General features: G+C 37.6%; 5 protein-coding genes across 6 annotated transcripts; 3 read left to right on the top strand and 2 right to left on the bottom strand.

The window, feature by feature from the left end:
* Window positions 1-86,981: 86,981 nt before the first annotated feature.
* On the top strand, window positions 86,982-95,125 carry steap3 (STEAP family member 3, metalloreductase). The gene is made up of 5 exons (XM_067409699.1): window positions 86,982-87,117; window positions 88,556-89,045; window positions 89,135-89,662; window positions 89,780-89,944; window positions 93,518-95,125. The coding sequence occupies exons 2-5, from the start codon at window positions 88,563-88,565 to the stop codon at window positions 93,788-93,790; spliced, it is 1,449 nt and encodes a 482-aa protein (XP_067265800.1). The 5' UTR covers window positions 86,982-87,117; window positions 88,556-88,562; the 3' UTR covers window positions 93,791-95,125.
* Window positions 95,126-95,310: 185 nt separating this feature from the next.
* c14h2orf76 (chromosome 14 C2orf76 homolog) lies at window positions 95,311-97,923 on the bottom strand. The gene is made up of 5 exons (XM_067409700.1): window positions 97,585-97,923; window positions 97,421-97,471; window positions 97,304-97,341; window positions 95,950-96,031; window positions 95,311-95,718 (listed from the first exon to the last, which is right to left on the bottom strand). The coding sequence occupies exons 1-5, from the start codon at window positions 97,712-97,714 to the stop codon at window positions 95,642-95,644; spliced, it is 378 nt and encodes a 125-aa protein (XP_067265801.1). The 5' UTR covers window positions 97,715-97,923; the 3' UTR covers window positions 95,311-95,641.
* A 1,897-nt stretch (window positions 97,924-99,820) lies between these two features.
* On the top strand, window positions 99,821-106,005 carry dbi (diazepam binding inhibitor (GABA receptor modulator, acyl-CoA binding protein)). 2 transcript variants are annotated; one of them, XM_067409994.1, is made up of 4 exons: window positions 99,821-99,941; window positions 105,191-105,308; window positions 105,400-105,462; window positions 105,594-106,005. In XM_067409994.1, exons 1-4 carry the CDS (start codon window positions 99,933-99,935, stop codon window positions 105,665-105,667), a joined length of 264 nt encoding a protein of 87 aa, XP_067266095.1. In that variant the 5' UTR covers window positions 99,821-99,932; the 3' UTR covers window positions 105,668-106,005. The 2 variants fall into 2 exon arrangements, with proteins under 2 accessions (XP_067266095.1, XP_067266096.1); XM_067409995.1 differs by lacking the exon at window positions 99,821-99,941 and adding an exon at window positions 103,166-103,311.
* A 1,127-nt stretch (window positions 106,006-107,132) lies between these two features.
* On the top strand, window positions 107,133-113,390 carry tmem37 (transmembrane protein 37). The gene is made up of 2 exons (XM_067409428.1): window positions 107,133-107,215; window positions 110,867-113,390. Exons 1-2 carry the CDS (start codon window positions 107,195-107,197, stop codon window positions 111,476-111,478), a joined length of 633 nt encoding a protein of 210 aa, XP_067265529.1. The 5' UTR covers window positions 107,133-107,194; the 3' UTR covers window positions 111,479-113,390.
* Window positions 111,759-143,022, bottom strand: sctr (secretin receptor). The gene is made up of 13 exons (XM_067410602.1): window positions 142,837-143,022; window positions 141,774-141,888; window positions 131,178-131,273; window positions 130,178-130,287; window positions 129,869-129,978; window positions 126,498-126,630; window positions 126,211-126,364; window positions 123,323-123,383; window positions 122,725-122,794; window positions 122,423-122,514; window positions 122,049-122,187; window positions 115,779-115,820; window positions 111,759-115,579 (listed from the first exon to the last, which is right to left on the bottom strand). Exons 1-13 carry the CDS (start codon window positions 142,897-142,899, stop codon window positions 115,427-115,429), a joined length of 1,338 nt encoding a protein of 445 aa, XP_067266703.1. The 5' UTR covers window positions 142,900-143,022; the 3' UTR covers window positions 111,759-115,426.
* Window positions 143,023-144,179: the final 1,157 nt, after the last annotated feature.

Genomic DNA, 144,179 nt, shown 5'->3' with positions numbered 1-144,179 from the left:
AGTCATTTCCAGCAAAGACAATTCATTGAAAAGGACTCTGATTCGGTGTCATTTGACATTTTCTTCATTGACATTGTCCCATTACTGTAATTTTGTTTTTTTATTTTTGTATTATTGATATTGTTCTGAAAAGAAACCACAAAGGTTGAGTTGGTTGCCATTTTATATGGGAAAAAAGAAAAGGTTGTTTAAAGATACATAGCTATAAACCAGATTTAGAAATTAGACTGAGTAAATTAAGAATACTAAAACTAATTAAAGAATAACATACTAATTAAATAACTGAACTACTATAATATTATAAAGTATAAGATAAACTAATATAATACAACAATAATAATAATATTATATATATAAATATTATACAATCAACTACAGAAATAAATTAATACACAAAGAGTCACAGGGGTATAAAAAGCTTTATTTCAAGAAGTTCAACAAAAAGGGTTCTTTTGTGAATTGTATTATTGTTGTTGTTTTTTTTTCCTGTTTTATTTTGCTGTCATTTTGGGGTTTTTCCAGTTGTTGGTTTTTTCCCCTTAACGAAACTATATGATAAAAGAAATACTAAAGAAAAATACTTACCTCTTCAATTATAATACTGTCCCCTGTCGTCATTTCCCTTGTCTTGCTGCAACGCTGGCTCAAGAGCGAACGTAGACTTCTGATCTGGTCCAAGGTATTAGAAAGTGGTTTATACATATTGTGGTCACGTGTGCTACACACAGCCCTACAGGGTTAGTCCATATGTACTTCTCCACATAACTCCTTCGGGGAAGGATGTGGCTTCCGCAGCGTTCCTTTCCCAGCAAAAGGGTACGCTTTCCCAGCGTTATCCAATAGTCTCACTGAGTGGGTTTTGGGGAACAGCAGTGATCGACTCTCTCTGTGTTAGCCCTGTCCCACCATCCTCAGGCAAAGGGGTTCAGGTGGCTTACAACAGAGCGCTGGAAGGGGGCAGCTCCTGTGGCGCTTTGGTAGGGATTCCTATTCGTCGGTCTGTCCGACGTACGTCGAACGTGACCGACTGAATGGGAACATCTCGGTTACAAAGGTAACCCTCGTTCCCTGAAGGAGGGAACGGAGACGTACGTCCCGTCGCCACAGTAGCTGTACCCCGCTGATGCTGCCGCCTATCCGGTTCGGCTCCTCAGCGAAAACCTGAAGATGCAACGCACCTGTTGCTCATTATATACCCGCGCTGCGAGGCGAGCAGCTGATGCATATGATTGCGTGCCAATGTGTTTGGCTCGTTTTAGGGTGCTTTCACATTAGCACTTTTGGTGCGCACCCGGGTTCGATTGACGTCAGAGTTCGGTACGTTTGGATGATGTGAACATGGTCTTCTGAACTCGGGTGCGCACCCGCAAACCGTACCCGAGTCCGCTTAAAAAGGGTGGTCTGGGGTGCGGTTCATGTGAACTCCGGTACGGTTCGCTTCTGATATGAATGCAAACGTACCAAATTGCGGAAGTGAACCGCTATTAATGCCTTATTATTTGATAAAAATGTGTGTTTGTGTGTGTGTTTCACTCACTTTCCCAACGAGCGTGACTGACGTGCTGCAAGCAGAGAGCTGTAGTGTAGCCCTTATTTCTGCTCACCTTCCGTACTACAGTCGCGGCAGATAGAGGCAAGTGTCGTTATGAACAAAACCAACGGTTCGAAAACAAAAATATGAAAGTGAGGAGAGCAACGTTATGCATTTTGCCGCCTTCTCCTGCGCCGTCGTTACTAAGCAACGGAGTAAACAGCTGCTGGTTTGATGACGCAAACGAACCGCGGGTCGGACCCAAATAATATAATGTGAACACAGTCCAGTGGGGGCAGGGGGAGGGGGGAGCAATCGAACTCGGGTTCGGTCCAGGCAATCGAACCAAGTGTGAAAGCACCCTTAGTTACACTCGAAGTAGATTGGCCTCTCTAGCGAGATTCCTATTCGTCGGTCTGTCCGACATACGTCTCCGTTCCCTCCTTCAGGGAACGAGGGTTACCTTTGTAACCGAGACGTTTTTCCATCACAATTAAATATTTATGAAATAAATAAAATGGAAGAAACGACCAAAGTTTTCCTTTTGTTAAATTAAAATGTTTTCATTTCATATTATGTAGTGTCTTTTAAGAGGCTTTGCAGAATTTCTCTTTGTCCATCTCTTTCTGTTCAACACTGTTATGCTGCGATTTACAAGTGTCATCTTAATAGTCTTTGACCACATGATTTAAAGTTTCAGTCTTTCATTATCAGTAATTCTTTATGTATACACTTATCAAGCTCAAGACTTCTTCGATAGTTCTAGAATTCCAGTGCTGTAAAAACTGAGTGTTACGGCCCATGTCCGAGTTAATAGCTCGGTAAATAAAATAACGAGCTCCAATAAGGGCATGGACTGCACACATGCAAGAGTCACAGACACCGGTAGTGAATTTTCAGGACAATAAATCGCCCTTGTTTATAATACAACAAGAAATAAACAATAATTCGTAAATAATGTTACAAACAAAATTAGACAAAATATTAACATAGGAATTAACAGCAAACAGGTAGGGCAAAATAGACAAAGAAATGCCTGTCTGCCTATTCTAACCAATAGTTTTTACCTAGCTTCCGATAAAGCAAAAGGAGTGAGTCTTCTGGGCCTCTGCTTCCTTGACTATACTTACTACATTAGTAAACAGTGACCTGTTTAAATAACTCCACTACCTGTTACTATTAAAATTAAACATTAACCATATAAAGGAAACATATCCAACAAAACAATGAAAGATTGAGAATGCAAACTAAACTATAACAATCCAGAACCTCAACACCACCTATGGGTCTTTAAAATTAAAACTACACAACCACGTAACACTGAGATACAGGTGCAACATTTAATGAATCAACCATTTAAAAATAAATAAATAAATTGTTGACCACTATTCAGAATATTGTACCCCCATATATGCAGTTACCATCCTCTGGGTCTAAGAAGTGAAAGTTCTTGAAATTTCACAAGATTGTTACATTACATACAACAGGCAAATATACTCATCTGTAAATATTTCCCAGGCAAACATATTCATTCATTCCTCATGTTGTTTTAAAGGAGAAGGTCTGGATTTGTTTTTGAAGTGAACTTTGAGTGAATGTAAATGTTGTTTATTTGGAGCAGTGGAACACTTTCATATATGCAGCACACCTGACATAAAAGCAAACAAGTTATCAACTCCATTTCATATACAGTACTGTGCAAAAGACTTTAGGCTACCATTGTCGTAGTAAAATACAAGAAGACTTATTTTTTTATAGGCTTTATAGACAGACAGATTGAGAGTGACTCTTGAAGGACCAGCACCATACACTCTTGTACCACTGTTTGAAGAATTCATCTTCCAGAATCTGGCAGTAAGGTGTGGGAGTTCATTTTTAGTCGATCTCTTATCCTGAAAAGTCTGTCTTGCAGACATAACAATATTTCAAAACCTACTGCCAAAAATTAGATGTTTGCATTAAGTGTAAATGTAGACTAATAGACCTGCCACATATTTTATTACATATTATGGATTTCTTTGTTGTTCATTGACTTTGTCTTTGACTAATATTTTTATTTTCAAATAGTAAAACAAAACATTAAAATGGTTCCAATGATCGACTCTGGCAACGAGAACAGTTTGTCATTATGCATGATTAATACGTTTTAAAAAATGTATCACGCAATTCTGACCTTTTTTAAAGTAAAGATTACGGCGACTTTTACCTTCTGTAAAAAGGTCAGGAAAAATGACCTCAGGTAATACTAATCCCGTTCGAATAGACCTGCTGTAAATATGTACGGTAAAATTCTGTCATTTCCTGTTTTAAAATAGTTTTCTGCACATTTTTAAAGCATGGAAGCACTTGAAGAAATATTCATTTGTGTTGTAGGTGGTGGGACAAGTCTGTGGCAAACGTAAAGTATTTCCCATTCAGAGCAAAAAGATTGAAGCAATTGTCAGAGGCACAAAACTAATGTGCATATTACATCATAATACAATCAGAATTTAATAAATCGTTTGACCGGACCAAACTGTTATATATAGTTTATATATTTAGATGTGTTTGCACATATGGTATCAGGAAGTAACGTATACCCTCATAACGACAGGTGACAGCAGCGCGTAAATCGAGTTACCCCTCCCACTTATGCTAGTTTTACTGAGATGTCTTGTCCCGTGCGAATTGGCCAATTAAAGGGTTAGTTCACCCAAAAATTAAAACATAATGTCATTTATTACTCACCCTCATGCCGTTCCACACCCATAAGACCTTTGTTAATCTTCGGAACACAAATTAAGATATTTTTGATGAAATCCGATGGCTCCATGAGGCCTCCATAGGGAGCAATGATATTTCCTCTCTCAAGATCCATTAATGTACTAAAACCATATTTAAATCGGTTCATCGAATCTGCTGTTCGGAGCGCCAAAGTCACGTGATTTCAGCCGTTGGCAGTTTGACACACGATCTGAATCATGATTCGATACACTGATTCATTTTTGCTCCGAATCTTCCTGAAGCAGTGTTTTGAAATCGGTCATCACTAAATAAGTCGTTATTTTGTTTTTTTGGCGCACCAAAAATATTCAAAATATTTATACTATTAATATTGAACCACTGTACTCACATGAACTGATTTAAATATGTTTTTAGTACATTAATGGATCTTGAGAGAGGAAATGTCATTGCTGTGAATGCAGGCCTTACGGAGCCATCGGATTTCAACTAAAATATCTTAATTTGTGTTCTGAGGAATCTTACGGGTGTGGAACGACATGAGGGTAAGTAATAAATGACAATTTTCATTTTTGGGTGAACTAACCCTTTAATATTACAGACGTTCTGAGGTAAATGTACTTTACTCCACATCCCCATGTAAAACTAATCCCGTCCGAATAGGGCTATAGAAAGCAAGGTAATTACTGTCATTCAAGTTCCAGAAAAGTAGTAAAAAGCATTGTTAAAATAGTCAACGTGACTACAGTGGTTCAACCTTAATGTTATGAAGCAACAAGAATACTTTTTGCGCTCAAAAACAAAACAAAAATTACTACTTTATTCAACAATACCCCTGCCTTACTGCTACGCTGTTTACGTCCAGTGTAAACAGGTTCTATGTCAGAACGCCGGCTCATTATGGAATGTACAAAACCTCTTTGTGATCCAGACAGCCCATTTCATGGACAATATAAGGGTTACGCTTTAATTGAATGCAAAATAAATAGGACCTATTCAATATAATTCCAACATAACATGAAGTAAAACACTTAAAGGGATACAGTAGTTTACTCAAATCAAAATACTTTAATCATCCTCATGTTAGCACATCTATCAGTATACATTAAGTGAATATTATTAACTTAAGATAACTTGCTTCTTCAGTACTTGATTCTGATTGGTTATGGCATTTAGCATCAGATATTTCCTAATATATTTTCACAAGAGACACTACTCAAAAATGACTCTATGGCCATTGACTTACATAATATTGCATTGCATTACTGAAATGTAGTGTACAGTGAATAGATATGCCTTAAAAAAAAAAAAAAAAAAAAAGACTACAATGCATAATTACATATGATTCAAAATTAATAATTATAATGAAAATAAACAACATTATTATTAAAAATAAACACTAAGATATTTCCTTTGTGATTTAATAGTTCATGCGTCAGGAAGCTACAGTTTACTGAATGGAAATTAAAATGATCAATTTAACAATTTCACATAACTATAAAAAGTAAAATCTGTCACACCCTATACAGCTCCTCTAAACAAAACAACTACTGATAAGTTTATTTGATATGATTTTTTTTTTCTAAAATGTGAATATATTGTAAAATTATAAATCAATAGAACATGAACAATTAAACAAAATTAAACAAAAACTAGTAAGAAGAAGAAGAAGAAATTTTATTTATATAGCACCTTTCCATAGCTCAAGGTCACTTCACATAGTGCTATACAATACATTTGCACATCCACATACAGAATACAAACATATAAGGCCACATATAGCCACATCATCCAAAATACATATTGAAAATATACGTTTTTAGCTGAGTCCTGAAGGTAGGCAAAGATGATATATTACGAAGTGTAAGGGGTAGCGAATTCCATAATTTAGTAGCATTAACACTAAATGACCTACCACCTACAGTGGACAGCCGAAAACGAAGAATGGACAAAAGACCAAGCTCAGATGATCTGTGGGACCGGGCAGGAGAGTAGGAGTAGAGTAGGTCAGACAGATATGGAGGCACAAGACCATTTAATGCCTTAAATGTTAGAAGTAATATCTTAAAGTGAATACGTGATGCCACAGGTAGCCAGTGAAGCCATCTGTGCTCATAAAATATCTGATTAAGTGACGTACCATCTACTGGCAAAAGAAGTTCAGCTTCTCCTCACAGTCTCTGGGTGTCCAGACCTCTGTTAACTTGCCCAGGGCTCCACAAAGAAGGTTTCTGGCAGGACACTGGGGCTGTCACGTCTCAGGCCAGGCTGTGAAGTCAAAATCATCTCCATTGACCCATCTCCACTCTCCTGCTAGAAAACGCAGACCAGTCCATACAAATTCAGTTTGAGCCTGTGTGATTCTCTGTAAAGCAGAATTCATCCTGTTCTCTGAGCTCAGACTCGCCAGATCATTATAATGTGTTCTGCAGTATTCCAGAGCTCCTTTCCAGCTCTCTACCTGCAGCATCGGAGCAAGTTCTTTGTTCATACAGATGAAGGCATGTCTTTTATAGCAGTTTTCATCATGCAGTTTCTTAGTATCTTTGTGTAGAAAAACACAGTATTCATTATAACTTAGCTGATTCGAACTATCCCAGCTAATATTTGTTGCGTAATCACCTCCGGTCCACTTCCAGAATCCTGATAGTTTGGACAAACCAATCCAGGCATCAGAAGTTTGATTATATGCATCCACTAAAAATTGCTGTTTCTCACTCTCATTGGTGAAGGTGGACAGATCATGAAAGTGAGTTCTGCAGTACCTAAGCGCAGAAAACAATGTCTTACCCTCATTCACAAAGAAATGTTGTTTAAAGAGACCGGAGGAGAGTCCGAAGAGCTCCAGGATTAGGAGCACAATGAGGGTCGTCTTCATCTTCATCCAGTGAAGAGATTTTTTGTTTTTTCAATGATCAGTTGAAGGAGAAGACAGAACTGTGCATGATGACACTGATTTTCTCTTACTTAAACTGACATACAGCCAATGACAAAAGAGTGTGATGGTGTGACCAATCACAGCACACCTTTACAGACAGAACAAACAAACCAGCTGCATTTGACTTAATCAAATAAACCTCATAATAGTAAGAAACTGTGGGCAGGTAAAACTGGCATGAAACTTTTCTTTAAATTAGTGGTCCCAGATTAGGTTCTCATATAAACAACATACAAACACAAATAGTTTTAGTTAGTTCTACTATAACCTTTTAAAAATAACTAAATATTTTCAAGGCAGGGCATCCTTGGGATAGTTCAACCAGTGTGACCCAGTGCTTGAAGGGGCCCCATAGCAAACGGATTGCCCCCGCTTCTGGTACCTTGAACTGGGCCCTGCTGCCCCATGCAAGCTTGGGAAGGCCCTGTTTCAAGGCATTCTTATATACCTTTAAAACCTGTCATCATCTGACTTTCTCTCATGTTCTCTGTTTTAGAGAGCCGGTGGATTGTTTTTCCAAATACAAAAATGCAAAACAAATTCAGTAAAGCAAATCTTGAATGCCATTCAAATAAGCTGTCAAATATTTGCCTTTAGGTGCAGAAAGAAAACTCTTACTGTGCATTCTCCAGGGTAAGAATATCTGCAGGCACTGAACTAAGGCATCATCAGCCTCATTATAGAAATATAATATGTACAGATATATATATATAATGTACAGAATTTTCTGTATTGTAGCTGCTAGTTTTATAGGTAACAGATCTGGCCAAGTCTAGGATCTCTAAATCTGTTGCTTATACCTACAGCTAGGAAAGTGAACAAAAAATGTTTTGTCTTGTTGATGATAAAACTACTTCTCCTATTACTAATAATAATAATAAAAGAAATCACACTGGCTTACAATGAAAGAGGGTCTCAAACAAAAATGTAAACATTAGAATATGGAGGCTTACAACACAAAAATATTGGGTTTTTGATACGAGTCAGCATAAATAATACAAATATTCTGTTTCAAATGGGAACTCGCACTGGATCCTAGGAATCCAGTGTGACCGGTGTCTGAAGCATGTGTCTAAATGCAACAATAACACTGGCCAGTTAAAGTCTTTGATGTCACTACCAGTGTGACTTGAGTATAAGGGTGTACTCCCACTAGACGCTCTGAACCGTGTCCAAGTGCGTTTGATCCCCAAAGCCCGGTTCATTTGACAAGTGTGATAATACATAATGCGCTCTGTTCCGTGCCTGGTTCATTTAGCTGTCCCTGGCCTGCTTGGAAGAGGACGGAACAGCTACTACTTTATGTGCGCTGCTTTCATCATTACACAATCACGCTGGGGCTCGATTCAAGTCAACCGTGCCTAATGTGAGTACACCCTAAAAGGGCAACTTTTGTCTTCAGGATCCGTTTGTTTATGTATGTGAAGATCACTCAGCCAAACATTTCAGGAAGAATGTGCCTCTGTATCAGAGACAACACACGACTTGAGGACACACGACTTGTGTGTTTTTTTTGTAAGGAGCACATGCATTCAGTTCTCCGGAACAGAATGCACTCATTATGAGGCGCACTTTGTGATGTATTCGCAAAGAGAATGAAAGAGACAAGCAAGAGGATTTCACATGTTGTCACCTGAGGGATAGTCGTTAGTGTTTGCATGGCTCTCGAGGGAGTTGAAGGCACTCACAGGGATGTGTTTGTGACTGTTTTATGGATAATTCTTGATGAACTCCCTGAGGTCCGAAAACGCGCCGGCGCATTTTGCAGGATTTTTTTTACATTGCAGCAAAACAGACTTAAAATACTCTCAATTGAAACTATAGAATGTCTTCTTTTATTTGTATACACTCAGAGTAAAAACACAATGTTGTGCTTTTTGTAAAATAAAGAAAACTAACATGATGCGTGATCTCTCCTCTCCCTCTGAACGAAGTCCAATCTGATAGTTCTCAGAAAATGAACTGTAACTTAGGAATACTAATGACAAAAAAAATAGTATTTATGTCTAAAGAAACGTTGAAATGTCAGGTTTTAAATCGTGCAAGTCAAATCGAAAACAAACATTATGTGTTTATGTAATCTGTATGAAAAGAGAGCCATGTCAGAAGTCCGAGATTCAGCTCATTACACGCTAATGCGGCCACGCCCACGGAGCTAGCGCTATTCAGATGCAAATTCAGAGGTAATGGTAAAGTCACCTTTATTTATATAGCGCTTTTTACAATGCAGATTGTGTCAAAGCAGCTTTACATTGATAATTGGTATATAATTTTTCCTTTTAAAGAATAGTGTCAATGCAGGCAGATCAAAAGCACTGTTGAATAAATGTCAAGGATACTGTTGAATATCAAATGTCAAGTCAAATTAAATTAAATTAGGGCTGTATGATTAATCGTATTTTATCACGATAACGATATCTGCTTCTCTCGATTGATTTTAAATAATCGTCACGATATTGGCCCGCTCTATGAAAATGAACATAATTTGGAAATATTGGAAGTAATATTAGGAATTTAGCTGTTTTATCTTTTGAAGTTCCTAAAGGTTTTACCAGTTTTCATAATGTTGATCAGCTAGAAATGATTTTTCTTTGCTTTACGAATTTGCCGGGCAATTTGAATCTGGTTTGTCTTATTGCAAACGAATTGTGTTGCTTTAAAATCTAATGTGAATACATATTACAAAGCGCTCACCAAAACCATGTTTTGTATTGATTTACCATCTAACGAAGTTATCATAGTTGGTTAAATTTAAGTCTTTGCGCCACCTACAGGCCTTTTGGGTGAAGTGTAGGTTGGTAAAGAACTTACAAAATAGCCATAGTTACATTACTCTTTTGATAGAATAAACATGATTAATAATCGTGATTATAATTTTGAGGAAACTGTGGCACTGGCTGTCGTGTTGATGATGTCTTCACAATGGATGATCTAGTCGACTCGATCTCTGCTGATACAGGGCTGCGTTGTGGTCGTGTCAAGGCACCGGTCCTCGGTCTCATCTGGAAACGGCCCCGAATCCGGTTGACTACGGTAAACCTCGGGATAAACAGAAAGACTAATATTAGCGTAGATGCCATTCTTTTTCTGATGTAACAAGTACATCTGGTGTTATAGGAAGTGTTCCCGGTTCCGGCTGAACTAATTTATGCAGCCTAATAATCCTTTAACGGATTTGAAAATATAAATATATAATGTGTTATGTGTATGCCAGGTTAAAGAGATGTGTTTTTAGTCTAGATTTAAACTGACAGAGTGTGTCTGCATCCCGAACAATGCTAGGAAGGTTGTTCCACAGTTTAGGTGCCAAATAGGAGACGGATCTACCACCTGCAGTTGATTTTGATATTCTAGGTATTATCAGCTGGCCTGAATTCTGAGATCGCAATAAACGTGAAGGACTATAATGCATTAAGAGCTTGCTTAGGTACTGGGGGGCTAAACCATTTAGTGCTTTGTAAGTAATTAACAAGATTTTAAAATCTATACGATGTTTAACAGGAAGCCAATGCAGTGATGACAGAACTGGGCTAATATGGTCATATTTCCTAGTTCTAGTAAGGACTCTAGCTGCTGCATTTTGTACTGTAGTTTATCAAGTGGGAGGAACAACCACCCAGTAGAGTGTTACAGTAATCTAACCTTGAGGTCATGAACGCATTAACTAACTGTTCTGCATTCTTCATTGAGAGCATATGTAGTAGTTTAGATATATTTTTAAGATGGAAAAAAGCGGTTTTACAGATGCTAGTAACATGGCCTTCAAATGAAAGATTGGTGTGCAATACTTGTATGCATTGTCTCAATCGTGTATTTATTGTCTTGAAAAGTGTTTATTTGGATGTTAAAGCCATGGTTAGCGATCTCTAGAAGACATGCCGTTAGTTCCTTGTTCCTTTTCTTCTTTATATGAATTTGTGGCCTAAAGGTGTACAGAGCGCCCTCCGGCTGCAAGTATGAATTGAAAACACAGTATCCAGCACTCATAGTGATGACAATAAATATTACTTCTCAGTATAGAAAATTGACATAAATATATAAGAATCCATCAATATTTCTCCAAATGTGCATGATTTTAAGCTAAAAGCCTATATGAAATGCCATAGAGGTAACATAATTGTTCAGACACTTTGCATCACAGAAATACATTATATTTTAAAGAATATAATAGAATACCATTATTTTAAATTGTAATAATATTTCACAGTATTGCTGTTTATGATGAGCTGAGACATTATTACAGAGGGTTTTTTTCACAGCCTACCTGACTGAAAGGCCTCATTAATATGCAAGTCATTTCAGGTCATTATTATGTGATTCTTTTGTCTTCTCAGGTGTAAATGGCCCATTATTCATGATGATTCACACCTACACGCATACTTTACTGCAAAAAGTGTCTTACAAAAACTAAATCAATATATTGTTTTATATGAAGGAGTAGGCAGCATATTTTTTGCATAATTCTGAAGCAAAAACTCTAGTCTACAACCTCCAATATCCAGAAGTCTTGTGAACACAGATTTAATATACTTTTTTTGGCCTTATTTCAGTGACTTCAGTTTTTTGTTTTTTCAATAACCACGCATAAACATTATTCCTTCAAAAATACAAACATGTACATATTTCTCACATATTATTGTAGCCTAGTTTGTGCTGAATACAGTGTAATGACACTTTTGTCATTTATATGTTTATGAACAACTGAAAAAAGCACAAATCAGCCTCAGACTCCAGAGGGTTAATTATAGAGTCAGGCATTTGAGCGGAGCACGTTTAGCTATCGAGGGAGTTGAACACACTCTTTATGATGTGGGTGCTGTGTATATATATATATATATAATATATTGTAAAGTTTATTGATCCAAAATGTTTTTATTCATTTTCTTCTATATCTTTGAGAGTGTTCTGTACATCGTGGCTGTGAATGTTTATCCACATTGCCTTTAATTTGTTTAAAAAAGATAAAATCATTGTTCAGTTTCGTCTATCACTTGACAGGCAGTTTGGTTGGTTTATTACAAAAGATGTTTCTCTGTGCTGTGTGCGAACGAAAATAAAAGTTGTCTTAAGCCGCGCGTAGACTATAGCCAGGCCTTTCTTCATTTTCCGTGTCCCGCTCCATCTCGTTCATAGTTCAGCGCGCGAACCTTTCAAAGTCCGTGCACACTCTCTAGTGGACTGCTGTTTTTCTAGTGGACCCCCCCCTCTTTTATGATTAGACTTTCAGTCGAATATAGGCAATCTGATTCGAATCGGATTTGACTATGTAAATCCGTAGTCGAGGACACCCCTAGACTCCACAGAGCTAGGTCCGGAGTCACCATTCACCATCCTAGATGGCTGAAGTCAGAATAAGCTCATTACAGGGAGTGAAGGACCTTGCCCAAAACGGGAAGGGTCTACCCCATGCTTATCCTAAATGACCAATGGGAGCTTACAGCTAAGGCTAGCTACAACCATTGTAAAACCTGTAATATGATCTGAGACTCCAGCAACAAATTGAGCTCTCTCATAGTTAAATTAGATAACCCAGAGTGATCAATAAATAAATTAAAATTAAAGAAATTATTAAAATAATGAAAATATAGCTAGAATTGTCAACGTGTCTTTTTAACTGCAGAGACAATAAATACTAAACTGGAGTGGCAGTCTTTTTCGCTAAACATTCGCAGCATCAAAAAATCAAATTACATCCGGCTGAAATAGTTTGAAATCACTTGTAGCTACCCTACCTGATTGACAGACAAAAATCCAGTCTTTCACGCGATCTGCCTGTGTCCGTTTGAGTCTTTTCAAATAGCGCACTAGTCAGCTAACATTAGTCAGCTCGTTGGCCAGCAGAAGCGCGCCGTAGTGTTTGTCGTTGTTGAGTTGTATAGGACATGAGCTGTTGGCACAACTTGCATCATATGTTTTTCTGATCATCTTTTACCATTTCAAAGTGCATCTAATTGTACACTTCATCCAATTGTTGTTTATCCAATTATTGTTGAAGATTTAATCCCTGCCGTAAAGATGCTCATCTGCCGGTCACGGATCATGGAAGTGAAACTTAAATCTGTTACTGGGGTGTTTGGATTTATTCACGCATATTAAAAATATTTATTAAAAGCTTCTTTCTTTTCACATTTTTATTTATAGTATTAACATAATAGGCTGTATATTAACCTATTGGGAAAGAACCGGTATGTCTATGTAAAATCAGATATTGAGCACCCCCATATCACTTCTCATAACACCTCTGCGAAGATTCGACTGTGAGATTGGTAGTCGAATCAGGCTCCTCCTATCGAAGATTCGAATCGTCGACTATTCAGGGTCACCCTTAGTGGAGTCATTGACTTTATGTCAGCTGTTACAGCATTCATTCCTCCAGCATGGCAAAAAGAATTTCAGACAAAATAATTTTATAAAAAGAAAGTTACAAACCCGATTCCAAAAAAGTTGGGACACTGTACAAATTGTGAATAAAATCAGAATGCAATGATGTGGAAGTTTCAAATTTCAATATTTTATTCAGAATACAACATAGATGACATATCAAATGTTTAAACTGAGAAAATGTATAATTTTAAGGGAAAAATAAATTGCTTTTAAATTTCATGGCATCAACACATCTCAAAAAATTTGGGACAAGGCCATGTTTACCACTGTGTAGCATCCCCTCTTCTTTTTCTAACAGTCTGCAAACATCTGGGGACTGAGGAGACAAGTTGCTCAAGTTTAGGAATAGGAATGTTGTCACATTCTTGTCTAAAGCCGGGTTCACACTGTGCGATTTTATAATAGTCCTTTGCGATGGTTACATGTCAGACTGTACGAACATGATCCTCATGTCACACTGTGGGATCTCAGCTGTCATTAATGTCAGACTACACGACAGTCAAAACGCGTTAAAAACGGACGCACACATGAAAACATACACATTCGTTGACAGTGAGCTGCGTTACACACGGGACTGAAATGGTGGCTAACAATGACATCTCTATCATTAATTTTGATCACGGCTTGTCTTACGACGTTCGTCGTAGGACAAGTCACACTGGAGGATTTTGCGCCAAATCTTCTGACACTGCCAGAATTTCGTCGGAGGTAAAATTTGATCGCAACGGTCATTAACCGGCTGTCGTTGAACATGTCAAACTAGCGATCAAAGACAACAGATTTTAGGCTAGGATTATAGGAATCTTTTAGGATTTGCAAAATTTGTCTCAGACGACCAAATCTTGGCCAAAATCGCACAGTGTGAACCAGCCTTAATACAGGCTTTTAGTTGCTCAACTGTCTTAGGTCTTCTTTGTCGCATCTTCCTCTTTATGATGCACCAAATGTTTTCTATGGGTGAAAGATCTGGACTGCAGGCTGGCCATTTCAGTACCCGGATCCTTCTTCTATGCAGCCATGATGTTGTAATTGATGCAGTATGTGGTCTGGCATTGTCATGTTGGAAAATGCAAGGTCTTCCCTGAAAGAGACAACGTCTGGATGGGAGCATATGTTGTTCTAGAACTTGGATATACCTTTCAGCATTGATGGTGCCTTTCCAGATGTGTAAGCTGCCCATGCCACACGCACTCATGCAACCCCATACCATCAGAGATGCAGGCTTCTGAACTGAGCGCTGATAACAGCTTGGGTTGTCCTTGTCCTCTTTAGTCCGGATGACATGGTGTCCCAGTTTTCCAAAAAGAACTTCAAATTTTGATTTGTCTGACCACAGAACAGTTTTCCACTTTGCCACAGTCCATTTTAAATGAGCCTTGGCCCAGAGAAAATGCCTGCGCTTCTGGATCATGTTTAGATATGGCTTCTTTTTTGACCTAAAGAGATTTAGCCGGCAACGGCGAATGGCACGGTGGATTGTGTTCACCGACAATGTTTTCTGGAAGTATTCCTGAGCCCATGTTGTGATTTCCATTACAGTAGCATTCCTGTATGTGATGCAGTGCCTTCTAAGGGCCCGAAGATCACGGGCATCCAGTATGGTTTTCCGGCCTTGACCCTTATGAACAGAGATTGTTCCAGATTCTCTGAATCTTTGGATGATATTATGCACTGTAGATGATGATAACTTCAAACTCTTTGCAATTTTTCTCTGAGAAACCCCTTTCTGAAATTTGTTCCACTATTTTTCGCCGCAGCATTGGGGGAATTGGTGATCCTCTGCCCATCTTGACTTCTGATAGACACTGCCACTCTGAGAGGCTCTTTTTATACCCAATCATGTTGCCAATTGACCTAATAAGTTGCAAATTGGTCCTCCAGCTGTTCCTTATATGTACATTTAACTTTTCCGGCCTTTTATTGATACCTGTCCCAACGTTTTTGGAATGTGTAGCTCTAATGAAATCCAAAATGAGCCAATATTTGACATTTGAAAATGTCTCACTTTCAACATTTGTTATGTTATCTATATTCTATTGTGAATAAAATATAAGTTTATGAGATTTGTAAATTATTGCATTCCTTTTTTATTCACAATTTGCACAGTGTCCCAACTTTTTGGAATCGGGTTTGTATATTTTATGTTGGTAAGTGGTGTTCAAAATTGCTCCATGCATAATGAGCTGGTGGGTATATGGTGTGGAGTGTTGCAAACCGGGTGTTATGGGCCGAAAGTCCAGGGCCACTTTTCAGCTGCAGGCCCAAACTAAACAGAACATAAATGTGGCACTACTTGTAGTCTCATGTAGTCTATTATGAGGTTTACTTGCAGTAATAAAACACAAAAAGAATGATGAAAAAGGAACACCACAAATGCATTTAATTTCTGTAAAACCATATGAATGTAACAAGTAAAAGCAGTTTTAAGCAAATTCTAAAGAGAAAATGAAGTGAATATGTGTAATGACTTAGTTACTACCTGAACCTCAAGTCATCCAAATTTTAGTCGCTGCAGGCAAAAGTAGCATTTAAATTTACATGACATTTCCATTATGGTTCCTTCTGTGAAAAAAAAAAAAAAAAAAAAAATCAGTGTGTGGATATGACTACTGATATAACCAGCAGCAAAAGAATTATTTAAAAAAAATGTTATTCATCATGTCCATTTTTTCCATCACAATTACATTTTTATGAATTAAATAAAATGGAAAAAACTACCTAAGTTTTGCTTTTATTGAAATTAAAATGTTTTCCTTTCATATTATGTAGTGTCTTTTAAGAGGCTTTGCAGAATTTCTCTTTGTCCATCTTTCTGTTCAACACATTTACAAGTGACATCTTAATAGCCTTTGACCACATGATTTAAAGTTTCAGTCTTTCATTATCAGTAATTCATTTTGTATACACTTATCAAGCTCAGGACTTCCTCGATAGTTTTAGAATTCCAGTGCTGTAAAAACTGAGATACAGGGGCAACATTTAATGAATCATCCATTTGTTGACCACTATTCAGAATATTGTACCCACATATATGCTGGTCTTTGGCAGTTACCGTCCTCTGGGTGTCACAAACTCGGCCTCTGTGGCACTCTCTGATCGCCACCAGAGGGCTCCCTGACCTCAGTACTAACCTGTCCTGTACTACATTTCCCATACCTTGTGCCTGGTCTGATTACTCAAGCACCTGATCCACATAACCCGGTATATATAATATACAGCTATGGAAAAAATTAAGAGACCACTTAACATTGATTTCTGAACTTGGAGTGGTCTCTTAATTTTTTCCATAGCTGTATATTCGTCCGTAGAATATATATATAGAGTGTATATAAAAGGCTGAAAATCTGTAATTAATTGAGTCAGGGCCACTTTGTCAAGTAAATAATTTATTGCATTATAGCATACAGTTAGTGTTGGTGGTATTTTTCTGTTCTGGGCAAAACTCAAAAGAGTTCTGTATTTTTCTGTTCTGGGCAAAAAAGTAGCAAGTAAGTAATTATATCCCATAATTTACTCACCCTCAAGCCATCTTAGATAGTCAAACACAATCTGAGTTATATTAAAAAATATTCTGGCTTTTCCAAGCTTTATAATGGGAGTGAATAGTAACCTAGATTTTGAAGCCCCCAAAAGTGCATCCATCCATCATAAAAGTAATCTATAAAAACCGGAGTATGACGTAGGTTGTAGTAGTAGTGTAAGCTTAGGTGAGAGTAGACGCCTCTCGCGGTTCAAACAAGTAGGGTTAAGCAACAAATTCAAGCTCCTCCCACATTTCTCTTTAAAAATTCTAATTTTAGACTTCTAATTCGTAACCAGTGTTTTGTTTTGCTCTATCCTCTGGGCTTCCACGTTCGTCAATAGGTCATGCGTCAGGTCAAAGTTCACTCTTCCGCCGGAATCAACTCATGTACAGAAACCAGTGATTCTAGTTTCTAAAGTTAAAAATATGGATATTTTTCTTACAAAAATGCATCGCTTTGCTTCAGAAGGCCGTAGAAATGCAAGGTCAGTCCAAAGGCTGAATGTGCGACAATACACCAGTGTGATGGCCACACAGTGTTTGCATTCTGAGCGGTTTTGAGATATTTTGCATTCCATTCGACTTTGTAGATAGAAACTTTTTGTTTTCTGTTAGGTGCTGCAAAAGTCCAAACAAAGTCCTTCTCAAAAATTGTACAGTATAGAGAGCAAGTCATTCAAGGCAAACATTCATGAATTAATGATGTTCGGGAGGCTAACAGCAAATTATAAAATGGACAGTTCCGGCCCTTGATTCTGATTGTTTGAGCCGTTGTAAATTCGCAAAAACATACAGCTTACTGCATTACATAAACCTAAGTATCGATGCGCCACTGAGTGTGTATGTTGCTGCGTCGGTTTTTGCAACCTTTCTTAGCAACGTAATTGTTCTCAATTGATTTTGTTCATTGAAGCTTACTGTATTATGTAGAAGAGTATTGTGAGAGTGGTATCGAGTGACCGAGTGTATTACCTGCATTCAGATTTTGCATTTTCCTTCAGGTCAGTCCTATGTTCATAATAAAAAATCCATTCGAATATCTGCTGCAATCTTGTCCTTTTAACTTTTAATTGGTTTTCCCGTGCCCTGCTGACACTGACAGCGCTAGTCAAAGCATTTGTAATTTGCCTCTTGTTCCGTGTTCACAACAAGTTTCAATATAAAAGTCTTTGCGACTGAGTGACTCATTCATAAAGATAATCTTTGCCGCCATTTAATGGTGTTATAAATGTAACTTCTGTTGCAGTTCATGGTCAGGGACTAGTTTTTTCCAGAGAAATGATTTTACTTCATGAAAGTTGCATTGATACATATTTTTTTGGCTTTAATATTTGTATTGTGTGGTAATAGTTATAAAAGCAATAAGCCGTGGTTTATAGTGAATTTATGACAACTAAGGAGGTTTTAGGCACTCTGCTCCACGTCATGCCACAATGCCCCTAGCTGTTATAAATTCACTGTAAGCCACGGCTTCTTGGGGCTTATTGCTGTATTATAGACTATCAGCCACTTCAACTGAAAGGTGAAGGCCAGTAAGATCCAGGAGCCAGAGGATGGAGATGGGTAGGTTTAGGGATCTGGGTGTCGAGACAGGTAAGCTTTGGTATATGTAAAGTGGGAAGAGTTGGATCTGGATCCAACCTCACCCCTGGATCTAGTGTTCTGCAGTGAGGCTCATGAAGGCTGTGATATTAAAGTTGTCCACAAGAGGAAGCCACAGGATAAGGAGCCTCTTCTCCCCCAAAAATGTAAATAAAGCATGGAAAGAAACAATTTTGTCTTTTTCAAGATTTATGCTATAAAAATTGTTATAATGACACACTTATCTAGTGTTGTGGTATTAATAATAAAACAAACGTGTTAAACTGCAAATATAAGTAGCCTAATCACACAGACAGCATGTTCTCAGCAGCCCACAAGCACCTGCAGCCCAAGAATTATTCCATTTATTTACTTTTTATTATATGTTGCTTATGGCCAAATTTTTTTGTTCTGTGAAACAGTATATTAAATTATATTTTAATTAAATACTTTAGGAACACTGAAATGTAAGTGTAAATCAATGCAAAAAATGAAAGACAACGGTAACACTTTACAATTGTCAACAGATGAAGATGAAGACAGACAAAGGCAGATTCATGATAACGAACAGGTGTGGTGATTAGAGGAGTGTCCATGACAACTAATGACTGGCGGGAAACTAAGACAAAGGAACACAATTGATTGATTGAAAACAAACTGAAAGTCCATGAAAACAGAAACTAAGAACAAACAAAACTGAGTGTGTGTGTGACATAACGCCCCCGCCTGGAAGCCGTAACTTCACGGCTTGGTGAGGAGAAGGAGGCTTAGGAGCAGGGCATGGAGATGGAGATGGTAAAGGGATGGTGACAGGAGATGGCGAAGGCATGGCAACAGGAGATGTCGAAGGGATGGTGATGAGCGGCGACAGAGCAATGGTGGCATCTAGATGACAAGGAAACCCCTGCAGTGATGATGGTGGACATCTAATGGCACAGACCCAGAGCCCAGAGACAACAGCCCACAGCAGAGTCGAGGGACGGAGGAGCCAAGGTGGAGTAGGGGCTGATGTCAACTGGGGGATGACCAACGAAGTGGAGCTGATGGATCCTAGGGCGCAGACAGAGAGCCGATGGAGCAGACTGACATTGCTAATAAAGGCCAGAAGTGGAGTGACGACTGACTAAGGGGGAGCCGGTGGGATGAGGGAACCAGGGGGAGTCGAAAGGCCAAGGGTGTCTGGTGGAGCCAAGGTGGGAGGAGCCGACAGGTCAACGAGACGAGACGTAGCTAGGTGATCAGAGGCCAAAGGTGGAGCCGCAAGATCTATCCACTCAGGTGCTGATGGTGGTTGCTTGACATCACAGCATAGCATTCCAGGAGATGGCGAAGGGCTGCAAACCTCCAGCAGAAGTGGGGCTGGAGGTAGGGATGGGCGCTATGGCCAACATATTCACTGTAGCTGGTTTCAGAAGAGGCCTTTGGCAAGTCACTACATTTCCAGCAGTGCTGAACACCCTCTCTGAGGGTGTACTTGTGGCGGGGATGCACAAGTACTTTTTTTGCCAAACGACTGATGTTAGGGAAGTTCATCTTGTGTAACTTTCACCATGTAAGGGGATTGCTTTCACCATCTGCAAGTGGCCCATGCAGGTAGTTGTTTAATTCAGCCTCAATTTTCTCTGTTTCAGAAAGGCTGGTCATCTCAGCAGCAGGTTTCTTGAAAAAACTTCCTAGACTCTTCTCCTTTTTTAGATGCACTGTGAGCTTCTTTTGTTGATTCAGCTGACGTTAGGGGTAACAGAGCCAGCATCACTTGGCATGACAGAAAGGGATTCCACCTCTCTGACTACTCTGGCTTTGATGACCAGGACCTCTTTTTGACTCATATACTGAGTGCGGAAGCATGGATCAAGAATTGATGCCATGTTCATCAGTTCCTAAACCTCTAAGTCACCATATTTGGTGTTCATGTAGTCCAGTATTGAACTTTTAATTGTCTTGGTGAGATCTGTGTCTTCATCTTTCCCCTGCAGCAGCTCACTGTTAAATAGGTGAAGAGTAGGCTTCAAGCATGACACTGTGACATAGTTTTCAGAAGAGAGGGCATCTGTAAAATCAAGAAGAGGCCTTACTGACAGAGTCTAGGACATCAATATCCTGCCAAGTAGGCACCAGATGCCTGGTTGACCTGTCAGCAGCCAGGGCTTGCGCAATGGCCTTCTCTTGCTCAAGTATTGATCCCCATTGTGTTGCCGATTCAAGTTTGTGTGGTGGAAGGCCAAGTTCTACTTGAGCATCTTTGAGTGTTCGCAGCTTTTTCCAGCTGTGCAAAAAAACACTGACAATCTTCTTACAGACACCCACAGCTCTGTCAATCCTGGTATCCCTCATGCTTCTCTCTGCAAAACAACAACAAAACCATTTGTTTAATTTTACTGTATGTATTTAAGTTTCTTTTGCACAAGAATAAAATAAACAAACAAAATCAAAAAAGTAAAAAAAAAAAAGTTGTTAAAATTAAAATAATAGATTAAACTAAAAAATAATTTAAAAAATGTACATTTAATATTATAAATGCACATAATATATACATATTAGCTAATGTAATCAATTACTGTTCAGAATACTGCATATAGTTACATTACTAATCCAGAAACTAATACATAACAAATACAGTAAATATTAAGCTGATGTTTGCAGTGTGCATGCATTAAAATAAACTGGCACTAAGAGAGAAAGAGTAAACTTACCAATAGCAATGTGTAGACAATGGCCAAAGCAAGACAATCTTGTCCACATGTTTAGAGAGACTGCTTTTACTATATTGGCCCCGCTGTCCGTTGTTAGGCACACCTGTTTTTCTTCATCGAAATTCCATTCTTGAAGAAAATGCTTCAAGCCACTCGCGATGTTTTCACCATGTGGTCATCTGGGAAAAAACATGTCTGGATGCAACAGCTGTTCAAACTCCAGTCACTCGTTATACAGAGGACTGTAAGGCTAATGTACGGCTCGGTCGCTCTGCTACTCCACATGTTTGCAGTTGAAGTATAAAAATCCGCCATAGACAGTGCTGTTTGTACCCTACCATGGTACTCTTCATACATCGCTGGCAGGGCGGTTTTGGAAAAGTACTTCCTTGAAGGCATGTTGTATCTTGGGTTCAGTTTATGGATCATTCTCTTGAATCCTTCTTTTTTGACAGTTTAGAATGGCAACATGTCTTTGCCAAACAAAACGCCACTGTTTCTGTCAATTCGTTCCATTTACTTTGCTTATCACAAGGCACGCAATTAGCAAATGCGCTGACAATTTTTGTCTGGGTGGGAATTTTCTTACCCCTAGGTCCACTTTTAGTTAGTGCCTCTGTTGCCTCGCATATCTTCAAACTTTCTTCGTACTCTGGTTTGTGTTTCAGATGGTGGAACAAATTGGACGTGTTTCCACTCTTTATAACCACTGTTTTTCTCTAAACCTTGCATATTGCAGTATTGCTCCGCATCTGATTTCCTATAGCCAAACCAGTTCCAAATTGTGGAGGTAGCTCCTCGCTTAACAACGAGCTCCTCCTCAGCCTCACGTCTGCCTTCTGTCATGTTCGTTTTCACTCTGCATGTGAACAGTGAATCGGTCGTGCACGAAACTACGTCATCAACTAGAATTATCATAGTTATCGTGAGGAGACAAATTTTCATTGTGGGGAGAATTTTCAGTGGTATATCACAAACGATTTCACCCATCCCTAGCTGGAGGACAGGATGAGAATGGACGGTGACAGAGGCAGATGGAGGCTTGACAGGGTCGAAGGTAATAAAACATTGTCCATGCAGGTTTTTGTGCTGTTTAGAAATGGCAAGAAAATCCAGGCAAATTTGGGTCTATTATCCATTTTTGGTCAGTTGTTCTGTCACCAGGTGAAGATAAAGACAGATGAAGGCAGATTTAAAATATATACAAGGTGGTATATACAAAGTGATAATGAGATGATATCGAACAGGTGTGATGATTAGATGAGTGTCCATGACAACTGATGACTGGCGGGAAACTAAGACAAAGAAACACATATGACTGATGAAAACAAACTAAAACTAAAAGTCCATGAAAACAGAAACTAAGAACAAACAAAACTGAGTGCGAGTGACAACAGTAAGGTTTAATTAATTAATATTAGTTAACTACTCTTGTTAATGTGAACTAATAATGCACTGTGGTTCTACAGCATTTATTAATCTTTTTTAATGGTAATTTCAGCATTTACTTTGTAATACAATTATTAAAATCAAAATTTGTATTTGTTAACATTAGTGCAGTGTGAATTACCATGAACAATCAATGAACAGCTGCATTTTTCTTAACTAACATTAACAAAGATTAATAAATACTATAACAAATGTATTGCTGATAGTTCATGTTAATAACTAATTGTGATGGGACACGGAAGGATTGAAGATTGACAACTAGTGACTATGCCACTGGACTCTTACCAGGGACAACACTAAAGAAATTTCCTTTTAAGGCAACACAGGTTAGCTCACAGGGAATCAGCAGGAGACGTGGATAAAAAAAAAAAAAGGATTATAAATTTTATTAGAGATAAAAGATTTTACAAAAAGCACAGGCACAGAAAAAGCAATCACTAAACAAACAAACAAAAAATAATTAGAATTAGAAATTAGAAATGTAAAAATTGGTTTAAACAGTTTAACCAAATGCAATCAGGGCGACCTGAATAATCAGGGACGTCTGGGTTTCAGGGTGCGGGAGCCGAGGTGTGGCAACAGGGAATAAAGGGCACAACAAGGCCTCCACAGCAAAAAAATCTCTGCTCCCTTACACCTGTGCATAAACACTCACACACACATACACATGCAGCACCACGCAACACAGCACTCATAAAGTACCCCTGCCTTAGGCACTCAGCTCCTGTAACAAACAGAATTAAGTTATACACTAAATCCAGAATAGTCATAATAGCACAGGCACAAACCGTCACTCCATAAAGACAATACAAATGAAAAGAAAGAAAGATTTCCCCCTCACACAATAACCCACAAATCAACGTATAGATAATGAAATTAACAATACCAAATAAATTAATGTAAAGTAGAAAAAAAATTAATCATTTATTACAATACAAACAGAAAAAAAAGGCAATAGCAGTTCACATTAACCAAAATTCGCAATCACGAATATAACACAAATAAAAGAAAAACAATATCCTTAAACAATAAACCAATACAAAAGGAAAAACAAAAAACAAAAAAAAACATGCACATTAACATATGTTTACACAATAATACTAGTTGTAATGAAGAAGAAAAAAGTTTAAGTTAAAGGATTAGTTCACTTTCAAATTAAAACTTCCTGATAATTTACTCACCCCCATGTCAACCAAGATGTTCATGTCTTTCTTTCTTCAGTTGAAAAGAAATGAAGGTTTTTGATGAAAACATTCCAGGATTTTTCTCCGTATAGTGGACTTCAATGGAGCCCAAACGGTTGAAGGTCAAAATTACAGTTTCATTGCAGCTTCAAAGTGTTCTACACGATCCCAGACGAGAAATAAGGGTCTTATCTAGAGAAACCATCACTCATTTCAGATGCTTTGCATCACAGAAATACATTATATTTAAAGTATATAATAGAAAATCAAAAGTCTAGTAGTGTTGTAGTACTCAAGACCGATCTCGGCCTCAGACTAAGAGGACTCTGGATTTTGTTTCTAGACCAGTCAAGACCACAACTGCCGGGATTTATTTATTAACATCATTAATGTGATTGGATGTAAAATTTCATGTAAAACTATGCAATCGATAACTTGTTTCTAATTTGATTTATTTGTACTGTTGTGTAAGGACAGAGATTAATGAGGGATCAAGCCAAAAATGTCAGCAAAACTAATACAAATGCCCACAAAATTCAAGATATTGTTGCAAAAAAGTACTGGATTTTTTTTAATAACATGATTGTCAGGGACACAGATGGAGACAGGCAGGTAAGTGTTAAACAGGTTGTTTATTGATAACGGAGGCACGGATCTGGTAGAGGAGATGACAGGTATGCAATAAACTGAAAGCACGTTGAAGTATGACTTAGCTGAAGTGGTAACCCAATGTCTCTATTACAGGAGTAGAGAGTAGAAGGAAGGCTGGCAGATGATGAATGGTGGATGACAGTAGACGGAACACGGAAGACAGATGATTCAGGTAGGTAACAGGTAAGTAGTCTTTGTGGCAAGTAGATACGTTGTGACATCCATAGACAAGACCAGACGCTGAGTGAAGTGTGTAAGGGCCTTTTGAGTGGTGCAGATGATGAGTGAAATTATGAGAATGATGAGAAAAGATGCCATGTATGGCTTTAGTTGTCATCTCTTCCTGACGGAAGAAAAGTTTAAAGCAAGAACTGCATGAAGAACAGCTGGAGTTGTTAACACTCTGGAGTCGGGAAACGCGCCGGCACATTTTGCAGGATTTTTTTTCACATTGCAGCAAATCAGTCTTAAAATACTCTGTCATTTTTTGTCATAGAGACATAAGTAATTTATCAATTGAAACTATAGAATGTCTTTTATTTGTGTTCAAACAAAATGTTGTGCTTTTTGCAAAATAAAAAAACTAACATGATGCGTGATCTGTTGTCTCCCTCTGAACGAAGTCCAATCTGATAGTTCTCAGAAAGTTAACTGTAACTTAGTGAATACTAATTACACAAAAATGAGACCTATGTCTAAAGAAACATTGAAATGTCAGGTTTTAAATCGTGTAAGTCAAATATTCTCTCTTTATGCAGTCTGTGTGAAAAGAGAGCCATGTCAGACGTCTGTGATTCAGCTCATTATCCACTAATTCAACCACGCCCACAGAGCGAGCGCTATTCAGACGCCAATTCTGAGACAATACATGTATACATTGTCGCAATCATGTATTTATTATCTTCAAAAGTGTTTATCTGCATGTTATAGCCATGATTATAGCGATCTCTGGAAGCCTCTGTTAGTTCCTTGAACGTCACAGGGTATGCCTGTTCTTCACTGAGATATTTGTGGACTAAATGTGCACAGAGCGCCCTCCGGCTGCAAGTATGATTTGAAAACACAGTTTCCAGCACTCAGTGATGAAAATAAATATTGAATTAATATTACTCCTCTGTATAGAAAATTGACATAAACATATGAGAATCCATCAATATTTCTCCAAATGTGCATGCTTTTAAGCTAAAAGCCTATATGAAATGCAGTAAAGTATATAATAGAATACCATTATTTTAAATTGTAATAATACTTCACAGTATTGCTGTTTTTTCTGTATGTTTGATATACAGCATGATGAGCTTGAGTTCACAGAGGTTTTTTTCACATAGCCCACCTGACTGAAAGGGCTCATTATGCGGGTCATTATGCAAATCTTTTGTCTTCTCAAGTGTGAATCACAGCATTATTCATGAAGATTCACGCCTCCATGCATAGTGTTTCTTGACAAGAAGTGTCTTACCAAATGTAAATATGTATATTGTTTTATATGAACGAGTAGGCAGGATATTTTTTACATCATTATGGAGCAAAAATTCTAGTCTACAACTTCCAATACCTAGAAGTCTTGTGAACACAGATTTAATCTTAGTTTTTTGACCTTATTTCAGTGACTTAAGTTTTTTGTTTTTTCAATGACCACGCATAAACGTTATTCCTTCAAAAATACAAACACATACAAAATACATTTGTCCATTTTTTTTTATTTGGTAGAGAGGCTCTACACTTTCCTGTCTTCTTCTAGCAAGCACTATGCTGCATTCATAGAAATGCAAAACTTGTTATTTGCTGGAGAGAAAACCTGGGAATTACAACGGCTGACTGACACATGATGGGCCTGTCGTGAAAATGCCTTAAAAGCACTGCAGAAAAACACACTCTTAGAAAAAAGGGTTCATTGGGGTTCTATATAGAACCATAGGGTTCTTTACTCAACTCCAAAGAACCTTTTATGCTAAAAAGGTTCTATAATGACAAGAAAGAACCCTTTTGACACAAAGGTTCTTTAGGCTATTATTCATTTATATATTACATTACTCTGCAACATTTTGTAGTTGTAATTAAATTATTGTTTATTAAACTGTTGTAGTAACTTAATATCACATTTTAATCATGCTGATTTTTGGAGAAAAACTGAAATGGCACTCTTCGTGTGCTATTGATTAACTACATAAAATTACATAAATATATACATTTTCTAACCCCCATATCTTGAATTTTTTGATCATTCACATGCATTCATAAATGCATTTGAATACACTGAATAATGCAGTGAAAGAACACACTCAAAATGCGCGCACACTAGTATAATTAGACTTTACATTAGCCTAGATGCGTGCACTCTGTAGGCATGATTTGTTTAGTTTTTGAAATATACTTGATAATGTTAAGGCGCACATCGTAAAAAAAAAAAAATACGATATTACCGCACACCCCTATGAGGGCTTGGGCGTCGCGTCGCATTCTGGGATTCGCGATTGTAAACATACAGCAAGTCGAACGAGAAGAAGCAGAGCTGGGGGAAAGAAAAAAAGATGTTAAAATCGCGAAAAGGTTGTGTGATTTACAGGGATAAGCTAAATAGGGATGACCGGTATGTGGACAAAATCGGCACTATTAACGGTTTGGATCCATATCAAATTCCCAACAAAGTGTGGAGCACCGACGACGACTTGCTGCCGCACTTTTGCATCACAGATATCTTCAGCTACCTTGTTTGTTTTGTGAGCGCCTACACTTCAGAACAGTTCCGAAGCTACAAGTCATTGGAGTCTCATGTGCAGTTCACAAATGGATGGGTTCAGGAGCTGCAGATCATAAAGCCGGTGTTCCGGCAAACAGTGGGAATACAGTAACGTTAATCCGGACAAAGGTAAGCTGCGCTCCACCTAATTTAGCTGCTAGTTTAGTAACCGTTAGTGCTAACAACCATTCACGCATGTACTTTAACTATTTGTTTCAAAAGTGTAGTTAGTAGCTGTCAACCCTCCCGTTTTTTTTCCCGGGGTTCTCACGTATTTGAGCTCTTTTCCCGCTGTCTTCCCGTTTTATTATTTTCCTGTAAAATATCCTGTTAGCCCTTCCATCGGACCTGTCAGTCTCTGTACTGTTGTCCTGTTGCTACCCCTTTGCCCTTCCAGTGAAACAGATGTTTTCAAAGCATCGTTTTGCTTACTTGAAAACAACCTTAGCGTGATGTTGGCGTTTTGTAAGATAACAGCGTGGTTGTTGTGAGAGCACAATCAACATGGCGGCCACGCCAAGTAATGACGTCATGACGCCATCATCATCATTATTATCATCATAACAAGAAATTACTCAGTACAAAAATAAACATAAGGGCTCATTCTAAGCCATTTATAACTGAACAGGCTTTCGTCTTGTGTTACTTAGCCTTGTTTGCTGCTCTTTCATTTCATTCTTTGTCATTTATGTGAAATTATTGTACCGCAACTAAACCATTTTGCATTATGGATTAAAATTTTCATCTGTTGAACAGCAAACATAAACAAAAAGAATAAACTCATTATTTTCATTAATTTTACAAAGTAAACAATTTGTTTGCATTTGCGCGAGCATATTCCCTTCACAGCTGTCTCACGAGTGCATTGCACATTTTTGAATTTTGAATTCTAACGGTCGAGAAGAGACTGATCCCCATCTGCTGATTTAAATTGATGGTCTGACGGAAATATTGTTGTGGTAAGTCAGAGAAACACATCAATTTTTTAAAGTAATTTACTTGTTATAAGCTTTAAACCCATTAGTAATGAAGTTTTCAATGTTTCTACAGCAGATTTACACTAAAACACGAAAGCACCTGAACCGCAACAGTGTAACAAGTTGCCTTACATCGGTAAGTTTTGTTGTACTTGTTGCAAACTCTAAAATTTTGTGTATTCTGATCATAAGCTTAGTTTTTTACTGCAGATAGTGCTCTAAGCTAGTTTTTGACCGCACACTCAAATGGTCATGAAGAACAGCCCTACAGAACAGAACAGAGCGCTTGTGCGTTCAGCTTAGGGGCGGTTCTAGACCCTTTTTAGGTGGGCTTCAACCCCCATATTTTTCGTCTCAGCCCCCCTAAAACTATAATCAGCTATCTGAACGATCAGGCCAGTGCTGCTTCTTCAGTAAAGTTTAACATTCTGTCGTTTACTGATCGACCCCCCTAAAGGTGATGTCAGATAAAATAATTTGGAGATCAAGTATTTTGAGAAAATCTTTTCAGGTTGAGCGATCTAGCACAGAATCATAGAACCGCCCCTGCAGCTAGTGGATAAGTGTACTCGCACTTCAGCTCAGAATGCTTTTATGATGCTAGATAACTGTAAACAGCCCAATGTGAACACTCTTGTGATTCACTTCAACCTTTTCGAACTGGAAGCAGGCCAGGGAACGGCTGTTTCTAAAGCACTGACAGCTTAAAGGGATAGTTCACTTTAAAATGAAAATTCTGTCATCATTTACTCACCCTCAAGTTGTTTCAAACCTGTATGAATTTCTTTCTTCTGCTGAACACAAGGGAAGATATTTTGAAGAATGTCAGTAACCAAACAGTTAACTGGAACCATTGAGTTCCATATTATTATTTTTTTCTACTATGGAAGTCAATGGTTCCAGAAAGAAATTCATACAGGTTTGAAACAACCTGGGGGTGATTTTGAGGGTGAGTAAATGATGACAGAATTTTCATTTTAAAGCGAACTATCCTTTTAACTACAATTAATCAGCCTTGATAACAAGTGTATTAAGTTGACACTGTATCTTTACTTGGAATGCACTTGTTTGTAGACTGTACAATTAGGGTCTATTCACACGTTCTTATCCCCCTTCATCCATTAATTCCCTAAATCACTTTTCCTCTTTAGGATTGTGGGGAGGCTGGAGCCGTTTTCCCTCAGCAACATTTTTAAATTGCCTGTTCAGATACAAATTTGTTTAATGCTATTTGTAGAAGATTTGTTTTTGAGAAATGTACATACACATCATGATTGTTCATTTTAAAGTTTTAGGCGATTTTATATGAAAAATCAATAAATTATTTAGAAATTTCACTAATATTTACATTAATATTTACATTTACAGAATACAACTTTACTTTTTTCATGGTTAATAAAGTAGTGACATGTACATGATGTGAAATTAATAGTAACTTTCTGTTTTCCTTTTCAAGATTACATAATGGTAGACAAATGGACAACAGATGATGTCTGCAAATGGCTCCAAACCATCAATCTGATTCCAAAGAAGTCTTCAGAGTTCTACAAATGCCCATTCTGTGATGTCCTTAAGTGTACAATACACAAGTACCTTAAACATTTGCAACTACTACACCAACACCAGCGAGACTTCAAAATAATATGTAATATAGAGGGCTGTAAGAGGAGCTACAAGAATGTCTCCAGTTTTAGAAACCACATCTACCGAAAACATTCAACTACCCTCCATCCAGGAAGATGGTCTCATGAGTCTGAAATAAATGATCCTGACCTCACAGAGACAGAGAGCTTGCCACACATCGATGATAACTGCATCCCTCATTTTGACCTGAATACACTATTGAGTGGTCTAAAACATCATATTGCTCTTTCTATTTTGAATCTTCAGGAAAATAATGTCATTCCTAAAGTTACCCATGACACAGTCATTGCCAGCCTTCAGTTCATTCTTACTTTCGTCCGAGAGGAGTATGCTGAAATAATTAAATTCCATCTGGATTTAGGTTAGAAGACAATGAGGATTTAAATAATTTGCTGTCTAGTGAGGTCCTATTTGACTCTGTTTTTGAGTCTGTAATGACAGAATATCAGCTAACCCAATACTGCAAAGAGCATCTGCATCTTGTTGAGCCTGTTCAACATGTGCTCGGTGTTAATAGTAATGGGAAAGAGGACACATTTTTGTATATACCCATTTCTGATGTATTGAAGGTCCAGCTAGAGAAACAAGACATTTTTGAATCTTTTCAAAGAAGCAGTGAAAAGGCTTCAAGTGAATTTTTCGAAGATTTTTCAGATGGACGGATTTTCCAAGGACAACCGTTTTTTAGCGATCCAAATGTTGTGAGGTTACATCTCTACACAGACAAATTTGAAGTGGTTAACCCTTTAGGTTCCAAACGGACTTTGCATAAACTCACAGCATTCTATTTCACTATTGGAAATCTTGAACCAACTTACAAATCTCAATTGAGACACATACATTTATGTATACTAGTGAGACATCAGCTTCTTCAACAATATCGTTTTAAGGACATTCTGCATCCTCTCATTCAGGATCTGAGAAAAGTCTTCAAAGAAGGAATTTTGGTCAGTGTGAATGGACAAGAAATCAACTTAAAGTGTGCTTTGGCTACGACCTCTGCTGATAATTTGTCTGCTCACAACTTGGCTGGATTTACTTGCTGTTTCAGTAGTGGACGAGTTTGCAGATTTTGTATGATCACTTACCAAGATTTAAAATCTCATGTTAATGAAGACAACATCATCATTCAATCTTCAGAGGTTCACAAATACCATCTAAGTGTTCTCAGGGAGATTGGAGAGATCTCAAAACAGACATACGGTATGGTAAATGAATGCCCCTTTAATGACTTGGAGTACTTTGACGTCACCAAATCATTTCCTCCAGACTTAATGCATGATTTCTTGGAGGGCATTGTGCCCATTGTGATCACCAAAGTTATCAAAGCATTGCATTTTTCTGAAATAGTTTCACTCAGTAACATAAATGCTGAATTGGAAGCATTTCAGATTGGAAAGAATGACAAATGTAATATTCCACAGAAGTTACCACAAAGTGTTCTGAAACAGACCAGATTGTTGGGAACAGCAGCTCAAAACTGGTGCCTTTTCAGAATATTACCATTCCTTATTGGACATTATATCCCACAAGGCGAAGCACACTGGGCTGTGTATCTGAAGTGCAGAGAAATTGGTGAGATCATTTTGTCCCCCCGCATAAAAAAAAAAAAGTCATACCTTTTCTCAGCCTTCTAATTGGAGAATTCCTCTCAGATTTCCTAGCCCTGTTTCCAGATACTTTCCCACCAAAACCGCACTTTCTCACACACTATCCTTGCCTCATTTCAGACTTTGGACCTTTGAAGTCCCTATGGTGCATAAGGTTTGAAGGCAAGCACCAATATTTCAAAAGACTAGCCCGCAACACTTGCAATTTCAGAAACCTGTGATACACCCTCTCTAGAAGACACCAGCTGAGGCAGTGTTGGGAGTTAACATCATTGGATGCACTTCCGCAAAAAACATACACTGAAGGTGAATGCTCAGTTCCATTCAGGTCCTTTCCTTGTGATCTCAAAGAGGGCATCAGGAATAAAAGTAGAACTAAGGACATCCCCAGCGAGGAGACACTGGCTGTTGTCAATTCTCTTTTGACAAACAATACAAAATACAAAATTGGAGACAGCTTCGGGATTGATGTGGCTGAGGATGGCATTCCAGTCTTCATGAAAGTGTCTAAAATTGTCCAATTCAGGGCTATTTGGTTGATTTTTGGAAAGCTCCTAATACCCCAAAAGTTTGATTATCATAATCACACCTTCCTTGTACACGAGGAGAGAAAGTGGGTTGTCATTCACCCTGGGGAAGAAAAGGACTATCATGCCCTTGACACCTACAAGCATGATGATGACGTATTTATCACCCTCCATCACAGTGTTAATTTATAAAGGTATTTTTCTTTGTAATGTCCTTATTTCCTGACAGAATTACCAAAGTTTGATAACAGTACTGATTATTTTAAATGGAGCAAAAAATTGATGGAGAAACCCTGTTGGGCTTAACAGAAAGGATGGTGCAGAAACTATTCCCCACAATGAAACAGCAAGTGATCTTTTTAAAGGAACTTGAAAGACTGAAGAGATCGTCTTCAATGGAGTAAGCAGGACCCATTCTCCCAGTTGTAATACATGTATACAAACATTATATATATTCTATATTCTCTGATTTATAATAGATGATTGTTAGCACTTAAGGTATTTGAGTAACGCTTACTTGTTTTTTTTAAGGTATTTGGTTTGCATGGTTTTAACAAGTAAACTGCATTGCCTTTGAAGTAAAGTAAACTCGGTAATTCCAAGTTGTATGCAGAAAACATCACCTTAGCACAACTTGCATAAATGAGTTAGGAATACTCACAAAGTGTACATCTAAAGTAAATGATTAAGTATACAATACAAATTTGTTTTAAGTTACTGGAACTCTCTTGTAAGTGTACAATACTACACAGGCACTTGTTAGTTCTACATACTATTCCTATTTCACCTTACTTGGTTTTTTCAAGGCAATCGTTTGCATGCTTTTTTAAAGTAAGGTTTACTTATTGGATTTTACAGTGAAGGACTCCAAGATGGTGAGAAATAAGATTCTCTGTTCTGATGAGACCAAGATAGAACTTTTTGGCCTTAATTCTAAGCGGTATGTGTGGAGAAAACCAGGCACTGCTCATCACCTGTCCAATACAGTCCCAACAGTGAAGCATGGTGGTGGCAGCATCATGCTGTGGGGGTGTTTTTCAGCTGCAGGGACAGGACGACTGGTTGCAATCAAGGGAAAGATGAATGCGGCCAAGTACAGGGATACCATGGACGAAAACCTTCTCCAGAGCTCAGGATCTCAGACTGGGCCGAAGGTTTACCTTCCAACAAGACAATGACCCTAAGCACACAGCTAAAATAACGAAGGAGTGGCTTCACAACAACTCCGTGACTGTTCTTGAATGGCCCAGCCAGAGCCCTGACTTAAACCCAATTGAGCATCTCTGGAGAGACCTAAAAATGGCTGTCCACCAACGTTTACCATCCAACCTGACAGAACTGGAGAGGATCTGCAAGGAGGAATGGCAGAGGATCCCCAAATCCAGGTGTGAAAAACTTGTTGCATCCAAAAAGACTCATGGCTGTATTAGATCAAAAGGGTGCTTCTACTAAATACTGAGCAAAGGGTCTGAATACTTACGACCATGTGATATTTCAGTTTTTCTTTTTTAATAAACCTGCAAAAATGTCAACAATTCTGTGTTTTTCTGTCAATATGGGGTGCTGTGTGTACATTAATGAGGAACAAAATGAACTTAAATGATTTTAGCAAATGGCTGCAATATAAAAAGAATAAAAAATTTAAGGGGGTCTGAATACTTTCCGTACCCACTGTATATATATATATATATATATATAATATTTATATATATATATATATATATATATATATATATATATATAATATATTTATTTATATATATATATAATATATATATATATATTTATATATATATATATATAATATATATATATATATATATAATATTTATTTATTTATTTATTTATTTAATACAGACAAGAAACTTGTGTGGAATTCAAGAGATTCAAATGCATCACACTCGTGCGTTTGGCCTAGGTGAAAAATTAACACTTACTTTTTGTGTAGGCAAAAGTGCTGGGAGCCGTGGCCTGCAGTTTTTAGCCTCCCTGATTTTTCACCAGAACTTAATGAATCATTACAGAGGAAGGATCCATCTTTCAAGAAAAAGGAAAAATCACATCTGCGATCACTGCTAATTCAAGTGTTGTTTGATAGCATCACAAAGTACACATGGTATACATATTATTAAAAAAAAATGCCTAAAAAGCATTAGCAAAAAAGTTTTACATTTTAACTGATATGTGCCCTTTTTTTTAGGTGTCCAAGCCAAAAGATATACACGGATGTTCTTGAAAGTCTGATCACAAGATTTCCTTTCCTGAAGGATACTAGCCCCTCTGGTCATGTAAGTACAATGTTACATTTCACAAGCTTAAGTCCACAGGTTTCAAACTCAACCTCAAATCCTGCTTGCCCCTCATTTCATATCTGCGAGATAATTTCATTACATTGTGATTCTGTTATATTTCCACTTCATTAGTGAGCAAGTTCATTTCTGAAACATGGTAATAAACAGTCTCAGTGCTTTTCTATGGTAGCCCAAACAAAAGGGTTAAAAATATATATATATATATATATATATATATATATATATATATATATATATATATATATATATATATATATATATATATATATATATATATATACATAAATGTAGTAATCATGAATAATTGGCTTGATAAAACAAATATAATTCATAATGTCTTAATAATCTTTCTACATTCATTTAGAAAATAATGGGTAATTATGACAATATAAATATATTGATGTGACTTGTTTTAATTATGGAAAAATGTGATTTAATTAGTTAATTTTTTCAATAGATTGACAGCAATAAATCTATTAAGTATACATGACATTTTAGAATTACATATTTGAGGACCAGAACTGTGGTATAAATTGAATTGTTTTGCATGTGTCTGCAGGATACCCTTCTGCATTGTCTGCGTGACAAATTTAAAAAAGAGAGAATTCCTTTAGTGCATTCATCAGCAGTTCAAGAAATGAAGAAGAAATGTGGTGTTAAAAGGAATGCACTGGATCTCTGTCTCTGATGGCCTTGTCTCTGAAGAGGAGGTATACACCAGTCATTTCCTAAGCATACATTAAACTTTCACTTTACAATTAAAGGATTAGTTTACCAAACAGTTTACCTGTTGTTATTTACTCACTCTCACTTGGTTCCTAATCTTTATGCAACACAAAAGGTACCCGGGGGCAAAACTATGGGGTCAGATTCCCGCCAATTGTATTGCAGTCACGGATCAAAAAATAATAAACGTGAATCACAAAATTAAAAACACATGTAAAAATATATAGCACAAACTTAAAAAAAATAATGCAAAATGATCGGAATGGCAAAGAACATGGTCACGGATCAAAATATAATAATCGTAAATCGAAAAATCAAAAGCACATTTAAAAAAATAACAAGCATGAATCAAAACTTTAAACACATTAAAAATGATATTGCACAAATCTTAAACTTGTGTTTATGCGTTTTTAAAAGTTGTTTTCCTTGCTTTTATTACTCTTTTCTTTCTGCTCTCTTTACATTTTCTGCTTATATTTTACTCTTTTGTGCGCTTGTGCAGTTTTTCTCTTTGCTCTTCTTTCTACGTTCTGCTCTTGCTTTTCCAAATGTTGCAGTTCGAGTTTCATGTAAATTAGGCTGGGCTTAAGCGCCACCATTGGTCCACTAGTTCTAGATGGACAGCTCCTCCTCTAGCCAATCAATCGAAGGGAGGGAGATGACATCACTTCAATGCGACTCATGGCTACTGATGCTCACACTCATACAGGAGAAGATAACCATCACAGCTGGCAATTTCCGAGCTGGGGTAAACTCTTTCTGTTGCAGGACACTGTTATAATGTGTATATATATACATTATAACATATGTACATATGTACCTTCATACATATGTACCTGCAACTCGACCTGTCACCGGTATATAGGCTACTTCTACCTGGACAATCTTTTATTGTTAAATTTACCATCCTAACGACAACCTGTCACAGTTGTGCCTGTCTGACGATCTATCATTGTTATATTAATCTTTAATGCACCTACAACTGGACTTGGCACCGTGAAACGCAGCGTCCACCATGCAGCAGCCTCACAACATCACTCTTATGTGTGCCTGGCTCGTCTATACCTGTTATGTTACTGTTAGATATTTTTAGTATTCATACAATAATATTAATAATAATATGCTTGCTTGTTGTCTCTTTTATTCCTGTCTTTTGCAGAAGAGAATATAACATATGAAACCTACCTTACTAGGCTAATATATTTGCTCGTGAATTACATTTAAAGTAAGATATGCCATGGCAATTGTTTAGATCAGTAGTTCCCAAACTGGGGTACGTGAGGTGACAGAGGGGGTAACGTTACGCGAACAAAATGCAGAATTTTGCCATTCATTTAATTCTTCTCTACATTACAATAACATTAAAACTGATCATGTATTTTCTAACAGGTACAATATGCCATATGATGTAGCGATGTACAGTTATTAATCAATTTATGGATGAAATATGAATATCATAATTCAGAAAGCTTTATGACGTTCATATATCGACCCAACGGGGAATTAAACATATATGGTGAATTAACTACAACGAATTATAATCAATCACATATATGATTAGTTCTGGTTGAATAATTATGTGGAAAACTATCAGTTCGTCCACCGAAACGGACAATTATCCACAGATTATCATGACAGAAATGTTATTCTCGGGCCGGGAGACTAACTTTCTATCATAGCCTTCAAATATAGAGCAAGGATATTAGAATCAGAACGTTAAAGTGACTCGGTTGTTGCTAAAATGAGCAAGTGAACAAAAAGCATGGATAAAATGAGTTTAATATACGAAACGGGTAATACACAGGTTATACGGCTAAATGGACACAAGTAAATACAAATACATACAAAGTAGAGGGAAAGGCAGAAACGAAAGAGATGATCAAAGCAGGTCAAATTGCAACAGTTCACCTTTAAGAGCCAGCAAGGAAACTCAGTATTTAAGATCGTAAAAACGTTATACTTGCATAGGTTAGTCAGGGTGCTTGGAGTTTCGGAGCGCTCGGTTTTGATAGTTGCTTCTTCTTCCGGAGGTTGTTTCGGCGAAGTTTCAAACGAAGGTTTAACTGTTGTAATATGACCGGAAAATAAAGAAGAGAGTCCGTCTTGACGGCAGGAACTCGTGCAGAAAACTTGTGCCGCCAAAAGACGCGTGTCATGGTGTTTTAAAGACAACAAACCAGAACGCCTTACTGATAACGTCCTCCAATGATAGCGTTGCAATTTGGCGGGTTTCCACATTCCTTTGTCCTGTCTCCCGAATAAATTTATGGTATGTTGAATCAGTGCATTTCCTTCATAGTATTATTAAACATTGAACGATGCATTTGGCAGACATGTAACGTACATGAGTGAATAGCTCGGATTCACAGCTTTACGGAGAGATCAAACTCGACAGGTGTCGCTCGTCATATAAAGAAGATACACTTTACACTCTATTACTATCGTTTAACATGAAAACTAACCTACTACAGTCAATTCTACGATTCTATACTAGTAACACATACATGCAGCGAGCACTACAATGGCAGGTACATTCATATTTGCAGGTATAATATTTGTGTATACAGTCTTTGTATGTGAGTGTGTGTCTGTGGGTGCGTGCGTGTATTTTCTCTTTTTATGACCGTTTGGAATTCGGGCCTGTCTTTCGAAACCCGATCCGTGGCGTTCGCATCTCCTTTGAAGTCACAGAGGAGAGGTTTGGGACTTATCGAAATAGTCATAAAAAGAAGGTCTCGTGATCCATTAGTGTCTGCCGGGCCGGAATCGATGTAAGATTTACAAACCAAAGTTCCGTGAATTGAGGCTTAAACACAGTTTATGGTGGGACCTGCTCATCCTTGAGACTGTGCAGACCCTACAGTTTCCCCTTTCGGCCAGTGAGGTCCCCGTGCGGATCTCGTTGGACGGTAGCGAGGTCGGATGGCACAGATGTCGGACAGCAGGTGGTCCCTACTGGTCCTCGGTCTTTGGGTCGTCGAAGGGAGAGTCCATTTCGATGAGATTTGGTACGTTCTCCATGTTGGTGCCTCCTCTCCTTGGTTTCCTCTTGAAACCCCGGGGAAGGGCAGGCAGGCACTTGTCCATGGACGCTTGCATCCCCTTCATCCTCTTGAAAAGGACGAAGGCTAGGCCTAGGGTCAGTATGTATCCGATTGCCATGGAGAGGCAAAGGGCTGTGTCGGCGGCAGTCCAAGCTTGGGCTATAGGTGAGCTGGTCAGAATGGGCAGTCGGGAGAGTGCTTGGAGGGCGGCGTCGACAGGAGCAATGTCAATTAACTGGGACCCCCCTTTCTCAATCCTCAGTTCCAGCTCGGGGGCCAAAGTGAGGTTGTGGTTCATGAAAAGGGTGGGATCTCCAGTTCTGACTGGTCTCCTCACTTGAGATGTGGTACAAGGCCAGGTCATCGAGGTGGAGGATGGCACCCAGGGGTACTCTGGATCCACATGCTTTGACTGGGCAGGCTGACCCGAGTGGCAGTGTCGTGCTGATCGTAAGTCAGGGTGGCGGTGCGAGTGGGAGTGTTAACAAGCCATCGGTGCCCACAATCTCAGCTTGTGTTCCGACGATTTGGGTGCGAGGCTTGGCCTCGGCAGGGCAGCGTGTGTCGCTGATCATGGGCTGTAACCCGCAGATTCCTTCAGTATTGTCTCTGAGGAAAGGTTTGCTAGGGCAGAGGTAATGAATGTCTTTGGTCAAAACACACATGCGTAAATTGGGAGCCAGGTACAGTTGGGGGTTGCTGTCGTGGTATGCTACCACAGCTGGAGTGTGTATCTTGATGTGGGTGTTACCCTTCCAAAACCCGACATTGACAATGTCTTTGAGTCGGTAGATGTTATCTGGTTCGATGATAGGTAGGTTTAGGAGGAAGGCCAACTCCCTTTGTTCGGGGTCGACATGCAGTAGGATGGCACTACCCAGGGAGTAGGCAAGGTGGGTTTGGATAGGGTCCGTGGGTCTGACGGCAGCAGAGGCCAGCACAGTTTGTACGAGGCTCAGGGGTACGAGGTATGGGGAATCCTTCCCATGGCCAGGTTGTCCATGGAGGAGCTCACTTCCCGCAGCATGTCCGTCATTAGAGCAGTGACGAGCTGAGTTTGGGCGAAGTCATTTTGGAAGACAGTAAACAGTTGCTTCCTTGAGTTCACCGTTTGGATCAGCAGGAAACTGTGAGTATAGAGAACCACCACAATACCTTTCCGGGATTTGCAGGTGGTTCGTAGTGTTTGGCTCTGTGTTGCGAGTTGTTTTCTCAGTGGTAGGCGGAGCTTGTTGCGATGCTGATGAGGGGAGCAGGCTGTGATGAGACTCAAGTCTCCCCGGTTGGTACAGGTGCAACGGCAGTGGCACCTGCCGTGCCATCAGTAGTTCCGTGGGGAACACCTGAGTTGACTCCTGTATGGTGTCTGTGATGGCCATGAGCATCAGAGGAGGTTTTACAGTCCAGTCTTTCTGGTCGACTGACCGTGGAAACGTGACTCCTCGGTTTTGCAGTGGAGCTCGGTGCTTTGCGTTTGCAGTCTGGACGTGACGGCAAACTTGACATCCTCTGGCGTGCTCTGCCACATCTTGCTGCATGCTGGGCCAGTACGCCACTTGTTTTAATGTCTCATGAGTGATTCTGGTGCCATGGTGTTTGGCACATGGTGTGTTGTGGGCGTACATCAGTTCACCCCCTTTTGGCCCTGTGGCAGTACAAGCTTTGGCGCAGTGAGGACATCAGGGACATATTTTAGAAAGTTCACTCCCACACGCAGCATGTGGTTGGACTCATGTAGTCGTTTGTGGCCAGGGGCCGTCGTGGGACCATATGCCGTGAACGGGAGGTTGGAGGGGTCTGAGTGGTGGCGCAAAACATTTCGCATGGAAGTGTTGGCAAGTTTGGTTGTCAGTGGCAGTGGCAGTAAGGCGGGGAAATGTTGCAGGAACAGTCCGCTGGCTGCGGGTTGTTGTTGCCACACTGAGGGTGGGTGAATGGGGTGGGTGTGACCATAGCTTGTTATGCAGTGTGCCAGCCTTGGCAAGGGCATTAGTTTGGTCGTTCAAGCCTTTGTCACGCCCTGGTTGCTTTAAGCATCTTTTCACCTTTTCCCCGTAAGTGATCGTGTCGTGTGTTTGGGTGATGTCATCACGTGTTTGGAACATGTGTTGACGTTTCACCTGCTTGTTGCATTTAGTCTTGAAACCAGTTTGTTTCCAGCCCAGAAGATGGTATGTGAAACAAGATCTAGCATAGTGTGCGTCTGTGCACATGAGTCCTCTGATGTTATGGACAGAGGAGACTTGAAGGGTTATGAGGGTAGCTGCTGCTTCACCATACTGACGTGACTGGGGACCCCACCTGCCGTTCTGTGGTTGGCAGGGTTGGTTGTTTAACCATCGTACCCCTGCACTTGCCTGTAGGATGCCCTCATGGCTGTAGGAACGTCCATCGACGTAGGCCGTGGGCATTCCTTGGCACGCATTCTCTTTGAGGTACCTGTGACAGGTTGGTTGCTGTTGTTGGGGTACCATTATCTCAAGTGTCAATGCTGGTGTGCTGTTATAGCCGTTTTGGCAGGCAGCTGAATCTCCGCTCCGTGCAGACTTGTGCTTTCTGGCACGTCGTGGCAGTGGCACTTGCTGATTCAGCTTCCTGAAGTCGCTGGTGGGTCGCCACTTGCTGTCTGGTTTGACAATGGACCAGGTAGGGACTGAATAGGTGCTGTTGCATGGGCAGGTGACACCTTTTTCTTCCATGAAACGACTAGTTTCCTGCACTGGTTCATGTGAGGCAATAGGACCATTGTACTGTTTGATGCAGGTGGGAGGAGTGTTTGGGTGTGTGGAAACACCCATTGTATGAAAGTTAGTGAGGCCACAGTCTAAAGAGTCTTTGGCAAATGACACTCTGGATTTGTTCAGGAACTGTTGAAGTTTTTGACAGTCTGCATCATTCTTTGGGACATTTGCATTTTTCTGGATCTGTTGGCCTTTAGGCTCAAACCTTGGGAATGGCCCCTCTGTTGTGGGGTTAGTTGTCAGGTTGGCTGTCAGTGGTGCAGCGCCTTTTGAGTTTCGCAGGCAGGCTGGTCAGAGACTGTGGGTACTGCAAGGTGTTTGTCCTCCATCAGCTCCGTTCTGTGCACCTGTTCTGTGGGTACCAGTTTGATGGGGGTGATGGAGATGCTCTTGAAGGATGCTGTGAAACTTGTGTTGCTTAAGCTTCCTTCTGGGGCCATGGCAGCTGGTATTAAGTTAATGACTGTTAACCTGAGTTCAAAGTCATAGGGGCTGTGGTCCATTATCCATTCTAGATGATAGGCTTTGGGAATGCTGATGTCTGTGACCATGCATTCGTTGAGCCAACTGTGGACTACATAAGATGACACTTCAGTTAAGGGTGTGGCTTTTAGAGTGAGTCTAAGTTCCACGCCTTCAGGTGAAAGTGTGAAGGAGCCCAGCATGTGGCTTAAGGTTTGACCACATTGCCTGTTGAGCCAAACAGCACCCCCTTTGGTGTAAGGTGGTACTACAGTTTCCTGTGTGTGGAGCCAAACAGCACCCCCTTTGGTGTAAGGTGGTACTACCGTTTCCTGTGTGTGGAGCCAAACAGCACCCCCTTTGGTGTAAGGTGGTACTACAGTTTCCTGTGTGTGGAGCCAAACAGCACCCCCTTTGGTGTAAGGTGGTACTACAGTTTCCTGTATGTGGATCAGGATGCAGACCTCTTGGGTGGTCTGGCCTGACAGGAAGTTGGCAGTGTTGACAGGGACAACAGGAAGCTGTACAGTCATTGGGGCCCACAACAACTCATTTGCACTGTCCGTGTGAGCATTAGAGTGCATCAGGAGGTCTGGAAGGACCAGGAAGGGATGGGTTAAATGCCGGTTGTTCCATTTGCAGTTCAAAACGCAGATGTCCTTAACAGTCATCATGGTTGGCAGACGAAAGTCTAGTGGAAAGTGTGTTTGCTTGTTGACAAATGGGAGGTCCGGTGTTCCTTCACTGAGAGCACTTAACAGCGTGTGGCTGAAGGCTGAGTTGTCTGCCCACAGTGTGGGAATAATGTCTGTGGTTGTTAAGCCGTTCAGCTGCAGGTCTGGTGTGACCTTGGGGCAGAAGGAGTCAGAGTCTGTGGTGAGCTGAAAGGTGCAGAGGAGCGAACTTGAACTTTGCCCTGGTGCTGAGACGGGGTTCCCGCAGCTAGCTGTGGGGTTTCCCGTGACCTCTGTGACCTGACAGTCTGGCTCAGATGACCTGGGTGACTGGAAAGGCCGCGGTTCTCGTACTTGAGCCCAAATTTTCAGCTGTCTGAAGTCCAATAGGGGCTCAAAGCGATCTAGCAAATCTTTGCCAATGAGCAGGGGAAACGTGTCCATCGGTGAGATGTATACGGGGTGTACCAAACTCATTGGACCGATGGTTAGATGAATGGGAGCTATTTGTTCAAGTTGGATCTCAGTTTGGCTGTATGACTGCACATTTAGCTCACATTTTTGTGATTTAAGAGTTCGATTTTGTTTCTTTGCTTCATGTCTGAGTCTTTCAAAAAGGTTAGTTGACATCAAAGTTAGGTCTGCTCCCGTGTCTACAAGGGCCTCAATCCTCACATCATTTTCCACAGTGATGGCTATGTACAGCTTTCGGGCCACCCCTTTTCGATAAGGTTTCCCAGGAGTCTTGGTACCGGGGCTTGGGTGCTGACCGATAAGCAAGTGGGGCTGGTGTTATGTGATTCGTTTGGGAGGCAGACAACCAAAACGGCACTTTCTGGTACCGTGGCGTCCTGGTCGTCGGTGGGTTGATGTGAGCTGGTTTGCTCGGAGTGTGCGGTTGTTGGCTGAGGTGACTGTGTGATGAGGTCACTCTGTGATGTACTAACTGACTGTGTGGTAAGTCTCTGGTCAACTGTGAGTTGGGTGTGAGGTTGTGTTAAAGGGCTGTCAGGGCAGACGTTAGGGGCAGACCTTGCTTCTAGTCATAAGGAGTCTGACTTGTCCTTCTTTTGGGCTTTTTCTGGATCAGCTCTTTCAGGACTTTCAGAATCTCCGCAGACTCAGACATAACTGCGTTGCTCGACTCCTGTGAGGGCTCGGACTTGGACTTGTTTGATGCACATCGAGAGGCCTTCTGTCTTTGGCGATTGGGGCTTGAGGCTCTATCCGATGAAGGCCTGCCATTTCTGGGTCGCCGGCTGGTCTCCCATGCGGCCCCGCCCCTTTGGTTGCTGGCTGGATGTGGCCTGTCCCAGAATCTTTCAGAGTGTCCGCTCTGGTGCTTGGGACGGGCGCCCTCGTGGTGAGGCTGCCCTCTGCTGGCTGGGAACTGTCTTGCCTCTCGGTTGAACGGTCTGTCACTGTGGTGTGTGTGTGCGCCCTCTAGGACCAGTTCTGGGCAGTGATCAGAGACCGGGTAGATGGTTGGATTTTTAACAGTCTTTTCAGATATGGCCCTTTGCTTGGAATAAGCTTTGTAGGCTAAATCTCGCAGCTGTTGAATAGACATACTTCGTGGGCAGGCCAGGACTCCCAGATGATGACTTACTGCAGTGTGCAGGTTTCTAAGAAACAAAGTCTTAAAGTTGAAATCTTCCTCCATTCCTGGTTCGTTGCGTGCTCCGAAGTAGGCCTTTCGTATACGGTTGTAATATGCTTGTGGAGTTTCCAGTCGGCCCTGTTTAAGATCCATGGCCGCGAGGAGCCCTTGGTCCGATTCAGGGTCAGAAAACTCTTTGATCAGAGCCTGTCGCAGCAGCTGGTAGTCTGCTTTGACAGCTTCTGGCTGCCGATCCAGGAAGCTGCGCACGTCACGGCTGGACGTGATGCGGAGTAGATACAACTTGTCCCATGCACTCACGTTGGCCACATTTTGCAACAGGAAGTCAATGTCTTGCAAATACGCGTGCACGTCGACACCCCCTGCTGGGTTTGGAGTGAAAGTGGGGATATTCTTTGCTAGCTTGTCCAGCTCTTTGGGAATCACGCCATAGCTCGCAGCGCGGCTTTTCTGGGGTGGCTCCCATCCCTTTGCTCCTGACCATGGTTCTTGGAGGCTGGATGTTTTTGGCAGTGGGCTTTCACCCCCCTCGCGAACTAGGGACTCTTGACTGGGGCACTTAGGTCCAGTGGCTAGAGGGAGCTGCATGGCATGCAAGTCTCCTCCCAATTCGCTTTGCAGTTTATAGGAATGCTTTAGTTCTCGGTGCACAGTGTCCAATTCATCTCTAAGATAGTCTCTTTGCTGTTTCAGAGCAGTGATCTCACTTCGGGCCAGTTTAAGGTGATTTTCACAGGCCCGGGCTTTAGCATCTCTTTCTTTCAGTTCAATCTCTGCTCTTGCTAGGAGAGCTTCACCTTGCTGGAGTTTTCCAGTTAGTTCCTCTATGGATTGCTTTTCCATCTGCTCTCTGCGCCCCGTCTCCAAGTGGAGCTCTTCGAGGGCCTTTTGGAGTCTCTCGACTTCCTCCTGTAGCTCAGGATCAGATTCCTCCGCTGTCCTACGCTGATCTGGGGTTTCGAGGAGTAGCTGATCAAGACGATGTTGGGTCTGAGCCTGGTTCCTCCGGGCTTCCTCAGCCTGGAGCTTGAGCGCCGCGACTTCCTGCTCCAGAAGTGCGTTGCTCCTTTCATTGAGCCTTGCCTGGGCGATGAGGTTGTGGGCGAGGCCTCCGATGAGTCTTGCCCATTCTTTGTGACTGTAGCTCTGCATCGGATCGTGGGCCATCAGTCGATTCAAGTCCCCGTCCAGCTGCTCGCGGCTCAGATGCTGGAGGTCGCCGGCGGCATTGGGCAGGAACGGGTTGGTCATGACGCCCAGCCAGGTCTCGAGATGGTCCCAGTGGGTGTCAGGGCTGGATGCTCGTGACATAGTGGCTTCTACTGTTGACGAGAGAAAAACAGCACAACAAAGACAAGAACCAATGCAAGCTTGTGCAGGGATTAGCGGTTACGTAATACGTAATTAGATAATTCTTTTGTGTGGTTCCAATTAACTGGTGCAGACAGTTAGTGGAAGGTAGGTTTGACACTTAATTGTCAAACCAAGAAGGACCACGTAGGTCAATTTGTGTGAGTGAGTGCCGGATTTAACTATAGATTTTGACAGGCGGTAGTTCTAAGAGTCCTTTGGTGACTCTCGCTGCTCGGTCGTCTATCTATTACTCAGTTTTCCGTGGTGGCTCTCACAGGTTCTGCTTCTACGTGAACTGAAAGAAACAAACACAGCAGAAAAGAAAACAGAACAGAGTGGATGCAATTAAATGAGAAATAGAGCAGTAAACAAAATAGAAAGGAATAGACGTAGAATAGCAATAAAACAAAATGTGAAGGGCTAAAGGGGAGAAATTGAGCTTAAACTTCCTATCGCCTCTGGGATTATGACGGGGCCAGGCGAGGGCGCCGTTGAGTCATAAAACTGAGAGGGAGGGTATGGCTTAAAAGTAACAGCGTTGGCCAGAACCTAAAGGAATGAAAGATATGTAATATCTTGTAGTTTTCACTAAGGGAAGGGACTGTACGTTGTTACTCTAGGCCTGGGGTGAATTGCGAGTGCCCAGATGAGAACTCAGTGATGGGGCAGCCTCTCCTAGACGTTCCCACACCCGACTGCGGTGTCCGCGGACGTCCTGTCCTCCTTGCACCACGACGCAGCCTCTCAAACAGTGACCTTCAGCACAATTGCGTTTTCAGGCGAGGTATTAACGCCGACGGCCAGATTGGCAGGTCAAAATTGAATTTTTCCCAACCCCTGAGTCTGACCCCGCAGGCAGTTACTCAAAGGGCGGTTCTGTCGAGCAGAAACAGGGAAATTAAACAAAATTGCCTTGGGTTCCAACTGGACTCGTCGCCTCCCTGCACCTGACACACCCAACCTGCTAATGTCTCTGCGTGCTGCCCGTGGTGTGAGGCCAGAAACGTCCTGCGATTCACACACAGGCACGTGTCAGATTCGCCAGGCCAGGCAACTCCACTTCACTGGAACCCACTGGAACAACCGTCAACTCCCCACCGGGTGCTAGAGGGCCTTGTCTGCAAGTACACAAACAGTCAAGTAAACACAACTTAATTGTACATTCAAATCTCAATTTAAGTCTTGTTTAAACCAAATTTAAATAATCAAGTGTGTAGGATAACAGGATAGGGATCTTAACTGAGCTGGAAGCCGGACAAAAGGCAAAATAAAACAAAACAATTCAGATGCATTTGATTCAAATTTGAATTAAAGCCTGTTCAATTAAATTTAAACCAGTGCATAGAAATAGAATGGGAAAGGAGAGAGAAAAGAAAAACACAATTCAGAGGCACTTGATTCAAACTTGAATTGAACTCTTGCTCAATTAAATTGAAATAAATGCACAGAAGAACAGCGTGGGGCAAAGAGAGGAGAAAGCCTTCCCTATTTGTGAATTCCCTAAAGAGGAGTGCTTCTTGGTAAGCAGAATGCCAACTGATTGACACTACTTAATCTTAAATTACAATTGAATGTTGTTCAATTAAATTTAAAAATAAGTGTATGAAATAAGGGAGGCTTGGGTGTGTGTGTGTATGTTATTGCCAGCCAATAACATACAGGACACAGGACTAAGAGTGAATAGAATACAGCATTAAGTAATACAAGGGAAAGAATTTCCGAAGTAAATAAAGCAAAATAAATAAACAAACAAACAAAAAAAACAATTACTAATAAAATAACATAAAATAAAATAAAATAAAATAATAACTCAAGAGAAAGAGAGGGAGAAGAACCAACAAAACTGAGTTAAACCAAAGGAGTAGAATGGAGTAACATAAAATAAAAATAGAATAGAATAGAATAGAATAGAATAGAATAGAATAGAATAGAATAAGTCTGTGACCAAAGGAACCAAGGAGAGGAAAGGACACACAGATGGCAGGGAATTGACTTCCGGATCCGTCCACACAGGGGAGCACTTCCAGGAAGTGAATTCTCTGGTTGGAAGGGCAACTTAATCTAAATTAAAAATTTAAAACGTGTTTAAACCAAATTTAAATAAGTAAACCACCTTCCAAAAACGATTGGAAAGCATAACCATCAACAAACAGTTATAACAGCAACGTTGAAGTAGTCACGGGCGAATTTGGAGACAATTCAGTTCAACGTACGGAGAGCAGCTTTAACTCAGAACGTCCACACGGTGGCGTTACTGAGTCCACACAACAGTGAAGTAGGGGGGGTACCCCACCTGGACAGACTGCCCTCTGGCGTCTGGTCAGCGTTACTGCATCCACCTCTGTGATATTTTTAAATTAGCGTTTCAGCTGATCTAACTGCACATATCACATACAAACTCTTTTTAGAATCTCGGCGGATTCTTCTGTGCCAGTTCACTGGACTGGTGCAACCTTTTATCCTAAGTATAAAACTTTGGAACCTCGGGGTTTAGTGACCCCGTTTTTGCACAAATTTTAGTGCACAAATATGTAACTGCAGGATAATTCACTGCTGTTATTAGTCACGCTGGATCAGGGCGTTTTTTTGACTGGCTCCAACTTTACAAGTCAAATCGGATAAAGCAGGTAAACTGTTTTCTGATTAGACTTGTATTTGGTAACGTCTTTTGGGTAGCTAGTCCAATTAGTTACCAAGGGAGCGAGACGCTATTTTTGAATAATTGGACGACACAAATAATTCAATTAAAATAGCGGCAGATAAGGCCTTTGCAGAGATTAAATAGGAAACTCGCTACAAAATCTCGTTTCAGAACACGCTTAATGACGATCAATTCGTTTCATTCAAGCGGAAATTAATATTCAAAACTGTAACTTACTGCAAAGATTGTCGTCCTTCACAGATAAGAGCTTGACATATTAATGGACTGCAGTGTATTTCACGTTCAACAATTTACTACCGTGTTTTTAGACACAAAAGCAGCTTGTTAACGGTGAGTAGTGTGAGGACTCGTGCGTCTTCTCACTGAATAAAGCGCGCATGAACATTAAATCACACACCAATTATTCTACCTTGCTTTTTTTTTCCAACAACCAAGTTTAAAACGATGCCTGCATTCTCCACCAAATAAATGTAGCGATGTACAGTTATTAATCAATTTATGGATGAAATATGAATATCATAATTCAGAAAGCTTTATGACGTTCATATATCGACCCAACGGGGAATTAAACATATATGGTGAATTAACTACAACGAATTATAATCAATCACATATATGATTAGTTCTGGTTGAATAATTATGTGGAAAACTATCAGTTCGTCCACCGAAACGGACAATTATCCACAGATTATCATGACAGAAATGTTATTCTCGGGCAGGAGACTAACTTTCTATCATAGCCTTCAAATATAGAGCAAGGATATTAGAATCAGAACGTTAAAGTGACTCGGTTGTTGCTAAAATGAGCAAGTGAACAAAAAGCATGGATAAAATGAGTTTAATATACGAAACGGGTAATACACAGGTTATACGGCTAAATGGACACAAGTAAATACAAATACATACAAAGTAGAGGGAAAGGCAGAAACGAAAGAGATGATCAAAGCAGGTCAAATTGCAACAGTTCACCTTTAAGAGCCAGCAAGGAAACTCAGTATTTAAGATCGTAAAAACGTTATACTTGCATAGGTTAGTCAGGGTGCTTGGAGTTTCGGAGCGCTCGGTTTGATAGTTGCTTCTTCTTCCGGAGGTTGTTTCGGCGAAGTTTCAAACGAAGGTTTAACTGTTGTAATATGACCGGAAAATAAAGAAGAGAGTCCGTCTTGACGGCAGGAACTCGTGCAGAAAACTTGTGCCGCCAAAAGACGCGTGTCATGGTGTTTTAAAGACAACAAACCAGAACGCCTTACTGATAACGTCCTCCAATGATAGCGTTGCAATTTGGCGGGTTTCCACATTCCTTTGTCCTGTCTCCCGAATAAATTTATGGTATGTTGAATCAGTGCATTTCCTTCATAGTATTATTAAACATTGAACGATGCATTTGGCAGACATGTAACGTACATGAGTGAATAGCTCGGATTCACAGCTTTACGGAGAGATCAAACTCGACAGGTGTCGCTCGTCATATAAAGAAGATACACTTTACACTCTATTACTATCGTTTAACATGAAAACTAACCTACTACAGTCAATTCTACGATTCTATACTAGTAACACATACATGCAGCGAGCACTACAATGGCAGGTACATTCATATTTGCAGGTATAATATTTGTGTATACAGTCTTTGTATGTGAGTGTGTGTCTGTGGGTGCGTGCGTGTATTTTCTCTTTTTATGACCGTTTGGAATTCGGGCCTGTCTTTCGAAACCCGATCCGTGGCGTTCGCATCTCCTTTGAAGTCACAGAGGAGAGGTTTGGGACTTATCGAAATAGTCATAAAAAGAAGGTCTCGTGATCCATTAGTGTCTGCCGGGCCGGAATCGATGTAAGATTTACAAACCAAAGTTCCGTGAATTGAGGCTTAAACACAGTTTATGGTGGGACCTGCTCATCCTTGAGACTGTGCAGACCCTACAATGACATCCAATCAAAATACCACATCTTTTGCGGTCAAATCTGACAGAGTCCATTTCCACATGCAGCGCACATATGGGTGCATAGCCAGTATAGGTTGCGTGGGGAGTCTGCAGCCTGAGCAAAACGCGCAACATACTGCCATTCTGTACCTGCAGATTTAGCACTTACTAGCACGGAGAACAATAGCCTGGCACAAAACGGGCTTAAATATCAATTTAAGATTCAAACTCTTGATACAAAACATAGCCTACCTTTTGTGAGTTCTTGTTTTTAATGTTGATAATATTATATGAGCAAGAATGCAAATCCAAATATCCACACAACAGTTCAACAAACAAAGGGGTAATATTAAGTGTTATTCTTCACAGTATTGTCAGTATTTGCTCTATTTTGCATCGAAAACAACAGCAGGATTACAACACAGCAGTGCTTCGAGAACGAATCTGCAACTTTGAATGAATTGTTCGTGAAAGTCATGATTCATTCATAAATACATACAGCCACTTGCTTCTTTGAATGAATGACTCGATGACTCAGGCATTAAGACAGTGACTTACCGCTATCTACTGGCGGTTTTAGTATTTAAAATAATCACTTTTCACGTTTTTAGCATTGCATATTTCTCTATTGAACATTTTTTTAATTTAAAACATTATTATTGTTGTAAAGGTATTCATAAAGATCAAAAACTGCACTAGAAAGTCAATTTAGGGGGCAAATATTGTCCCTTAATGGAAAATTTACAATCTAAGTGGAAGAGAGGGGGTACGCAGAAGGATGGTAAGTGTCTCAGGGGGTACTCCACTCTGAAAAGTTTGGGAACCACTGGTTTAGATCATTGTATGTTGCTCGTAATAGTAAACTGTGCATATTTTGTCATGTATTGTTTTCCTGTAAACAGATTTATAGATTGTCTTCCATGTACAGTATGTCATTGACACGGGTGTTGGTTTATGAATTTGATCACATTTTAACACTGAGATTATAAAATTATAAAGTTAAGCAATAGCCTTCACATCAGTGTTTTCCCCAATATTAGAGCAATTGCAAATGTTTATTGAGCTGTTGTATAAATCAATATAGCTATAAGTTAATTTTGAATGTGTTTTTGCACTATTTTAATGAAAGGAGTATCAAACAAAGTCACAGCAGAACAGCTTCGCTCGTCTCTGAGCAACACAGCAGTGTTTCATTAATGAATTCCTGATTTGAACGAGAAGTTTGAATGAACTCTCCGCCACCTACATATCTGTATCTGTAATTTTGTTTTTATTTAAAACATTAATCATATAGTATTGTGCAATTATGTAGTTATGTAATTAAACACAATAAATGTGTGAATAAATCACTGCATATCAAATCCACCTGGTTTCTGTAACTATCTTCTCTGTAACACTATCGTAGTCAATGCAGAGATGATACATTCAGTCTTAGAATTAATTTACCTATGATCGTTTAACAACAATTAAGAAATATTAGCTACAGTAGCCTTAGCATATTAGCACCATGAACCAAGTAATATTTTAACACCAAATACCATATATTATGAACATAAAGATTAACAATCATAAGTAGACTGCACAATAAAAAGAGTATCTCAAAAAGAGGAATTATTTGTCCATAGTTCAGATAACTTTACAGATTGAAAGTCCTTGTAAAGTTTCAGATTAAACTGTTATGTTCTCCTGTATGAGTGTGAGCATCAGTAGCCATGAGTCGCATTGAAGTGATGTCATCTCCCTCCCTTCGATTGATTGGCTAGAGGAGGAGCTGTCAATCTAGAACTAGTGGACCAATGGTGGCGCTTAAGCCCGGCCTAATTTACATGAAACTCGAACTGCAACATTTGGAAAAGCAAGAGCAGAACGTAGAAAGAAGAGCAAAGAGAAAAACTGCACAAGCGCACAAAAGAGTAAAATATAAACAGAAAATGTAAAGAGAGCAGAAAGAAAAGAGTAATAAAAGCAAGGAAAACAACTTTTAAGAACGCATAAACACAAGTTTAAGATTTGTGCAATATCATTTTTAATGTGTTTAAAGTTTTGATTCATGCTTGTTATTTTTTTAAATGTGCTTTTGATTTTTCGATTTACGCTTATTATATTTTGATCCGTGACCATGTTCTTTGCCATTCCGATCATTTTGCATTATTTTTTTTAAGTTTGTGCAATATATTTTTACATGTGTTATACATGTGGTATTATTTTTTGATCCGTGACCGCAATACTATTGGCGGGAATCTGATCCCATACAAAAGAACTGTTTTTTAGGAAATCAGACATGGGCTGCTGTAAAAGGTTGTCATATAAAAAACAATGACCCTAATTACAAGTTTCAGAAAATTATCTGAACTTTAGAGTTCCAAACTGTATGACGTTCATTGTGATGAGCAGATATTTGAGATGCCCTAATTTTAAAGAATTGACAGCCACGATCACTTGATTGCATGTAGCTCTGTGAATGTGACAACAAAATTAAATAAAAATGTCTTGCGCTGTTGGAAGAATGTTATAATAAAGAATGTTTTACTCTTATTGAAAGTTGCTTTGTAATATTTTGTAATATCAGGAGAAATACAAAGATGTTAAAAATGAGAGAGGGCTGCTCAGTTTCTCACAAAAACATTTGGACAATTTAAATGAAAGACGTGGAGGCAATAAAAACACTAATGCATTTTTTTTTTTTTTTGGCAACAGGCCTTTAGATCTAGCATTCTGCATGCTTTAAATCAGATACAGAAATGATGTAGCTTGAACGGATTGCATTTATTCAAATTAACAACAGAGAGAAAGTGAGAAACTGCATGTGTGAATAATGTTTGTGTAGTGTCTCTTCAATAATCAAGCTGCAAGTTTAGTTAAATCAAAAACAGATACAGTGTTGCTTTTTAGTTTTTCAGTATGCTATCCGAGCTATTTTCTTAATGAATATTGCATTGATCTTGAAAAGAAGTTTCTGTGCTCATGATTGTTTGTGAGTTGTGTGTGCAACCTAGCCAGTGATTTGGCCCTTAACACTGTGGTAAAAAATGGTCAGTCACATCCCTAATTGTTTGAAAGAAAGTATGCAAAGGCAGTTAAACATGACTAACGCTATCATTCTGCCTTTTGCTTTTCACCACAGAAAAGTCATGCAAATTTTGGGCAAAATGCGGTTGACTAAATCAGTGGTTCTCAAACCTGTCCTGGGGACCCCCCACCACTGCACATTTTGCATGTCTCCCTCATCTAACACACCTGATTCAACTCTTGCAGTCTCTACTAATTAGCTTCAATCAGGTGTGTTATGTTATTCTGAAATGCTGATCTGAATTTGAATCTGTAATTACAAATCTTTATGAGTGATATTAATGTAAATTTGTAGATTTGAAGTACTTGATGTTCTGAAATGCTGATCTGAATTTTAATTTATGTATTCACATTCTTTATGAGTGATATTAATATGAATTTGTAGGTTTGAAGTACTTCTATATCTGTATATTTCCATTGTGAGTTATATTAATATGGATTTGTAGTTTTGGGGGACTTGATGTTGTTCTAACACTGATGGGAATTTAGATAAATCTGTATATTTGCATTATTTATTAGTGATAGATTAATGTAATTTTGTAATTTTTATGGACTTATTTTGTAATATGTAGATGTAGGTGAAATATTTTTATTGATAATGGAACCATATAGAACATCCACGCATTTGGTGAAAGTACCTGGTGATGAAGCTAGACCGAATGGAAAAACCTGATATTGTATGCTTCATCCCCAAAAGTGAACCTCAGAAAGTATGGATAGTAAAGCTATCGACTACGTTCAGTTCCTGGAGAGCAGACTGTAGATTATTACAAATATGGGACATTTTAGGGAAAAGAGTTAGACCAGCCAAAAATCCATGCATGAGACCAGTTAATAAATAAGTCCCCAAACAATGATCAGGATGTTTTCTCAGTGCTTCGCGAAGCTCTGGTGCGTTGACAGGTGTTGATATTTTTATTTTCTTTTTCAAAGCTCGAGCTCTGCGAGGGCAGATGGATTTCGGATGACTGTCCCCGCAATAGCTGCAAGCATGAATAAATTTACAATTCGAGAATTACATACATTTTCATTTAAGTTATAGCAGAGTGAGGGTATATGTCACCCTGTCCTTATTATCGTTATGTTCATCTGATGGGGATGAAGACGATTGGGCAGCTCTTGAACATAGTGAAGTAGTATGAGTAAAAGACCCACATAAGGAGCAAGACAGGGCTCGATGACCCATAAAATGCCTGCTAATCAAAGCTAGATCAATGACAGACCAGTCAATCCTTTGATTAAATCTTTGAACGTGCATCGCCGACTTAGCCGAGAAGGACTTATGATATTCATAAAAGACTTATGATATTCATGCCCCCATATGACATAGCCAGATCTGAAATAATACTCAAATAAGTGTCGAACTCTTACCTGCGCTCAGAAAATGACTTGCAGATAACGTCTCTATAGACACTAAAGGCAACGTTAAATTCAGCCATGGTAAGACACTTTTACAGCCTGTGGTCATTGTCTTTTAACAGTACAGAAATGTCTGTACATCAAAGATTGTCATGAACATCAAAGCAAAGGAGGATTTTTACTAAATTGATATAGTTACCTGCTCGCATATGAGAAGAGATGACAGCGGCAGGAGGGAAGAAAGACGGTCCGGTAGAAAGAGCAGGAATAGCAGTTGCCAGGGACCTGTGCGGCGTGATATTGAAGTCGGTTGCCGAATTAGATGGGAAAGCTGTATATTGGAAGAAGGGCCTGGCATATTAATTGTCACGGAGCTTGAAGAAGGCTGATGAAGTTCCAAAGCTTGAATCCTAACATCAATGTTTGCAATAGAGAGCTGAATGTTTTGAAGTGCCGACAGTACTGGATCCTCTTCAGTGGATTGAGACAGTTTTTGAGCAATTCTCTTATTAACTGGAGGTGCGCTGTTTGCACAAATATTTTTCCTTTTGAAAGTTTGTTTTCTGAAATCTGGCTGAGGAGGAGTGGAAGGCAGCTGATTTGGGTCCTCTACATTGGCAAGAAAAACTTGAAAAGTTCATAGTGAGTAACTCAGAAGGGAGTTTGAATGTTAAGGCTGTACTAGGTCGTGATGATTCTCTCAGATGGCCATTCGGAGATGTTTGACGAGGGTCCTTTGCTGGCAAGACGTGAGCTTCGTCTCACGAGCAGGGAGATTTGATCTGGCCCAGAAACCTCGTCCATGGGCTGATCACCAGACGAACCTGATGCTGACATGGTGAGTGCAAGTGAAAGTAATAATGGAAAGAAAAATAATCTAACTGACCTCGCAAAGTTAGATGTAGCATTAATCCATTAATAAGCAATGAGCATAGCATATGACGAGCAGAGTGTGGCAATCAAGCAGCTCTGAATGGCTAGGAGGTGTATTTAAAAGACGCTGTTTAATCTGAAGAGTATCCCTATTGGATGGAATGGATCAGCTGAGTGTCAGCTGACACAAACTTGACTGACGTGTCTGCCAGAACTGACGCTATACGCTTGATACTGATCCTTATTAAAGCAACAATTCTCTTACCTTTGTTCTTTCATTAACATTAATGACAGATATCACAGAAACAGGTTTATTAGGCTACTGTGATTGTAAAGGTGCCCTAGAACCCTTTTTCACAAGATATAATATAAGTCTAAGGTGTCCCGAGAATGTGTCTGTGAAGTTTCAGCTCAAAATACCCCATAGATTTTTTATTATTAATTTTTTAACTGCCTATTTTGGGACATAATTAAAAATGCACAGATTCTGTGCGTGTCCCCTTTAAATGATCGCGCTCCCTGCCCCCAAGCTCGCAACTCTATAATACATTGCATAAACAAAGTTCACACAGCTAATATAACCCTCAAAATGGATCTTTACAAAGTGTTCGTCATGCAGCATATCAGATCATGTAAGTATGGTATTTATTTGGATGTTTACATTTGATTTGAATGAATTTGATAGTATGCTGTGGCTAACGGGGCTAATGCTAACATTACACACTGTTGGAGAGATTTATAAAGAATGAAGCTGTGTTTATGAATTATACAGACTGCAAGTGTTTAATAATGATATAACAACATGGCTTTGGTCTCCGTGAATACAGTAAGAAACGATGGTAACTTTAACCACATTTAACACTACATTAGCAACATGCTAACAAAACATTTAGAAAGACAATTTACAAATATCACTAAAAATATCATGATATCATGGATCATGTCAGTTATTATTGCTCCATCTGCCATTTTTCGCTATTGTCCTTGCTTGCTTACATGCATAAAGTTTGTTGGTTCGGCTGTGCAGCTCCAGACATTAATACTGGCTTGTCTAATGCCTTAAACATGGGCACAGGCAAAATTTGGGGGCGTACATATTAATGATCCCGACTGTTACGTAACAGTCTGTGTTATGTTGAGATTTGCCTGTTCTTCAGAGATCTTTTGCAAAAATCTAATTTACATAAGAGGGAGGAAACAATGATGTTTGAGACTCACTGTATGTCTTTCCATGTACAGAATTCTAATTATTTAACTATGCCAAAGTAAATTCAATTTTCAATTCTAGGGCACCTTTAAGACCTGCAGTGAAAAACATGATGTGGATCTGATGCGTGTATCATTTTCTCACTACAACTCTTTAAGGAACTTCGTACCATCGTACCATGGGTGCAGCAGGCACAATTATATTACACAGCGTCTCTCACAAATGTCTCCATGGTTGCAAGGCACGCTCCCTGTGCAAGCAGGGGGTCACAGGCAGTGCATAATATCATTGTGCCTGCTGCACCCATGGTACGGCAGCAAAGTTCCTTGATTGACAGAATGAGAGTATAGTTCCTAGCCATATCAGCCTAGAAAATCGCAACTTTTCATATTCCGTTGGTCTTAGTACACAATGTAACTACAGAAGAGTAAAGTTTTAAAAAGGAAAAATATTGAAAAACATTTTTGAGCAAGATGCTAACGGTCTAATCAGATTCATTGAACTATGCTAAGCTATGCTAAAAGTGGTACCGCCAGACCCAGAGTGTTTTTTTCCGAAATGCGTGACCAACGATATACTGTAAACGAACATCTGACGCCGCCCACACTGCTGAGAGCGACGTTTAGATGAATATGTAAATATGTGCCGTGCACTTTCTTCTCAGCAACAAAATAAACACAACAAAAATGATAAAACAGCAAGCATTTTTTATAGAAAGCATAAGAAAAGTGTCTGATCGTAACAACATGGGTATGTTAGCACGAGCTCTGCAAAGTAGCACTCCAGTCACGTCACTTCTTCATATAGCACTTTATTCAATAGATTGCTTAAAATCAAGCAGCTTTACAGTATCAAACATGAAAAACAGTGTTAGTGCCTCATTTTTTACAAGCTCAACTTAATTTTGTACTATAAAGCGGCTATTCAGTGTGTTCATATTTTCACCCGCGGAGATCTTCAACAAACTCAAACCAAGCGGCAACCTCCCCCAGTCTCTCGTGAAGCCAATACGGAAGTGACTTAAACTGCAAACTCCAAAAGAAAGCAGAATCTCATTGAGTCCCATGTTAAAACGGCCAAGTTTATAGCAGAAAAAAACATGTTTACAAGTTGGTTCAAATTGTGGTTTTGGTCTATACTGCTAATTTTGCCCTTCATGACAACTGTGAGGGGGGTGCATTTTTTTATAACTCATCCATTTAAATTATATTAAGCCTTAAAGTTCTGCATAATTAAGGGAGTTGTAACTTGAGTGACAGGTCTGTGAGCCATCATGTTACCTCAGCAGCTAATTCCAGCTGATAAATTTGGCATCTCAGCTGTATTTGTGCTTTTTTCTCGATTATTATATACAATTATAAAATATGGCTTGCTGCATAATGTTCTGTGTAGATGTGCATGCATGGGGAAGATAAACAACATACGTTGTTGGATCGTGGCATTGGCTGAACGTTTTTTTCCTGAGATTTACTACAATGACAATGGCGGGAGGATATAAAAATTCGACAGCACTGCTTGGATATTATAACTAAAACTGCTGCACTATTTTGAAAAATTATCCTTTGGACACGGCTCATTTGTTTGTTAGATATGATCATATAGAGTTTTACAACATAACTGTAACGAATCATCACTCGAGTTGGGATCCATCAGCAAGCTTTTATTAACAGAATGCGTGGTACAAACAGGCAGGGTCAAACAGGGGCAAACAGGTGTAACAAGTGTCAGGCAGAATCGTGGTTGTGGTGCAGGCAGAGAATCAGGGCAGGCGGATATCAATCACAGTCCAGGCAAACAATAAACAGTCCAAAGGGCAGGCAGCAGAGAATCATAAATGAGAATCAAACAGGTTCAGCAACAGGCAGACAATCAGTATAGAAAACACTCAGAAATGTACACCGTGGCAATACAAGACCTCACAATGAGGGTGAGGTTGAGTGTGGCTTAAGTAGTCCAGGTGCATATCAGCTGGGTGTGGTAATTAGTCCAAGGCAGAGGGCAGATGGGAAATGTAGTGCATGCGAGTGTGTTATTATTCAGGAGAGGGTGCCCTCCGATGGTCAGAGGAGGGAATCAAGGAGTTCGTCTCTGTGACAATAAGACTGCTCAGATTGCATTATTTCTTGAAGAACGATGACAGAGAGCAGATCATTCAGAAGAAATGTGATGCAAACAATGGACAATATATCAATATTTCATGGACAAAAAGTACTGTTTTTTTGTTTTGCAATGGACACTCATATTTTACCCAAGTGCCACAGATTGGATTCATCTCGCACCCAACACAAATTACTGTGTTGGAGCATCTATATCTTAAAAAAAAAAACACAGTAGATTGACAGTAAACCTTTAGAACTTTTAATGATATAACTTGTTATCTTCATTAATATTTTAGATAGTATCTAAGATAGATAGCTCCTTTGCCTGCTAAGCTTTGCATGCTCACGTCGAGCTAGGCGGGCGTGGTTTCAGCAACCAGTCACATCAGCTCAAACCACGTCCCACCTCTTTACCCAATTTCAGTTATCCGGGAGTGATGCACTAATAAGATGGCAGCGGCCTCATTTCCGCTTCAAAACTGCTCTACAGAAATCTACCGTCACGGTCACTACGTCCATATTTTTTTACAGTCTATGACTCAAACACATGAAATGAGTCAAAGACGCATTCCACGGGACTGAAGGCGGAGCCTCAGCGCACACCTCCTATTACGTTATCGTCACTGACCAATGGTAGTACGAAGGTGTTTTGCAGCTGGAGCAACTTCTCCTGAAAGTTCGCTTTGGCAAGCCGTTTCGAACTTCCAAAAAGAACACAAAACGAACTTTGTTTTGGCCTGATTTTGTTTGAAATGACGTCACATCAGTTCGTTTTTCGATTTCGTTTGATGTATACCGGGGCCTTTAAGGTATGAGATTTTTCTCCAGTTTCACAGACAAGGCTTAAGCTAGTCCTAGCCTAAAATACATGTTTGAGCTGTTTAACTGATATCTTAAAATATGTCAGTGTCATTGTTTTGTCACCAGTCATGTTTCTTTCTAGTCAAAGTTTATAAAAGCTACTTAAATGCCTTAATTAGGCTAAGCCCTTTCTGTGAAACTGGGCCTATGTTTCTTTTTTCCACTATTACTTTAATACATTATTTCCTTATTAGAGGCATACAGTCTTTTCTTCCTTTACCCACTCCTTGGCAACACCTATGAATCAAACCCAAACTTGTGCCACATCTGTCATCATAGAGTTTCAAGCAGTGAGTGTCTGTCAAATGCCTCCTATTTATTAGAAATTATTCTATTATAAATAATTAGTCAAGAAATTATTATAATTAATTATATCTATGTGGCTGGATCACATCTGTCCAAATGAACATATACAGGTCCTTTTCAAAAAATTAGCATATTGTGATAAAAGTTCATTATTTTCCATAATGTAATGATAAAAATTAAACTTTCATATATTTTAGATTCATTGTACACCAACTGAAATATTTCAGGTCTTTTATTGTTTTAATACTGATGATTTTGGCATACAGCTCATGAAAACCCCAAATTCCTATCTCAAAAAATTAGCATATAATGAAAAGGTTCTCTAAACGAGCTATTAACCTAATCATCTGAATCAACTAATTAACTCTAAACGCCTGCAAAAGATTCCTGAGGCTTTTAAAAACTCCCAGCCTGGTTCATTACTCAAAACCGCAATCATGGGTAAGACTGCCGACCTGACTGCTGTCCAGAAGGCCATCATTGACACCCTCAAGCGAGAGGGTAAGACACAGAAAGAAATTTCTGAACGAATAGGCTGTTCCCAGAGTGCTGTATCAAGGCACCTCAGTGGGAAGTCTGTGGGAAGGAAAAAGTGTGGCAAAAAACACTGCACAATGAGAAGTCCTCTCACTGGCCCCCGCTCCCTCTCCTCCTCCCTCTCATTTCCGTCAATAGAACCAACCAAGCAGAGGACTTTTCACGAGTGAAGATATTACTGCGCCAAGTCAAAGTGCTCCCGAGCACTTGCTGTGGTATTCCGCCATACAATATAGTTATCCATTTTACACGCTTAGAAAAGCGCAACGTTTTGTTTTGTGTCACCGTCCTAGGTCGAGTTACACTACTCGAGTAACTGTATTTAAATAGGGAAAACGTGGAGGTGTTTGGTAGCTTCTCTGCTTGGCCCCTATTGAATGAACTGGGCTAAGCTAAGTGCTAACAAAGTTTCGCCGCAAGACAGAGCGATTTAGTGCACACACTGAGACGAGAGAGGTATGCATCAACTCGTCTTTGTTAAGGGAATAACATAGTTTAATATGAAAAAAACGGTGGAGTATCCCTTTAAAACAATAAAAGACCTGAAATATTTCAGTTGGTGTGCAATGAATCTAAAATATATGAAAGTTTAATTTTTATCATTACATTATGGAAAATAATGACCTTTTATCACAATATGCTAATTTTTTGAGAAGGACCTGTATGTGTGCTTTGTCAAGATAATTCTCTTGTTCATAGTGCTGGTTTTGTCTATCTTTTCTATCTCTACCTGTGATCACTTGGACTGTGGTCATCACTTTTTGTTTAGAAAGACAGTATGCGTAGAGGTGTAAGTAATCCTGAATAATGCTGTGATTCACACCTGAGGAGACCCGCATAATGAGCCACATAATGAGCCTTTCAGTCAGGTATGTAAGAGAGAACTAGAGAATGTGAGGACAAAATAGTTTATTTAGAATATAGTTAACAATATAAATAAAAGTCAAAGGCACATTTTGAGTACATTGTTATACGGAAATAAATTAACAAATTATATGGAAATAAATCCTGTTCAAAGATATATGTGAACATCACATACCTGGAATATCCAGGGTGTTTGGTGTTTCTATGCACTGGAGAGGGGGAAAAAAACACTTTCCAGCTTCCAGTCAGTGATCTCAATATAATATTCATGCATAATGGCCAATGTGGGTCAATATGTGGTCACTATGATTCTCAAATGAGATAAAACTTGAGATAAAAGGAAAAAAACCTCTGTGAGCATGCTGATGACAGGATCATATCAACTATTGTATTAATATTAATATAATGTCCATTCTTAACAGAAAACATGATTTTTGTGATCTCATGCATGCACGTATTATTGCACATCATGTGAAGAAAATTTTGTATAGGCCTATTATATTTTAAATTATATACATTACCGGTCAAAAGATTGTACACGTTACTATTTTTAATGTTTTTGAAAGAAGTGTCATGCTCATCAAGCCTGCATTTATTTGATCAAAAATACAGGAAAAAAACCCAGCAATATTGTGAAATATTATTACAATTTAAAATAATGGTTTTCGCTTTGATTTTCATTATTCAAAACCTGATATTTCATAAGTTTCTTTAGACATATCTCATGTTTGCGTGATAAGTATTTACTAAGTTACAGTTCATTTTCTAACGACTATCAGAATGGACTTAATTGAAAAAGAGACTGCAGATTGCACATCATGTTAATTTTCTTTATTTTGCAAAAAGCACAACATTTTGTTTTTACTGTGAGTGTACACAAATAAAAGAAAAGTGTACACAAGTGAGTGTACACAAATAAATAAAAGACATTTCACCATTTTTAATGATGTGTAACTCTTGTTTGTATGTCCAAAACTGACAAAGTATTTTGAGTCTCTGAGGTGATGTCATTGCCAACTCCTGAGAGTTAAACATCACAATATTCCATGTAAAACTGCTTTGGAACAATATTTTATTTATGTTTTGATTAATATTACAATAATTTAATAAATATAATATAATAATATTTTGGTTGTTAAATGATAATCCGATGATGCTGAAATTGTCACAGGTTGGTTCAAACCAGGAGAGTAGAGGCAAGGACCCAATTGCAGCAGTCCTTTATTAGGCAAAACTCAGGAACATCAGAAGACCGGGAAACCAAACCACAAAATACAGACAAAGAACTAAACAAAACAGGGGGAATACAAATACACAAGATAATGAGGGGTAAAACAAGGCACAGGTGGGACAAATCAATCAACTAATGAGTAATCATGGCAAGAACGCAGGGATCAAACACAGGAAAAGAAACCAAATACAGACAAGTCGTGACAGAAATCAGTGTTCATACTCTTAAACAGACTAAGTTAATGCTTATTTTGGGTAAAAATACAAACTCTGATCTTTTAATGTTTTTTATTGGTGAACTATGCTGTATTTCATATATAATATTCACATGATACTATTACAATGCATACAACAATTCTATACCGTTTGTACATGTAGATTATTAATATATGTTCTGTTCTATTAATTTTGATCCAGATGTGTGCAGGCAGCTTCTGGGCTGTGTTTCCCAATAGCATCCTAAGCTTAAGTTGATCGTAGCTCCATTGCTTTTGGGAAACGCTACCCTGGTTGTTTTTATCGAGAGGAGAAGAACCACGTACACAATCTGGACTCTATAAACAGAAGAGGAGAGGTTATATTTAGCATCAAACGCCAATTTGCATAAAAGCAGTAGTGTCATATGTTGGTTTCAAACACCAGGATAAATGTTATGTCAACAAGGGTTGTCAAATGTTGTTATTTTACACAATTCTTTAATTATACTTTGGTTTGGTATATGGTTTGATATATTTTGTTATCTTTTCTATTTCTTTTTTTCCCATGAATTGGTTTGTTTCACATTTACTAGTTTCCTGAAGAGCCATTAAATAGCTCAAAATACATACATTAAAATGTAAATGTGCATCTCAAAAAGCAGCAGTTTTAACAGGGTTGTGTAGACTTATTATACCCACTGAATGTTATAGAAAATATCTTTTTAAATTTATATAGTATTTTATATTTAAAGGTGGTGTTCAAACACATTTTAAACATGTGACAACTAGTCTCCCTTAAAAACAAGTGACGCTTTTCAAGAGACGTACCATTTACTGACAAAAGAAGTTGATCTTCTCCTCACAGTCTCTGGGTGTCCAGACCTCTGTTAACTTGCCCAGGGCTCCACAACGAAGGTTTCTGGCAGGACACTGGGGCTGTCCCGTCTCATTCCAGGCCGTGAAGTCAAGAACATCTCCATTGACCCAGAACCACTCCCCTGCTAGAAAGCGCAGACCAGTCCACACAAATTCAGTTTGAGCCTGTGTGATTCTCTGTAAAGCAGAATTCATCCTGTTCTCTGAGCTCAGACTCGCCAGATCATTATAATGTGTTCTGCAGTATTCCAGAGCTCCTTCCCAGCTCTCTTCCTGCTGCACCAGAACAAACTCTGATATGTTCATACAGAAGAAGGCATATTTATCTGTGCAGTCTTTGTCATGCAGTTTTTTAAGACTTTTGTGTAGAAAAGCACAGTGATTATCTTCAGGTTGTCCATTACTAGTATTCCAGCTAATCTGTGTTGCGTTTTCACCTCCGATCCAATTCCAGACTCCTGATTGTTTGTAGAGTCCAACCCAGGCATCAGAAGTTTGACCAACTGCATCTTCTAAAAATTGCTCTTTCTCATTCTCATTGGTGAAGGTGGACAGGTCATGAAAGTGAGTTCTGCAGTACTTTAGTGCAGAATCCCAGTTCTTACCCTCATTCACAAAGAAATGTTGTTTAATGAGACCGGAGGAGAGTCCGAAGAGCTCCAGGATTAGGAGCACAGTGAGGGTCGTCTTCATCTTCATCCAGTGAAGAGAATTCATGATTTTTCAGTGATCAGTTGAAGGAGAGGACAGAACTGTGCATGATGACACTGACTCTCTCTTACTTAAACTGACATACAGCCAATGACAAAAGAGTGTGATGGTGTGACCAATCACAGCACACCTTTACAGACAGAACAAACAAATCAGCTGCATGCTGGAAAAGCTCAATTTCTTTTGTCAGTAGACGGTACATCTCTTGAAAAGCGTCACTTGTTTTTAAGGGAAACTAGTTGTCACACGTTTAAAATGTGTTTGAACACCTTCTTTAAATATAAAATACTATATAAAGTTAAAAAGATATTTTCTACAACATTCAGTGGGTACGAAAATTTGACACACCCCTGATAAAAATGCTGCTTTTTGAGATGCACATTTACATTTTAATGTATGTATTTTGAGCTATTTTATTCAGGAAACTGTAGTAAATGTGAAACAAACCAATTCATGGGAAAAAAGAAATAGAAAAGAGAACAAAATATATCAAACCATATACCAAACCAATCAAATAAACCTCATAATATTTTTAAGAAACTCTGGGCCAGGTAAAACTGGCATAAAACAAATAAATGTGATGAAATTAAGCAGATTAAATGAATTTTGCTTCAACTGAATTAAAACATGTTACACAATTCTTTCATTATGTTGTCACAATTTCATTTCATTGTGTTTCACCAATTTACTAAATACAGCTGATGTACATGAGTGATTTTTAGTTTTAAAGTAGCATTTTAGACCCAGATGTCTAAATGTGAAAGATGTTGTAGTGCTAAAGTTTTACACACAACTACAAGAAAGAAATATCACAGAAATATATATTCATTACTAGATTAAACCAAGAAAAACTGCAAACTCAATTCATTCTGACACAACCCTTGTCATAATCTGCCATAATTTGACTTCTCAGAATTGAAAAAAAAAAAAAAAAACCTAGTAAAACAAATCCATAAAACCATCTGAACAAGCACATATGCATTTGCCTGTGAGAATAATGGAGCACGATGCAAACATTTAATGCAAACATTCACTTAACTAAATACACATACGCTGACTTCTCAACCAAGTGCTCAATCAACTGCCTCATTATTTGAAGAGAAATACAACATTTACATGTACTTTTACATATTGTATTCATTTAGCAAACTCTTTAGCCAAATATACTTACAAATGAGAAAAATAAAAGCAGAAGAAATTAATCTAAGAGAGACAAGTAGTGCATAATGGTATGGTTATTCTTTATTATGAGTGCTCATAATAAAGAATTATGGTGTCACAGTAATTTATAAATTAACTTAAACTAGTTAAAATATATATATATATATATATATATATATATATATATATATATATATATATATATATATATATATATTATATATATATGTGCACACATTTAAATTGAAAGGGGCTAGCACAAGGTTGTAAACAAGGACGTTCTTACTTTAAACAACATCTTTTACAAGATGCAACTGACATGCATTGACTAGCGCTGTCATGGGAAATCCCCTTAAATGGTAAAAGGACAAAGACAAAGATATCTCTTTTCTCAGTGGACATTCAAATTGATTTTGTGACTATGACTATAAGCTTGACCTGAAGATTATCAGCTAGATGCAGGTAAAGCACTCGCTTAGTTGGGGACACTTGATATTCAACAATGTTTTTGATCTGCCTGCTTTGACACCATTGATTGCGAACTGAACTGAGCTGGACAATGACATCACTGTTTTCGCCATGCTGCTGCAGATAAATGAACTAAAATAATAACTAATGTTTTTTACAATGGAATGAATCAATACTGAACGTGAGTGATTTGCGTGTAACAGACTTTCCCGAAAACTCTTCTCCTGATTCACAAATACTTCGTAAACATCAGAAGTGATAGTGAAATGTGTGTGTGTTAATGAATTCCAATCAGTCGTAAATGGGACGCGTGTGCACGTTCATTCTCAATTACCATAAATCCCGCCCATTAAATCCGAATGACAACTATATATGGGCATCATTTTATGACACCAAATGAAGGATTTTGGCCATTTTATAGGAAACAAGTTCCATAGTTTGCCCAGCCCTATTGAAATCAATTCATTATTTGATTAAAGTGCTCCGTTTGCAGATGCTATAGGTGCGTTCACGCGGCCTCGTAATTCCTGTAGTTACAAGATTCTAGCTTGTAAAAAGCGTTCACGTCCTCGTAGAGTTCGTAATTACAGTTTGTAAGCTGGGAGTTTTCTGAAAGCTCCCACATGTAACATGTGGCCACTATACCACCTGACCGCTGTAGATTCATTTAGGCGTTGATAGTGGTGCCATGGAAACGCATAATTTCCAGTCCAAGGACCAAAAGGACGTGAACAGCTCTGAATATAACGTCATTTCAAGATAGCGGTAAATACAAGGTGACGTGAACGCAGCTTATTACTGGCTCTCACAACAAAAGTAAAAAGAAAAAACGTATGTGATTACTATATATAATATTTTTTTCAAAATGCTGTAAATATGTACCTTATTAAGGTGAATTAAAATACAGCCTTATTAATGAGCAAAACGTTCGGATGTTAAACGCACTATTTACGCGTGACTGGGAGCAGGTGTAGATTTCTTTCGTACCAACTAACATTTGGAAAATACGAACATTTTAATGAATCTGAAAATTTACGCCAGAACCACTTTACTCACGATTTACACAAAAATTCGTTCTGCTCGTGTTTCATGAATGAGACCCAATGACACCATTTTCTTCTAGAGCTGCTATACAGCCAAAAATGATGTTCCCTCCATCACTGTAAAGCTGTTTTGACACAATCTGCATTGTAAAAGTGCTATATAAATAAAGGTGACTTGACTTTGCTTAGTCGATCTCTCTCCCTCATAATGCTCTATCTACATAATACAGTAAGTTTCAATGAAGCGACTCAACGTGATCTCATGAAAATACGTGTCTATTTGTACGTAAAATTTGACCATTGCAAACGTATGCATGTGACGTTTAAATAAACGCATAAACGTATGTTGTACACGTATTTGGGCTTCAGAAACGTAAAAAGTATATACGTATTTTCACATAAATAACATATAAATGGTTACGTATTGCATACTTTAAAGTGTAGCATAGGCGGAGCGTGGCCGGATAATGTGTGTTTTCTACCAAATTCCATGGATGATTCTCATAACTGCTGCTAATTCGATCAGGTATTGCGCCTTGTAAGGTGCTTTTTAAATAATAATAATAATATTTATATTTACCATAATTCTACATTCATTGGCGTCCAAATCCTTAACTTACCTTTAACGTGTTACAGAAGACACGCATGCATCCAAGGCGCTGTTTTGTTCAGATTCTTCTGTTGTAGTAAGAAACATATCTATAACACAGCATATTTTGCAAGATCCAGTGATGTCGACTCCAGTTATGTCAACTAACTTATAGCATTTGATTCATATGGGAACTCGGTGTGAAATAAACAAATGTATGTCATCATAATGCCTTTAATTTACCAGATATAGGTATTATTGCATTTGTAATTCATTTGTACATGTTTTAATTTTTTTTTTTTAGTCTATTGAACAGAATAGGAATAATATTTTACGTAAAAGATAATAAATGTAGGTTACATAAATTACCATTTGTATAACCGCACGTGCGCGCGCGCACACACACACACACACACACACACTTTTTGTTTTTATTTGTAGTAAAACCATAGTTGATTTTCGTAAGGCTGGCGATTAAGGACAACTGTAAAGTCGCGGCTGACCAATCAAAATCAAGGATTGTGGTAAAAAATATTTGAAATAAAGTATGTAATATGTTATATATAATTAGCATTAGTAATTGCCTGTATTTAATTGATATTTCGTTATTGCAGTTAGTAGTACAAAAAGCTATACAAAAATCTAGCGTAGCCTATTTTTGTGTTGTATTTTTAAACATGCTGTGTTATCAGATACAATATTATATATATATATATTGTTATATTATTTTTTTTTTTTTTTCCGCTTGGTGCTTGGACCACTTCCGGTGTCTTTTTTTTAAGCATATCTCCCGCGCACTGCGTGCAAAGAAAAATAGCTGTACAGGTAAGGAAACGTGTTTTCCTTGTTTTATACTAAATACATTTTAAACTATACATTTAGTATTTCTATATTATTATTTTATTAATGGTTCTCGCTTGATATGCTATTTTTTTATTTAACAAATCTGTCAAAAAAATTAAATAAAAGTAACATGAATGATGAATTAAAATGTTTAGCTGCATAACTTAGATGTGCTGAGATAGTTTTGGATGTTAGCATGATGATGCATTGCTAAATAGTATCTAATACAGTCTTTTTTCTTCTTTAATAATATATTATGAACTCAGATTATGTCACAGTGGATAACCTTTTACTTTAATAATTGGTGATATTTCCCATTTATAACTTTTAAAAACAGTAGGGAAAACAGATGTATTTTGGAACATGGTTGCTGCAAGTATAAAAATTTTTAAGGAAGTCATCTTCCATTGACCAGCTGGTCCAGGCTTGGATTATCTTAGATCAACTAAATTCTTTGTTGGACCAGTTTTGATCTGCTCATGACCATCTTGAAACAGCTTGGACCAACTTCGACCTGTTTATAACCAATTTATGACATGTTCCAAAACACAGCACCACACCAGCAGCGTTAACCAGCATGGAACTTTTTAGAAGCATAAAAACATAACATTGCAGCGAATTATTTGCTATGTATGCTCATGTAAAAATGTGTGCTTTTTGTTTATCACAGGATGCCTGGGTCCACACTAAAAATGTGCAGGTCATGCAATGCCCACATTTCAGTGGCTTGCAAAACCTGCAAACACTGCGGGCAAAAACAACAAATGAAAAATTCAGTAAAACAATCAAAAGAAAAAATAAATGACAAGTGGGTCAAAAATATGAAAGGTGGAAATAATTTTTGCAAACTCCTAAATTCTGCAAATGTTTTGGTAAGTCACTATATTAAATTCATTCAAGTTGGCCTTTGGAGCATGAAGCATGATGAACTCTATTAAAGGGATGTGTGTGTGTGTGTGTGTTGGGGGGGGGGAATTTCTGTGACATTTTCAAATAACATTTATAGCATATAAAGACAGGTGGGAGATACATTCTTTATATTTTGCCTATAATTGCTTCTGCCAAAAAAAAAAAGAAAAAAAGATTGCCTTATTAATTTTTTTAAAGTAATATTAAAAGTAATATTTTACATTCAGCATTTTCCTATTAATGTCTAAATAATTTTTTCCCCTTGTGATTACAGATTCACAAAATGCATGCCTTAGGCAGATACCCGCTTCTTTTGGGGAAGAGGAATGCATCTGGAAAATTTTCAACTGATGTGATAGTCACAGACAATTCTATTGTATCACCAGAGGAGGTGTCCATAGAAACAATTAAAAACATTTATACAAGTCTTTTAAAAGGTAACTGTACTGCTAAAGATTTGACCTAAGATCCTAATGTCAGACCTAATGTCAGCCAGTCAATGTATAGTTGTGCATTTAGCTGTAGGTATATGACATTTGGAGCAATGGCTAATTTCTTACAGAGCAGCCTTACAGGTCATGTCAATATCAGGCTTGTTTACTGTAGAAATTGACACTTGTCCAGCTATTGATCTGACATCTCATGCTCTGTTTCTTTTACAGTGAAATATTCTGCCCAGGACAGTGGAGATGAAACATGCATCCAAAGCATGTTGTCCAGTGAGGAAAAAGGGGATGATCCCAGTGGCAGCACTGGTGAGGAGGTTGTTACATTAGTGCTGACTCCAGTGGAACTCTCATGTGAACCATCTCACAAAAAGAGGATCCTGGAGAAAACTAAAGGTAATTATGTACAATCTATTTTATTGATTAATAACAGAAATAGTTTTTAGCTATTTACTAAATATATGCAAGCATCTAAATGTTGTAATTGTGACAAAATCTGTTCATATTACCTGCATTGGCACATCTTTAAGGAATATGTTGCTTCACACAATAACTCACAAGGCTGCTTTACCTGCTTCACCTCCAAAAGCTATCACACCTATCCCACCAACCGATGTCCCTGCATACTTGGAAAATGTAATTGCCTCACCCACAATGGTATGTTCTTCTGCATGTAAACTGTTTTCAACTAATGTTAACATGCATTTCCTATATTCCAAGTTATACAAACTCTTGATTTAGCACAATGTTTGTTGTAAATGAATAATCACATACACTAAAACCTTTACATATGTTTGACTACTGATGTTTGAATTTGTGTTCCAGTTCATGCTGTAAACATCTTAAACTGTTTAAACAGAATGAATAATCAATAAGTAAAGAAATGATAATGTTATATTATGATTATAATGTCATTCAGATGTAAAAGTGCTACCCGTCATGCTTTAGTGCAGCTAAACATTATTCCATGTTCAGATTAGTGTACAGTACTGTTAATATGACTTAAAAACACAGATTATTTGCATTATGCATGTTGTTTTTACTATGTAGAGCATCATTTACAGAAATTTCAGACTAACATGTCAGGATGGTCTAAAACAGTGCTTTTCAACTCCAGTCCTTGGGACCCACCACTGCTCTGCACATTTTGTATGTCTATCTTATCTGACACACTCAGTTGAGTTCAAGAAGTGTTTTCCTCATGAGCTGATGATCTGAATCAGGTATGTTAAATAAGGAAGACATGCAAAATGTGCAAAGCAGTGGTTCACAGAGATTGGGTGCTTCTCAATCAGCTCCCCAGTTGATGCTCACTATGTTTCCTTAACTGAATTTCTGAAGCACTAAACTTAAATCATGTGAGCTAACACATAACGATTGACAATGACATGCAATATATGCTTTAAAACAGAAACCATTATTTTATTATATTTCATCGTTAAACAGGTAATTTGAACACAATCTAGCTAACATTTATAATTTATTAATTTATTACTCCTTACGGCTAAAATGTTGCACGTATGAAACAAGCAAAGATTTATCATAATTTAAATCATAAGTAGTGTATACTAGATGTTGTACAATGAGGACGTTGTCGCTGGAGATGTCTTGTGAACCAGGACCTTACCAGTTCCATGAATTTGTACACGATTCATTGATTCACGAGTTTGGGAGCTGATTGAGACTCACTCATTGACTTATTATTGGGGAGACGAGAGGGTCTGTATCTCTTACCACTGGAGAAAGCATTTAAGATTACAACTTAATTGTGATTTAATACATATTCAATTCATTAAAGGTGCCCTCTAATGAAATATTGAATTTTCCTTGGCATAGTTGAATAACAAGAGTTCAGTACATGGAAATGACATACAGTGAGTCTCAAACTCCATTATTTCCTCCTTCTTATATAAATCTCATTTGTTTAAAAGACCTCCGAAGAACAGGTGAATCTCAACATAACACTGACTGTTACGTAACAGTCGGGATCATTAATATGTATGACCCCAATATTTGCAAATGCCAGATCATGTTCAAGGCATTAAAGGGCAGCCAGTATTAACGTCTGGATCTGTGCACAGCTGAATCATCAGACTAGGTAAGCAAGCAAGAACAATAGTGAAAAATGGCAGATGGAGCGATAATAACTGACATGATCCATGATATCATATTTTTAGTGATATTTGTAAATTGTCTATTTAAATGTTTCGTTAGCATGTTGCTAATGTACTGTTAAATGTGGTTAAAGTTACCATCGTTTCTTACTGAATTCACGTAGACAAGAGCCGTCGATGTTTTCATTTTTAAACACTTGCAGTCTGTATAATTCATAAACACAACTTCATTCTTTATAAATCTCTCCAACAGTGTAGCATTAGCCGTTACCCACGGAGCACAGCCTCAAACTCAGAGAAACAACAGTTAACATCCAAAATAAATAATTTACTCACATAATTCGAAGCATGCATACAGCGTGCATGACGAACATCTTGTAAAGATCCATCTGAGGGTTATATTAGCTGTGTGAACTTTGTAAATGCGTTGTAATATAGTCCAGAGCTCGTGTGGCAGGGAAGACGCGATTTAAAGGGGCGGCGCCGAGTGTAAATCAATGCATTGTTAATGATGCCCCAAAATAGGCAGTTAAAAAAATTAAAAAAAATCTATGGGGTATTTTGAGCTGAAACTTCAGACACATTCAGGAGACACCTTAGACTTATATTACATCTTGTAAAAACATGTTCTAGGGGACCTTTAAAATTATATGTGTGTATTTAACTTCATAAACTATTACAATACAAGTCTAACCTTGCAGCTATAGAAAGGACACTTTTTTTTTTTCATTAAACAACATACAATGTAACACAATATTTATAACATTTTCTCTTTATTCATTATGCATAATGTAAGTGTTATATATGCATACATGCATAATAGTCATTACAATTCAGTACCATAACCGGTAAAATAAAGCCACAGTGCCAACATTAGCCATTACGCTTTTTTGGCTAAAGGTTGCAGGCTTGCCCTACAGTGTCTTTGGTCCTAAGGATTGGAGTTAAGAACCACCTGTCTAAAAGCACATTTTTTTTATAAAAAAAAAAAAAAAAAAAAAAAGAGAAGAGCTTCATTACTTTGCTGTCATTTTTCATTCTTTAAAGTAAAGGTTTTGTTGTAGCATGTTTCATAAATTGACTTTTATTTTTACTTTACAAGATGCCTGCTCAATCTATCTATCTATCTATCTGTCTATCTATCTATCTGTCTATCTATCTGTCTGTTTGTCTATCTATCTGTCTGTCTGTCTGTCTATCTGTCTGTTTGTCTGTCATCCATCAGTCCATAATAATAATAATAATAATAATAGTAAAATAATAATAATTTTATTGATAATAAGTAATAAAATAATCTAGAGGCCTTTGCCTTTCATATAAGCCACTTCTGATTCCAAATGATCAACTAGAAATCAAGTTATTATTTGTTGTTCCTACAATCTGGATAGGTGACAAGACTTTTGTCAGGGTGTGTATATAATGTAAATAAACAGTCCTCACAGTATGAGACATTCTGCTCCAAGGTCTTTGTATTACAGAAACAAAACATTAAGTCATAATGGTATAAAAAAATATTGCCATTAAAAAAGATTAAGTCAACCAACAACAACTATTAAACACTTACTTCCCAGCCTTTTTGAAGCGGTGAAGTTTTCTGTTGCCGTCCACAGCAACTGCCAGCATTAGAGGGGTACAAGCTGGGCACATGAAATGTTGTTCGCCGCAGATCTTGTCAACCTCATAACGGCAGATGGACCACTCAAAAAAGCTCTTCAAAAATGTATCGCCACAAAAAGTACCAGACTAGATAAAGATACATATAAAATGTATTAAATTCTAGGCTTGTTCATTGTTCATTGTAAGTCTTTTCCACATCCACCATCCTCTACAAGTTAAATATACTGACCACCAAAACATTAAAACAGCCAGAATAATATTATCATGGACCTCCTTGTTCACTGAAATAGTAAAAAGCTATTCAAAAATGCTATTCTGTTCACAATTGTACAAAACAGTTACCACCAGTCTGGCTACTTTTATTCGGTCATTAAGGTGTTTTTCCTCAGAGAACTGCTTTGCAGTTTTATTTATTTATTTTTGTCTCAATTCTGGGTAAGTGATAGAGATGATAGAGACAGTTCTATGTGTCAAAATCCCAGGAGTTTAGCAGTTTATAACATTTGGATCACTGATATTAACAATATCATGCAGAAATAGGTCATCTTAACCTTATGCACTACACTGAATTTGATTTGATAATCAAATGGATGATTGTTGGTGCCAGATGGGACCAACAAACATTTTGAGATTGTCCACTTTCGACCACTTCCAGAGGTAGTCAAAAATGCATTCAACCAGATTTCTTTCATAGTGTAAATGCACTTGTGGTTGAATGCAGTGGAACAGCCTCTCTAAAGTTCGCCCACTCTCCATCTACTGACCTAGTGCATGAAGACTATGGGATGTGCACAAGTCAGATGAGATTTAAACTAAGTTGGCTAAACACCCAGGTTTGGTTTTAAGATTTTTTAAGAAGTTTGGTTTCACTCACCATAGTAGGTATGGTTTTGTGGTTATAAGAGCAGTAACAAAAGCTACTGTTCTCTATATGTTTTTGGTAATCTAAAGCCCATACATTTACCTGCCAAAAGACAACCCTCTCTTAGAAATTAGGACAGAAGTTGACAAAAGAGACAGATTAAAATACCAAGGCCCTGTACCATGAAGTCAGATTAGCTAGCTAGCCAGGTAAATTTCAGATTAGTTTGCAGGTAATCCTGGGTTTTATATAGAATTAAAATTTGTCTAGTGATTTCATAGTAACTTACACTACACTGCAAACATGCTCCAGGGGAGGTTTTGTTGTGGTTATAAGAGAAGTTGTGAGTTGACACATCCAAAGCAATAAAGTCGCTCCAAATTAAAGGTCACTATATAGTTAAACTAATAACAATATAGATCATATAATTATATAAATCCTTTTTTTAATCAACTACACACAAGCAATTATTATTATTATTATTAAGCATTTAGCTTAAATTAATTTTGATGTATACAGATCACATGTAATAAAAATGAGCTGAAGAATCAATAGATAATGCTTAAAAATGACTAAGTGACCTTATATGTTCAAGTTTAAATCGCTATCTCTCTTTCATGGACAAGTATTTTCTTCAGTGAAAATGTGTGTAACCTTCAGCAAAAGTTTTGAATCTTGCTAGTCCTCTTGCTCTCTGTTGCAAGGCATGCGATTGGATCTTCACTGTTGATGTTACAACTTCATGTGCGCACACACACTTCACAAATTTAGGATCAAATACTGAGCTGTCGGAGAAAGTTGATGATCAGCATCATGCTTCCAACAAAGCCGGATTGAGGTGGTGTGGTTTTGTCAACTCTAAACTAATCCTATAATCCTGAGTTTGTTCAACTACTATCACAGTACAGGCCCCAGGTGTAAACGGGAATGGTCTCTTGCATCTACTGGTGATCCGATCAACTAAAATGCATCTAAGGGTGTCCACCCGAGTTCGGAAGACGTTCATATAATCCAAATGAACCATCAACAAACTCGAACTAGCAAAAGTGCTAGTGTCAAAACACCCTTAAATCCAGGTGTAAATATGGACTACACTGCTCATCTCCTGGGATTTTTGACTGAAGTTCTGAATACAAAAATGTTTTGTTTGCATGAGTTTGGAGCTTAAAATAATTAGTCAGAATGTTTTAATGCTATGGTTTATAAGTATATGAGAAAAGGTACTCACTCTGCCATAGTGCACTGTCTTCATGTCAAGCATTCTTATGAATGCTAAACGAGAACATCCTGGAGCAGCCATTTTTAAGTCCTCAAAGGACATGAAGACTTCCTCGTCATAAATCGTGCAGAAGTTCATGGTTGCAGGCCAGTAGCCACTGTTCTGCATTTCAAACACACCTGGTATCCATGTTTCTCTGCATTTTTCACAATGAAGATGGGGCAATGACAATTCGTAGCGACCTACAAAATAATAGTCAGTAAATGAAACAAAGGGTTAGTTCACCCAAAAATGAAAATTCTGTCATTAATTACTCACCCTCATGTCGTTCCACACCCGTAAGACCTTCATTCATCTTCAGAACACAAATTAAGATATTTTTGATGAAATCCAATGGCTCAGTGAGGCCTCCATAGCCAGCAATAACATTTCCTCTCTCAAGATCCATTAATGAACTAAATGAACTTTTGAAATCGGCCATCAATAAATAAGTTGTTATTTTGTGTGGGTTTTTTGGCGCACCAAAAATATTCTCGTGGCTTTATAATATTAATATTGAACCACTGTACTCACATGAACTGATTTAAATATGTTTTTAGTACATTAATGGATCTTGAGAGAGGAAATGTCATTGCTGGCTATGCAGGCCTCACGGAGACATCAGATTTCAACAAAAATATCTTCATTTGTGTTCCGAAGATGAATGAAGGTCTTACGGGTGTGAAACGACATGAGGGTGAGTAATAAATGACATCATTTTTTTGGGTGAACTAACCCTTTAATACCAAAGTATGATAATGGAATACAAATAATTCCCTAAAAATTACATGCACTAAAAAAAAAAAAAAAAAAATTATATATATATATATATATATATATATATAGCTTTGGAAAAAATTAAGAGACCACTTAACATTGATTTCTTAACTTGGAGTGGTCTCTTAATTTTTTCCATAGCTGTAATATATATATATATATATATATATATATATATATATAGTGAAGGGAGGAAAGAAAAGGCTAAGTTCACTCCAAAATGAATATCCTGTCATTTACTCACCCTCATGTCTAGGGTTGGGTATTGGACTCGGTACTCTTAAGGGTACTGACTGAATTACGTCGGTACTACTGAATACCGATTCACATTAAATCAATCGGTGCTAAATTTTGGTACCTGAAAATGAGAGGTATGTTAGAGAAAGGCAGAGAGACCATGTGAGTCATGACACTCCTGCAACTTGTTCAAACACAACACACATGGCAACGGCTAAATGTTCTGTGTTACATTTCACAGAAAGCGCTCTCATGCATGTTCCACATGTTCTTACATATTAAATATTGTCAGTCATATTTTCCATGTGTTGTTAGTCAAACTTTAGCTCTGACAACATCATGGGGAAAATGAAAACACTTTTGTGATACTGTGCTGAGAAAATGTGTAAACTCATGGCACGTGTCCGAATGCACCACTAAACAGCAGAGATTCAGAACCGCGCAAGAAATGTTAGAGGTACCGGTTAAAATGTGAACGGTACCAACCCTACTCATGTTGTTCCAAACCTGTAAGACTTTCGTTCATCTTTAGAACACAAATGAAGGTCTTTCTGATGAAAGAATGCGGTCAGATTTCTTTCCATTGACTGCCTTTGTAACTGAAATTTTGATACTTCAAAATTTCATACAGAGATCAGAAATCTAATCCATATGAATAGAGTGGTTTAGTCAATTTTGTGAAGAGAATCAATCACTTGTTATGATGAACAGATTTAATTTAGGCATTTACTTTCATATAAACATTGATCAGCGAAAATAAGCAGAAGCTCAACTGAACATGAATAACGCACAAGAACAAACTTCTTCCGGAAGCTCAATCATGCTGCAAACACACAAGAGTGAACCTCATTGGTTATGCAGCACTTTTGAGCTTCCAGAAGAGCAAGCATCCTGAGCATCTATTTCATCAAAAATATCCTAATTTGTGTTCTGAAGATGAATGATAGTCTTATGGTTTTGGAATGACATGAGGGTGAGTAATAAATAACAAACTTAATTTTGAGGTCAAGTAACCCTTTAACTACAGGATTCAGTAAAACCTTTCAACTGTCCTGTACAGATGTGTTTGTGTTGTATGACATAGTAAATCACACCAAAGCCATTTTTTAAAAAAGTAGAACACATACATGTAACAATTTTCTGATAATAAACATGCACATGCATATTTTAGTATATGCTAAACACTTACCCTTCATGTTGATTACAGTAACGGACTTCCCAATTCCAACAGTGTACTTTTCTTCTCCACATCTACATATGGAATTAGGAAGTGCCAATGGTAAGAGTCGATCTACAATAAAAAACATAAAAACAAAGTGTCAATGCATAAATTCACAAGTTCAATAAAAACCATTAAAAAATTAAATTAAAAATGGAAGTCTGACAATAAGTTGCACCGGCGGCGATACACCAAAACACTTTTTTATGTGAATACTGTTTAACGTGAATATTATGACAGGAGTGAAGCACAAAGATTTGTTTACAAAAGATATAAAAAGTTAGCAATTAAATGTTACATCACAGCCATTGAAACATTGGAGGTAAGTGAGCCAATAAATTTAAGCTTTGTCGGCTTTGTGTTATGTTTCAGCTCATTATCAGCAGCATATTTAACGATGTTAGCTATTCCATGGACATGGGGTCTCATTTCTTTTCCTAAATCTTCACTCATGTCACACTCATTTTGGCAAGGGATTATAAAAGTTGATTTGCTTTTAATTAGGCCTATTATATTCACAATCTTTACTGTGGTAAAGTAGAAAAAATGCTGTAGGACAGAAACCTTTTTGAATGCATGTTAAATTATTTTTAACAGTGCGTGCTTGTTATTAGATAAGTTTATTTGTATAGCTCATTTCACACACACATATGATTTTAGTTTAGCTTTCTATAGCAAAGGAAAATCAAACATAGCCTAAAACTAGCTCTTCAGACCTTTTACAACACATGTCATTTACTTGGAACATCAGAAGATAACATTGATATTAGAGAAGAGATGGCCTCTGTGCTTTGATTTGGATGTGGATCAATGTAATCCATAAATAATAATAATAAAATAAATATAACAGTACCTTCATGATGGTGAAAGTATTGCCCATCAGAGTCCTGCTTCACCACTGTGGTGGGAGGAACAGCCTTGTGGAACCCTGAAATCATGGTGCCTCTATTGTGAAATACTTGTTTACTGTGTATAGCGAGGTCACAGTCGATGCACATATACTGATGAGGCAAACAGTCTTTGCATTTGACCACTGCCACCTTTGCCTTGCACTCCGAACACTGCTGTACCTTGCTATGCTCTGTTATAAACTTATTGGTGATTAAGGAGGGTCTCGCCTCCCTCCATCTCTCTGATGAAGCTGCTGTCCTTGTGCCCCAGTGCAGTGATGCTAAGTGTGGGGTACTCTCAGAATGAATGTTAGAGCTAGCAGCTGACAGAAGGTCTTGCAGCTCATTTAGAAGAAAATCTGTCACAACCTGGAGAAAAGAAAAAGTTCAAGGAAAAAGTCAAAATTATGCAAAACAGTCCTGTCTAATGATACAGTGCTGCTCTTTAAAAGGTACACTATGTAACATGTTCGCAATAAAATATCCAAAAACCACTAGGCTAGTGTTATATATTTTGTACAGCTGATGACTAACAATATCTATACGTTTTCAACTTCTTGTAAATCATGAGAAAATTCCCATTCTAAACAGTGACCCGGGGCAGTGCAGTCGCCTGTCAATGACGTCAGTTACCTTTGTTACCGCCTTTACTGACGTAGAAACCACATGACAACAGTGCCGTGGACAAATGCGGAAGTAGAGTCTAGCGTCCAGCAAACCACTAGCTTGCTTCAAGCAGTTCCTTATTTACTTCTTGCACGTTTTATGGTGGATTGTGTTAATTATTTATGGAACATAATTACTGTTTACCATCTGCCGCTGGTTCTGTCGACAAGGACAGCTCCCGTAAACTCATGACCGGAAAAGCGGAAGCGGCGCCGGCGACTGTGTCATAATAAAAGTCCCGCTGCTCGTGAGGCGTGTGTTGATCGATCGCTCCAGCTCCTCGTTCAGCTCCACAACACTCGGTCCTGCTCTGCTTCATACTACAGTAACGTTAATAATTGCATCCATGAACATGAGTTCTTCCAGACTCCAATCCCTATTCTTTTGCAACTTCCGTTGAGATGGAGACCACATGTCCCAAGTTTCCACTCTAAAACTTGGCGTCATCAAACTACGCCTTTGTTTTGAATAGGCTTCTAGCGGGAAAAAAAATATCACAGATTGTACCTTTAAGTAACTTTACAACAGAGCATTGCTTTTTGTTGCAATGTCAGGCACAGTTGATCTAATGTGAAAAAAAGGTCATTTTAACACATAAGCAAAGCATGTGTGGACACTATTTTTACAGCAGTGTCATAAATCTTAATCATATAAACTGCATCTTATTGTAGTACATCATAAAAATATATAGTTATTTATATGTAAAAAAAATATATAAATAAACAGGAATTAACAACAACAAAATAATAAATGTTAAAAGGTAATAATCTTAATTATGACTAACCATGATCTGGACCCTGGTCATGATGAAATTCTGTTGGCTTTAGACATGGCCTTGATTTTACTCTTGAATCTGATTAATGTATGTAAACGTGAGTCAAAACATTGCATTTCAAAACTAATGCTTCACAATACAATAAATGATTATTTAGGTCAACAAAACCTTAACTTACCATGTGAAGTAGAAGCCGCTGCTTGTTTTGGACGTGACTTCTCTCTGATTTTATATCTGATTTTACCACTGAACTGGGTCCTTTTTTTCTTCTTTGCCTGCAAATTTCAAACATTAAACTATATCTGTGCATCATTAAGACTCTAATGTTTTATGTTCTGTTACAAACTTAACACTTTGTTTTGCACTTCAAGATTAATAGGATTAGGAATGTTGTAATCTTAAATTAATAACATAATACAATATTTATAAATAAATGATATCCGTTGTTCCACCCATATTTCATAATTTTCAGTCTAATAATTTTCAATATAATGATTGCCGTAAAGTTTGGATGGTCAAAGAGACTAACCTTTGGGCCATTTTGGTTTGTTTGTCCAAACAGCTCGATGGACTCTTGTAAAAGATGATCCAGATTATTTATTGAACTCGCATTGTCAAGACTTTTAATAACTGTTTGCCCTTGTTTGATGCATTGATCCAGGTCCATTTTGGCAGGGTCAGTGTGGCCTTCTTTAACGACAGCATCCATTTGGGTGCGATCATAAACGCTTCCGAGGGATACAGCAACAGCGCGTCCTTTTCTGAGAAGTTCGTTTAATTCTTTATCATTATGCGCCATAGTGTCATAAAAAGTGTGATCTGAGAAAATAAAACCCCCCACAACAAATGCATCAAAAACATTAATCTAAATTAGATTAAAAATAATACCCATTAGTATTAATGACTAACGTAAGCCAATGCTAAAACCTAGCATCACATCAGAGTCGATGCACTTTTTCGATTACCAGCTAAAAACCACTTGTTATCAGATAAAAAAAAACAATAACAACAACTGAGTACTTAAGAATATATTTCATAAAACAGATCACAAACATACATTAACAAATTAAATTCAAATTAAAAACTCACCAGGAAGAACAAGACGTCAACCACGAAGCGATTCTGATTGTGTTGCAGCTCTGAAATCAATCCGGTCGGGCACGCGGTCTTTTCTAGTTTCGTCAGATTATTGTTTATTTTAAATCATAGCAACGGAATCACAACGTTTATCGTTAATGTTTCATAAGGATTCATAACAAAATAAGTATTTAACATAAATTAAGCAGATAAGCAATGAAATTTAGATTTAGCATTGAAAAGCAGAAATTTCTATGGATAACTGACTGGTCAGAGAACACGTTATATTTGTACGTATTTGAGGTTGTTTTAACGTAAATTTAGATACGTATCGAACCTGTAAGTACGTCCAGATAATACGTAAAATACAATGTAAATACGTAAAGGCACATATGTATTGGACAGTTTTAATTTACGTCTAAATATGTACGTTTTGATTGTGAGATCAGGCTGTTCCTTCATTACTAGTTCTAAAGTGATGTTTTAGGCTTGGGCTCAACTGCTAATCTGTCAATTTGAGATCTGAATCCATGGTGGAAGGAATTAGTTTTTCACCAAAGAGGGTTTTTAAAGACAATAAATGTTTATTTCTTATTTATTTACACACTCGTGCCGTCGAACTGTTGTATAAATGAAATATCACATATATAGCCATATCACACGGCAACTTGTGTGATATTGCTTATATATATATATATATATGTGTGTGTGTGTGTGTGTGTGTGTGTGTGAAATATGTGTATTATTGAGGATTAGTGGCTTGTAGACTTAAATCTCAAATTATGCAAATTTACAGGCAAAAGCTGAAATGAAATAGTATGCATATTTGCATTACATTTCCATTTGGGGTCATTCTCTGAAAACTACATTAGTCCCTGTGACTAATGATATAATGACAGGAAAATTAACTTACATTATTTTAATACTGATGATACAGTATAATATACTTTATTAATACTATAATACTATAATTAAAGCTATAATTTATACTATTAATACAATAATAATAGTAATAATCAGAAATGTTTCAACTGCTCCACAAAAACCATTAACATTGATAGTCAAGTCGTGTCAGCGAGTGTATCTAAAAGTATTTGTTAGACATTTAAAATGTTTCCAAAAAATTAGCAGTGAAATATAATTGATGTAAAAGCTGTGTGGAAACCATATTTCATTGAGGACAGAATTTAAGAAAACAAAATGATCAAAAAGACGTTCTTTAAGACAATATAATGTACCTGTGGATAAATTAACAATGTATTGCTTTAACTCTCTGACTTTTGCAAATTGTAGATTTATTTGATGCAACTACGGGTGGTGCTGTTACGGGTCTGTATTTGGCTTTTTGTAAAGTTTGTTTTTGTTGTTCCTTATATACCTTTTCATACATTCATCTTTATACATAAAATCTGCAAACACACACACACACACAACGAATAAGTTACTAATAACTCTGTTACATACAGTATGAACCAAAACAATAGGACCCTGTTTGAGAGAAATATCATGTATAGTCGGATGGATGGATAAATGAGTTATGGTTTAAGATGCATATTGGAAATAGTCATCAGAAAGTCAAACTAGCTGTTTTTTCCACTATGTGGTGCTAAAGTGACTTATACAGAGAGCTTGTGGGTAAAATAAATTATTTTAATTTAATCAGTTTCATATTCTGAATGAAGGAAAATCAGTTGATGCTGATGTCATTGTCAATTCAATCTTTGTCATTCATTGGTAAACAAACATGTTGACATTATTAAAATACATTTGGTGTAGTACTACTACAATCTTTCTTTCTTTCTTTCTTTCTTTGCATTTGATCTATTAATATGTGGTGATCCAGATGTGTGCAGGGTGTTTATGGGGGAAGTTTCTGTCGAGTGGAGCTGAACTGGGTACACAGTCTGTCACTGGTAGATTCAGTAAAGGTAGGAGAAGATGAGAGGCCACTGCCTGCAACGCAAACACAGAGAGAGAGAGAGAGAGAGAGAGAGAGAGGAGCAGGAGAGTGTGTGAGAGAGATATTCTAACATTTAACTCATTAGAAATTGTTCATCAAAAATGTGGTGTAGAAACAATTTTCACTCAGAAATTGCTATTACATTACACACTTAAATGACAAATAATTAAATGGCATGTAATTATATTCTTTTAAACATAATATTTTTTTTTTACCATGTCTATGACTTTCATCTGTGTAACACAAAAGGAGACATTTCGAGGGATATTCTGATCACTCCCTTAAAGGTTCCTCAATGGCCATACGAAGAGCAGAACAAAACAGTGAAACTCTTGACACCGATCTGCCATAGTGCTTCTTGATGCATTCATGAAGGTTCATGTGAGAGCTAGGGATGTCCAGTTCATAAAGGTGCGAGTCTGATCTTTTCATTTATCCAGTTAACAAAATCAGTTTGAGCGATTCGTTCATGAAGCTGAACTGATTCCATTCTTGAGTTTAACTCACCGACTCAATGATCCAGTCAAAACAGTAACAGATTTTCATTGAAAAACGACGTCAAATCATGACTTCAGAGCACTTACATAGCGCATGAGTCATATATTTTATGGCGCTTTTGTGATAATTTTATGGTGTTTTGCTAAGTCCTGTTCCTGTTACTTGTAGAGGCAGAGTATGCTACTCATATTTTTATGTTTCACAGAAAATAGAAAGTCATAGCAGTTAGGAACAACATAAGTTTCACACACTTGTTCCCAACGTTTTACAAAATATCCAATATTGTACTATGAACTCTTTAGTCACTAACAACACTAATGACCTGAATAAATATGTAACATTATTAAAATCAATTTACGTCAGTAATGTTATTAAGGCTTGGCAATCTTCGTCCAGCACAACACCTCAGTCTCTCTCACTCACCTCTCATGAGGTTGTACATGTTCAGGTAGTTTGTTCCTGAGTCTAAAATGGCATACCAGCTACGAGAGACAGACCTGCCCTGAGGAGAGATTGAACATTTCCAGTAGGATTTAATTACTGTCAGGACATTCACAAAAAACTGGAAACGTAGCATGTTCACTGTTGGAAGTCGCCCTCACCTGAACATCACAGGTGTCTGGGTCTGGACTGCTGAGGTTGAAGCTGATGTCATCCACAAACCTCATCACAGGAGTGGTGTGTGTAGCAGTGATGTCCTCTGCATTAACAGACACCAGCTGAAGATATGAAACAAATCATCAGAGTTTAATAAGCATACAATTATGCCTAAAAATCATGGAGAAGAAAACAGCAAGAAAACAAAAGGTGAGTAAATATGAGAGCAGTGCTTTGATTGTTGTGCAGAATGTTTAGGATGTTTTAAGCCCTTCAGAGCAGTGATGTTCAAGGTTATACAGGTGCGGTCATTTACCATTGCTTGGCGAAATTTCATAGGCAAAATGAGTTTTGTATCATGTTAATACTATGGTATTTTTTGAAGTGCCTTGTAAATACCCTGGTGTAGTAATATGGTAATGGTATGTGGTAATTTAATGTTAGTTAGATACTGTATATTACCTGTTTGATGATATATTCATTCCTATTATATGACTTACCTATTATATTTACTAGTTGCCATATCAACACTATATAGAGAAAACATTTACGCTGAACATTTATTTAACCATTACAAATGTAAATTTCTTACTTAAGTTAATTTTTCATCTCAGTTTTTGGTGTTTATTTAAAGCTACAATATGTAATATTTTCTGTCCGCTAGAGGTCGCTAGAAGCCTATTCAAAACAAAGGCGTAGCTTGATGACGCCAAGTTTGAGCGAGGAATCTTGGGACATGTGGTCTTCACCTCAATGGATGGTGCAAAAGAATAGGGATTGGACTCGGGAAGAAATCATGTTCATGGATGCGATTATTAACGTTACTGTAGTATGAAGCAGAGCAGGAGCGAGTGTTGTGGAGCTGAATGAGGAGCTGGAGCGATTGATCAACACACGCCTCACGAGCAGCGGGACTTTTATTATGACACAGGTGCCACTTCCGCTTTTCCGGTCATGAGTATGAGGTAACGCAGCTCTGTTTATCATATTAGATACATTTGAGAGTGTTGAAAATGATGTTATAACGTTACTCTGTGCGTTTGCTCGACGGCTGCTGTGAGACACTGTTACACACTGCAGTAAGATAGATCGATTTTACAATATCATATTAAATGCTGGATGATTGTGTTGATAAATGACATGCAATTAATTTTAAAACGTATTGTATGATGGAGAAAATGCTGTATTACTGTTACTAAAAATAAAGCTGCATCTGATTATGCTATGTTAGCTACTTCACAAAAGTGTTTTTCTCTGAGGCATGGTAAAGCATGAGACTCGCAAAAAATCAAGAAAATTAGATTTAAACTATAAGACTAAATGTGTTGAGCTATTTAACAATATTTAGTTTTCTGTCTATAAATATATCAAAACAGTTGTTCCCTTGTCTATTAAAACATGTAACATATTAAAGCGTCTTTGGTGTTTCCATGGTTTCTACAAAATAAAACCGGAAACCGAGGGTAACGCGGGTATGACGCAATTGACAGGCGACTCCTCACACGTCCCGGAGCTTTGGTTAAAACTGCAATTTTCTCACAATTTACAAATAGTTGGAAACATTTGAGATATTGTAAGTACTCAAGTGAACAAAATATATAACACTGGCTTTGTGGTTTTTGGATATTTCACTGCAAAAAATATTACATATTGCACCTTTAAGACAAGAAAAATCTACTATTTCAGTCTCCAATAGCAGAAGACACTAGCTAGGATTAAATCCCAGTTACGTGGTAGAGTATGTTGTAACACTGTGTTATAATGTGTCCAGCTATTAGAACTTCACCGTTCTATGACGTTAGTGATTTAACTCACATTATTCTTATGAATTTTATTGAGAAACCATGAGAAACGGGTCAATAGAGAGTGAGAGTCAATGTTCAGCTGGCATGTCTACTTGTCTCCTGTTCTGTGAGAGCTGTGTATGTATGTCAAACTACAAAATTAGTTTATTTTAGTTATTAAAAAACACTGTTATATATATATATATAAAAAAATTATAATTTTGTTTTAATGACAAAACACTTTAATTTGTCTTGTTACAACAGGCATGTTGTCACTTTTCACTTCCATTCTTTCAGGGTAAATAAAGAAAACAGTACAGACTGTAATGAAACAAGGCCAAATAATTGTACTCAATGTGTGAAATGAATGTGGGGGAAAAAAAAAATACTCCCAAATGGATTTACACAAACTGAAAAGTGTAAGGTTGCCTGCCCTCCCCATCTGAACCATTTCAGCTTCCTGTCCAACATCTTTAGTCTTTTTCTTTATATTCATGCACACACTCACAGAATAAAGGCACCTTTGGCTCTTCCCAGGACATGTTTCTGTTGACCACTCTTTAATCTGGTTGACCAAGAGTGAGGAGACGTCAAAGCAGGGAATACCGATTTTCCTAAAATAACAAATAAATACTTAAATAAGAAAAATACTTAAATATATGTATATAAGAATGTAAATAATTGCCCTAGCCTACTTTAAATGTTTCTACAAACAGGGAGTCAGCAATATACGTGCAGATATGTATAAATATGTTTGTAAATCTGGACAAGTTGGCCTATTGCGGTTACGAACCACTCAACAGCGCACTGTGCATGGAGCGGACCGGCCGCCAAAGCGCACAGTATCCCGATACCGAGAGCCAGTGCAGCCAGCGCGGACACACACACCATCATCTTTCGGTTAGAGCTGCACCAGGAGGAGTCGGCGGAGCTGGAAACACCCTCGTCCCGTAACAAGCCAGTGCTCATGCTCATGCTTGCCGCGTCCTTATCGCGGCCGTACAGATGTAGGTTCCCGATCAGCTGAGTCTACAAAATATTAGCACAGGATGGTCGAGGTGCCACACTTCACATGAGAGGCCTATGGTAGAGTCCAGTGCATGTCTGGATTATGCATTGTTTATAATCCCGTTCAATAACAGGTTATTTCTACTGGTGTCCGTTGCGTGTTGGGGGCGTTAACACAGGAGCGCAAAGCAAGACGCAGCGCACCGGAATGGAAGGGGTCTCGAGACGTCACCTCAGACTCGGACCAATCAGCTGTATCTCGACCCTAGTATTCAGAAACAGTAAACATGCTGCAGCGCAACGCAACGCTCTCCTATGTTCTGTACAGATAGTGAGTGTATGATAAGGAATTACTTTTTCTGCACGGTCTCATGATCTCTATTGCACAGTAACGGAAGCGCACGGGTTACTTCTGGAAGAGCACAGTCCAAGAGTCAGCAGAAAACGATATTTGAAAGTGGTGAGTACACGTTAAATCATATAATACAATGGATTTTCTGAAATTACCGCTGAATAATGAGGTAAAGGAATGTAAATGTTAAAGAATATTCTTTAGCATTTGCCCTGAGCAATTGAGCATGTTTGTTTCCCACCCATTTAGTGGAAACGAAACTTACTGACAACTCATTTGAAGGACGAACAATAGAAACCTCTAACATGCCCAACAACATCAACAACAATGATAATAATAATAATATGCCATCCAAATATTTATTTACAACAAACAAAAAAACACTCCAGAAAATGGACAGAGTATATTGTCTTCCTGTTGTGCTGTAGAAAGGGGGGAAAATATTGTTAGGGATTTTTTCAATGTTAAATGATTTTGATATGGGGATCTATTTTATACATAGGGTCCTTAACACAAATATTTTATTTTATAGTTAATTACACACAAGTATTAATGAACTTATTAAAGGATTAGTTCAATTAAAATTACCCCATGATTTACTCACCCTCAATCCATCCTAGGTGTATATGAAATTTTTCTTTCAGATGAATTAAATCAGAGTTATATCCTGATGCTCCAAAGCTTTATGATGGCAGTGAAAGGAAACCACCTGTTTGAAGCTCGAAAAAAAAAAAGTGACATAAAGTGACATAAATGTACTCCACACGGCTCCAGGGAGTTAAAGGATTAGTTCACTTTTTTAAATTAAAATTTCCTGATAATTTACTCATCCCCATTTTATCCAAGATGTCCATGTCCTTCTTTCTTCATTTGAAAAGAAATTAAGGTTTTTGATGAAAACATTCCAGGATTTTAATAGTGGACTTCACTGGACCCCAAACGGTTGAAGGTCAAAATTACAGTTTCAGTGCAGCTTCAAAGAGCTTTAAACAATACCAGACGAGGAATAAGGGTCTTATCTAGAGAAACGATCAGTCATTTTCTAAAAAAAAAAAAAAAAATGGATATGCTTTATAAACACAAATGATTTTTCCGTAAGTTTAACAGGGAAGGTGTAGGACATCGGAAGCACTTGCGAGGTGATCATTTGTGTTTATAAAGCATGTACATTTTTTTTTTATTTTTAGAAAATGACCGATCGTTTCGCTTGATAAGACCCTTATTCCCCGTCCGGTATCGTTAAAAGCCCTTTGAAGCTGCACTGAAACTGTAATTTTGACCTTCAACCTAAAGGCCTTCTGAAGCGAAGCGATGCGTTTGTGTAAGAAAAATATCCGTACAGCATGTTATTAAGCAAAATATCTAGCTTCTGCCAGACCGCCTTCCGTATTCAACTAACAAAAAAGTCATTTGAATACGTAAGTTGAATACGGACATAAAATAAGCATTTTGAACTTTCTTCGTAAGTTGAATTCAGAAGGCGGTCTGACATGAAACATCAATTTGAAATTCATAATTATATATAAACTTACACTCTTCATCTCAGGTTCATTATGGCAGAAGATTTGACAACTCCATTGCTCTCAGACTCTGAAGTCCCTGCTGAAGCCCCTGCTCTGAAGACCAGCCCTACGGTGGCCATACTCGGTTCTGGAGACTTTTCTCGCTCACTGGCTGTGCGGCTGGTAGCTTGTAGTGTTCGAGTGGTGGTTGGGAGTCGGTGTGTAAATCGCATCCCGTCAGGACTGTTCCCTGATGCAGTGGAGTTGAGGAACCAGGAGGGGGCAGTATCACAAGCAGGGTGTCTGGTGTTTATGGCCTTGTTCCCTGAGCATTACCGCTCCTTGCTGGGGCTACAGTCTGCACTTGCAGGGAAGGTGCTTGTGGATGTAAGTAATGCAGCAGAGATGAATAACCATGGGCCTTCTAATGCGGAGCGACTAGCTGAGCTATTTCCAGACAGTCTAGTGGTCAAAGGATTTAACATGGTTTCAACCTGGGAGCTGCAGACTGGGGCTCATGATGGAAGCAGACAGGTCAGAGCTGTTGTTGTGCTATCTGTATTTATTGAAAACTAGTGCAGGGTTATTTGAACTCTGTGAGCTTTTACCTTTCACTACTGTAGGTCCTGATCTGCAGTAACAGTACAGAGGGGAAGAGGAAAGTTGTGGAGTTGGCTCGGCAGATGGGGTTCCACCCGGTGGATATGGGTGGCTTGTCCGCTGCTCGAGAAATTGAGGCAGCTCCATTGCGCCTATTCCCATCTTGGAGTGGCTCGATTGTTGTCACCTTCCTCCTCTTTCTCTTCTTCTATGGATATGGTTTTCTGCGGGGAATTCTGCTGCCATTTCTTGCACAAGGACACAATACTTTCTACCGTCTCGCCCTCGGTCTGGTGAATGAGAGCCTGCCAGCGGTAGCCTTGGTGACCCTGGCACTTGTATACTTGCCAGGCTTGTTTGCTGCATGGTTGCAACTCTGGAAGGGCACCAAATACCAACGTTTCCCATCCTGGTTGGACAACTGGTTGCAGCGGAGGAAACAACTGGGTCTGTTGAGCTTCCTGTGTGCAACGTTGCATGGTGTATACAGCCTTTGCCAGCCGCTGCGCAGAATTACACTCTACAGGCTCGTCAATACTGCCTACAGACAGGTGCGCGAACAAAAATACAGCCTGAGAATAATGATCTTGAGATGCTTAGTATGTCATTTGAAGTGCCTAACAAAAGGAAAGTATACTGTATGCTATGTTTTTGTCTGAACGAATCAGGTTAAAGCAGGTGTAGAGGAGCCTTGGGATGAGGTGGGGGTTTGGCGATCTGAGCTGTACCTTTCTTGTGGAGTGTTGGGTCTGGGCGTCCTCTCTTTACTGGCCATCACTTCCCTTCCCTCAGTGGGCAACACCCTCAACTGGAGAGAGTTTACATTTGTACAGGTAAGCCCATACATTCCATAAAAGTATTTCCCATTCCTGTTCCCTGAGGCAGGTACGTGCACACATAGACAAAAAAAGGGGCTTGAGCACCCTTTTTTTTAATAATAAATGAATATATATATTCCTGTTTGCGCACAGCTTCACTGTCAAACCAATATATTTACTGAATAAAACAAATAAAAAAATACTATATCAGGTCGGCTTTGTCGAGTTCAGATGCACTCACTCCGCAACACGCCATTCATGCCCGTATGTACGTTTGCGCACGCGCCACCCCCAACCTTACCTCGGGTTTGCTGCTGGCTGTAAACTTGTAACAACTATTCCCGCAATAATGCAACTGCTGTCTGGCGATGAAAAGCGAAAAAGAAAAAAGCCCTAGATGGATCCATCCCGTGCATCTCTTTCAGGTAGGCTAGACTATGTTCACAAACCTGAAAGTTTTGGCTATTTAAGGGTTATTTAAACTTTTAACGCTGCATTAATAGTTTGACCACCATCAACACATCTGCCTGATTTGATACTAATGAAATTTATGTCGTATTATAATTTAAATTATTTTACTATGCTATGCATTGCGTTTTGAACCATGGTAAAGATATTGGTTGGGCTGTCAATACCAGAAGAGGAGCATCATGGACGCACATCCATGAATCACATTATTAGACAGTTTTCTAAGGATGCATGGTTTTTTTAAAACTATTTAAAAATCATAATACAGCATCAGCTACATAATGCTATTCTTAAATCTATGCTTACACAGGATAATACATCAATAAATAACTCTTAAACTCTTGCTCTGTCTTTGCATGTTTGATGTCCACATATTCTTGTTTAAGAAATTACAGTGGCTGTAGCATTTCTATCACAAAGAAGTGGCCGAATATTATTATTTAACCAATAATGCATTTTTAATTATGGTGATTGGCTTTGATCGTGCTGTGCCGTGTAACAACACAAATCAGCAGGCTTTTAGCGCCCTCTGCAGGCATTTGTTATAATATATAATGTATTAACAGTTCAGGAAAAATATTCTTGATGTATTTAAATATGCAGATTAGCTTGTTTTGGTTAATTTAGAAGATCTACAGATGCAAACAGACGGAGGGTAGTAGGCTTAAAACAAACTCCATCTAAATGTGTAGGGTTAGGGTTAAAGTTTCCTTTCCATTAGAGTAAAAGACATGGAAGCAAAAATGGACCAAAGTCTTAAAATTGTCCACTTCATGAAAGAAGTATTCCAATGACACCAAAAAAATTAAAAAACGATTTATTGATTTGTGCAAAATAAACATAAATTATTAGTGAAACTATGTCCTTCTCCTTGGTGCAGTCATTTATTTTAAATATATATAGACACTTGAAAATAGTTGCTGTTGACTTCTCTTGTGATAAACCTAGTGAATACTAAAGAAGACCATGGTGTCTGTGTGAACTGATTATTTTGTAGAACTCTGTGGAGTATAAAACAATTGCGTGAGTGTGAGGGAAGTCAAAGTTGTCTTAATATATGTAAGGGTTCATTATTTTTTTAAATAAATAATTATGAGAAGTGCCCTTTTTCCATTTGAGCCCCTGCCCCCCAAAATGTCTGTGCATGTCCCTGCCCTGAGGCACACCAACAGTGCACATTTTGGATCTCTCCCTTATCTGACTCATCCATTTCAGGTTTTCGAGTCTTTACTAACAAGATGAATCAGGTGTGTTTGATTAGGAAGAGTTCGATAATGTGTAATGTTGGTGTGCCTCCAGAAACAGGGTTGGGAAAGACTTTCATTACACATTTTCCACACTTGACTACTTTGGCTGGAGCTTTGTTGAACCAGCCCATACTCTGCTTACACCAGGGGTGACCAAACCTATACCTGCTACCTTCCTGCAGCGGTCAGTTCAACCCTGTTCCAACACACCTGCCTGTCTTTTTTAAGTAATCCTGATTAGAGTTGGAGCTTATCTTGGCAGGAAGATAGCTTTCTAGGAGCAGAACTGGCTACCCCTGGACCTGAGTTAGATGCGTTCCTGGATCAACATATTTTGTTGATCCTGGAACAACATTCTAGTCTGGAAATTTAGTCTTAACTCTATTCCTACCCCTAAACCTAACCCTACCCATGTTATCCCAAAAATCAGAGGGAAATGATAGATTAATAACACTGATGTAGAAGCACCAATTCATAATTTTAAGACTAAACTTGACATAATCTGTAAACTTGTCCCTCAAATCTGATTGGTTGATTTGAATGTTGTTCCAGGATCAACAAAAATGTTGACTCAGGAACATGTTGAACTCAGCAATATGAGGTTATGCGGGGGTAGGCAACCCTGCCGCTGGGGGTACCATCCTGCAGAATTGATATCCAACCTAAATCAAACACATCTGAAATAGCTAAACTAGGTGCTCAGGATTACTTTAAAGGTGTGTTGGATCAGGGATGGAAACAAAGTCTCCATGAAGGTAGTTTACCAGGACTTTCATCATGACTAACTACCCCTACCCTGGCCTAAACTCTCTGTGCACGTGTACACAAATTCAAAAATAGACTCTGCAGAGATTATATCCAGCCCCTCTCAAGCACACCAGCCTATAATTTTTAAGTAATCCTGAAGACTCTGATTAGCTAGTTCATGTGTCTCGAAACTTGACAGGGTAATGGGGCTGTTTCTCAATTTTAAGAATGCAAAGAATGAACTTGCAATCTCTTGGGAGACCTGTCTTACCAGGCTTCTTTGAACAAACTCAAGAACTCATAACTTATCTTTGTGAGAATTGAGATGTGATCTTGTTGCTTAACTGACCGTCCCAACACATTATAAGTAGTGGGACAGTATCACTCAATGCACTAAAAATAAAACATAAGATCATAGATGTCATAAATTATTCACTTACTATCATATTATTGTAGATCTTTTTCTTTTACTTCATGTATGTGTGTATGTAAAATATTTCCTATGCAGCGGGAATTTCTTGTGCTAAGTGAGAACAAGATAAGTTTAAAAGGTTACAGGCTTCCGTACGTCATCCGTCCACAATGACTTTTTGGATTTCTAACTGTTCGATTTTCTAGGCTGCATTCTTTGCATCCTCAATATCAAGAACACATCTAGGTAATTTGATGCATCCTCTGTACTGGAGTTCTTGAATCGATATTTGACAGTTGATGATGATGTACAACCAAAACACAAGGACGCAAGATCGCACAAGAATGCATATTGAGAAATGAACTGGGTCTCGAGGAGCAGTGTTGAACAATTCCAAACTATATGTAGTTACGGGCCTAGTTCAAACCTGGTACCTAAACTTCCAATCCGATCTGCTGTGCTACATGTTGATGTTAGTTATAACAAGCTAGTTTTGGTGCATTAATTGATTGATAGTTGACTTTTATGCCAGTAGGAAACATGAAAATGTTGCTCTGGGTGGAGAGTATTAAAAAAACCTGATATTGTGACATGATTTCAAATGTACATCATTTTGGCAATGTCTTTGATTAACATGCAAATGAACATTCAACCCACAAGCAGTCACAGCTTTTTTTCTGTCTTCACAATTTGTTTTCTGTCTTCTTCCTTCAGTCAGGTTTGGGCTATATTGCTCTGACTCTGTCCATCATGCACACGCTCTTCTTTGGCTGGGATTTTGCCTTCCACATTGAGGCATATCCATTCTATATGCCACCCAGCTACGTACTGGCTGTAGTTCTGCCCTGCATCATTCTGGTGTGCCGTTGCTTTCTGCTGCTACCATGCATCTCCACCAGACTTAGACGAATCCGCCGCGGATGGGAGAGTAAACGCAACTGTCCAGTTTTACAGCACCACCATGTGGTGGCTAATAGAATACCATAGAAAGTCTGGGAAGAAATCCTAGGTGGACTTTTATAAGATGGAAGTGTTAAACGGATATACAGTTGGCAGTGCAGTGGCCAACAGTTTAAATATGCAAGTATATGCAAGTAAAATCCAAGGGCTAAATATAAAGTTGAAAATGTTAAAGTATTTTGAGACTGGTCAAATTCTCTGACTAGTTTAGTTCAGCTTTACCTGAAAGTGATATCATGCAGAGGTAATCTAGCCTTCAATAACTCCTGACTCAACTCTTTCTTTGAACTGAACTGTGCCTTATATTGTTACCATATCCCAATATTTCAGATGATCTTCCTCTGGGCCAGTTACTTTGTAAACTCCATTTGCAAACTCAATTTGCAAACAGGGAGGCCTACGTTATACTGAGTACTAATAATGGCAAAAATTGCACTGTATTTATGTGTAAACTGTTGTAAACAAAGCCTTTGTGAAATTAAACTTTGTAATTAAGTTGGCTTGAAAAAGCCAACTTACTGTTATGCTATTTTCTTCTGAGACTAAAATTTCCAACTCTAACTCCTCCTAGAGCTTTAACTCTACATACTCCAAACTCAGGTCAGACCTTCAGACTGTTCTGACTTAGTGTGCTATATCTTTTCTAACTGATCTGACTTACGGTTTTCCTAAAAATGACTATTAAAGCTTGGAAAAATCCCACTGACTTTCATTGACGGAATGTTCAAATGAGCCAAGACTTTCAAATTCCAACTGTCAACATTCAAATTTAAACTACGGAAGCCCATTAGACTCAAACTCAATTAGACTCAAGTGCCATTCTATGTACTGTTTCTAATCCATTGAAACTCATAAACCTATCTATCTATCTATCTAATATGATCTATCTCATAGCAACCACCCTAAACAACTTAGCAACCACCCAGAGTACCCTAGCAACCACATAGCAACACCTTAGCAACCACCCCAAGTTCCCTAGCAACCGCATAGCAACACCCTAGCAATGACCCTGTGTACCCTAGCAACCGTAAAGCAACACCCTAGCAACCACCTTGAGTACCCTAGCCTTGAGACTCTATCTATCTATCTATCTATCTATCTATCTATCTATCTATCTATCTATCTATCTATCTATCTATCTATCTATCAAAACTACTAAACTAATACTTTCAAACTGAAAACTTTCAAATTTCAAACTTTTAAAACTACTTCAAACTTTCTAGCTAGGCTTTTTCAAGCCAACTTAAAGTTTGTCTTCAAACTTTGTAATCTAGTTAAATGTTAAATTTGTTTTGGGATGTCTGTTTATATACACAAAACAAATTCAAAATGGTATAAAATGACTGCATTTTTTGCTCTGAAAAAACTCATTAAATGTTACTAATTTTTTATTTTCACATCTGTTCCTTGGTCTGACTGATTGGTTGTATTATTATTGTGGATATTGTACAAAAATAAGTTTTGAATTGAACTTTCAAACAGTAATGTTTTTGATGTTGTGAAAGCACGATTCTTACCTTCAACTTTATTTAACAAAAACAGCAAACAACTTCCAATGTGTCATTTAAATTAAACAAAATATCTGGTATCTGATTTGTTCGAACTGAAATTAAAACATAAACACATTTAAAACAAACTGAAATTTAACACATTTTAGCTCTGAAAATAAGAGCATTCTTGAGAAAATAATTATTCTTTGACAACATAAAAACATCACTCAAAATTTGTCTTGTATATCTGAAACGGTGCTGATAACATTTGAATGGAAAGACTACAATATAAAAGTAAAGCTATAGATTAAATTAAAACAAATGTTTCAATCCCATTTAAAGATCACAGCAGAAAAGAAGTGCCTCTGGTGTTGAATCCTGAATGCCATCACCATTCTGTCTGTGGATTGACCTTGAACTTTTTATAGTCTGCCATTTTGAAGAAGGCAAGTTCTGTCTCATTGGCTGTGAAGAGATGAAAGTTGTTGAAATAAAGATTTCAGCAGGTACACAAATAGTCAATTACCAGAATTGGGCAGACTTAGTTTTGCATTTGTTTTTAACATATACATTATATATATATATATATATATTATATCATACAGCATATGACCTTCATATATTAATGTTAATCGCCAATTCCATTTAGTTTATTTCCCTTCACCAAAACAAGCCCTAAATATTGCTTTTACATACCAACACCACATGCCCGTAACCTGCAGCCATCACGCAGAATCAACTTCTCATCATCTTCTAAACTCATTACAAGCTCATTCGTCTGAAATAATCACAAAAAAAATCTTGTTCAATATTTATCATATTAGGTTAATTTACTCATTTTGTACAGAAATGAGTTAATTTAAGCCACTGTATCATATTTTATAAGCACATGTCTATGGTCTCTAAAGTATCAAATATGATATTCAACAAAAATTACATGTGCAAGCTTTTTTCTTTTTTTTTTGGATCTTTTGGTAACACTTTACAATAAGGTTCATTAGTTAAACATAAGTTAATGCATTTACTAACATGAACTAACTATGGGCAATACATTTGTTACTGTATTTACTAATCTTTGTTAACGTTAGTTAATGAAAATAAAGTTGTTCATTGTTTGTTCATGTTAGTTCACAGTGAATTAACTAATGTACTCAGAGATGTAGAAGAGATTTATTTCAAAAGCATTAATAAGTGTTTCTGAACATTTAGCATGTACTTTAATAATAACAATTATATTACTTTTATTATATTGTATCATATTATTTATTATCATGATTATTAAGTGCTTTTTACAGGACAATGGTATGTGTTATAACTATATATATAAGTATATAAGTGCTGGAGGCGTGACTTGGGGAAGTGGCCAGATTCTCCTGCTCTTTTTATGTCTAGCTGATTACATGCTGATAAATTTTAACCCAGCAGTCTACTTCTGTGATAACATGGACATTTTGTACCACATAAATAACGATACTGTGTGGTTGAAAGACTGTTTGTGAAGCTCTTTCATTCATGATAGGACTAGCAGCAGCAGGAATGAGATTGTGTGGGTGTTTGAAACAAAATCGCGATCTTTTAACGACTAATCGTGCAGCTCTACTTTAGAGCAGTGTTTCTCAACCAGGGGTCCATGGACGCCTAGTGGTCCTTGACATAATGCTAGGGGGTCCTTATAAAATATCTGAATATGATTTTTTGTATATTTTGACATGTTCCCATAATATATGTATAATATAACTGACAATATGACTAAATATAGTTAAAGTCAACTAACGTAGTAGTACATTTTACTATAATAATCATTAATGTCTTTGTGATGACCAAATGCAAGTAATATTTATTTATTTCAAAGACATTAATGATACCAATGAGCCGGTTTTATTCTGGGGTCCTTGAGGATGGTTTCAAATATGACAGAGGTCCATTACTCAAAAAAGGTTGAGATTCACTGCTTCAGAGGGCCGAAGAACTTGTCCAAGTACAGCACTTTCCCCAGCTGTGATCATGTCAATATTTTATGCCACACGTTGCTAAGCATATTGATATTTACCTTTGCTCCATGAGCTTGGTGTATGATTTTCATTGTGTCTGCAACAACACAACAACAGGATGTTAAAATCAATAACTGCGACACATATTTATGGAAATTTAGCAAGTTTAAACTTACCATATTCAAACTTCTTAAAGGGTGGAGGCAATCCAGCTCTGGTTGAAACGTCTTCAAAGACAGAAGTGCTTTAGTTACTCATTATAATATATCTGAATTAATTTTACTGATAAACATGAATCACGGGAGTTCTGTTTACATCTACCCGTTGTCGTCGTGTCTACCTTGTTTAACAAATGTAATAAACTCCTCCACCGTCTGATCTAAATGTACGTCTTTGAACACCACCGGTTTGAAGTTGCGATGCTCAAAAGACCGAACCAGACGAACCGTCAGAACCGCCTGATCACACATCTCGAGCCCGGATAAATTCCCTACACTGAATTATTATATTATATGATTATAGCGTAAAAATAAACATATGTAAATGACCCTGAAGACAATGACAGACAGCAATGAGCACTTCGGTATTTAGCGTAACGTTACTTATAATAATAACGATTTCAAAGCGTTTATTTCCAGCATGTTCTGTGAAGTGAAATTCTAGACCAAACTAGCCGCTGCATGATGCATCGATTAGGCCACAGCAGTATCAGGCAAGAGCAATAGATAAGACATTCAACACGTGACTCCTTCACTGTGGAAGCGGCAAAGAAAAATAAATGTCAGCATACAGCAGTCCGTTATATCTGAATATATTTTATAGCTCGTTTTATGAGCTCCTATTTTCATTCTTTTATAAGCACTTAGGTGTGTTCATTTATATATTTATCCTGGTCAGAAATGTAATGCAAAAAAAAGTCTATTATAATTTAAACACTATTTAAAAAAAAAAAAAAAAAAAAAAAAAAAAACTATCTGAGTAAGGTTGAATTTTAAACATTTTCTAAAGTAATTTGCATGTAGATCGATGTACTGTTCATTTACCAAATAGATTCATGACTCCAAAAATGGAATAAAAAACATCATGTACCCCAAAATTGTATATGCATTTAACTGAAAATGTTAATATTTGTGGTTAATTTTCAAATACATTAAAGGGTTAGTTCACCCAAAAATGAAATTTCTGTCATTAATTACTCTCCCTCATGCCGTTCCACACCCGCAGGACCTTTGTTCATCTTCAAAACACAAATTAAGATATTTTTGATGAAATCCGATGCCTCCGTGAGGCCTCCATAGCCAGCAATGACACTTCCTCTCTCAAGATCCATTAATGTACTAAAAACATATTTAAATCAGTTCATGTGAGTACAGTGGTTCAATATTAATATTATGAAGCCACGAGAATATTTTTGGTGCTCCAAAAAAAAAAATAAAATAACGACTTATTTAGTGATGGCCGATTTCAAAACACTGCTTCAGGAAGCTTCGGAGCGTTATGAATCTTTTGTGTCAAATCATGATTTGAATCACGTGTCAAACCGCCAAACTGCTGAAATCACGTGACTTTGGCGCTCCGAACAGCTGATTCGACACACTGATTCATAACTCTCTGATTTCCTGAAGCAGTGTTTTGAAATCGGCCATCACTAAATAAGTCGTTATTTTGTTTCTTTGGCGCACCAAAAATATTCTCGTCACTTTATAATATTAATATTGAACCACTGTACTCACATGAACTGATTTAAATATGTTTTAGTACATTAATGGATCTTGAGAGAGGAAATGTCATTGCTGTGAATCCATCAGATTTCATCAAAAATATCTTAATTTGTGTTCTGAAGATGGACGAAGGTCTTACGGGTGAGTAATAAATTACATAATTTTAATTTTTGGGTAAACTAACCCTTTAACAGAAGTTGAAATTGTATTTAAATACATCAATTCTTGTTTGAAAAAGTACTTTTCATATATTTACATTTATGGGTATAAAACTTTCCAATAAATAAAAGAAGGATTATACAAAAACTTGCATTAAGTAGATTCTTTTCTCCTGGTCAGAAATGTAATGCAAAAAAATGTGGACACCATTCTAAAAAAAAACCCACTATATTTGTTTTAGATAGTGAGACTAAGTAAGGTTGAACTTTAAACAACATTTTGTAAAGTAATTTGCATGTAGATCAATGTACTGTTGAGTTACCAAATAGCTTCATGACTCCAAAAATGGAATAAAAAACATCATGTACCCCAAAAATGTATATGCATTTAACGGAAAATGTTAATATTTGTGGTTAATTTTAAATTCATTAAAAGTAGGTCATTACAGGTCTGGGTGCACCTTATCAAACTATGGATCAGGTGTTTGTTCATAATGTAAAGCCACTGATAACTATCAGAAACACGTCAGTGTAACAGTGTATCTGTCTGTCTGAATAAAGGCCATCTCTATTTCTGCATTCAATCTCAATCTGGCATCCCTGGCCTGACCCTGTGGCCCAGTTCAGAGAACCTACAGTTTCCTGAATTTGATTGGACCGGTAGCTCAGTACATGCTCCAGCAGCCAATGGGGTGAAGGGGGCGTGGCCGCGGGCGTGACAGCTGATACTACTGCAATCGTCGGAGCGCTGCTGCCATTCACAGCGGTTCTGAAGCGCATCATTTTAACAGACTGAACTATCTGCAACCATGTCTGAGGTCAGTATGAACAAACTCGACGCTTTTGTTTGACACGAGGGTATCTGAGCCTTGCAATGGGCCGTATTTATAACTATTATTCGGTAAAGAGAGCGACATGGTGCTGTTTGAACGGACCCACGTGAATTGGCAAGCGTTTCATATGTTATAAAGATGAATAGGGTTTACCTCGGTCAAGAGAGGTGAGTGAATAAAGTAAATGAGAGGGCATAACTTACTGTACGCGTGTAGCGCCATGTCCGCGCGGGCGTGGCGTGACTGCGCTAGAGTGTAGAGCGCGCGGCTGAGCGAGCGCTAGAGTTCCGCTGTGTGTTTATCGTAGTTTTTTACGCGTCGGAAGCCTTTTGCACCGCTTCACTGCGATTTTACGACACATTATAGAGATGGTTACTCCCAAAATCATGTAGTATCGAATGACTTTCACAAAAGGAGATGTTAGTGATAGCCTCAGTCACCATTCGTTTTCTAAGGATGGTAAAATTATGCAATGAAAAGTAAAAGGTGACATTATTACCATCGCGGGTTTTTTTTTTTTTTTTTTGTCCAAAGGCCTTAATAAATAATAATAATAATAAAAACAAAGATATGACATCCAAAGTATGTAATTTAGCACAGCTATATTTCTTTTATTGAATAAAAAAGGTTTTAATTATATTTTGCTACATATAAAGGTATTTTAAAGATTTTGAAATGTCATAAGGTCATTCGGTGTAACCATCCAAAGACCAATACAGCCATTTCATTTTATTAGAATATTTAAAATGTAATAAATGTATATATTTTTTATTCTGGCATGATTTTATAACATCATATATCAACATAGCGCAAAATGATATTAAAATTGTGTAGAAGTTGTTGCTTTTTACGAGAAAAATGTCAGAAAAAATGAATTTCATTGATGTCATTCGGAATAACCGATATAAAGGGACCAATATCATCAATATCATGTGACAGGATGTGACATCATTCAGACACCTGCAAAGAACCTCATGGCCGTGAAGTAAAGTAATTAACTCTCTTTTAACTATTTTGAAAAATTCATGTTTTCACTTGCTCATACACATCAGGTCATTCGGTACAACTGCTATAAAACCTGGAAAATGTTGTAATATTTAAAAAAAATTTTTTACTAAATATAAAATTTTTAATTGTACTGTTGCTAGCTAGCTAGATATCCACCTGTTAGCACTGTTTGAAAATATCGTCATTCATTTTTTTTGTTTTTTTGTTAAACCAATTACTTTTTTGTTGACATTTTTCTCCATCTTGTAAAAAATGTTAAGGCTTAATAAAACTTCAACATTAATTATATCTCCATTATGTTTTTTTTTTTTTTTTTTACACTTTTAGAAACCTTATTCGTCAGTGACCCAATTTAACTTTGAAGAACATGGAAACTGTTGCAACTTTTTGGGAAGTTTTCTAATCAACTAAAATGTACTTTAATGACCTGATCTTAGAGTTTTTAAAATGGCGTCTTGCAGATCGTTGATAGTTAAGTTAGAAGAAGAGTTATTTTAGTATTAGAGCATGTGCTTTTGTTTTGGCCGTTATACGTGAAAATTAACATGTAAAATACGTTAACGGATTTTCTCCAAAAATAGTTAAAGATGTGTGAAAGGGTCTTCCTCAAGCTTGTTCTAATGCACACTGAAATCTGATAAAGTGTTTCTTTAGTAACACTGAGGTTTAGCTGCTGGTTAGTGTGGTTCACTGCAGCAGGAAGATGATGAGGAGCCTTGATGTGCGTGTCACGTAATCAGAGCAAAGAATCACAGGCATAGTAAAGTATGTGTAAGAGGGATGGAGTTTGACCCCGTGATTAGAGATCTGCTAAAAGCCTTTTTATTGTGTGCTTGCTCTTGTGCCATGGTTACGTAATCACTTCATGTCTCCCACCAGCACTGTGAAGCAAGACTGAGAATGCAAAATGGCCATGACCAAAATCTTTTCAGCCCTCTTTTGTAAGAAATAACAATGAGAGCTGAATGCATATGGATGTAGAGGGGTTTTTGGAAAGCTTATCTGCTTTCTGTATGCAGTGCAGAGTCCAAAATGAATGCAGCTTGGGGGAAATTTCACTGAAAGTGACTAATATTCAGTCTTGCAGTTACATAAATATCACAAACAAATCTACACTGTAGATTCTACTGCACCACAGCAAAATAAGTCATGGTATTATACCAGAGTTGTGAATTTGGTGAGATGAAAGACTCATTACTGGCTGTTTATATCCACCTACAGTGTTATGCAAAAGTATGTGAACCACTTGCAGAATCTGTGAATAATTTTAAGAAAATAAGAGGGATCATACAAAATGCATGTTATTTTTTATTTAGTACTGTCCTGAGTAAGATATTTTACATAAAAGATGTTTACATATAATCCACAAGACAAAAAAATAGCTGTGTTTATTAACATAACCCTATTCAAAACTGTTTTTATGTTTTGTGGTGGTTGTTCATGAGTCTCTTGTTTGTTCTGAGCAGTTAAACTGAGCTCTGTTCTTCAGAAAAATCCTCCAGCTCCTGCAGATTCTTCAGTTTTCAAGGATTTTTGCATATTTGAACCCTTTCCAGCAGTGACTGTATGATTTTGAGATCTGTGTTTTCATACTGAGGACAACTTAGAGACTCAAACACAACTATTAAAAAAGGTTCAAACATTCACTGATGCTCCAGAAGGAAACACGATGCATTAAGAGTCGGGGGGTGAAAACTTTTGAATTCAAATATCAAGGTAAATTGTTATTTTTTTTCTTTCTGGGAAAATCTGGGAAAAATGCAAGTATCTTCTGTTGCTTCTGAAGGGCAGTACCAAATGAAAAACAATGATATTCAAGCGAAATAAGAAAAATTGTGACATCTTCATCCTGTTCAAAAGTTTTCACCCCCCGACTCTTAATGCATCGTGTTTCCTTCTGGAGCATCAGTGAATGTTTGAACCTTTTTTAATAGTTGAGAACAGTACTAAATAAAAAAATAACATGCAAACTTTCGCATAACACTATTCCAAAATTTGCATAAAAATAATATCGCAAAAAACTGGATGGAAACGCTAAGATGCACATAAATTCTAAAAATATGCATAAAAAACGTGTCTTTTTTTTATTGATAAAAAGACGTACATAAACTCCAATGGAAAAACATTTACTGAATAAATCCCTTGATGCACTATAAAATAATAATGTGACTTTGCCTCAACTGAGGATGTGATTGGATAACTGGACTAAGCAGTGGACCAATCGCATCACAGCATCTCAGATGTTGGTTTGGTGGTTCTGAAGCGCCTGAGCCAAAGTCTGTCATCAGCAGGGGCCGTGCTCAGGGGGGCGGCTACAGCCACTGCCCCTCTGCCCTCATCGGCTGAGGTACCCCTCTCGCCCCCTCCTTTCCCTTTGAAAAAACTCCCATAAAAGCGTTGCGAAGGGAGGCTAAAGGCCATTCGTCATTGCAAACATTGATTCAGAACTCCAGCAGCCCTTACGAAGATTAACCATGGGTTTACTATGAATAAAACAAACAAACAAACAAAAAATATGGTTATTGTGCACAAATTAACCATAACTCTGCTACAAAGTTTAACTATGGCATTTGTGTAGTTATAATACGCCAGGCAGTCACACTTTAACTCCTGTGAAGAATATTTCCCATTACAATCTTAGTTGATACTAGTAATCTATAACAGAACATTTATAATATTATATATTATGACATACATGTTCTAAACGAGTTCCAGATCATTATACATATGACATATCAGTGGGATTTCAGTAAAATACAGGTTTTAGTTTTTCAAAGAAAGTGTGTGTTTTATTACTCATATTTTTCTTCTCAGACAGGTTTGATGAATATTTTGCCAGGTCTTCTTAGGTAAAATCGACCCAGCTTGTATGGAGAGGATCTTGAGACTCCAGCAGCTTTAAATGCCTGTTTGCTGCTCAACGCTGACTTTACGCTGCCCTCTTAATACAATTAATTTGACACACACTTTTCTTTAATAAGCCTTTATCAGACTGAGTTCCCCTGTGCTCTGAATCACTCACAAATCCTTTAACAGTTCAATAATCTCTATTTAGTGTTTGTAGAATGTACATTTTCAAGTTTCATGATTTTGATCTTCAGAAAGATCTTTCTTCCTCTCCATATTGCACAAGAACTGTGACTTGCTTAATAATGGGGAACAACTTATTTAAGTAGGTTTTCCATTTACCCAAGAAGACCTGGCAAACTATTGATACAGTTGTCTAAAAAGATATGAAAAATAGTTTTTATTTTACTGAAATCCTACTGATAAGTCATTTGGATAATAATTTGGACAATAAATTATGTGAATGAAAGAATAATTACAACAACTTAAAATCAATTATACATACATTGAATTAGCACTAATCTTAATTAAAATATGATTGTAAAAGTTTTTTTTATTCATTCTATATATCCTCCTTAAAATGTCAGTGCACGGCCCTGGTCAACAGAACGATTTGGTTTAATTCCCTCCAGAAGCGTCTCACATGATTATGTTCCCAAATACCAGCATCCCAACACGAGAAGAACACACTCTAAACAAAAAAACACTCTGAAACAAATTTACACAGTAAAATACTGTTTTCCATTGAAACGGTAATATACCGTAAAACAATGCATTGTTGGTAATATTTGTCATTTTAAGAAAAGAGGCCTATAGGCTACTTTCTCAAACGACAAATAATATTACCCAGAATGCATTGTAATATACTGTAAAACCAATGCATTCTGGGTAATATTTGTTTTTGAGGACATATCCTATTGGTTACTTTTTTGAAAATGACAAATAATATTACCCAGAATGCATTGTTATATTACTGTATCAGTGAAAAGTCTTTTACTGTGTAAAATGAAGTTTTTTTTCAGTTATTTTTTAGAGTGAGTGTTTGTGTTTCCTCTCTGAGAAGAAAGTCATTTAAGATGGAAGAAAACGGATCCTCAGGTTCTTCCCCGATTGCAGCAACTTCCATTTTTATTATTTTGCAACAATTTCCCAGGAAGTGATGATTTTGTTCTCTTGAACACATGGGAAGGAAACGCTGCTTTATTTGCAAAAGTTTTATGCGATTTTTCCAATTTTGCAAGTTAACTCACTCACTGAACTGCAAGTTATCATAACTTTCAATGATGTCTCAAAATTCAATATTTCTGACTGATTGTCCATATATGAAAACATGTAGTCGTGGAGCGTTCAGTCTGGTCACGTTGTGCGTTTTTCCACAGGCTGAGTTTCAGAAAGCAGCAGAGGAGGTCAAACAGCTGAAAACGAAACCAACGGATGCTGAGATGCTGGAGATTTACAGTCTGTACAAACAGGCCACCGTAGGAGATGTTAACACAGGTGAGCTCTTCCTCAAACCCATAAATCTGGCCTTAGCTTATGCATAAAACTAAATTGCAGTTCTTTAAAAAGTGCGTGTGTTTCTTTCCAGCTCGACCGGGCATGTTAGACTTCACTGGCAAGGCCAAATGGGATGCCTGGGAGGCAAAGAAAGGTCAGTCTCTCCTCCCTGCCACCAGAGGGCAGCGAGAAATCATTTTTAAGTTTGTGTTTACATATAAAACTGTAAATGATCTGCAAAAGCAGCTCACTCTGTGTGTATGTGTGTGTCCATCTTAATTTCAGGTTTGAGTAAGGAAGATGCTATGAAAGCATACATCGCTAAGGTCGAGGAGCTGAAAGGGAAATACGGCATCTAACAGACGGACGGACCCATCGCATCCAGCCTGCCTTTACCAGCACTGTTCATATAAAGCGCCTTAAGCTCTCCAGTGTGTCCCTCACGAGGGTGTTAGGTTACGCTGTAGCACGCAGGCTCCGATCTGTGAGAGAGAATAGGCTCATCCCTCGCAGGCCAAGAGAAACCGTCCAACAGCAACCATGTAGTGAAAAGCACACATGAATGCAAATGTGTGCAATGCCATAAAATCTCTTTTTCAAAAACCCTGTTTGTATTTTGATAAGGAAAATCATGTTAGAATTTAAGCAAGACCCCTGTGAAAGATTTTCTGATTAAAAAATGACCCGATCAAATGTATTTCTGTATGCGTGTTGCATTTATTTCATAGTTGTTTCAAGACGTAATAGTGCATGCTGCATTGTATAGACTACACTTGTTTTCCAGAGACGTACCTGACTGCAGCTGGTGTGAAGTGATAAGATCATCATTCCCATTACATAAGACCTACATCAATCAATCTAGCTAATACTTGATATGATCAAAATGCTATCAGTCGTTTAAGGGCTTATGAGCTAGTCAAAGGGCACGTCACCTGACTAGACACAAACACAGAGCTTTAAAATATTCCTCTCCAGTGGGTTTATGTAGTGGATGATGTAAAAACATCAAGAAAAGGGTTTCATTGAACTATCAAAGTTAGCTTTATTCTCCAAGTGTGCGCAAACAGGAAAATTGGTGGCCCTTTCAGCGTTTTTCTATCCTAACTAATGTCTTCACCTCAGTCTCAGTCTGGAAAGGGATCAAAGTCTTTGCTAGAGAGCGTAAACTGCATTATGTTTTGGGTCACAGTCACTCAAAGGGACTTTGGCCTCTCAATAATGATAATCGAAAGTTTAATCTGTAATCTGTATTCTGAGATGAATGCTTTTAGTGCTTGATGCAAACAACAAAGACTAGTTATTCTACTATAGCGCCTATTACATTTTTATTAGTAAAAATGGGCCATTTTACTTTAGTGGAAAGATATAGTGATAACTTAAACCTGCTAAAAAACAAACAAACAAACAAACAGAAAGCCTAGCCTGCCTGACTTGTCTTAGCTGGTCTCTAAGTTTGTCCAAACTGGTTTTCAATTGGTTGATCTGCTCCCAGAACTCTTAAAACACACTAAAGTTTGGGGTTCAGTCATACAAAATGAAAATGAAAAAATATGAGTGTTATTGTTCAAACGTTTCCAATAATGTTTTGTTGCCTTCATATAGCTAAAATGAAGAAAACAAGTGATCCTGTAGGGCAAAAACGGATGAAGTTGAAGAAACTCTCAGACTCTACAGATAATGTCTGATTCCTGGTTACCGAATAGCGTCCGTGACCGGAAAACTAACGCGAGCGCCCGTGATCTGCGTGTCAAGGACGCGACGGGCGGGTGTGGAGACTACTTCAGTTAATGTTACACTGAAATCATACTGTACTTTCGACTGGAGTTGACTTGGCTTCTTCGTCTCGCTTCTCCTGGTCTGTGGCTATAACGCACTGTGAAATCAATATGACGGCCATAAATATCAGGGTAATGCCTTTTAAATGTTTTTCAAATGTTTATTTTACGCTTAGAATGTTTTTTTTTTACATTTGCTTTAGATTAAAGAGGAAGATAAACCTTAATATTTAGCGCAAGCTCGTAAAGTATTTCAAAAAACAACAAGATTGTTAATGGTCGTGAACTGGGAAACATTTGTATTAGCCTATTTGCAAAAAAATTGCATAGGCTACTCATTTTTAATATACTAAATTACATATTTAGGAGGTAAACAGCTTTCAGTCAGAAAGTAAAAAAGTACTAAAGCACACTTACAAAGGGGGGGGGGGGGGGCAGATGTTCAAGTGAAAAAAGGGCACCCTCTTATAATTATTTATGGAAAGTAAAGTTACATATCGTTCATCATCTGTTAATTAATTACACTGTTTAAAGGATTAGTTCACTTTTAAATAAAATTACTTAAAATAATTTACTCACCCCCATGTTATCCAAGATGTTCATGTCCGTCTTTCTTCAGTCAAAAAGAAATGAAGATTTTTGATGAAAACATTCCAGGATTATTCTCCATATAGTGGACTTCAATGGAGCCCAAATGGTTGAAGGTCAAAATTACACAGTTTCAGTGCAGCTTCAAAGAGCTTTAAACGATACCAGACAAGGAATGAGTCTAGCGAAACTGGTCATTTTTTGAAAAAATACAACTGTATATGCTTTATAAACACAAATTATCACCTTGCACACGCCTTCCCTATGGAAAAAAACGAAACTGGCGCCGCGCTCGTTCCGTAAGTAGAATAGGGAAGCCGTAGGACATACAGCATAAGCTTTTTGAAGAATGCAGAAAGCGGAAGCACGTGCAAGGTGATAATTTGTGTTTATAAAGCATATAGACTGTTTCTCAATTCCAAGAACGCAGAGAACGGACTTGCGTTCTCGTGGAGTCCGGACTTGCCAGGCGACCTTGAAAGAACGAACTCGGAAGGACGCGAGGACAGAGAACGCATCATTTGAGAATTGAGATGAGCTGCGATCTTGTTGCTCAACTGACCGTCCCAGCATATTATAAGTGGCTAATGCACAATAAATACAACATAACATCACAAACAAATGTCATAACCTGTTCAAAAAATTCTTTCATATTAATATAGACATTGTTGTCATATAATTTTATATCATTTTACTGCGTGTATTATGAAAATGAGTAGCCTTTGGCTGTTATGCTTTGTCAATGTTAAGATTATTTTTTATATGGCAATAAAAAATACTGCAGGCTTTATTCAGGTTATCATTTTATTAAAATTAAGCAAAACAAATGGTTTACTTTCACGAGCCGTCACATATGCGAGCTTGTAGCTGGAATCTCACGAGAACTTTAAAGCTTACAGGCTTCCGTAGGTCGACCACCGCAGCGTCTTCTGGGATTTTTAACGGTTCGATTCCCTCAAGTTTGCATTCGATGCATCCTCGATATCAAGAACACATCCGGGTACTTTCATGCGTCCTCCGTTCTTGAGTATTGGAACAAACTTCGACGGTTAATGATGACGTAGAGCAAGAACACAAGGACGCAAGATCGCTGAAGAACGCATATTGAGAAACAGTCATACAGTTGTATTTTCTCAAAAAATGGCCGATTGTTTAGCTAGATAAGACTCTTATTCCTCGTCTGGGATTGTTTAAAGCTCTTTGAAGCTCCACTGAAGCTGTAATTTTTTGACCTTCAACCATTTGGGCTCCATTGAAGTTCACTATAAGGAGAAAAATCCTGGAATGTTTTCATAAAAAACCTTCATTTTTTTTCGACTGAAGGAAGAAAGACATGAACATTTTGGATAACATGGGGATGTGTAAATTATCAGGAAAATTTTATTTGAAAGTGAACTAATCCTTTAACACTATAGGGCTGTATCAACTGCTGTACATCCATCTTACTATTTATCAAAATCCATTTACACTGGAATTACCATTGCCTAACAATGTTATGAGATTAATGTTCTAAACAGTTTGAATATAGAAATATGAAATGTTATTAAATTATACTAGTATGTGAAACTAAAAACGCTGGTAAAGTGAATCACAGTATCATTCGTTCAAACCAGCTGATTCAATCATGAAAGAAGCAAGTGTCTATTAGTCTCAGCCTTGGTTGAATGTCTAATGCATATGGCACACGAAACTGGAGATACTTCAGGGGTTGTCATCTGGTTGGTTGAATTCTACATGATTTCTGGGAGATGTGTGTCGTGTTCTTTAATGATCCACCTGGAAACAAAGCCGTTGTGATGCCAAACCCCCTTGTGGAAGAATAACGCTGTCATGTTTACAGCTGTGTCAATGAGCACTTATCAGGATCAAGCAAATGCTGGATTTTTAAAAGTATTTGATGTTTGCAGCTCCATTGTTGCAGTTAACTTGCATACCGTTCTTGAATGAATAATAATTTATTAGGGACATCAACTTTACATTTTCACGCCCCTAAACATGACGCGGAACAAAACGAACTGTGATTGGTTGCTTTACATGTCAGTCAGACGGCCTCTGGGCGGTCGTTGGCCAATGAAAGTTCAGACCTTTTGCCGTCAGCCTGAAGTTCTGGCTATGCGAGACTAAGGGCCAGATTTACTAAACGGCAAATTAGCGTGAGAGCACAATTCAATAAAAGCGTTGATGGGAGTGGAAAGTTCTCTACTGACGACGTGCAAATTAAAGAACGCAGACGCAGCCAAATCATTACATAATGACCATCACAATCGATCAAGAGCAGTGCAAATTAGCATCTTATGTTTTTTTTGCGGTAAATAATGGCACAAATACCAGTAAATTGACTAGCACAAACATTAGTAAATCACGTTGCGTGATTCATTTAAATACTCTCCTCCCAGAAATTTTGTGTCTGAAAGGGAAACTCCTACAAATGCATATGCAATAAGTTCAGCTGCAAAATAACCATGTCAACACCTCTTCTCTTAATTTTTCACTGCGTGTCTTTAGTAAATCCTGACAGTAGTTTTTAAAGCCAAAAGAGGGTTTGTGCTTGTCTAAGCTGTTAGTAAATCTGGCCCCAAGTAAGCACTGACTTTATGAATGAGTCATTGAATCATTGACTCACCCGATTTGTTTAAAAACAGTGAATCGCTGAAGAACAAAAAAACGCTGAGTGTTGCTGGGAGATGCAATGTTTCTGCTTGTTTTGGAACTATTTCCACAGGCAAAATAGAGCAAAAACAGTCAAAATTGACAATGTTATGTCTAAAAATTGTCAGCTCATACAATCAACTTATTGTTTATTGAACAGTTGTATAAAATTAAAGGGATAGTTCACCCAAAAATTTTGGTCATCATCAGATGTGGATGCTTTTATGAGGGATGTCGGAGAGTGATGAGGGGCTTGTCCGGTCTGGCAGAGTTATTAAGAATAAGTTGTCGGGCACACGGTTAATTGAGATTTGATGCCAGTGGCCAAATTTAAACAAAAACTTTAAAAAATAAAACTTCTTGCAAAAAGAGCACTTATAGTCAGAGACCAAAGGGCAGGTGTTTGAGCACCACTTGGGGTCTATCTGTGCACATGCTTGCCTTTTGTACTTTTTTTTTTCTGAGAGTGAAGGGTGAACCTTAGCAGGATGTCATGTTGATACAGATGTGGACCAGATTTCTTCTGATAACTGTTTTTTTCTCTAGGTCGGGGCTGTTCCACATGGGAAGTCCACTCCTCTTTTTCTAGACGTATTTTGCCGCAGTCTCATTATCCTGTGTACATCTCTGTCGGTCGTCCTCTCGTCTGTTGCGGTGTGCGACGGTCACTGGCTGCTGACCGGCAGACACATGTTCGGTCTGTGGTATTTCTGCTCAGTGGAGCAGCAGCAGAGCTCTGAGTTGGGGTCGCAGAGCTTCAAAGCCTCCTCTAACTGCACCAGACATCTGGAGGAGGCAGGGGTGGACGGTCTGGGTGTGGGCCTGGCGGCGTGCCGCTCTGTGATCACTCTGGCTGTGGTCAGTGCCATATTCGGACTGGAGTTGCTTGTGATGTCGCAGGCGAGCGAAGGGAGGGACTCCAGTCGGCGCTGGACTCTCGGGGCGCGGCTGGTCCTGCTGGCGGGGCTAATGGCTGCGGGAGGGGTCGCAACGTTTGTACTCCTCTTAGGGACATTTGCAACACTGCTTGGGTTCACACTCACCTTCTGGTGCCAGTTCACGGCCACCTTCCTGTTCTTCCTCAATGGAATGGCAGCACGGCACATCCAGCATATTGAACCTCTGCTGCCCTTTAGAGGACATCCTGACAAACTGTAGAAATAAACAAGCTGCTGATGGTTCATCTTTTGAACCTCTGCTCTGTATCTGTATTCTTTTGAATCCAAAACTGAGTGATTTTGATGGTTTGTCAATAATTAGGTGCACTTTTTTAAATGGACCGTAAAATAGGGCCCAGTGTAGCATGGTAATATTAAGGAATTTTCCGTATTAATATTTTACAGGTGTTTTTCATGTATTTTTAATGACGCATTGCATTCTGTTGAGTTTTAGGGTTAAAGGCAAACTTAACGGAAAACGTCCTGGCATACCTTTGCTGTTTTTCTACCGTTTTTTTTTTTTTTTGGTCACACTTTAGATTAGGGTTCAATTCTCAATATTAACTAACTATTAACTATGACTTTTGCCTCAAACTCCTAATTGGGTCAATGACGTGACATTTTCGCTTAATAACAAAAAAAACAAAACAAAAAAAAAAACAAAGATATGACATCCAAAGTATGTAAGGTAGTACAACAAGATCTCTTTTATTGAATCCAAAAGGTTTAATTATATTTTGCACATATAAAGGTATTTTAAAGATTTTGAAGTGTCAAAAGTCATTCGGTTTAACTGTCCAAAGGCCAATACAGCCATTTAATTTGTGATTAAAATGTCTTATAATGTAATAAATGTATATATTTTTTATTCTGGCATGATTGTATAACATCATATATCAACATAGTGCAAAATGGTGTTAAAATTATGTGTAAAAGTCGTTGCTTTGTTATAAGAAAGAAAAAATAGTCCGGAAAATCAATTTCATTGACATCATTCGGAGTAACCGATATAAAGGGATCATTTTGTATCAAGTCATGCAGCCAATATCATGTGACAGGATGTGACATCATTCAGACACATGCAAAGGACCACATGGTCATGAATCAAATTAACTAACTCTCTTTTAACTATTTGAAAAAATCATGTTTTCACTTGATCATACGCATGTCCCGAAACACCAGGTCACAGAAAATGTAGAAATATTAAGAAAAAAACTTTTAATAAACATAAAATGTTTGATTGTCCTTTTGCTAGATATCAGCCTGTTAGCATTGTTTGAAAATATCGTCATTCAGTATAACTTAAAGTGTCATTCGGTAAAACCGATTTTGGTTTAACCGAATGACTTTTTTTGGTGACAAATTTTGTCCATCTTGTAAAAGTGTTAATTGATTATAAAAAAACACAATCTCATTGTTAACACTTAATAAAACTTTAAAATTAATTAAATCTCCATTATGTTTATTATACTTTTAAAAACCTTATTTGTATATTTATATATTTGTCAATTATCTAATTCCTGCTTATTAATAGTTAGTAAGGTAGTTGTTAAGTTTAGGTATTGTGTAGGATCGAGGGATGTAGAATAAGACATTAATATCTGCTTTATAAGAACCAATAAACAGCCAATATCCTAATAATATACAGCTAATAAGCAACTAGTTCATAATGAGAATTAGACCCTGAACTAAAATGTTACATTTTTCCCCCACAGGCCTGAATGTTTTTACTAGTCTGTTTGGTTTATTTATTTTAATCTTAAATAGTTCTTTCACAGCAGATTGTTTCAGTATATCATTATTTGTTGTCATTGATTATTATTTCCATTTACTGTAATTAATATTATTAATAATGACCAGCGGTTGATAGCTGACTCCAATTTTCATCTGTGGATAAATGATGACTCTTTACAGGTAGTCTTTATAGTATATTTAATGAAATATTTTTACAGTATTTTTAATTCTTTCTTATTTACAGTAGACATCTCATTCATGAGAAGATCTCTCTGCATTTCATTTAATAAAAACAGCATTCTTGTCATTACATTTGTATGTATTTCATAACTCTCAGAACAACACAAATTAGGCGTTCAAGGCATCATTATCATCTCAATATTAACACAGCCAAACTGTGGGATGAAAAAAACAAAAACAGGATTTTTAAAATGTTTCTTAAGGTTCTCTTAAAGTTAATACAGTTTTTTGCACACAAAATAGTAATATATCCATAAAACATGAAGCTTTTCTCATGCAGCTTTCTCATGTCTCCTTTTAGACTTCAGTAAACATTCACTGTTGTGATTAACATCATTGCATCTCGTTCCCTGGGTGCTTCTCATTTCTTCAACTGTGAGGAAACGAGGAAACACAAACTACAAAATGAGAAGCACCCCGTCACCTCGTGACTCGTGGAATGGGTGTGGATGTGTTGTTGTGGAGCCGGTCAGATACAAGAGACTATTAAAGTGTGAAATCCAATGTGGAAAGAGGCGAACGCACTTTTGCAGTGAGGAATTTTTACCGTCTAAAACTTACTGTAGTTTTAAGTCAAGCTCTTATACACTGATCAGGCATAACATTACGAACACCTTCCTAATATTGTGTTGGTCCTCCTTTTGGTCCTTGTAAAAACTCGCTGAAATACTTACGCTTGCCCATTTTTCCTGCTTCTAACAAATCAACTTTAAGGACAAAATGTTCACTTGCTGCCTAATATATCCACCCACTCACAGGTGCCGTGATGAAGAGATCATCAGTGTTATTCACTTCACCCGTCAGTGTCATAATGTCATGTCTGATCTGTGTATGTCAATAATTCAAAGAAAATGTGATTCCTCATGTCATGACTCCTTTAAATAGTATCACATATTGTGCTGTTTTTACCTAATGTTGTTGTTTTTCTCATATACTGTATAATAATTTACTAGCACAGGCATTTGTTTCATAATAACTACAACACCATAAAGAACAGGCATATACAGGATAAATACAGTTATTTCCATAAATTGTCAGACAGTTTTAGCTTTTCTATCAGTGAGTGTCAGTCACCTGACAGTTTTAAATGGACTGTGCATTTCTGATTGGTTCAGCCATTGCCACTCTTAGAAGAAAAGGTTCTATATGGAATGGGGGTTACAGTTTACAGTTTTAGCAACAACATTAATATTTATGCAATATTATCTTCTGTGCATTGTCAGATTAAAAAACAAAACAAAAAAACTAACACACACACACACACACAAACAGGCGCACCTATCTTAGTGGGGTCTCTCCAAAGGCGTAATGGTTTTTATACTGTACAAACCATACTTCCTATCCCCCTACCCTATCCCTAAACCTAACCATCACAGGAAACATTCTGCATTTTTACATTTTCAAAAAAACATCTTTTAGTATGTTTATTAATCAATTTCCCTCGTGGGGACCGCTGGCTGGACCCCACAACGTAGGTGATCTCAGGTTTTTATTACATTGTGGGGCCATTTGGTCCCCATGATGTAATATTAACAAGAACACACACACACACACACACACACACACACACACACACACACACACACACTCTCAATTGGCTCTATAATACAGCAGAAGCAGAAAACATGAAAAAGCGAGTATTTGCTCCATAGGCCAAACCTGAGAAATGGCGCCATCCGGTGGAAATGAAAGAATGAAAGCCTGTTTACAAAGACATGCATGATTTTATTCTTTTTGCCATTTTAATGGATTTAATGGGGATATTTTTGTCCTTTGAGGTCCTCAGAGTAACTATTTTGTGTACCTAGTGTAAAAGAGACTTATGAAAGGAAAAGAGGGTAAAACATTAAAGTTCCAATAAAAATACACACGGTTGGCTAAATTTACGCTGTTTGCATGAATGTAGCCAACATAATTTAAAACAAAACTCTCTAAGGCCACATAAGGGTTACTAAAATTGATTAAAATGAATCAAGTAGCTTGTAAACATACTTTATCTCTAGAAAAAATTGAAACCCATTAAACATGAAAGTATTATGTAATCATTTAGGACATTTCTCCTTAGATCTTTTTTGGCATAAAGGGTTCTTTAAAATTGAGCCAGGAACCCTTGAGTTCTGGACCTTTTTTCTGAGAGTGGGGCTGTGGCATGAGTTTTGTGCCTGTGCTGTAGGTCGGCGTTAGATGGCTGTGGTCAGGTGACCTGTGTGCTGGGACGTGTCAGCAGTGAGACCTGTGTCAGCGGCAGGCCACTGTTACTCAGGGAACCGTGATGCACCCTGGGATCACTGTGGAAACGCTGCTTCATGCGCCACCGTCTCCACCGCCTTTGGACTTCATATTGTACCTGCCAAAAGTTAAAGGTCGATAGTTGTCAAGACTCACCAGTGAAACATAAAACAGAACCATCTTGTTTCCTATACTTAGAGCGGGATCTGATAATGACAAATGTGTCTAAAATGTGTGATGTATTAAACTCAGTCCATCCCTGGAAAAAATAATCATAGATAATTTGATTCAAACTTCCATTTTTTTAATTCACTCACCTCTCCATTCAAAAAGCAGTACAGCAGTGCCACAATAAAGCCCTGTAATAGCAAACACAACATGACGCAGAACCAAAAGACAACAGTGGATAATTTCATAAAGCCAGAGAGAGATTAATGACAACAACCTCCAATAAATGTCCTGTTCAGGGTTTGGGATTCATTATTTATTTATTTTTTCCCGTTCCTGAAGCATATAAAAAGTTGTAAATATAGTAGAACCTACATTGCTTGCGTACATACAGTAGGCTATACCATACATACAACTTTTTACAATTCTGACTTTATATCTCGCAATTCTGACTTTATATCTCATAATTCTGACTTCAAATCTCGTAATTCTGACTTTATATCTCATAATTCTGACTTTAAATCTCATAATTCTGACTTTATATCTCATAATTCTGACTTTATATCTCACAATTCTGACTTTATATCTCATAATTCTGACTTTAAATCTCATAATTCTGACTTTAAATCTCGTAATTCTGACTTTAAATCTCGTAATTCTGACTTTAAATCTCGTAATTCTGACTTTATATCTCATAATTCTGACTTTATATCTCACAATTCTGACTTTATATCTCATAATTCTGACTTTAAATCTCATAATTCTGACTTTATATCTCATAATTCTGACTTCATAACTCGCGATTCTGACTTTATATCTCATAATTCTGACTTCATAACTCGTGATTCTGACTTTATTTCTCATAATTCTGACTTTAAATCTCACAATTCTGACTTTATAACTCGCAATTCTGACTTTATATCTCGTAATTCTGACTTCATCTCTCGCAATTCTGACTTTATATCTCGCAATTCTGACTTTATAACTCGCAATTCTGACTTTATATCTCACAATTCTGACTTTATATCTCGTAATTCTGACTTTATATCTCATAATTCTGACTTTAAATCTCGTAATTCTGACTTTATATCTCATAATTCTGACTTTATATCTCACAATTCTGACTTTATATCTCATAATTCTGACTTTAAATCTCATAATTCTGACTTTAAATCTCGTAATTCTGACTTTAAATCTCGTAATTCTGACTTTAAATCTCGTAATTCTGACTTTATATCTCGTAATTCTGACTTTATATCTCATAATTCTGACTTTATATCTCACAATTCTGACTTTATATCTCATAATTCTGACTTTAAATCTCATAATTCTGACTTTAAATCTCGTAATTCTCACTTTAAATCTCGTAATTCTGACTTTATATCTCATAATTCTGACTTTATATCTCACAATTCTGATTTTATATCTCATAATTCTGACTTTAAATCTCATAATTCTGACTTTATATCTCATAATTCTGACTTTAAATCTCATAATTCTGACTTTAAATCTCGTAATTCTGACTTTAAATCTCGTAATTCTGACTTTAAATCTCGTAATTCTGACTTTAAATCTCGTAATTCTGACTTTATATCTCGTAATTCTGACTTTATATCTCACAATTCTGACTTTATATCTCATAATTCTGACTTTAAATCTCATAATTCTGACTTTATAACTCGCAATTCTGACTTCATCTCTCGCAATTCTGACTTTATATCTCACAATTCTGACTTTATAACTCGCAATTCTGACTTTATATCTCACAATTCTGACTTTATATCTCGTAATTCTGACTTTATATCTCATAATTCTGACTTTAAATCTCGTAATTCTGACTTTAAATCTCGTAATTCTGACTTTAAATCTCGTAATTCTGACTTTATATCTCATAATTCTGACTTTATATCTCACAATTCTGACTTTATATCTCATAATTCTGACTTTAAATCTCATAATTCTGACTTTATAACTCGCAATTCTGACTTCATCTCTCGCAATTCTGACTTTATATCTCACAATTCTGACTTTATAACTCGCAATTCTGACTTTATATCTCACAATTCTGACTTTATATCTCGTAATTCTGACTTTATATCTCATAATTCTGACTTTATATCTCACAATTCTGACTTTATAACTCGCAATTCTGACTTTATATCTCGCAATTCTGACTTTATAACTCACAATTCTGACTTTATATCTCGTAATTCTGACTTTATATCTCATAATTCTGACTTTATATCTCACAATTCTGACTTTATATCTCATAATTCTGACTTTAAATCTCATAATTCTGACTTTATATCTCATAATTCTGACTTCATAACTCGCGATTCTGACTTTATATCTCATAATTCTGACTTCATAACTCGTGATACTGACTTTATTTCTCATAATTCTGACTTTAAATCTCACAATTCTGACTTTATAACTCGCAATTCTGACTTTATATTTCACAATTCTGACTTTATATCTCGTAATTCTGACTTTATATCTCGTAATTATGACTTTATATCTCATAATTCTGACTTTATATCTCACAATTCTGACTTTATATCTCATAATTCTGACTTTAAATCTCACAATTCTGACTTTATATCTCACAATTCTGACTTTATAACTCGCAATTCTGACTTTATATCTCACAATTCTGACTTTATATCTCGTAATTCTGACTTTATATCTCGTAATTCTGACTTTATATCTCATAATTCTGACTTTATATCTCACAATTCTGACTTTATATCTCATAATTCTGACTTTAAATCTCATAATTCTGACTTTATATCTCATAATTCTGACTTCATAACTCGCGATTCTGACTTTATATCTCATAATTCTGACTTCATAACTCGTGATTCTGACTTTATTTCTCATAATTCTGACTTTAAATCTCACAATTCTGACTTTATAACTCGCAATTCTGACTTTATATCTCACAATTCTGACTTTATATTTCGTAATTCTGACTTTATATCTCGTAATTCTGACTTTATATCTCGTAATTCTGACTTTATATCTCGTAATTCTGACTTTATATCTCGCAATTCTGACTTTATATCTCGTAGTTCTGACTTTATATCTCGTAATTCTGACTTTATATCTCGTAATTCTGACTTTATATCTCGTAATTCTGACTTTATATCTCACAATTCTGACTTTATATCTCATAATTCTGACTTCATAACTTGCGATTCTGACTTTATATCTCATAATTCTGACTTCATAACTCGTGATTCTGACTTTATTTCTCACAATTCTGACTTTTTAACTCGCAATTCTGACTTTATATCTCACAATTCTGACTTTATATCTCATAATTCTTACTTTATATCTCGTAATTCTGACTTTATATCTTGCAATTCTGACTTTATATCTTGCAATTCTGACTTTATAACTCGCGATTCTGACTTTATATCTCATAATTCTTACTTTATATCTCGTAATTCTGACTTTATATCTTGCAATTCTGACTTTATATCTTGCAATTCTGACTTCATAACTCGCGATTCTGACTTTATATCTCATAATTCTGACTTTATATATCACAATTCTGACTTTATATCTCATAATTCTGACTTCATAACTCGCGATTCTGACTTTATTTCTCATAATTCTGACTTTATATCTCATAATTCTGACTTTAAATCTCACAATTCTGACTTTATAACTCGCAATTCTGACTTTATATCTCGTAATTCTGACTTTATATCTCATAATTCTGACTTTATAGCTCACAATTCTGACTTCATCTCTCGCAATTCTGACTTTATATCTTGCAATTCTGACTTTATATCTCACAATTCTGACTTTATATCTCATAATTCTGACTTTATATCTCATAATTCTGACTTTAAATCTCACAATTCTGACTTTATAACTCACAATTCTGACTTTGTATCTTGCAATTCTGACTTTATATCTCACAATTCTGACTTTATATCTCATAATTCTGACTTTAAATCTCACAATTCTGACTTTATAACTCACAATTCTGACTTTATATCTCGTAATTCTGACTTTATATCTCATAATTCTGACTTTATAACTCACAATTCTGACTTTATATCTCGTAATTCTGACTTTATATCTCACAATTCTGACTTTATATCTCATAATTCTGACTTTATAACTCACAATTCTGACTTTATATCTCGTAATTCTGACTTTATATCTCACAATTCTGACTTTATATCTCGTAATTCTGACTTTATATCTCATAATTCTGACTTTATAACTCACAATTCTGACTTTATATCTCGTAATTCTGACTTTATATCTCACAATTCTGACTTTATATCTCGTAATTCTGACTTTATATCTCACAATTCTGACTTTATATCTCGTAATTCTGACTTTATATCTCATAATTCTGACTTTATAGCTCACAATTCTGACTTTATATCTCACAATTCTGACTTTATATCTCGTAATTCTGACTTTATATCTCATAATTCTGACTTTATAGCTCACAATTCTGACTTTATTTCTCATAATTCTGACTTTATATCTCGCAATTCTGACTTTATATCTTGCAATTCTGACTTTATAACTCGCCATTCTGACTTTATATCTCATAATTCTGACTTTATAACTCACAATTCTGACTTCATAACTCGCGATTCTGACTTTATTTCTCATAATTCTGACTTTATATCTCGCAATTCTGACTTTATAACTCGCAATTCTGACTTTATATCTTGCAATTCTGACTTTATAACTCGCCATTCTGACTTTATATCTCATAATTCTGACTTTATATCTCACAATTCTGACTTCATAACTCGCGATTCTGACTTTATTTCTCATAATTCTGACTTTAAATCTCACAATTCTGACTTTATAACTCGCAATTCTGACTTTATATCTTGCAATTCTGACTTTATAACTCACAATTCTGACTTTATATCTCACAATTCTGACTTTATAACTCGTAATTCTGACTTTATATCTCGCAATTCTGACTTTATATCTCGCAATTCTGACTTTATATCTCGCAATTCTGACTTTATATCTCACAATTCTGACTTTATATCTCACAATTCTGACTTTATAACTCACAATTCTGACTTTATATCTCACAATTCTGATTTTAGCTCATAATTCTGACTTTATATCTCACAATTCTGACTTTATAACTCGCGATTCTGACTTTATATCTCATAATTCTGACTTTATATCTCGCAATTCTGACTTTATATCTCGCAATTCTGACTTTATATCTCGCAATTCTGACTTTATATCTCACAATTCTGACTTTATATCTCACAATTCTGACTTTATAACTCACAATTCTGACTTTATATCTCACAATTCTGATTTTATCTCATAATTCTGACTTTATATCTCACAATTCTGACTTTATAACTCACAATTCTGACTTTATATCTTGCAATTCTGAGAAAAAAAGAATTCTGAGATGTAAACTCGCAATTCTGAGAAATAAAGTCAGAAAAAGTCGTAATTAACTTTTTCATTTTTAATTTAGTGTCGGAAACAAGCTTCCATATTATCCACATACATATTTAATACACTTACCTAAACTGATATATAAGTCTACTAGATTGAAAATCTAAAATACTTTTTTTTTAAACTATATTTTTTTAAACTATTTTTGTAACTATATTATCACACAGATCTGTATAAAGTTGGAAAAGTATGTTCAACTGTATCTGCATACATACTGTACACTCACATAAAGCAATATATACACCGATCAGGCCGATTATGACCTGATTAACACTGATTATCTCTTCAACACTGATTATCTCTTCATCACGGCACGGCATGGAAACTGTATTCTCTGGTGGCTGTGGCCTCTTTCAGCAGGATAATGCTCCTGACACAAAGCAAAAATGGTTCAGGAATGGTTTGAGGAGCACAACAACGAGTTTGAGGTGTTGGCCTCCAAATTCCCCAGATCTTAATCCAATCGAGCATCTGTGGGATGTGCTGAACAAACAAGTCCGATCCATGGAGGCTCCACCTCACAACTTTCAGGACTTAAAGGATCTGCTGCTAACATCTTGGTGCAGATACCACAGCACACCTTCAGGGGTCTAGAGGAGTCCATGCCTCGACGGGTCAGGGCTGTTTTGGCAGCAAAAGGAGGACCAACACAATATTAGGAGGGTGCTCATAATGTTATGCCTGATCGGTGTATATAGGCTATAGCAAATCTCAACTGCCTGTTTGCTTGTATCATCTCAAAATGTAAACTATATCATCACCCAGCTCTACTCTTCTATATGCAAATATAAGGCATGAAGATATTATAAACTTTAACATCATGATTTTCTGCTTTGAAACAATTTGTATTATGAATGTGTATTATGAAAAGCACTATATAAATACATTGGGCTTGACTGTGTGTATGTGTATGTATGAGAGAGAGAGGTTGAGTTGTACATCATCACCTGTGTGGATGCTAATGCTAGCTCAACGACATTCCAGATTTTGAAGGTTAGCGCGCTCACTCGATCCGGGAAAAAGGCAAAGAGCACATACTGCAGCCCAAACAGGGACACTAAGAGAAATGTTGATTTCGCCAGCTTCCTACACCATAAATAAAGATAAAGATGAGTCTTTTTCATACACTCATTTATTTTATTTCAATCATATAAAGCTGTTTTTTTTAACTGGAGTGTGTGATTTCTGTGACCCTCACGGTCCCAAACAAAGTTCTCCCTATTACTTTTCTGTCACAGTAATTACAGTCATTATTTTTGCCATTGTGTTTGGTATCACTAGTTACGCACCATTGAATGCTGAACGTGCTATTTTCTCTCACCTGTGATGATTAATTTCATTTCCATGCATGTCAGGGGCTTTCAGTTTTGCCACTAATGTCCGAATAATACTCAGAAAAAACAGCATGTTTACCTGAAAAAACAATTTCCCTTGAGATAATTGAAAGGTCTATTCAATGTTATATAAAGTGTTGGATACTTCAAAAATATTATAAATATGGCAGGACAGTATTATGACTAATTCTTTAAAAAATATGTGCAGAAAAATATATTGTAAGCAGAGCCATTTGAAAGTTAAAACACAGTTTAAAACACTGAAACTTTAACTGGAATGTTTGCTTACGGTGATGAAAAAGATGACTGGAACGCGCAGTAACCACCATATCCAGCCATGATCTCTCGTCTCCCAGCATCTGAAAACACACACACATGTTGGATTTCCATGTTTTATGGGGACTTTTCACAGACATAATGCTTTTTATACTGTACAAACTGTATATTCTCTCCCCTAACCCTATACCTAACCCTACCCATCACAGATAACTTTCTGTATTTTTACATTTTCAAAAAAAATATCACTTAGTGTGAAGCTGTTTTCTTCATGGGGGCCAAAAAATGTCCCCATAAGGTCAAAATGTACTGGTATTACTATTCCTGTGGGGACATTTGGTCCCCAAAACGTAGGGAATACTCTACACACACACACACACACACACACACACACACACACACACACACACACACACACAACATACTGTGTGTTCTCATGCACAACCATGCTGGTTTAAAATAGCTCTTATATAATACAAATATAATAAATTATCTTTTGTTGTTGTCCAGAGGAGGTTGGTATAAACAAAGAAAGTCACTTGAGAGATCAGACTGAGGTTAAAAGAGTATAACTCTGAAACTGACTTCTGAACGTGTGTGAACGAACGTACCCTTCATCCTGGTGCAGGTATTTAGCCAAACTCCAGCTGATAATAATGAGCATTGGTATTCCTGTGGGAACAAAATTGAATTGTTAAAGCTTTAATTGTACATCTAATATTGCCAGGATTAGACCTAAAACAGGGGCAAATGCACTAGACTTTGCCTTCCTTTCACTTTCATTCATGCGTATGCAAATACAGGAGACACATGTGCAAATCATTCACTGCATTCATCTTCTGCTGCATGAGTTTGCATGACCTGTGAAATTGTATATTGACCTCTCAGCTAAAAATCAAAGTGAAATCATCATTTTGGTAGTTGACAAGAAGTTTAGAAGAATATTAACTTTTTGTATAAATTATTTTGAATAGTTTATAATTAATTTATTTTTAATTAATCAACACAGAAGCCCTGGATTATAAAGTATACTTCACTTTTTATGAGCAGGTTGCACGTGCACATTAAAAAAAAAAAAAATTCAGTAATTATTTTATACACAAGATAGTCAAAGAAAACATGCATAAACAGAACATACCGGAACACATGCAAGCTACAGTGACAATGGAGGCCTACATAGTGCAAAGAGGTTAGAAAGTACCCTCATTTGTACAACACTAGCATGAAAGAATACAAATATATTTACATGGGTTGTAACTCGTGGCGAGAGATTGCTCAAAACTGTGCATGTGTCAAACGCCTGTGTACACATACAAGTCAAGTGAGGTATACTTTGCAAGGCTGTGCGTTCGACTCGAAGTATACCCAGGGCTTGAGTCACCCATCTCTGCTGGTCCTGCCCAGCTCCAAGTCTCCTGCGTCTCCAATGGTCCCACCCAGTCTTGCGCTCCACCTCATCTGCCAAAGAAGCCTCTGGTTGCTCCCTTCAGACTCCACTCTGCTGCATGGATCTGCCTTGGTTCTTTCGATCTCCAGTTCCACCTTGGCAAGGGGAACCTCTGGCTTTGCCTCTAGCTGCCAAGCCCGTCACCCACCTTGGCTTGTTGACCAGTCAGCTCCACCTTGACTCCTCCCTCCTTTGGCTCCACCTGTGGCCGTCGTCCTCAGGGATCCACAGGGCTCCCTCATCCCTCCGGGTCTGCCTTGGTGAGTTCTGGGCCTTCAGCTGCACTTCATCCCTCCACCTCTTCAGCTCCTTCAGGCTCTTCCTTCTCTCCAGCCCCACCTCACCACAGCTGGCACCCTGGCTCCACCTCGGATGCTTGTTGCTGTTGCTGTGCCTTGGCCTCCAGATCCATTGGTGTTGCTCGGTCTCATCGGCTCTTCAGATCTGCCTGGGTCTCCACCTCTATTGGCTCCGTCTCTCTCTGTTGTTCCCCTGGGTTCCCCTTGACTCCGCTGTGGGCCTTTGTCCTGGCTGTGCTTTGGGTCCCAACCTGGTTCTTCCTACTCCCGTCTCCTCCCTGACTCCTCTCACCATCATCACCACCCTGGTTTCTCTGGCCATCATCTCCCCATTTCCTGCCCCAGAGCTAACACCCCCCTTTCTCAGTCGGACTGTTATTACGGTTCATTGTTATTGACGTTCATCATAGGAGAAGTCACACTGGAGGATTGTGCGCCAAATCTTCTGACACTGCCAGAATTTCGTCAGAGGTAAAATTTTATTGCAACAGTCATTAACCAGCTGACTGTGAACATGTCAAACCAGCGATCAAAGACTACAGATTTTAGGCTAGGATTACAGGAATCTTTTAGGATTTGCAAAATTTGTCTCAGACGACCAAATCGTGGCCATAATCACACAGTGTGAACCAGCCTTTAGTTTCATTGTGTTCTAGTATAGTTCTGATCTTTTCCTGTTTGCCTGTTTTCCCTTTGCTTGTGTGTTTCCATGGATTCTGATTAGTTACACACCTGTTTCTGTTCCAGTTAATTAGCTCACTCTGTGTATTTTATGCTGCGTTCACACCACCTTGTATTTACCAGAATCTTGAGATGACAACATGTGACGTTGTATTCGGAGCTGTTCAAGTCCTTTGACTGGGAATTATGCGTTTATATGGCACCACTATCAACGCCTAAATGAATCTACAGCAGTCAGGTGGTACAGCGGCCATGTGATCCATTTGGGAGCTTTCAGAAAACTCCCAGCTTACAAGCTGTAATTATGAGCTCTACGAGGATGTTAACACTTTTTACGAGCCAGAATCTCATAGTTACAGGAATTACGATATGGCGTGAATGCACCTTAAGCCCTTAGTTCCCTTGATTATTTTTACAGTCTCGCTTATGTGGGATGTGGTTGTGATTAAAGACTGTGATTGTATTCTCCATCGTTGTGTGCTTCATTGCATCCACCTGGACCGTTACAATCATATACTCACCCAAAAGGTTTTTTTAAGGTCCATACAGTGGAAGTCAATGGGAGCCAACACTGTTTGGTTAATAACATTTCTCAGAATATCTTCTTTTGTGTTCCAGAGAAAAGGTCATAAGGTTCGGAATGTCATTAGGGTGAGTACATGATGACAGGATTTAAAGTTTTGGGTGAACAATCCCTTTAAGACCTCCCATAAACACAAGAACATTCAACCAAAGACCCTCTTCATTCATCATTTCGGGAGCTCATTCTTCAGCAAACAAACGTGATTTATAGTCGTCCCCAAAAGTACTTAAGCCACACTTGAAAATGTCCAAATGTCACTGAATTATGTAACAAAATATCATGGCGAGTGTGCACAAATGTTACTAGAGCTTTTTTCAGAACTCAATGAGTTTTAAGCAGCTTAGTGATTTTCCATGGCTATGAAGTCAGTTCTCCTCAAGTTCACACAGAAATCTTATCAGAATAACCACAGGTGTAGAGAATCACATTAACTAGCAACATGATCCACTGACAGATAAGTGTCAATTCTTTCTAAAGAAAGGAACCTACCCCAGCCGAGCAGGATGTACCAGTGCAGGCGTCTCTTCTGTGAACGCAGTGAGAGGTTAATGAGGCTGTGGAGATAATGACCTTCCACCAGCAGCCAGCTGTAATTTGCCAGGATGCAGTAATTAGACAGGAACAGTGCCACTTTGCAGCCAGGCTGAGGGAAACCCCGGAAACACAACAGCTCAGAGAGCTTATCTGGGCATTTATTTACCATGTATATGTACAATCTAATACATTTATGCTCATGTGTTTGTTGTGTGGTTGTTTATGTGTGTGTGTGTGTGTACCGGATGAGAGTTGCAGTGGTAGTACTCCTGTGAGTAATGCAGCGCGGCATCTCTGATGAAGATGAAGATGGCTCTCAGGATGAAGGACAAAAAAAGCTGCATGTGGATGAAGTTACGAGTGCAGTGCAGCTTCCTGGAGGGGGTTGGGATGGAGAGATATTTAAAAAGAAGATGAGGCCTATAAAACCAATAAAACATTCAATGCATCATGTAAATAAAAATGTGTTTAAATCTGTCTGGTATGTGAAATTTTTCTAAACTAGACGTTTCTCTAAACTTACCCAAACGTCATAACGTTAAACATCTTTATCATCACGACGCCAGCCTGTATAAAGTAACCGCAGCATGAATCTTGGAACACGAATGGTAGAATTCTTTGGCTCACAGAGTTTAGTTTGACGGTTTAGTCTCAGACAAATTCGCTACACTTCGGGACACTTTCCATCTTCCATGTTCAAGCTCAGAATGATTTTAACTTCTTTTTAGGTGATTTAGGATTGTTAGCGCTAACAGAACAAGCACTGGAGGAGAGTTTCTCTGCACTTGAGGAGCTGCACACTAACTGAGAGTAGATTGTTGATTTTAAAAATTAATAGAATGGTTTGTGTGTGTTTAACATGAACTGTAACTTCCTATGCTGTGTTGGTATGAACATTTGTATAAGTGAAAGTTTGTGTAAGTGTAAAATTGGCCATACAAATATCAGCAACTTCACCAAATTGCACATTTTTGCTCAGTTTGGGCCTTTGAATAAAATTGATGTGTTTATTCGTCCTCGACTCTGAGCTTCATACTCTCATTATATCCTACCACATGAGCCATAAAAGACTGATGTATCAAGTATGAAACAAAAGTTGATTTTATGAGTTGATTTTATGCTTTTAAAATTAATGAAATGGTTTGTACGTGTTTAACATTAACTGTAATTTCCTATATGGTATGAAGGTTTGCATATGTGAAAGTTTTTGCAAGTGCAATATATTGCTATTTGTTGTTTTTTATCTTTATTAGTGGTGTTTGTTAGGGCGAGTATCCTTATTAGTGCATAAAAGGTACTCCACTTCAGTGCATAACACATGTATGATACCTTTTTTTTTTCAAGAGATTGTACTTACGATTTTTGTTTTGAGGCAATAAAACATGCAAAATAATCATATACACTTGTATGTTGACATGTATGTATGTATGTATGTTGAAGGAGAGACTCAAGCCATATTTAAAGACTAGGCGCCGGTTGTTGTGTGTAAGTTACAACTTAGTGTGTAAGTTAAAACTAGGCTACTAAATATGTTTGCGTTGCACCATTAAAATGAGTTGAAACAACTCTATGTATAAACTAAATATTTATGAAAGCAACCGAGCAGGAGTAATAGTTGGAATAAAATAGCAAATTGAGCTCGAGTTTTACCTGAGAGACTTCAGTCCTTTAGTCATACATGATAATGTTGACATTTACACTCCCTTACATTTTAAAAGAGAGAACATTATGGGCCAGATTTACTAACAGCTTGCACCAGCACAAACCCTCTTTTGGGTTAAAAAACTACTGTCACGATGTACTAAAGACATGCAGTGAAAAATTAGTGCTGACAGTTATTTTTGCGGCTGACCTTATTGCATATGCAGTTTCCTTTTCAGACGCAAACATTTGTGAGAGGAGAGTATTTAAATGAATCACGCAAGGTGATTTACTAAGGTTTGCTCTAGTCAATTTACTGGTATTTGCGCCATTATTTACAGCACAAAAAAAGCATATCTTAAACCAGACGCTAATTTGCGCTGCTCTTGGTAGATTGTGTAGCCTGGGTGCCAGCCCGAACCCCGCCCACAACATTTTTTGGATGGGAAGTTCGGTCTGGACTCGATCCATTGTGGAGTAATTATGCTCGGCTCCCAGAAGGCCGAGCCAATCAAATTGCCAGGGCGGGCTTTAATCGATGATGGACAGGCTATCTGCGGTTACGTAACCACCTACGTCATCAAAGAGCGCTTGGGGAGTTTGATTGACAAGCGATCTAACCAATCAGAACGCCGCATCCGCCATTTTGTCCAACAAAGCAGTCAGGAGTTAGAAGATTAACATCGGTGGAGTTAAACTTGAAAAATTGTGCATATTGACGTCTTTCCGTGTTTGAAACAACATTCATTCTCATGTTCATTCATGTTTATTTGATGCTATAAATGGACTAGTAGGAAGAGATGATCGGTTCACGAGCCTCTTGAGCTGAGGCGCTACAGCAATCTGTCACGATCATGGTCACAACACATTAAAGAGCCACAAAACGGTTTTTATTGTTTTAATTTTTTTAATAACTACACAGTTTGAAAGCTGGGACTTTGTTTAATATCATAAGTAACCTGCTCTGTCTCGTCTGTCGATGTGTTGTCAGTTTCTTCTTTGCTCCGCGATGTATTTTCCACTCTGTGTGGCGTGACAGCGCCACGGCTTGTCGGACAAAGCAACAGTAACTAAGGGGGGTGAGTCTTTGCAAAAAGTCAATTAGTTTACAACAATGATGGCTGTTGAAGAACTGAGATGTGTAGATCCCGCCATCGCGTCCGTTATAGAAGACATCGACAGCGCATTAATTTTAAAAGAAGAACAGAGGACCGCGATCAAGGCATTTGTCGATGGGAAAGATGTCTTTGCCGTCCTTCCTACAGGATTCGGCAAAAGTTTGATTTATCAGCTGGCCCCGATGGTCGCTAAGAAGAGTTCTGTTGACAACTATGCGTCGCTCAACATACGTCACTTACTCTGTAGCTCTGATTGGTTGTAGGTCTATCCAATTGAGGTCTTTCCTGGATCGGTTGAAATACGCCCCCATAATCAAAGCCCAATGGAGCAGTATCAGACTCGTATTCGAACTAGAATTGAGTATGACCACGTCAGGCTATAGATTGTGTTGGTCATGATGGAAATGACCTGGCTGCGTCTGTACTATTTTGCGCGTCAGTAGATCACACACAGAACTTTTCAGTCCCAACGGTGTTTTTTATAATTGCGCTCACACACTAATTTGCCCTGATTTGTAAATCTGGCCCTTAGTGTATTAATTACTTTGTTACGTGCTATTCAACACAAACCCCTACCAGTATTTTGTATCATTAATTATTTATTGATCCTTATTCATTTTATATTATTCATTGCTGAAAGTTATTAACATATGAAAAAACCTATTATGTTATTTATGATTAGGTGGTAACATATTACACTGGAATCGTGTTTTTACCATAGTTGACAAACGATGCTTTTGGGAAATGCACCCCTGAACACCTTAGCAACTGCATAGTGAGCCTTTGTTTGCTGCTAGTGCACTTGATATGCTCATAAAACACATGTGAACACACTGACACACACACAGGGTTACCTGAACACACACAACACTGTGAGAGCAATGCTGAGTGAGACAAGAGAGATGGCGTATCCCACAGAATACATGATCTTCACATAAAAGAAATACTCGTGTGAGACCAGCACCTACAAGAAGAGATAGATGTGATTTGCATTATGTATCATTTACATTTTTATTTATATTTATTTAATGAAAGTGATCATTTAAATTAAAATAGGATATTATTGTTTGTATTGTCTTTAATTTTTAATCTGTTCTAAAGTGAAAAAGTTCTAAAGTTTGTTAACCTTTTTGAGAACAGAAACAAAATGATTTTGATATTACCGACTCATTGGGATTATGAAAGCTGTCATTGAGCTCATGGCCGCAGGCGAGCTCGTACGGCGGGAACATTTCAGACCAGCCATTCTCAGTGCAGTTTTTCATCACAGCTCCTGCAGACAAGGAACAAGCAACACAATTACAACCCCGTACAACAGCTTATCCCTGAGGACCCCGGAAATAAAATATATAAGCCCATAATCACAAACGTCTTCCACAATCAGTCATTGTGCTGTTTTATTAACCCTATAAAGCATACTGTATCATATTTGATAGACAAATTTGTAACATGATGAAAAACTTTGCTGAGAAATCTGTCGCACACAATCTACTTCATGCCTCTTGTCATCTGATTGATAATTCATTTTTTTTTAGCAAATAAAAGTAATTTAGTATAATTGTAAAAACGTCGACCTTCAGCTTGTGGTTCATGTGTCTTTCTGCTGTGAAATCTGCACTGATTTTCATTAAGTGAACATAAGAATAACTGGTAACACTTTGGTATGGAGAACACATATTCACAATTAACTATTACTTTTAATTCACTGCTTATTAATAGTTAGGTAGTTGCTGTAGTGTTTGAGTTTAGGTATGGGGTAGGATTTAGGCATGTAGAACATGGTCATGCAGAATAAGGCATTAATATGTACCAATAAACAGCCAATATCCTTGCAATATGCAAGCTGATAAGCAACTAGTTAAAAGTGAGAACTGTCCCCATACTAAGGTGTGAACAAATTACTATTAAAAACCTTTATATTTTTAATATTATTTCAAGATAAACACTTATGGACTGAAGCAACGTAGGTTTACTTGATTATCCATACATCATTTTTTTTTATAAAATTTAATTTTTCTTTTTGGCCATATAAATATCAGCATCTTCACCAAACTGCATATTTCTGCTCAGTTTGGGCCACTGAATCAGGGTTAAATCACTTTATAGGGTTAAAGATATAAAATTCATGAAGGCTTGTCTGTGAAAACCTAGAATGCACCTGACCTTTGACCCGAAGGAAACTGGGGCACGGGCGAGACACAGTCTCTCCCACTTCAGCATGAGGCCAACAGTTCAGATCATCCCATAACGCACTGCAACCTGTTCAGAGGAAACATAATTAGGAGCAAATCTAGGAGTTTATATATATTAAAATAGTAAGAGGTTGTCATTAAATCAGATGTGCCAGAAGAAACATATTAGCCTACATGGAGGAGGCGGGGGGCTTTGAATATTTTTGTGGACAATGGAAATTTTGCCAAAAATTTAGGTGAAATTATGTCCATACTTTTAGCCATATGGTGTACTTGATTCATTGGTACTGTTAAATTACATCATCAAATTAATATTCATAAGCTAGACCCTTTGTTTATGTAGTAGCCTTTCAGTTTTTTAGCCCGTTCATTCACCCCTGACCCCTGTTAATCAGGTAAGATTACAGGATTACAATCAAATGCAATCTTTTTGCTGTTACTTCTCTCTCTCTTTCTCTGAATGGCACAGTCTCTCCTTTAGCCCTTTTTTGCTGTCTCTCCCTCCCTGTCTGATGAATGGCAGGAAAAGTTGCGCAGGGTTGTAAATGTTTTTCTTGGTACTTTCTCCAATGAAATACGGAGAGAAGAGTTTGTGAGGAGCAAAAGAGATCTGTACAGCGTTTTACTGTTATTGTGATGTGCCTGTGTTGACAGGCCTGTATTGACTGCTTCCTGTGTATGTAAAGGATGGACAATATTTTGAGAAAGAATTTCTGTTAACAGAGTGAGAAACCTTAAGCCCTTTTCACACTGACAGTTTTATTGTTGGAGGTCCAAGAGCGGCCAAGTATTGGTCGTTCCCACTGATGGACGAGTATTCCAGAAATCACGTTAGGTGACATACCGGGGTTAGTTCACGGGTAAGCAGTTGAGTAGTAGTATAAGTAAGAGAATAATTAGTATAGAACAGGTAGCTGAGTCTTCTTGATTTATTCAGTAAAATGTACTTAAATCTTGAAGATGACTGCACTAATTTCAAATTGAGTTACCAATAATCACATTTTCTTGTTACCTCTACAAACATAAATTTGCATTAAAATGCCCCTATTACCTTATTACCTATTAAAATTACCTTTCATGCAATGTGTAATGTAGCTGTCTGTGAATGTAAATGATCTGCAAAGTTGTAAAGCCGAAAGTGAGCAATAAATAGAGTTATTGTCTCTCAAAAGAAATAATCGACTCTAAACAGCCTAAACGAGTCATGAGGAATTTGAATCCCACTTCCATGATGGATACATGTCACTGGGTACCCACTTTTTTTGGACCAACTTGCTCCTCAGAATCACAACCTGTAAGTATGATTAATTATTGATGTACATTACAGTCCAAAAGTTTGGAACCACTAAGATTTTTAATGTGTTTAAAAGAAGTTTCGTCTGCTCACCAAGGCTACATTTATTTAATTAAAAATACAGTAAAAAAACTGTAATATTGTGAAATATTATTACAATTTAAAATAACTGTTTTCTATTTGAATATATTTGACAAAGTAATTTATTCCTGTGATCAAAGCTGAATTTTCAGCATCATTACTCCAGTCTTCAGTGTCACATGATCCTTCAGAAATCATTCTAATATGATGATTTGATGCTCAAGAAACATTTAATGTGTACAATTGTACAAAATATTTGTGTACAATATTTTTTTTCAGGATTATTTGATGAATAGAAAGTTCAAAAGAACAGTGTTTATCTGAAATCTAATCTTTTGTAACATTATAAATGTCTTTACTGCCACTTTTGATTGATTTAATGCATCCTTGCTGAATAAAAGCATTCATTTCTTTAATTTCTTTTCAAAAAAATAAAAATAAGAATTCTTACTGACCCCAAACTTTTGAACGGTAGTGTATAATGCTACAGAAGCTTTGTATTTCAGATAAATGCTGTTCTTTTGAACTTTCTATTCATCAAGGAATCCTGGGGGGGAAAAAAGTACACAACTGTTTTCAACATTGAAAATAATCATAAATGTTTACTGAGCAGCAAATTATCATATTAGAATGGTTTCTGAAGGATCATGTGACACTGAAGACTGGATTAATGATGCTGAAAATTCAGCTTTGCATCACAGGAATAAATTACTTTGTCAAATATATTTAAACAGTACACAGTTTTAAATTGTAATAATATTTCACAATATTACTGTTTTTACTGTATTTTTAATTAAATAAATGTAGCTTTGGTGAGCAGACGAAACTTCTTTTAAAAACATTAAAAATCTTAGTGGTTCCAAACTTTTGGACTGTACTGTATATATTTTCTAAATACACAGAATATCAAAATACATAGTTTTGTGTTATATATTGTGTAGGTCTAACTGGCTAACTCACGTTATTACTGCCTTGCTGAAATACGATTGTGTTTCTAATTTGCATGTTAATTGTTAATTGTGTTCATTAATGCAGATTGTCTGTTGTTCTTACTACTCTGCATAATGATAAAAGATGGAGCAAGATTTGTTTTACAAACTTTAATGTTACATCAGTCATTCATGTTAGTGCTGTTATTGATACAGTGAATGATGCAGTTCCCACATGTGCACCGCAATAAATTAGAAATATACACATCGGTTTGTTGATGGACATACACTTGTTAATGCTGATGTTGAGGAATTAATGTTGTAACATCTCATAATGTACGTCAAACTGAGTACCGTTTCACTGAGAAACCTCCTGCTCAAGTCATTCTTGCGATGGAGGTTTGTGTTGACTAACTAGTTCTTCCAAAGTTTCATCATCGGACATGCACTCGGATTGATATGGTAAAATTGACGCCATTGTTACTGTCTTTAAAAAAAAAAGTACAATCGCTGGAGACTGAGGATGCCTCCGTAGCTGAAGTTCAGTTATAGTAATGAGCGTTTAGTTTCCATACGCGCTGTAAGTGGTAGACCAATCACAACAGACTGCACTGTAAAAAAAAATCCTGTAAAAAAACGGTAAAAAGTCTGGCAGCAGAGTTTCCAGAGAAATCCCATAAAATTACAGCAAATAACCATTTCACAAAATTACATGCAAAAACTGTAAAAATACAGAACAGACTTTACAGTCAAAATTCATAAAATTACAGTATTTTACTGTTGATAATCGTTTATTAAACCATGAAAAAACTGATAAATTATGTCAGATTACATAGAAAACAACTAATTTTCAGGTTAATCTCTGCAAATCGAAGGTTTTTATGAGTTATTTTGTCCATCTACAAAGCTGCTCTGTCCATCTACAGTTATTTACTTTTAAAATATAGATTTTCCATGTAAAATAACTAAGAAATTATTTATAAAAATGTAATTAGCACATAAATTCAAAACAAATGTTTGCAATTTACAGTATTAATCTTTATTAACCACTCACAACTTCAATCTATGAATTACTTAAAAATGCATAATAGCAACCTTTACAACCAATTTCTGTTAAATTAACAAAATATAGTACAGAATACATTTAATCAAAGCATGCACATACAGTATTAGTCATTGTATATAAGACATTGTATGTCAACTTACTTAAATTATAGGAAATACAAGCGTAGTATATAGAACATCTACATTAAAAGACAATTACTGTATACTTCTGTACTGTAATATTGCTGTTATTTTATGCATATATGATGACTCTTACATATATGTGACTACAAGGAGTACAATGGAAGCAACAATAAGTACAATGACAATTTCCAGTTAGTCTAGCATAGTATGCATAGAAATTATTATTTTTTTTTTTTTCAGTTAAACAGAAAGATAGTATTAACCAGTCAATTGTTCACAAAAAAGATGCATTCTCTCTTATCAGTCTCTTGAAAATGGTTTGAGTTAGTCAGGTTATTCCACCAGCATGGAACAGTCCAGGTAAAGGTCAGTTAAAGTGAGTTTGTGCCCCTTTGGGATGGCACCACAAGATGCTGTTCACTTCCAGAAAGCAATCTTCTGGAGGGCGTATAATAAGTCTGAAGCAGAGAGTTTAGGTACAGGCTTGGAGAGCCAGTTGTTGTTCTGTTGTGTAGCATACAGAATGGCTTGATCTTCCCAATGTTGTACTGGGCAAATATGCAAGAACGGGCAGTTCCAGCACAAAGGATGGGTGGCTGAAACCACGAGCACTTCTGTCTTGGCAAGGTGGAGTTGAACCTTCATCCAGGTGAAAGTCGGACATTTCCATCAAGCAGGCTGAGATGGGAGCAGCTACTGGTTGATCATCTGGCTGGAATGAAAAGTAGAGATGTGTGTGAGGATAGCAGTGATAGGAAAAGCCATGTTTCTGAATGATTCTAGTTACAATTACAACAAAAAATACTGTTCAGAATAGCAGCATAAAAAGATGTAAACAAAGAATTTGTTGTATAAGAATAGTAATCTTTCCACACCTGTACTGTATGCTGCTGTAGATCTCCAGTCTTTCCACATTACCTGAAATCATAAAGAAATAAAAATTAGTTGGCTATTACATTCATTCAAACATGCCAGCATATGTTTTACTGAGACAATGCAAAACCTCAACCTTCTTTGATCTAAAATTTTTATATCCAACTATCCAATGTATCTTATGATTCAGTAATGACAATTTACTCAGGTCATGTAAGATTTTTTTATTATTATACTTTATTATTACACTAATATATGCATACTATTCGCGTTTGCAAGCAGATGCACTCATAATATTTATTATGTTGTTCATATTGTACTCTTATCTGCTTTCCTGTATAGGCCTAACGTTATAGTATGAGTAAAGTTATACAGGCTGCAGAGTTTATAAAAAGAGATTTAAATAATGGCGGTACTACCACATCTGAACGAAGACATAAACACTGAATGGACTTTATTAATAACTAACGTTAATCTTTCTTGGTTTAAAACAGATGGAAAATTGACAGATGCCTCCTGCAGTTGTTTTGCTTTCAACGGCAGTTACCTTACGTCATTTGTGTGAACACCGTTTAGAAATACTTATATTAGCTTCGAAACTATAAACAATACAAAGGTGTAGCCACACTACATAAAATATCACACACATGTACGTTAACGTTAGAATGAAACTCTTACCTCAGCCAGTGATCGGTTGGTATGATGTTCGCTGTGGTTTTCTCGCTGAAAGGACGTGATAGTTTTTCCTCACACTGTTCCCGAAGAATGGATGACGGATGAGTTCAAATAAATACTCCTGCTCACGACTGCTCTTTAGGATTGCTTTACACTACTGTTTAATCTCACGACACACAAGCGTAGCCTGAAATAAATTCAAATAACGCGCTCGCCCTTCCATCACTGCATCACTGCACTACTCCAGGAACTGTTGTAGGCGGGACTAACGGAAAAGTTATCGGCGGCAAATTTGAATCTGCGTCGCGCGTGCTCGCAGACGCCCCCCGCGCGCGCGCACGCACGTACACGTACACACACACACACACACACACACACACACAAAGCTGCGCATTTGCAACTCTATTTGGAAAAACATAAAATGTACATATCAATAATAGATGTGTTCAGAAAATTTAGGGGAGAATAAGAAGGCCAATCAGCAGTTTCAAAATAAGCATATTTGCAAGATGAGGTTAAAATTTTAGTAAATACAATGCATAATATATAGAAGGCCTACACACCTACTGTATGTACCAATACTACTGAACCTTAAAAAACTAACTTTAACCAACACATTAGCTACTCTTAAATGAAAGAAGAAAAAAACATGTTGAATGACTGCATATTTCTGTAGTTATACATTCATTCCCTTTTTTCTATTTTTACAGAAAAAATCTGTAAAATATTAATCAACATTTTATGTAAAATTACACATTTTTCTGTAAAAAATACAGAACATTTCTTTTAAAAAACAGAAATTTAATGTAATGCTAAAATACATGCAATTCCCTGTAAATTTAATAGCTGAAAATTAAATTACAGCAAATATCTGTAAAACAACAGGTATTTCAATGTATAATGAGAAAACAGAAAAAATCTGTAAAAAAAATACAGACCAATACCTGTAAATTTACATTTATTTTTAACAGTGTGGGCCATCTGACTAAATTAGGTATGCGTTTCCCGAACAACGAATAACTCGCTGCTGAACTACCATAGTACGATACATCGTTGAACAAATCAACTAGCTAGTCACGACTGTTTCCTGAAACCATATTGTCACAAACATGTCGTTCAATCACGTTGGTGAATGACGTCACACAGGGGGTGGAGTAATAACTTCTTTACATGAATCCTTTTGAGATCGAATTAATGCTAGAATTTCTGCTATAAATTACGGACATGGCATTAGAGGACTAATTCTCATTTTCCTCAGTTGTTTTGCTTTATTTCCAGATTGAATCAAATGCTTGTTCTGACGTACTAGAGCACATACGCAAATGCGCACTCTTCAAAAACAGTGCTTTAGATCTCTTGACAAACTAAAATATGTAAATGACATTTGTATATATTCGAAATAAAAGATATACATTGTACTTAATGTCAGCTTGCTTATTTTGCTCAAGATAAACATTTATTAAGTCCACATGTCATAAAAACAAGAAACTATGTTTCTAACCACAGCTCTAGAGCTGTCGTTCCAACCACACAAGTTTGCGATGCAGTCTGCGAATGTTCGTTTGAACGATGGTTTCGGGAAACACCAAATTGTTGAACTATGTAAGTAATGATGGAACTTGTGATGTTAGTTGGCTAGCGATGCTTTTGGGAAACGCACCCCTGAGCTAAGCAGATCAATCACAAAAGACTGGGCCATCTGACCAATCAGAGCAGAGTAGACCAATCACAAAAGATTGTAGGAGACCTCAAAAACAAATTTAAAACCCTTTAAAATAGCATAATTGGGGCACTTTAAGCTTTTCAACTCAAAAATTATAAAGTACTTTTCTTCCAGGCAATCGGTTTCCATGGGTTTTCTTGGTAAAGTCACTTTATTACAATTTACCTATTACCAGCATATACACTGACTGCCTGTGAACAACATCTACTTTGTAGTCGTTGCTGAGACTGGAAGAGTTTGTTTCGTGTTGTCGACATGTTGAGAAGACACTTTTCCTATTGAGGGAACTCGGCGCTGTGTCTGTTTGTTGACACTATGCGAATGTTTCCACGTGACCACATGTCTCTGAAGCACAATGTATTACTCCTCTTACCCCAGACATCGGTCTCAAAAGGTTGATACCCCTTTCAGACCATATGGCTGTGTGGCAACTTCTGTCAAATGGGTTTCCTTGGGTTCTGCAAACTGTGGAACAGGTTTACAGGATCCAGTTTTCAATCTTCAGTTTTTCAAAGTTCAATCTTGTCTCCCTCGTTTCAAAAAGGCCATAGAAGCGGTTCCTCTTCCCGAAAGGGAATCAGGCTATTACAGCCGGCACTTTTTGGTTCCCAAAGAGGATGGGGGGGTTGAGGCCAATCTTGAATTTATGTCATCTGAAGCGTACTAACATTAAAGGTCATTGTGACAATTTGTCACAATGGATTTAAAAGACATATACTTCCATATATCCATCCTTCGGTCAGTGTTTGCAGCCTCTTTTAATGTATGGATCTTTCAACTGAGGTTGTTGAGAACATCTTAAGTGCTAGGGCTCCATTCACAAGGAAACTGCATGTTTTTAAGTGGAGATTTTTTCCCATGTGGTGCAAAGAACGTCACCTAGACCCAATTAACTGCCCTCTTGGTACAGTGCTGGCTTTCTTGAAAGACTGCTTTTCTGCTGGGTTGACCCCATTCACAGTTAAGATGTATGTGGCAGCCATTTCTGCTAGCCACATACCAATTGGTGGTGCATCCTAGGGAGGCACCCTTTGGTATCTCGTTTCCTAAGGGAAGCAAGATGTCCTTTTTGCTGGAGTTCCTTCTTGGGACCTTGCTATTGTCCTGGAAGGTCTGACTAGGGCACCTTTTGAACCTCTTGAGTCAGCCTCTGAGAAAGTTCTGACTCTTAAGGTGGCTTTTCTCAAAGCAATTACATTGCTAAAGAGAGTAGGGGGTTTGCAGGCCCTGTCAGTTGTCTCCACCTGCTTAAAGTTTGCTCCAGGTGGAGTCAAAGCTATTTATGTTCCAAAGGTGATCAGAACAATTGTTTGTCCTTCAGCCAATCAGAAGCAGATGACGTTCAATGCAGGCACCATTTTACAGTCATGTGACGCATAATTTAATGTCATGATTATCAGCAGTCAATAGAATAGGCATGATTTTACTTGTGCTTCAGAGCAGAAGGGTTCCCAAAGCATCAACAATCATACTCAGGGAACCAGGGTTGAAGTCATAACCAAAGATGTTTCCTGTGCTTCCAATGGATGAGGCTGGAATTGATACAGTAAAACCGGCGCCATCATTATTGTTTGTATCACTGTGTATCAAGCGCATATACTTTTACCATAGTTCATTGAATCTAATTAGACCGTTAGCATCTCGCTCAAAAATGACCAAAGAGTTTTGATAATATTCCTATTTAAAACTTGACTCTTCTTCAGTTACATTGTGTACTAAAGGTCATTGCACACTGAGTCCGAAATTCGCATGCGAAACTTTCGCACGTTAAAAAATAAATTCGACCTCACGTTATGTCAATCACGTTTGCACACTGCCTCCGAAACTTTCGTCCGTCAAAAAAATATTCGGATCAGGTTCGATTTTCTGCGTTTTTCGCATCCGTGGCACGCATTTTGAGAGACGTTTTGACAATTCAGAGCCACCGTACGCGAACGCAAAAATCCAGAATGCCATCTGACAAGTTGATCCACGTTGCCTACAGCACAAAACAGCAGCACTGAATGACTAACAACGTGAGGAACACAAAGAGACCGAATATAAAGACAGATTGTGCCAGTAGTAAAGCATCAAACAGAGCCACTGACATTCTGAAGTAAACTTTGAAACGCTCGGATAATCCTGCAGCTCCTTGATGAGGTGAATTCTTCTTTCTCTCTATGCAATCTCGGGATTGAACAGACTCAATATTTTCTCTTTCTTTTTCTAGAGGAGACAACTAATCGTGCTCACTGCTTGAAGACTTCATTTTGTTTTGTTTTGCGATTTGTTTTGCGATTTTTTTCGCAACGCATTCATTAATATGCATCGGACTCAGTGTGCAAGGTCTCGGTGCGTGACAAATTTTTAGGATTGCGAATACGAAAAAACGCATGCGAAAATTTCGGACTCAGTGTGCAAAGGCCTTAAGACTGACGGAAAATGAAAAGTTGTGATTTTCTAGGCTGATATGGCTAGGAACTATACTCTCGTTCAGGCGTAATAATCAAGGAACTTTGCTGCCGTACCATGGCTGCAGCAGTGCAATGATTTTACGCAGCACCTCTCACAATTGTCTCCATGGTTTCAAGGCACGCTACCTGTGCAAGCAGGGGCTCACAGCCACTGTGTAATATCATTGCACTGCTGCACCCATGGTACGGCAGCAAAGTTCCTTGATTATTACACCGGAATGAGAGTATAGTTCCTAGCCATATCAGCCTAGAAAACAAAAAAATTTCATTTTCTATCAGTCTTAGTACTCGATGTAACAGAAGAGTCAAAATATCGAAACTCTTTGATCATTTTTGAGCGAGATGCTAACGGTCTAATCAGATTCAATGAACTATGCTAAAAGTAGTACTGGCAAACCCGGAGATCGGCTGAATGGATTCGAAAACGGTAAAACTCAACTGTTTAATGAGTTGGAAAATGTGCCTATTTTAAAAAAAAAGTGGAGTGTTCCTTTAAATTATTGTTAATGCATGTGTTAAAATTTATATAAGCAATGTTTAATTTTCTTGAAGTCGGTGAGTCTGTTGCCAATAGACTTTCCAACTATTCAACTATATCAGGTGGCAGATTGCTCATTTGCTGTTTGCAGATTGTTATTGCTCATTTGCGGAAAGTTGCAGCATCGGCAACAGTCACAGCTTGCCTACACTCAAATACAGTATCAGAGATGGATCATGTGAGCTCCACATTCTTCACTCCTATTGGTAGTCACCATTGCTTCTCATTTGCACAAAGTTTTCTCAACTTTGACGCGTTACTGGACACATCCACATTGCAGAACCATTGGTCGCTGTAGCTCATGTCACCATAAATCTCAAACTCTCAATGATTCTCATATACTTTCGATTACTAGTTGCTCCAAATCACTGTACATGCAAACGGAGTATTAAACTTTATGATACTGTCACTTAAACACGCACACAGACCCTCTCTCAACTGAAAATGTATCCTGAGTAGGCAATACTTGTACCAGCATTAGTCCAGCAATTGTGTTTGTACTCACTGCGCTGGAGGACGTAATATATATCTATAATCTGATAAGGGTGTGATTTATGGAATATGGATTATGGAGGCCGTTCTCTAAACTTCCCCCCAGATATCACATTACACCTCTTAGGAACACACATAAACACTTATCATTTTGTTTGTCCACATAAACGACAAGTATAAAGAGCATTGGGTGTCTTGATGTGTACGGAGCAGGCTTGTGGAAAACACTCTGGGCATATCGAAAATAGCTGCCCTCTATATGAACTCAATCTTCTCATTAGATGTGTGTGTATGAGAGCGAGAGTGAATGTAATGGCTCGCCTGTGTGTGTGGACCCGGTCTCTGTCAGGTTCTCTTGATAGATGATGTTGTAGCAGTTTTCCTCCTCTCTGAGTAGCACGAAGTCTAGATCACATTCTGGTGGAATGGCACACACCTTCACACACAAAAACCACACTTATATATTTGTATCAAACATTACTAAACTACATTCGTTAACAGGAACTAACAAAGAACAATACTTCTACAGATTTTATCAATCTTAGTTAATGTTAATCTAAATTTAAATGATTGTTAATGCACTGTGAACTAAAAATTAATTAACATTTTTATTAACTTACATTGACAAAGGTTCATAAAATGCTGTAAAAAATATATTGTTCATTGTTAATTAATGCATTAACTGTTGAAAAAGGAGAAAGTGTTATTAACCGAACAACTCAGAAAGCAAGGTTTCAAATAAAGATATATATATATTGTTGGTCCACTTTAGACATTCTTCTAACTATAAGTAACTTTGCAACTACATGTGAACTAACTCTCACAGTATTAGTAGAGTATTAATAGACTCTCAGGTTAGGGTTATTAAAAGTTGACATGTAGTTGCAAAGTTACTTATTGTTAATAAAATGTCTGAAGTGGACCATCGAAATTAAGTGTTACCAAAATGCGTCATATTTTGCTAATATTTTAGTAATAGAAAAATCATTCAAACGCAATAAAGTCACACTAGCACACATTTAGACGAGTCAAGACAACCACAATTGAACAAAGTCTGAAGATTTTAAAAGGATTTTATCTGAAGCCTCAGGACAAGGGGATTTTGTAAATTCAGGCCAAGTTATCACACGTTTTGTATGTTGTAATTTCATACCATTTATTATTCAGATATCACAGTGAGAACAACAGTTTGATATTTAAGTAATGTTTGTTGTTCCGCGGTCTGTTTTGCGTTATATGGGGTTTTAAACATGACAACATGCCCCTCTGTTTGCTATAAAAGAACATTAAATAAACTTATGAAACATAAAACAATAAAAGAAATAAAACATCTGCAGGACGTCACCTGTATCATGTTCAACATAGGATACTGCTCTGAACTCACGTGAGAATAGACGTGAAGTAAAGCAGCGACAGCAACCAGGTGTAAAACGGCAGTAATCTTCATTTACAAATCTTCTGACGGTAGAACTCGACAACAGCCCAATAATTCCCCTCTTCTGATGGAAAAATCTTCAGGCGCTCGGTCCCTCTGAAGGAAAGTTTCATCTCCCCTCGCGCATTCCTTGACGCTCGAGCGCAGTGAACAGACATGAATGTGCGCGCGACGCGTCCGGTCAGCCTCAGCGCATGAACGACTGATGGTCTTCTCTGACATCTCTCAAACATCTATCGGACTATTAAATGCGCTCAGGTGCGCGCTTCTCTCAGCGCAACCTCTGATTCACTCCTAACTCTCTGCTGAACTCATTTATTGCGCACAAAGAAAATGTTATCATATAATCTGTGAAACGTCTTGTAAGTGCACTTTAACAATGCAATAAATATTCCAATTTCCCATGGGTAATTGCATAATTGTAAGTAATAACTAAATTCGTAAATTTTCTGAAGACAATGTAAAATGAACATTTTCTGAAGAAAATTTGTTATCGTCTATAATGCTATGCAATAGCTAAGGTGCTCTGAATTAATTTCACACATTTGCTATATGGTTGCTAAGCTATTCACATTTTGATATTGGTTGCTATATCGTTGTTAGGTGGTTGCTATGAGCTCTCCATAAATTGAATTATATGGGATATTTTTTATGTTTTCCAGAATAACACTGAACCTCACTGACTTTGTTTGCATGGATAAAAACTGCTTTTTTTGCTTTTGTGTTCCATGAAAGAAATGCATACATGTATGGAATGCAATTTTCATTTTTCGCTTTACATTTCACAAATAATTATAAAGAAACAACATTGATTGAATATCAACCTTTTAAGTAAAAATAATGAAATATTATTTTCATGTAACACACTCCAATCATCTTTATTTTATTTACAAAAATCAAAAAATCCTTATTTTTTAAAACAGTGTATACATTTAAGGATGAGCAATAATTGTGATAGTAAGCATTAATATATCAAACAATCTCAGCCTTAAAGGTACAATATGTAAAATTTTTGCAGTAAAATATCCAAAAACCACTAGGCTAGTGTTATATATTTTGTCCAGCTGATTACAAACAATATCTCTAATGTTTTCAACTACTTGTAAATCATGAGAAAATCCCTATTCTAAACAGTGACACGGGGCAGTGCAGTCGCCTGTCAATGACGTCAGTTACCTTTGTTACCGCCTTTACTGACGTAGAAACCACATAACAACAGTGCCGTGGACAAATGCGGAAGTAGGGTCTAGCGTCCAGCAAACCACTAGCTCGCTTCAAGCAGTTCCTTATTT

This window comes from Chanodichthys erythropterus, chromosome 14 (assembly GCF_024489055.1).
Source record: "Chanodichthys erythropterus isolate Z2021 chromosome 14, ASM2448905v1, whole genome shotgun sequence".
Lineage (NCBI taxonomy): Eukaryota > Metazoa > Chordata > Actinopteri > Cypriniformes > Xenocyprididae > Chanodichthys > Chanodichthys erythropterus.
This window is presented reverse-complemented; position numbering and strand designations above follow the sequence as displayed.

What these genes read in the sequence shown, in the direction of transcription:
- steap3 (XM_067409699.1), top strand. Translation starts at nt 88,563, where the DNA reads ATGGCAGAAGATTTGACAACTCCATTGCTCTCAGACTCTGAAGTCCCT. An exon ending in TCAATACTGCCTACAGACAG is followed by an intron (nt 89,663 to 89,779) that starts GTGCGCGAACAA and finishes TGAACGAATCAG; the next exon opens with GTTAAAGCAGGTGTAGAGGA. An exon ending in GAGAGTTTACATTTGTACAG is followed by an intron (nt 89,945 to 93,517) that starts GTAAGCCCATAC and finishes TTCTTCCTTCAG; the next exon opens with TCAGGTTTGGGCTATATTGC.
- tmem37 (XM_067409428.1), top strand. Translation starts at nt 107,195, where the DNA reads ATGACGGCCATAAATATCAGG. An exon ending in TGACGGCCATAAATATCAGG is followed by an intron (nt 107,216 to 110,866) that starts GTAATGCCTTTT and finishes TTTTTTCTCTAG; the next exon opens with GTCGGGGCTGTTCCACATGG.
- c14h2orf76 (XM_067409700.1), bottom strand. Translation starts at nt 97,714, where the DNA reads ATGTGTGATCAGGCGGTTCTGACGGTTCGTCTGGTTCGGTCTTTTGAG. An exon ending in CTTTAAGAAGTTTGAATATG is followed by an intron (nt 97,342 to 97,420) that starts GTAAGTTTAAAC and finishes GTGTTGTTGCAG; the next exon opens with ACACAATGAAAATCATACAC. An exon ending in ACCAAGCTCATGGAGCAAAG is followed by an intron (nt 96,032 to 97,303) that starts GTAAATATCAAT and finishes TGATTATTTCAG; the next exon opens with ACGAATGAGCTTGTAATGAG.
- dbi (XM_067409994.1), top strand. An exon ending in CGTAGGAGATGTTAACACAG is followed by an intron (nt 105,309 to 105,399) that starts GTGAGCTCTTCC and finishes GTTTCTTTCCAG; the next exon opens with CTCGACCGGGCATGTTAGAC. An exon ending in TGCCTGGGAGGCAAAGAAAG is followed by an intron (nt 105,463 to 105,593) that starts GTCAGTCTCTCC and finishes TCTTAATTTCAG; the next exon opens with GTTTGAGTAAGGAAGATGCT.
- sctr (XM_067410602.1), bottom strand. Translation starts at nt 142,899, where the DNA reads ATGAAGATTACTGCCGTTTTACACCTGGTTGCTGTCGCTGCTTTACTT. An exon ending in TACTTCACGTCTATTCTCAC is followed by an intron (nt 141,889 to 142,836) that starts GTGAGTTCAGAG and finishes TTGTGTGTGAAG; the next exon opens with GTGTGTGCCATTCCACCAGA. An exon ending in GACCGGGTCCACACACACAG is followed by an intron (nt 131,274 to 141,773) that starts GCGAGCCATTAC and finishes TCCTCTGAACAG; the next exon opens with GTTGCAGTGCGTTATGGGAT.